The sequence below is a fragment of the Papaver somniferum genome, chromosome 6, assembly GCF_003573695.1.
Source record: "Papaver somniferum cultivar HN1 chromosome 6, ASM357369v1, whole genome shotgun sequence".
Lineage (NCBI taxonomy): Eukaryota > Viridiplantae > Streptophyta > Magnoliopsida > Ranunculales > Papaveraceae > Papaver > Papaver somniferum.
Window position 1 is genome coordinate 168,137,302 of NC_039363.1, and position 144,179 is coordinate 168,281,480.

Here is a 144,179-nt window from a genome sequence, read left to right on the forward strand (position 1 = left end):
AGTACTCAGCGAGTCTAGTATTGGCAAGGCGCCAGAATTTAAAGTATATTGAGCGGTTCAATAAATGCGTCGGTGGGGAGGTTAGTGCTCGCAACACCGTTTCCTTACAGAGTGACGTCACATCTGATGCAAGGTTTTACCATTTTAACCCTAAGCTAAAAACCATCATCAATATTAAGTCCCCTGCTTAGCACGCAACAGTAGCATTGTTGCGAGGTAAACATGACATGGTGACAGACGAGAGTAAAATCGAGAGACCAAGACGTGAGGAGATTGTCGAGGAAAATCAACTAACCTTTAGTGAACGGTGTTAGAAGCCTGTGATCCTTATGCCAGCAGATTTTGGATAGATTCACTTTGATCATGGGACGTTGGCACCGTTAGCTTGAAGTAGAACAGGGGCGACTTGGGCGCGAGCTTGGAGCGGCTTGGGTGCGACTTGGCTTGGGCGCGACTTGGCTCGACGTGGCTTGGACGTGACTTGGCTCAGCGTGGCTTGGGCATGGATTGGACGCGGCTCGGCTTGGGTGCAACTTGAATTGGCTTGGACGTGGCTTGTCTTGGCGTGACTTGGACGACGCATCTTGGATATGGCTTGGCTTGGACGAGGCTTAGATTGGGCGGCTTGGCTTGGCGCAGATTGGACGACGCGGCTTGGCTTGGACGACGCGGCTTGGATGCGGCTCAGACGCGACTTGGTTCGGCTTGGGCGGAAAGCTTGGGCGTGGAGATGGTGGTGTTGTCTTGGCCGAGGATTGGTGGCGCCATGGAACGTTTCCTCCGCGGGCCCGGTTGCCTTTTTCGTGCATAGTTTAAACAAGAAACCTTCTTCCGTCCTAATTCCAAAAGTTTTGTGCTTATAAAAGGAAACCTTCTTTCACCCAACTTCAACGTAATATACATATAAAGGGTGCCGCGCCTCTTGTATTTTTTGTAGTATTGGTTTTATTTCCACATCTACGGGTTGGCAACGAAGCAGCAAAGTAGGTGAGCGTATTCCAGGTATGTGTTTCAACGTTTTCTCTTTTTTTTTGTCGGCGCAAACCCTAGCCATTGATATATTCTCCTTGAACCCTTAGAAGTACTTTTGTATGAATGATTCTTCCTTGCTAGCAATATCATAGTAATATTAGCCGTCGCGTCGATGGTAAGAAAAAAAAAATTATTATGCAAAATGTGCGTGCGTGAATAGGTAGCCGTCATTAGTTTTCTTCTTGTGAAAATCTAGTTTTAGGGTTTCGTTTCATTTTTGTGGTCATGTGAAAACATCCCTCTTTTGGTCGCAAGCATGTTCCTGTAACTCGACCCAGGTTGTACTTTCCGCGACCTTGCCTGTTTCCCGCGGTATTGCCTAGTTTCGGCCAAGAGTGCGACATTCACGTACCTCCCGTTTAGCGGCATCAGTCCCCATTCTTTTAGTCGTGAATGCCATGACATGTAGCTAAAGAGAAATTTCTGCGGCGAATGTGTTGTTGTTCATAACCAATCTTGTTAAGACTTTATGTACGCTTTTCTCCAAGATAGTAATTCTTCTTTTTGTTTCGTTGTAGTTACTTCGGGATCATAAAGAATTTTGTTAGGATGTCAACTGAGAAAAGTCTTGCTACTATCCCGAAAAGCGTCGGCAACTCCAAGCCAAACATAGATGATGGTTTTTTACAAGGTCTTCTTCACCTAGGAAAACTCATCACAAGTATGTGGCGGTTCTTCTGACTAGTTCAGAAAATGAAGGAGAGGTCCATTCGATCCGGCCGGGGCGCATGATACGATTTTTATTGCAGAAGAAAGAGTATCCTGCTTCTCACATCGACTTCAAGATCTGTCAGAGTCCGTTGCATTCTTTTGATAAGTGGATGAAATTTATGATAATCCAAGACGGTGTGAGAGCCAATTTGACCAAAGCGCAAATCATTCGAGCTGTCACGGCTTCTGCAACACTTCATGTTAGGAAAGACACCCCGGGCTTGATCACATTTGTCTCCAGATGGTTCCCAGATACTCATACCGCCATATGTAGGTGGGGTGAAATGACCATCTCTCTGGAGAGTGTAGCTTTTTTGCTGAACCTTCCCATAACAGGGAATCTTGACATCACGTTATCCAACGATGAAGATGAAATATGTGCCACTCTCTTCGAGAAGTCAGAAGGATTCGTTCTGAAGGATTACGAGACGAAGTGCTTCTACGACTGGTGGGTGTCTGAGTGATTCCTGATGAGCCGGAATCGGACCTAGCTTTAGAAGACACTCTCCATGTTGTTTCATTTTTAGCACTGTGGCTGTCCAGAGATATTTTTGATGACGGCTCTGTTAAAAAGGAGATAAGGCGAGGTCTTATTAAATTTTCCATCAAACTGGCGAAAGGCGTCGTTCTTCCTATTGGCGGTTTGTTTCTTGGTTCTTTGTATACCCATTTGGATCATCTGGTCGTGGATATGTATGCTTCGAATGGTTATATGAAGTTGGATTCATATGTCCATGTCTCTTTCCTCCAGGCATGGTTGTGGGAGCATTTTACAAAAATATGCTCCCAAACTGTTGGCTCTACTTCCTAAGTCCTGCGGCAGCTCTCGAATACTGCGTTGGTCTACTAAACGTCTGAGATGTGGAGTGGAGCTCACTGATTTCATTGAAAATGCATATGCTGTTAGTTTTCATCCCTGGTCTCCATTTCATTCGTCTATAGTTCATGCGAACACTTTCGCCATTGCTCCGAACTTGACTTTGCTTTCTTCCGGAAAGAATACGAGTGTTGGAAAAATTGTATTTATGCGGAGTTGCATCCCTGGACATGTGCCATCTTTCTTCCGGGGATGTTGCAAGGCGATCCCTTATAATATTGACTAGGAGGCTCGGCATATGGGTTTTGACCAAGGGGTCCCATTTATTCGTCATCCAGTTTCTCCGGAAGAGTTGTTGCCAGCTGTTTTTAATGCCAGTGTCCTCGCGCCAGGTAAAATCCTTCCTTTCTTGCTCACAGATCGAAGTTCAGTCACAACCCCTAGGTACAACAAGTTCTGGCACGATGAGTTTCTCTCCATCCATGGGTTTGATGGCGATGTTGTGGAGAGTACTCGTGGTAAACCTTCCTCTGTGAATTTAGCGGAGCATCCGCGATTAAGAGAAGATTTTTCTGCTAAGCGAAAGTCTCATAGTCTGGATGTGGGACCTTCTCAGAAAAAGGAACGAAGGTCCAAAAACTGTGCGGGTAGTTTTCGGTCGGATACGACTCCCTACTAACTTTGACTGATTTACGCAAGTCTTCTGTTTTTGTTGCTGAACATATTTTCTTCTTTCGCAACTCAGGGTCTTGACAACACAAACGCCTTTGCTAGGCTTGCACAAAAGTCATATAATAAATTTCCTGAAGATGCAGAAGAATCTGAAGAGGAGGAAAGCTCGGGATCCAGCAGTGATGACGAAAGTGCTTATGAAAGTAACGCTGAGTCTTTCTCTGGCAAGTCCGCAAATGAGTTGGTAAGTTTCCATATTTTTCCTTTCCTTTCTTCTCTTTTCTTTTGAAACAGAACTAAATCGTAATGTTGCAGGGAGGAATTGTTTCTGAAGATGGCCTTGAGGTGGAGACTCGCTACAATGAAGGTCCAACCGTGGAAGCCGTGCCTATTGGTGATTTGGAAATGAATGTTGATAACGCTGAGACCCAGATGGTGGAAAGTACTCCAACAACCATTGGCGCAATCGTATTCAGGAATCTTTTGTCGGTCATAAATTCGGTTGTGGGCGCCATCTTTGTGCCTCCATATTTGACTCCTCACGAAGACCATGTGTTAATTGGAGGCTTCAGTGTACCAGCTAAGCATGCAAAGTTGTATACCAGGATATGGGAAAAATATGGTCATATTTCCACGACCAAAAAACTCACTAGCTGATTTGCATTGGTCAAGCGTGTGGAAGAAGCTATATCCTCAATTCAGCATATGCGCAACGTGAATGGCCACACCGTTTCCGAAGATGTAGTCTCAAGTTGGAAGTTTCAGCGGGATATGTGTGTAGAGTTTCAGTTTAATGCCTTCTGGTTCTGCCAGGGCTTTGTTGAGATCCAAAGACTGCAGGATGAAATGGTTGATGGTCCTTCCGTGGATTTGATTAATCATCAGGAGGCATAAGTTGTGTAGATTGGGAAAAACGATTTGCTGGTTTTTAAGGAATTGAGGAGAAGTCCGTGTGGAGACTCCTTGAACCGAGCGAAATCTTGAACCTCACAGAGATGCATTGCAAGAAGGGAATGCTTTAAGTTCGAGATATCGATATGTGGGACTCCGACCTAAACCAAGAACAGTGGCCGTTCCAGAGTCAATTCGATCACAAGAGAGGATGGGTTGATCTGTAGGAGGGAAACTGAGAAATCTGTGAGATCAATGGTGATCTGAGATTGTAGGTGCGTTGTGAATTCATAGTAGGGAAGTTCTGCATGATTGAATTTACTCAATTGAGAGTGATTTCTCGAACGATGAGTTCGTGTAGGCGAAAGATTGTCTGTATGAACTTGCCAAGAAAATCCTTATTTAGATAAATATTCGAGTATTCGAATCTTGTTCTTCCAATCATGATTCAGAGGTATTTTTATATTTCTGGAATCGTAAACACCTTGATCCCATGAAGTGTGACAGTTACTAGAATCAGAGAGTGGGAAAGTGGGGAATCGTGTTAAAACTAGTTGCTCATCGTGCAGATACTTGGTTAATCTTTCACCCACTACTTTGCTGACTCTTCCAACTGATTACACGACTTGCTCACATTCTTGTCGTGTGTTTAGACACACGTGCCGTAGATCGCCAAACCAAAAACCCTAGTTAATATCCCCCCATGTGACACGATTTATTTCTCGTGATTTTGGAGTCAGTTGCTGACTTTATGGGACGATGAGTCCTTGTATTGCTGAGTTGAACATGATTTGCAAATGTTTTGAAACTCATGAATTAAATACGTCTGTTGAGACGAGGTATCATTATGTTGATAACCTAAGATGAGCAAACTATGTTGCTGAATTGCTAAATTTTGATGGTTGAACCAATGTACTTTAATCTGAGCAAATATTGCTAGTTCGAGCAAACATTGCTAGTCTGAGCGAATATTGCCGGTTTCAGCAAATATTGCTCGTTTAATGAATTGTTGGTAGCATGACCAAATAAAATAAAACATTAATTTAAGATACTGACTGCTGGGCCGAGTATAATAAATAAAATTGTTGATCACCATATCAACATAAAATTATCAGTATTTTAATCTGCTCAGAATTATGTTTTGCATAGCTTATGATTTAAAACCCTAATTTTAATGAATTGATGATTTATTGAAAATCAACCGCAGAGCGAAGCAGGGACCGACTATATGGGATGATAAGTCCACCACGTAATACCCAGGTGCTCGAATGATTAAAGTACCAAAGTCTCTTGAGGACCAGTTGGTAAAAGAATGATTAAATGCTGGCTTAATCATTTATTAAAATAATGCTCGTGTGAGCGTCAGATAATAAACTTAGTCATGAAAAAGATAAGGGACCGACCAAGAAGTCATGATACCGGCTCTTGGTGGCCGTGGGACCAATTGATGGTCGTTTGAGCAAACCCTCAATTGTTTGAAAAGAGTTTGAACCTATTATGAGCAATTGAGAAAATTATGTTAAAATCATTAAAACATGTGGGAACGGCTGTTTGCAAGCCTTAGGGTCACCCTTGGTCGGTCAAGGGGATGTGCCCGTGTCACCACAGTGTCCGTTTCTCAGTCCTGAGAGTTTCAATATTTTCCGATGCGCGTTTGAGCAACATTTTGAGAAAATATGCAGAATCCAGGGTTTTGCTGAAACTAGGAAAAATACAAGAGATGATGAAAAATAATAAATAAAACAGGGAATTGCAAGGTGTGGGACCGTCCACGTCTAGGGCATGGCCGACCGGCTGACAAACACAGTCCCACACACTTTTCCCATTTTTATGTAATTTTATGTATTTTCTCTGAATTGAGGAAAATTCCATGAAACTGGAGAGTTTAATGAAATTAGGGAACTTCCATGAGATGAGAGAAATAAAATAATAATAAAATAGGGAATGATGGAGTGTGGGAACGACAATGACCAAGGCATGGTCGGCCGGCCAACGGGCACGGTTTTAGGGCACTCTTCCCAATTTTATGTAATTTTCATGATTTTAAGGAATTTTCATAAAATCAAAGAGATTTGTTGAAACCAAGGTATTTTGTTGAAATCAGGGAGTCTTCATGGAATGAGAAACGCAAAACAGATAATAGTAATAAAATAAGGGGCATGTGGGACCGACTAAGGCATGACCGGCCGGCTAGGGCCCGATCCCACGGTTTCCCTAATTTTATAATAATTTTCATGGATTTGGGGGAAAATTCATGAAATCAGGGACTTTTCATGAATTGAGGGGAATAATAAATTAATAAGGGACCATGAGGTGTGGGCATGGCTGGCCGGCTAGTGGACCGGGTACCGCGACACCTTTCCTGATTTTATTATTTCTCTGACATAAGGAAATACCATGAGATTAGGGAGTTTCCTTGAAACGAAGGAGATTTGATCGAATTAGAGAATTTTCATGAGATCAGGGAAAAATAATACAATACGATAAAAAATAAAATTGGGCGTGGGACTGGTCACGGCATGACCGGACGGTTGGTGAGCCCAGTCCCCTGGCGCCTTTGTAAATATTTTATTATTATTATTTTTCTTCCTATTTTGTATAGGTTCATCGTTCCTTCGGGTTCTGAAATGATCGTTCGCGCATTCAGATGCTGGTCTGTGCATTATTGCTAAATACACTTGCACCATTTTAGTCAGGGCTTATTCGATGCTCAGATGCCTGCACGCTGAATATTTATTACTAACTCATGGAATTCTGCTGGGAAAACCATAAATCGAATTAACGAAACATTCAAAGAATAGTAGAATATAGTTGAATATTCGACTACGATTAGAGATAATTAATTGATGGCTCTATACTAGCAGGGCTTCCTATCTAAGAGAATTAATTATCTGAGAGTTGAGCAATATGAACTTACTTGAGTATCATATTTCTCCTGTATAGTCAGGGAAAACCTGGTTGCATCCTGAAGACGTTGTCGCGCGATACTAGCAGGCGTGCTGTCTAGGAGCCGCCCAATCTTTCGATTCTATACAAAAAAAATCACTGAAGTTGCTCAATATTCATGAGATGTGCCGCAGCCTCAGCTGGGAGACTACACATCTACATATACTCTGAGAGACAGCCTTCTCAGTCAGAGGTTTTATGGCATGAGCTTTCACGCTTTATTGAGAGACATGAGTTTCAATACTCATCTGATTGCCCGATCCGGAGTATGTATAGTTATGGTTTTACGATTTTACCCTTGTCGAAAATCCACCATCTACATTAAGTCCCCTGCTTAGTGAGGGACAGTCATGTTCCTCAGTCAACATTGAATGGTGATTTTTTAGGTACTGACAAAAATAAGTAATTGAACTTATGAGATAAGATATTACCGGATTTAGACTGAATGAGCAAACCACGGTTTGAGCGCAAACCGTAGTGGCATAATAGAACATCATCCAGCTAGCAAAAATTGGTGTGGAACCGCTGATTTGGTGGTGGAACCTTGGTCGGTCTAGCATTCACGGGCCGGGCCCGAAAAGGAAATCCTTATGAAATTAGGTTTTGGAAATAAAATTTGATATAAAAGGGAATTAATTCCTCTTTTTTTTTATTTCTTCCCACGACCACCTCCTTCATATCCTTCCTCCCTTCATGTCAGCAGCAGAAGAGAGCAGGGAAACCTGCCGGAGTGCCGATCGCCGATCACCGTCCGACCAGTTTCCGGCAGGCGCCGTCAGGTACGTCAATTTTTCTTTTTTGATTTTGCTGATTTCATGAATTGTTCATGCTTTGATTATGTTAAAATTTTATACATGTGTATATATTAGTGTGAATTTTGTAGAAAAACCCTTATTTTATTAAACGTATGTTCGTTCAATCATTAGTTCAAGAGACTAGCAATAATCTCTAACTTGAAAAAGATTTTTCTTTTGAAATAGACCTGTGTCCAGTGATAAAATTTTGTTTATGAGCTTTCATGGAAACCAAAACTTTATCTTAAAAGATGTGAACTTTTCACAAAACCGAAATAAATCTCCGCTTCAAAGAAAAATGTTCACACGAGGAAAAGAGTTTTTTTTTATATATATACATGTGAAACCGTGGATTTCACAAGGACATTTTCTTTTGATAAACTCACGTGAGCCTAAGCTCACGTCAAATTTTTTTATATTTTATGTGAGTTAATCACGGCTTTTATTGTTTCACAAAATCAAAACATGGGTTTTGAGCAACCCTCGAATTTAGACAATTTATTTATGATGAAATATTGTCTTGGTATAAATTTCATAGCTCAGTTTTGGATGTTTATACTATGAAAATTGTGTATATGATTTTATGAAAAATCAGTTTCAAAAATTAATAAAACTTCGTTCGTTGTTGCAGGTTTCAAAGAACAAACGAATTTTGGAGTGTTAGCTCTTGCGGCACAATCACTATTGTTAGTGGAATTGTAAAGAGGTAAGAGTTAATAATTACCATTTTGTTGACGGATTTACTAGCATGTCGATAATTTTATGTTCCTGGTTCCAGAAAATGGCGACTTCCAGCAACAACGATTATGATTATAGCTATGCATCCATCTTTTCTGACGAGGATTCCAAAGCTTCTGCAGCCAAATCGAAAGCTAAGACAACTCATGATGAGGGAGTGCAGATGGGGCAAAATGATTTGCTGGTTTTTACGGAATTAAGGAGACGACCGTGAGGAGGGGACTCCTTGAACCGAGCGAAATGTTCAACCTCACACAGATGCACTGCAAGAAGGGAGTGCTTTGAATTTGAGAGATCAATCTGTAGTACTCCGGCCTAAACCAAGACAATGACCGTTCCAGAGTAAATTCGGTCACAAGAGAGGATGGGTCGATCTGTAGGAGGGAAGCTGAGAGATGTGTGGGATAATTGGTAATTAAAGATTGTAGGTGTGTTGTGAATTCTGAATAAGATGAGTTCTGAATGATTGATTTTGCTCTGTTGATAGTAATTGCTCAGATGTTGAATTGTTAATCTCCTGTTGTCTGTTTGACGTGAGATTCCTTTGTATTCAATCATGATTTAGATACTTATTTATATTTTTGGAATTGTAAACACCATGATCCCATGAAGTCTGACAGTTGATGGAATCAAAGAGTGGGGAAATGAAAATCGTGTTTGAAACCAGTTGCTCATCGTGCGAAGACTTGGTCGATTTTCCATCCACTACTTTGTTAACTCCTTCAACTGATTGCACGACTTGCTCACATTCTCATCGTGTGTATGAACACACGTGTCGTAGACCGCCAAACAAAAACCCTAGTTAATATCCCCCCATGTGACACGATTGATGTCTCGTGATTATGGAGTCTGCAAAACAGACATGTATTTAGTTAGTCAGTTACTGACTTCATGACTTTATGGGACGATGAATCCATGTATTTGCTGAGTTGAACATGATTTTGCAAAATGTTCTGAGACTCATGAATTCAACGTGTCTGTTGAGACAGAGGTATAATTCTCACGTTGATAGTTGAGGTAAGCAAGTATTCCTCATTTGATGAATTATTGAATATTAAGGATTGAACCAATATTCCTTGGTTTAAGAAAATATTGTTCATCTGAGCAAGTGTTGCTGGTCTGATGAAATATTGATAGCGTGACCAAAATAAAACATTAATTATAATACTGGTAGTTGAACCGAGTATAATAAAATTATGATCATGAGATCGTCGTAAAATTATTATCGTTCGAATATGGAATTATGATTCTTTGACTCAGAAACCCTAATTTGATCAATTGATGACCAATTGATGGTTTATTGAAAATTCAGCCATGGAATGAAGGAGGGACCGGCTACCTGGGATCATGGGTTGACCATGTAGCGCCCATATGCTCGAGTGAGCAAATACCAAGATCTCTTGAAGGGTTGGTGAAAGAATGATCAAATGCTGGTTCAATCATTTCTCATATAATGCTCGTCTGAGCCTTAGGTGATAAAACCTAATTAATTATGAAGAGGTGAGAGACCGACGAAGGGGTCATGAAACCGTCCCTGGATGGTCACGGGATCGATTGACGATCACTCTATGAAAATTCCAAAATTATTTGGAAGAGTTTTGGACCTAATACTTGCAATTGCGCAAATTAGGATCGTGGAACCGGCTCCTTGCGAGCCAAAGAGCCAACTTTGGTCGGTCAAGGTAACATGCTCACGTCATCAATACATCTGTGTCTCAGTCCTGAGAATTTTGATATTTTCTGGCATGCGTTTGAGCAATCATTTGAGAAAATATGACAAAATCAAGGTTTTGCTGAAAACTGAGGAAACTTCATGAGATGAAGGAAAATAATTATAAAAATGAAGGAATGATGAAGTGTGGGACCGCCGAGGCTAAGGAATTGCCGGCAGGCCAGTGACCACGGTCCCATGGTGCCTTTTCCTAATTTTGTATTATTTTTCATGATTTTATGAAAATATCATGAAATCAAGGAGTTTGTTGAAATTAAGGAGTTTCCTTGAAGTGAAGGAGTTTCCATGGGATCAAGGAAATACAAAATATTAATATTAATAAAATAAGGGCGTGTGGATCGGCTTTAAGCATGGTCGGCCGGCTGGGCCCCGGTCCCGTGCGTTTTCCCTAATTTTATGTAATTGTATGTATTATTTCCATGATTTGAAGGAATTTTCATAATTTGAGAGAAATACCATGAAGTCAAGGAATTTCATGGGATCAAGGAAACTTACAATAATAATAATAAAATAAAGGGACGTATGGGATCGGCTAGGGCATGGCCGACCGACTGGGGCCTGGTCCCACGAGTTTCCCTAATTTTATATATTATTTTTCATGGTTTCAAGGAAATTTCATGAGATTAAGGAGTTTTCATGAGATTAGGGAAATATTAATAAAATAATGAGGAACCATAAGGTGTGGAAACAGTCGTGTCCCTCAGCAGCATTGAATGGTGATTTTCCGGTAACAAACAATATAAGTAATTGAACTTAGTCGTAAGTTAAGACGTTACCGGATTTTGATAGTACGAGCAAACCATGACTTGAATGAAGATCTCAGTGGCATGATAGAGCATCGTTCGATGAGCATAAATTGGTGTTGAACCGCTGATTTGAACGACAGGTTCTTGGTCGTTTAGGTTTCGCGGGCCGGGCCCAATAAGGAAATCCTTGTGGAATTAGGTTTTGGAAATAAAATTTGATATAAAAGGGAATTAATCCCTTTTTTTTACTTCACCTAAACCGACCTCTACCTTCATCACGTCTTCATCACCTTCACGCCAGGGAGGAGCAAAGTTTTCTGCCGGAGTTCATCGTCGCTAACCAGGTACGATTTTTTTTTCTGCTGATCTCATAAGTTGTTCATGCTTTTGATTATGTTGACATTATATATATGTATACATGAGTGTGAGTTTTGTTGAAAACCCTCGTTTTTGAAAAACGTACGCTCGTTAATTTTTGAGAAACTAATCATAATCCCTGATTTAGGAGAGATTTTTTTTTCATATATAGACCTGGGTCCAGTGATAAAACTTTGTTTATGAGCTTTTATGAGAATCAAGGTTTTATCATAAAAGGAGTGAACTTTCACAAAACCGAAATAAAACCTCGTTTTAAAGAATGACGATAGCACGAATGGATTTTTTATATATATATATATATAAAATCGTGATTCGTCCACGAAAATATTTTTTATATAAAACCGTGACATGCTTCACAGATAAGAATTTTTTGCGTGAGTTATTGCTCACAAAACTAAAACGTGAGTTATTGTTGACGTTTTTGTAAGCATATATTTTCAAAAACTCAAGTTCGATTTTGAGTAATGTTCAAAGTACACAATTACTTATGATGATATATATTGTTTTAGTTTTCATGATACTATGGACGTAGAATTGTTCATGATTTTATGAAAATCTGAGTTTCATTCGTCTTTTATAGGTTTCGAAGAAACGAACGAGTTTTGAGGTGTTAACTCTTGCATTACCATCACTACTGTTAGTGGAATCGTAATAAGGTAAGAGTTAAGAATTACCGTTTTGGAGATGCTAATATTTCCATTTGCACGATTCTATCATCTTGTGGAGGTTCATATCTGGATGATGTACTGAAGCAGAATGCAATGTAGGGTTTACAGCTACTTCGCAAGGATGTCTGATTCCCAAGTGAATGATGCTTCGAGAGACGAGATGTGTGTTGATAATGATATCTCCAGAGATGAAACATGCATGGATGAGAATTCCGTCGGTGAAGAAGAAGATGAAACCCCTGGAATTAAGAATGTTCCGAATATAGATGATGCATTTTTTGAGGTTCAGAAGGAAGCTGAAGATTGTCTTAAATCTCCAGCGTATCGCCTTCTGATAGTTCCCAGAAATGTTACTCATAAGAAATTGGTGACTCATATGACAATGATCATGTTTTGTCTTGAACGAGGAATTTTGTTTGCATCAATCATAGAGTTTAAGCTTTCTCGATGACCTTTGGAAAAATTCTCTGGATGGGTGAGACATATGCTGGGTTTCTCTCATGTCAGGGATATGCTCGATCATGCACAAGTGACGAGAGCTATTCAAGCTTCTGGAGACTTATTCATTTTTCATGATGCGAGAGGTATTGTGGCTCTACTTGCTCGTTGGTACGTTCCCACTCACACCTTCATATGTAGATGGGGAGAGTTTACCATTACTTTGGAGGACGTGGCTGCTTTGATGCATCTCCCAATCACGGGCAATCTCCCTGGGGATCTTTCGACTGAGGAGACTGCGGTTTCTAACATCATGACAGCTGCAATGGAGGAAGTGAACAAGGCGTATGGAAGTAAAGGATGTTATGCTCACTGGCTGACACACAGGTGGCCAAAAGACGAGGTTTCTGACAGTCCCATCGAATGTATGTTACCCATTGCTGCTTTCTTATGTTTATGGCTGTCCAGAGACATTTTTGAACACAGTGGAAACATGTTGAAACCCTTCGTGATCCCCTTTGATATCAAGATGGCTCAAGTTGATCAACTTCCAATAGGTCACATATTCCTGGGTTCTTTGTATTTTAACTTAGACTCCTTGGTTATAGACTCCAGTGTATCGAATGGATTTATGAAGATTGAGTGCTATGGCAACACGATATTTCTTCAAGATTTGATGTGGGAGCATTCCAAGAATTATGCACCTATTCCACATAATATTTTGCAAGGACCGAATTTTGATGCTCGTCACATCTTCTCTGAGAAAGATAATGCCAGGATCATGCGCTGGTCTACAAAGAAACCTCGGTCAAAATCACGCCTCATTGATGTGCTAGATGATGAATCTGAGTTCGACTTTCGCCAGTGGGTGTCAATTCCTTCTTATGTTTCTCAGCCGACGACTTTCAATACTGGAGATAGTATGGCTTTGACATATAGTGCAAATCTGAATGATGGCGAGAGATCTTTCATGTTGAGTTGCACTCCTGGTCACTTGTTATCGGCCATGTACGGAGAGATTTCAGTGGAGGAATATAATATTGATAGAGCGGCTCGATAAATGGTCATGGATCAGTGTGTTCCAACTATTCGGAGGAGGAAGTCATCAGTTGAGCAGCTTATGACTCGTTTAGACCATACTCATGTGGAATGAAGTAATTACTAGTTTCCTTGCTCCGAGATATTTGCATATGTAACTCCAGGTTATGTGGACTTCTGGGATCAACAGCTTAAGCAATTGCATGAATTCGTGATGGTTGGTCAGCCTCCAGTGAAGGATACCCCTTCTATTGAGATGATTTCTGGCCGACCAAGATTGAAGTATCTCTCCGGTGATAAACGAAAATCGTCTCCAGGATGTTCTCAGGTATGTTTCTTCATATAATCTTCATGAAATTATGAGAACTGTATTCTAATTATGTTACTGATTTTTACCACAGGACGGTCGTAATATAAGACCTCGAATCCGTGTAGATTTCTCAGAAACTGAAGCAATTGTTTACGGTGGAGAAGGAAGGAACAAAAGTTATAAGCTGTTACCTAACACCGTAAAGTCCCCAGTTGGTTCTTTGCTGAGTTCTCAATATTTCCCTTGTTGTGACTTTTTCTCGCCCACACTATTAGGATCACGAAACTAATGTTGTTATTACGTTGCACAATTTTACTCCATCAAGTATCGACGGTCTTCGGTTCTCTGCTACTAAGAAAATAATTTCTGATTTGAGCGATGAAGAAGGAGCCGTAAGTATTTCTTCGTATATTCAATTATGATGCTTTATAGATAAAATGCTAATTGTTGAGGATGTGTCCAGGAGGATGTCGTCATGGGGACAGAGAGTGCTGATACTGAGTCATCATCTGGGAATAAAGACGAAGGCAATTCCAAAGATTCGGAGCCGAATGGAAGTCATGAGCCTCTTGATGTTAACACGGGCAATCCCAATTCCTTGAATACTTCGGATACCCCTCAAGTAAGTACATGTCCTGTATCCTCTTCATAGAAGTATGAAATTGATGATTTGTGAATGAATGAATGAATGAGAATCCATGTGTATATACGGAAAACTTAGTCGAAATTCGTCGTCAGAAAATTCAGAACTCAGTGTTTTAGCAAACACGCCGTAAAACCTTCATCTGGAGTCGGATTTTCATGATATTCATATGCATATTCAAGCCTGGAAAATTTTCAGGCTTTATGAAAGAAGATTTTTATGTTTTGAGAACGTTCAGGGTCTGAAAAAGGCGAAACAGTAAACTTCCAGGAGACTTTCAGAACTTTTTCAGATGGTATGTTGCTCGATGTTTTGACCACATCTCCTTGATTGCTCATCGGATTGTCATGAAATTTTAACACGTTGTAGAGGACATCCAAGCAAAGAGAATGTTATATAACCCATCCTCATATTCCTTGTATATTTCTCCCTGTTCGTCTTTTAGTACAGATCAGAGTACAGTTTCTTCAGACGAGGTTGCCGTAAAACGTATTTTCATGACTTCATGCTATTTGCTCGTGTATTGAGTGTATGATGATGAACTTTAATGATGTTGTATTGCTCGTATACTGTATTTAATAATCTCACTTGGTTTCATGCTTGAATGACTCTAACCTCATGTAATCTTTGTATTAGGTGTCAAATACCGAAGTTGAGGATACTGAAACCAACGAGGATAACTCGAACTTCCCTGGAGTTATTTATGAAGAGACAACCATACCTGAACTTCAAAGCCATGACAAGGTTGTCACTGAAGTTATGGAAACCCAGATTGTTGCTGCTTCAATGATAGAAGAAACCGAAATACCAGTAGAGAATGCTGAAGAAACTGTTGCTCTGATTGTAGAAGCTTCTCCAGTAACTGAGAACCGTATAGTAGTGCATGAATATCCACGTACAGGAGTTGCTTTTGATCCTCCATTTGATGTTTCACTCCCGTATCATGAACTAGTTGGTGGATTCAGCGTTCCCGTTGGATATGCAGGCTTGTACGAGAAAATATAGAAGAAATTTAGTCACATGATTGTTGACAGGAATCATGGACGTGCTTATGCCTTAGCAATGCAAGTAGGCATCACCTTGTGTGTGGTAAGTGATATATGCACTAGGGCCAGAAATATTGTGACTCCAGGTATATTCTTTGATTGGGAGTTTAACTTTGAGAATTCATAAAGATTTGGCTTCAATGTAAAGTGGCTTCGTAAGCAGATGAACGCTATCAAGGACTCATGTGAGAACAACATACCCTTTCCCAATGATGTTGTGATGGAGAAGGAAGACAAGATTTCCAGGATGACTGAAGAGTTGAACAAGGAGAAGGAGGCTTTGCAAGTCTTGAAGGATGCAGAGAAGAAAAAACCCTTTTTTGCTGATTTTCTTTGATCTCCTGAACTTCTGAGAGGTGTGAGGTTTTTATTTGGGTTTTGATATTAGCTGGTTTTGGATTGGTAGATGGTTAAGGATTTTATTTGGATTTGATAGAGATTTTCTTTTAAGAAATATGAACTGAATTTTGATAAATTGCTGAATTCAAATACTGATTGCAAGTATTGCAAACGTTTTGGAGGAATTGAAATACAATGAAAGAAAATCCAAAATGCTAAATCCAGACGCCATGAATGCTCAAATGCCCAGTACCTCAAATGCCCAATAATTTCAGACAAACACCTTAAGTCAATTTTAATGAATTACTGGAAGGGTTCTGCCATCTGTGTTGATCAATTTGTAGTATCCTCCGGTTATGGATTTAGTAACCATAAATGGTCCTTCCCAACTGGAGATCCTTGCGGATTAGAGATCACGTTTAGTTGTCTTGAGAACCAAATCTCCTTCCTCGAATTTGTTCGGCTTCGTAGTTCGCACCTTGAATATTTTCTGCTGATTCCATGGTTGTGGTACATATGGACACTCGTGCAGATGGGAGTATCCAGCATACTGTCGGTCATGTTTAGCCAGGTCTTCATGAATAAACCTTCTGATAGAGTGATCAATTTAAAAAGACTCTGAGCGTAACCATCTGGTGTAATACTACTGAGGTGGGACTATCCATTCGTAGCTTTTGGTAATCGCCAAGTTGTTAGCAGGGAGAAGTCCCCAGACCAGAGTAGTATATTTAAACATTGGTATTATTGGTTCATGTAGAGGAATAAGACTTTCATGAGTTCGGAATCTTTTGATGAAAGAATGAGCACTTTCCCAGGGCTTCTGTGTAAGTTCCGTCAAGGATTTAACTTCCTCCAGATGTTCAAACGAGGGAGTATCCTCTATTTCTTCTGGGTCAGAGTCCTCTTCATTAGCAGGAAATGCCGAAGGCATTGGAGCCTTTTTTCCATCGTGAATCCAATCTCGTCCAAGTATCATGTCATATCCTGGGTCTTCTCGGATTATGTAAAACTTGGTCTCAGTGCAGACCAAATTTTCTTTGACTTTGAGGATGACGTAGCCGTACGCGTATCTGGAAATTCCTTCGTGATCTCTGATTGCCATGGGGGCATGAGTAGCTTCTTGTCGAGCAATGCCAGCGGCTCTGAGAGTTTTCAAAGGTATGATGTTGACGGCAGTGCCGACATCAACAAATGCTCTCTTGAATTCGTTTCTTTTGATGTGCACTGCGGTGAGCAGTCCCCAGTCATACATTTCTTTGTCCGTCGCTGGAAGCTCAGTGAGCGTCTCTTGAATCTACAGACGCTTTCCCGACACGATGTGGTTTAATGCAGTAAACATGTATTTCCTTTGAGCTTTTGATAAGTATAGTAATTCGCAGACATACTCAATTAAGGATTGAACTGCTTCTTTGACGGGAGGTTCAGAGATGGTAAAGGTTCTGACTGGAAGGGGGTTTCAGTGTACTTCTTCAGTCCCCAAGTTGAGTTCTCCCGATCCGACCTTTTCTTTAGATATGCGCTTCAAAGTTTTACAATCACTTGTTGGGTGACTGAAAAACCTATGAAAGCGACAGTACCGAGGATTTTCCAAGGCCTCTTCAGTTGGTTCCTTCTTGACATATGGCAACTTGATTGCACCATCTTGAATCCAGGCCTCCAACAATTTGATAACTTCTTCAATGGAGCAGGGGAAATCAGGTGCTTATGGATCTTCCGTGTGTTGAGGAGGAATTTGCACATTATCCTTCTTTTGCGCCTTTGAAGGGGTTGAGGAAATATGCTTACGCTATGGTACAACTTTCCATTTGCTCCCTTACGCAACAGCGTTTGTGGACGGTTGAAGGTTGTACTGTTTGTTGATCAAACGTCTACTGCTGCCTCTAGCCTCTCGTGGTTCTTCAGCTTTTGCAGTCTTAGTCCTTTCTAATAAAATAGGTGCAGTATTTGCCGACCTCTTGGCTGCTTCATGGAGTTCTGAGAAGGTCTGAAACCTGAGATTCTCCAATAAAGCTCTGTAGACTGGAATCATTCCATTGATGCATAAGTCCATAAGTTATTGTTCCGTGACATTTGGATCATGGCAATCCAACGCTTGAACTCTGAACCTTTTCACATAATCATTAGGATGTTCGTTGCTCCTTTGTAACATCCTTCCGAGATCAGAGAAGGTGATTTGCTCTGAGACAAAGAAATATTTTCTGTAGAAAGCATAAACCATTTTCCACCAACTTTTGATACTTCCTAGTGCGATATTGTTGTACCTGGTATATTCCCTTCCTTTCAAAGATTTTGAAAATTCCTTGAGGGGAACAACATGGTTGTGTTCATGTTCTCCCAAGGCTTCCAGGAAACGAGAGACATGTTCTCGAGCATTGCCAATTCCATCATACAGAGTGAAAGTTGGAGAATTATATCCTTTTGGGAGAGGGATCCTCTACGTAGCGGTAGGGTGTGGAGGCTAGTGACGATGGACATGTGATGTATTATCCTTTCCACGATTCTCCAGAAGACGCTCCAAATCTTCCCGAGTAATGAAATTTGATGATTCTTTTGCTGATGGATCGTCTGCAGCTCTGCGGACTTCTTCATCATCTACTATATGAATTGGAATCACCTCAAGATCAACGTCTGGGGATTTATCCTTCTCTTTTCCTTGAGTTTTCTCTGAAATCGTATCAGTGAAATCCTTCAGTTAATTAAATAGCTCCTTATGTGTCGTAACCATATCAGTTCGATTTTTTGCAAGAGTCTCTTGCACTATGATGAGATCAACAATGGTAGGTGGTGGATTTCCTCTGACTTCCTAAGGGTGTCGGCCGAACAAAGGACGACCTTCCGCATTAGCGTGAGGAGGAGTAACAACACCACCGTCGGTGTTAGAGGCCAAAATCGTTTCTGGGATGTCCTCGTTGTCGTTGTTGTTGTTGCTAGTTCTAGAAACGTTTATATTGGAACCTGTAACTAACCCATACCTAAGACCAGCCATCTTGTGGAGTTGTGAGATTGCAACCGAGAGAATGATCTCCCACTGTGGTCGCCAATCTGTAGATGGGGCAAAACGATTTGATGGTTTTTACGGGATTGAGGAGACGACCGTGCGGAGGGGACTCCTTGAACAGAGCGAAATGTTCAACCTCACACACATGCAATGCATGAAGGGAGTGCTTTGAATTCGAGAGATCAATCTATAGTACTCCAGCCTAAACCAAGACAATGGCCATTCCAAAGTAAATTCGGTCACAAGAGAGGATCGGTCGATCTGTAGGAGAGAAGCTGAGAGATATGTGAGATCAATGGTAATCAAAGATTGTAGGTGTGTTATGAATTCTGAATAAGATAAGTTCTGAATGATTGAGTTTGCCTGTTGAGAGTAATTGCTCAGATGTTTAATTGTTAATCTCGTGTTGTCTGTTTGACGTGAGATTCTTGTATGTTCAATCATGATTCAGAGACTTATTTATATTGATGGAATTACAAACACCATGATCCCATGGAGTGTGACAGTTGATGGAATCAAAGAGTGGGAAATGGAAATCGTGTTTGAAACCAGTTGCTCATCGTGCAGAGACTTGATTGATTTTCCATCCACTACTTTGTTAAATTCTTCAACTGATTGCACGACTTGCTCACATTCTCGTCGTGTGTTTGAACACACGTGTTGTAGACCGCCATACCAAAACCTTATATAATATCCCCACATGTGATACGATTGATGTCTCGTGATTCTGGAGTCTGCAAGGCAGACGTCTATTTAGTTAGTCAATTATTGACTTCATGACTTTATGGGATGATGAATCCATGTGTTTACTGAGTTGAACATGATTTTGCAAAATATTCTGAGACTCATGAATTGAACGTGTCTGTTGAGACATAGGTATAATTCTCATGTTGATAGTTGAGGTGGGCAAGTATTGCTCATTTGATGAATTGTTGAATATTGAGGGTTGAACCAATATTCCTTGGTTTGAACAAAGATTGCTCATCTGAGCAAGTGTTGCTTGTATGATCAATTATTGGTAGAGTTTCCAAAATAAAACATTAATTATAATATTAGTAGTTGAACCGAGTATAATAAAATGATGATCATGAGATCATCGTAAAATTATTAGCGTTCGCATATGGAATTATGATCCTTGGACTCAGAAACCCTAATTTGATCAATTGATGACCAATTGATTGTTTATTGAAAATTCAACCATGGAATGAAGGAGGGACCGGATATACTTGAAATCATGGGTCGACCACGTAGTGCCCATATGCTCGAGTGAGCAAATACCAAGATCTCTTGAAGAGTTGGTGAAAGAATGAACAAATGCTGGTTCAATCATTTCTCATATAATGCTCATCCGAGCCTTAGGTGATAAAACCTAATTAATTATGAAGATGTGAGAGACCGACCAAGGGGTCATGGTAACATGCTCACGTCGTCAATACGTCCGTGTCTCTGTCCTGAGAATTTTGATATTTTATGGCGTGCGTTTGAGCAACCATTTGAGAAAATATGACAAAATCAGGGTTTTGCTGAAAACTCAGGAAACTTCATGAGATGAAGGAAAATAATCATAAAAATGAAGGAATGATGAAGTATGGGACCGCTGAGGCCAAGGCATGGCCGAACAGCCAGTGACCACGGTCCCATGGTGCCTTTTCTTAATTTTATATTATTTTTCATGATTTTATGAAAATAACATGAAATCAAGGAGTTTGTTGAAATTAAGGAGTTTCCTTGAAGTGAAGGAGTTTCCATGGGATCAAGGAAATACAAAATATTAATAATAATAAAATAAGGGCATGTGGGATCGTCTTTGCTTGGTCGGACGGCTGGGCCCAGGTCCCGTGCGTTTTCCCTAATTTTATGTATTATTTCCATGATTTGAAGGAATTTTCATAATTTGAGAGAAATACCATGAAGTCAAGGAATTTCATGGGATCAAGGAAACTTAAAATAATAATAAAAATAAATAAAGGGACGTATGCGACCGTCTAGGGCAGGGTCGGACGGCCGGGGACCGGTCCCACGAGTTTTCCTAATTTTATATATTATTTTTCATGATTTTAAGGAAATACATGAGATTAAGGAGTTTTCATGAGATTAGAGAAATATTAATAAAATAATGAGGAACCATGAGGTGTGGGGCCGGCCAGGATCAAGGCATGGCCGGTTGGCCAATAAACACGGCCCCATGACATTTTTCAAATTTTATATTATTTCCTTGGTGTGAAGGAAACACCATGAAACTGAGGAGTTTCCTCAAAACGAAGGATATTTGTTCAAATGAAAGGATTTTCATAAGATCAAGGAAAATTACAAAAATATGATAAAATATAAAACTGGCATGGGACTGCCGGCACGGCCGGCCGGCCAGTGGACCCATTCCCCAGCGCCTTGGTCAATATTTTATTATTTATTATTTTCTTTCCTATTTTGCATAGGTTCATCATTTCGTCGTATTTTGAAATACTCGTTCGTGCGTTCAGGTGATTGTTAGTGCATCATCGTCGAGTACACTTGCACCTTTTGAGTTGGGGCTTACTCGAAGGTAACTCAGACGCCCGTACGTTGAATGTTTATTACTAACCCATGGAATTCTGTTGGGTAGAACCATAGATTGAAGTAACGAAATATTACGAAAATATTTGAATATTTTCAGTTCAGTGGATAAATCCAAGAATTTAGGAATATTTAATTGATGGATCTATAATAGTATGATCGTCTAGGATCATTAATTATTCTGCGTGACATGAGCTAGTTGAAGCGTGATATCCTTTATATATCAGGGAAAACGGTTGTTTGTATCCTGAAGACGTTATTGCTCTATACTAGCAGGTAAGCTGTCTAGGAGCCGTAAATATCGTGATTCTATATAGAAGTAATTACTGAAGTGTTCAGTATTCATGAGATATGCCGTTGCCTAGTCGAGAAACTATATATCTGCATGTACTCTGAGAGACAGTATTCTCAGTCAGAGATTCGATGAGAGACCCGTGTCTCAATACTCACGTCTGATTGCTGGATCAGAAGTTCGTATAATTATGGCTTTACAATTTTAGTCTTTGTCGAAAATACAAAACCCATGATTAAAAATCACGCGCTTGAAAAATGCACGCATAGCAATTTTCCACCACAAGTAATTAGAGCCATCGAAGACTGGTGGTACGTTTATAGAGATACCACCTTTGTCCATATCAGATTGTTACAAACATAGACTTATGAGGTCTTTAATGTGTTTTCGTTCTATGATACCAATTTAAAATGCAGGGGACTAACAACCACACCCAACAATTTGACTAGCAATCTGAGAGGACTTACTCCAATACACTTTTTAGAGAATCAACTGGACATTCAGACTCAGTCTAGAATAAAGTATATCAAAGAGTTTAATATCTCTAACTCTTAATTCAATCCGGAATTAGCATATACAAATTTGCGAGTCTGATTGAATATAAGAGGAGGTACTTGAAAGGTACCAAAGATCAATGTTCAAGTGTCAATCAATGTAAATCAACAACCAAAGGTTGGATATTCTAATTGATTTATCTTAACGCACAACATGTGATATTTCAATTATATAAAAAAATATAATTCAGAAAAGAAATAACACATATACCAGAATTTTGTTAACGGGGAAACCGCAAATGCAGAAAAACCTTGGGACCTAGTCCAAATTGAACACCACACTGTATTAAGCCGCTACGGACACAAGACTACTATCAATCAACTTCGGACTGGACTGTAGTTGAAACCTAATCAATCTCACGCTGATTTAAGGTACATTTTCGCTCCTTAGGTCTCTGATCCCAGCAGGATACTACGCACTTAATTCCCTTAGCTGATCTCACCCATAACTAAGAGTTGCTACGACCCAAAGTTGAAGACTTGATAGACAAATCTGTCTCATACAGAAAAGTATATAGGATTGAATAAATATGTCTCCCACAAAAATACCCAAGAGTTTTTGTTATGTCTTTTGATAAATCAAGGTGAACATGACCTAATTGATAAACCAGACTTATATTCCCGAATAACAACATATAATTATCAATAATCTAACAATAAACTTAATTAACTAGCGAAACAAGTTATTGTGGAATCACAAACTTTGAGACGAAATTTGTTTGTATTACTTTTCTCTCTTTCCCATCGGAGATATAAAATCTCGAGCCAATTATTTCAATTGCACTCAACAGGATAGAAACAGCAAGATCAGATCACGCAACTACAAAGATAATAGTTGGGTCTGGCTTCACAATCCCAATGAAGTCTTCAAGTCGTTAACCTACAGGGTCTCGAGAAGAAACCTAAGGTTAAAGAGAATCAACTATAGTTATGCAACTAGTAACACACAAGAGGTATGGGGATTAGTCTTCCTAGTTGCTAGAGTTCTCCTATATATAGTTTTCAAATCAGGATTTGCAATCTAAGTTACCTTGGTAACAAAGCATTCAATAATCGTCGTTAGATGAAAAACCCTGATTCAACCAAGCTAATATATTTCAACCGTTAGATCGAACTTAGCTTGTTACACACAAATGAAATGTACCCTCATTTAGGTTTATGTAACCATACCTAAACGTGTACACCAGGTTGGTTCACAAATAGTTAACCGAGGTTAGCCATATGATTACTCTCATATCAACCTTATTCATCTTAACCATTTCTAGTTCAAATGACTCAAATGAAACTAGTTAAAGAGTTGTTCAATTGTTTAGAAAACACAATTGAAACCAAATCGGTTTGAATCACTTGAATCAATCATGGGTACATTATAGCCACGGTTTACAATTTGCATTCCTTATGATTTAAATGTTTAAGTCCATGAACTGACCGATTTGACAAAGTAAACAGGTTTAGTATGCATACTTAAGAACCGGTTTGAGTTTGTAAAGTTTCCAAACTAAGCAAAAAATTTCAGTTCGAAAACTTCCGCCAGTATGCGTACGAGTACGCATACTTAAGGTGACTGGTTAAGAGTTTATCAAGTTTCCAAACTCAGCAGATATTCTTGGTTCGAGAACTTCCGCCAGTATGCGTACGGGTACGCATAGTTAACCTGTCTCTTTTACCAATTACTTATACACACACATGCATACTCCTGGATTACAGTTTATGTATTTATACACTAGTGTGCGAACACACTATATATGCTTATATCCAAAGATGGTTACATCATCAAATCTTTATTTTAATCATTGAAACATTCTTCTATAGTGACAATAGCAATTTTCACACACTATTAGCATCAAAGCAATTTTTAAGATATTGAAATAATCATTATCGAAACATTCCAAGCCTACATCAAATGATTGTATCACGCAAACCATGTAAGATATTACTCGGAAATTTTCTCATAATATAAGATGAACTTGGTCGAAGCGAAAGCTTACCAACATATATTTCGAGAAATATGTAAGCGAGATATACTCAGCTCGAAATCTCAAATGTGTATAGAGAAAACTATATCGTAACACGACTTATGGCTAAATATAGAAGATAGTATAATAGATTTTCCAAAGTGATATATGAGTTCAAGTCTCCACATACCTTTTATCGAAGAAGTTCCACAAGCTCCCCTTAGTAGTTTTTCGTCTTCAAGAGATGAATGTCGAGAGATCTAAGCTCAACTACATTATCTATGTCCTAGTCCGAGACATCTATAAATAGGATAGAAATCAAGACTTATAGTTTTGATCACTAAAATTGACAAACATGCTTGAGATAGCAACGCATGCGAGTTTGAACGAGCAATGCTATAACAATAAACAAGTCGTGAGTGGTTATACTAATCACACATATTGGTAGTTCAAAAGATATGCAATGAGTAACAATACCAATAAGCCTAACGATTTCCCTTTCCATTCACAAAACAAGTTCATGAATTTACTTCCTTTAAACGAATGTAAAACATTGTTTCCTAGGATGAAATCTTCACCTCATACCCATACATAATCACAATAGTATTCGAACGATTATGTCGATGTCTTATATACGAAGTTCAAAAGGTAAGCGTTATACTTGGTATTGTATTCCTTAATACTACGTATAACTAGAGTATAATAATTCATGCTTCGCAGTTATGTTTTCAATATGCACGACTTGAAAGATACGTTAGGGAATGAAACAGTTCAAGTCAAATATTACTAACCTCGAGTGGAAGGATGATGTTGTCGTTGTAGCTCCGTACTTCTTCACATTCTTCAAGTTTTCACGTAATAATTGTAATGTCTCATATCCCAATACTTTCAAGCTAATCTGTAAAAAGTTGACTCTAGTATAAAATCAAGAGACTCTTTAAATAACTTTTGATTCACTAAAATATGACAACCAAACTTGACATACCAACGCTTGGTGGGTTCACCGAGCTATGCTCTAACAATATGAGCTAGACTGACCGACTGTACTGACCTACATATGCTCGAACGGTAAAAATATGTAAGTAGCCGCTGCTCTCGATAATAATAACGCCGCTCAAGAAGCAAATGAGAAGGTAGTACATCGCTCCTGAAAGCTTCCATCACAGGACGATCGACGTCTATCAATCGAGAATGTCAAAGCAAATTTTCACTATCAAAATGATCACATGCGAAATAATACTTTAACAAATGAAGTAACTGATCAAAGAATAATAATTACCATGTTGTCGGCATACACGTTAAATGATCTTACCGATTATAAACAATTAGATTACACTTACACAATATGCACGAATAGTCAAATCAGTCGAGCGCTCATGATAAACACCGCTCACAAAACAGGAGTGCATGACAAACCTCCAAAGGATAATACTTGCATAACATGAGAATCAAACCAGTTAAGCACTCATCCAGACGCACATGGGAAACATCATCTACTCTCCCCCTTGGATACCCAGCGGGACTCATAAAAAATGATTATTAATTAATTAAAAAAAATAGGGGTTCGAGGAGACTCGCCCCATAAATGTATCATTGTTTCCTACAAGAGTGCACCCAATAATCACACCTTCGCTTTAGCTAAGTAGTTTACAAAACCAATGCACATTAAAGATATGCACGTTGAGGCATATACCCGCCCACCCTTTTGTATAAGAAAAGGGTGTGGGTGGAGAGCAACAAACTACTAATAACTTTATTTTACACTTAAAAAAATATGGAAATCATATGCATCAGAGGCGTACAAACAATAAGAAATATATCATAGCTCTAATAACTCTTAAATAAAATTTTGAAATCATATGCTTCGGAGGCGCGCATGTTGCACTCACCTCCCCTCCACTTGAACACTTATTCTAGGAGGCACGTAGGCTGCACTCATCCTCCCTCCACTTGAACACTTAAATAAAACTCTCATACTGAGCATTCATCCACCTTATAATTTTCAAAAGAGAGAAAGGGTGAAAGCGACAAATTAATGAAACTTCAACACTTACCCAAAGAGAGGATTAACCATCATGTTAACAGAATACAATATGTAATAACTTAGCTAGCTAATTTCCACGAGCCCAGAGAAAACGAGGATCATGGGCACATTTGATCGATTTAGATCACCCTTATCACGATTTAGAAACAGTGTGATAAAAAATAAATTCCAGCGCTATGTATTTGTTATTTCACCTAGAGCTCATAACAAGCGAGAAACATGAAATTCCGCTAGCATAAGAAAGTCGAGCGTAAAAGATAATCTACGTCTAAAGGAAGCAAGTAATTGATATAGTACCCAGCACATTGTTTTAATACATAAGGCGTTAAAGAAGCGCCTTAACATATCTTAAAGAGTATGAGTCAATATCTATACTGATATCAAAGTCTATTGGTCATGTAAGCGATAACTAATCACAATACTATGCTAACAACCTTACCATTTTTATGAGACCATTAAGCACTTACATTTACGCGCACATATTCTCTGTAAAAATACACATGCGCTTGAGCTAGCTGATCGATATGTAACCACTTGGATGTTATAACTAAAACCAGTTTCTGTAAGCCGCCTTGCCATACATCGTGAATCTCATATACCTGCGCCTCATATGGAGTAGTCGCATATGCAAGTGCGTAGAACATAAATTACCCGCCATGACTCAAAATCTGTTCGTTTTGGCACTCGGGGACTGCATTATAAAATTGTCAATATATTTTCTATCGCCCGCGTATTTATCACATATTATGCTAATAATACCCTTCGGCTACTAGGATGCAACATGAAACCCATTACTGACACACAATAATCTTATTGGATTATTACTGGAAAACGACAAACATTGATTTGAATGATAATCCCGGGGACTCGGAAGCACTGATATGAATTATTTATCGTGTTTTACCAACTTGCATGGATCTTGTTAACTGTTTCAGTGCGAAAGTGTTAGAGCACTGCTCGGTTGAACCCACTAGCATTGGTATGTCAAGTTAGTTTTCAATTTTAGTTGCCAAAATGCATTCTTGTTTTAGCAGACTAAAGATAGTTTCGGACTAGATTAGGTCTAAGAAGTTGAATCGAAGCTATCCTTAAAGGATGAAGATTGAAGATTAAAGACTACAAGAAGTACTTCATCAACAAAGGTATCTGATTGATTTCATTTGGATTCTTGTTCAATTCTACCTTTCTAATCTATTAAGATATATGGTCACTCTATAAAACAATTCCGATGACGGTAAATGTACATTTATGTATATATACTTGAGGTTATTTGATTCATGACCTTGGATACAATAATCTTTTGTTCTTATAAAGAATCACATGTTATAGTGAATGAGCTTACGAATCCAACGAGCCAAGAATCACTCAATTCCGAGTTATAACGATAAAGTTATAAGTGATTTATTAAAGTTCGTTAGTAGGTAACAATTCATTGGCTGTTTGTAACAGTTCATGGACTTGGGCCCAATTACGTAACTAAGAGGCTTTTTGGCCAAGTTGGTGATGTTTCCATATCTAGGCAAGATGGCTTTGATTACCATATTAAAGTGTTTTTGTTTCCTGCCTAAGTTAAAATGTGATTTATTCACATAAATACAATTTTTGCTAATTAGTTATTTATTTAATTATTTTGGCAAGAGTCGTAACTTAGGAAAGACTCCCATTTTTAGGAGAGTCTTGAAAAAGGAAAATAGTCAAAACCATTGCTTAGCTTCTAAGCTACTTTTTTCAATATAAATAAAGGGTTCACGAGTTTACACATTTTTATCCCCTTTGGAAAATTGGTGTAAGCTTGTTTCCACGTATTATGTTCTTCGTGAACATGAGTGAGATAAAAGTCTTTGTATTGGGGATCACAAAGCCGAGTTGGATTTAATCTTCGGGATCGATCATACAACTTGTAATCTAGGTTTTTCATCTCTTGTATATTATAAGGTTTTCTCTTCTGACATTCAAGAGTTGTTGATCATAAACCCTAGGTTTCGATAGATTTTAGTTTCCGATCGTATACCAACACTTGTTAGCCGAAATCGGAAACTAGAAAGAAAAACTTCTATTCAGGCATCTCGTAAACATCCTTGAGAAGTTTTAAACAAGATATCTCTAGATTTATTCTAGTTGTTCTTGTTATAGAGTTATTAGGTTTCTCTTCCTTTTATTGAAGAGTATAATAATCTCTAACCTACAGGTTTGTTTTTGATACTACTTTTACCTAGTAATTGTTTTTATCAAAACAAACACAAGATTTCCAAAACCTTGATTCACATCTAAAGGGAAATCAAACTGGTGTTTTGTGCAAACAAAATATCAAATCGTATCAATCGTGTTGGTGTATCTTTTAAAGAGAACCTTGGGTTCTGCTAGAATATTTGCGTGAAGAATTTCTAAAGAGAATCAGTATTCTGCTAGGAGTTCTACAAGTGTTGAAGAAGGTATTACATCTAGTCCGAATAGGTAGTAGGAAATTGGTGTAACAACTTTTAAACAGTGTTTGTTTATTTTGGACTAGGTCCCGGGGTTTTTCTGCATTTGCAGTTTCCTCGTTAACAAAATTCCGGTGTATGTGTTATTTCTTTTCCGCATTATATTTCATTATATAATAGAAATATCACAGGTTGTACGTTAGATCAATCAGTTCTTTATCCGACATTTAGGTTATTGAGTCAATTGATTGACATTTGAACATTGGGCTTTGGTACCGTTCAAGTTAATCCTCTTATATTCAATTGGGCTCGAAAATTCCTATTTGATGATTGCAGATTGAATCGAGAGAAAGAGATATAAAAGTCTTTGATATAATTTTATCTATATTGAGTCTGATTGTCTAGTTGATTCTCTAGAAAGTATACTGGAGTTTGTTTATTCAGATTGCCAAACAAAATACTGGGTGTGGTTGTTAGAACCCCGCTTTTTCAATTGGTATTAGAGCAGGAAAACACGCTAAGACCTCATAAGTATGTGTTTGACAGAGGTGTTATCTCTATAAACGTACCACCAGTCTTCGATGGCACAAACTATTTATGATGGAAAATTGATATGCGTTCTTTCATTCAATCGCGATATTTTCAAGCATGGGTTCGTATAGTTAATGGCTATGATCCTCCATTTATTACAGTAGACGGTATAACTATTGCGAAGAATATTGGTGAATATAGTGATCTTGAGATACTTGATGCAAAGAAAAATTATGAAGGATTAAATGCTATCATCCATGCCATTACCCTAGATCTTCAGCACCACGTGACTACGTGTAATAAGTCTAAAGATGCTTGGGATGTCTTAGAAACCGTACTCGAAGGGAATGCCGCAGAGAAAGAAGCAAGGCTTCAAAATCTAACTTCTGACTGGGAAAACCTTCGTATGCTGATGATGAAACCTTTGATGAGTTTAATCACAAAGTGTCTGAAATTGTTAATGTATCTTTTGCATTGGGTGAGACTATTCCTGAAAAGGACATTGTGTTGAAAATTCTCAGGTCTCTACCATCAAGATACGAGTCTAAGAAACATGCCATTGAAGAAGCAAACGATCTTTCTACATTCTCCAGAAATACCCTTGTTGGAAGGTTAAAGATCTTTGACAATGAACACACTAGAAAAGAGGTGGTTTCTCTTAAAGATGCAAACAATTCTGAATCCTCTAAGGATAAATCTGGTTCGCCAGATACTAAAGATGTTAATCCACGACAAATTAGAAAATTATTGAGAGACAGGAAAAAGAGTTTTTCTAAAAGTGCAACATCTCCTAATGATGATGTACAATGCTATAACTGTCGTGGTTTCGGGCACTTTTCTTCAGTATGTCCTAGCTGGAGCCTTAGACAATCGACATATGCCGCAAATTTTCCTACTCTTGATGATGGACCTGAATATTATAATCCTCAAGAGCTTGCAGTCGAGGTTGTATTAGCTTCTGGAAAAATTCTTTCGGATACTGATTCTGATTCTGACGAAGAAGTGTTCCATGCTGATCCAGTTGCTAATAATCTTCTTAAAGAATGTCATCGGAAACTTTCGAAAGCTGATAGCACCATTTTCAATGAGAAAGTTAAATATGACAGAATTCGTAGTCAGAATAAAGACTTGCAAGACCAACTTTATTTATTCGTGCAAGAGATTATCTCAACGAAATACGAAAGCTTAAAGAAGAAATTTCCGAAGTTCGAGATCGGGAAGTTATTCTTCAAGCTAATCTAGATAACTTGGAGAACACTGAGATGAACTTGTTATTTGATTCAGAACGAGAAGATCTTAGTGGTCAGTGTGAATCATCCAAGAATGACCTAGCTATTGCGCTTGAAAAGGTAAAAAGGTTGGAAGAAGAAAACTCGAGCTTAAAAGAGAGTTTGTCTAGAAATATCAGCTCAGATAAATTAACCTCGATATTGGGAACATGTAAAATTCATCGTGATACACGAGGATTGGGCTATGAAGGAATAAACGCTCCTAGTATTTGCAAAGAGGTAAAATTTGTCAAAGATAAAGATTCTTCTCAACTAAAACCTTCCACGGTTGAAAAAAACTAAAGTATATCTACCAACTGTCGATGCCAAAAATAGGAAATTCCGTCAAAATCCAAAGCAAGCACATATACATTCAGGTACCATTAAACATAACTTTTTCCATTCTACTAAACATTGTTTTTATTTTGGAAAAACAGGTCACTTGCAAAGGAATTGCATATTTCTTAAACGAGATAAAATCAAATCTAATTATGTTAAGAAGACAAGATCTGATGTTCCAAACTGGAGAAAAACTGAGTCTCATAATATCAGTTCCTTCAGTATTCACCCCAAAGAAGTTTCATAATTATATTGGGGAGAAAATAAAATACGTTGCTCCAAAAGCTACTCATAAATGGGTACCAAAGAAGATCAATAAAGCTACGAGTACTATTAAGAAGGATCTCCCAGACAAGAGTTCGACAAGGGATAACATCTTAAAAAGGTATGGAACAATTATTGAAAGTTTCAAGGAAGTTATTAAATTCCAAGAGTTTATGCATGATTTTTTTTTCGAATACCTGTTGTGAGCATTATTTTTCTCACCTCAGCAGATGCTGATTGTGTTGAAAGTGCATCCTCACCAAGAAGCCCTACTAAATGCGGTGAGGATTGCAAAAGAATTGGGGCGCACATATTATGTTGGGAAATTTCTGAATATGTGGAACAATTTATTGTTTTGAGCTTGAGTTTAACTCGCTTACATATTCCTCGAAATATGTGTTGGTAAGCGTTTCGCTTCGACCGTGTTTATTTTTACCTATGACGAAATTCATGTTATGTTTCAATCACTTTGAAAATTGCTTTGACGAGAAATAGTGTAACAACTATATAACATCCTATAAGAATGTTTCAATGATTTGGCATGATAGTTTATATTACATAACCAATGGTGGACATAAACATTGTTGTGGAAACACATATGTGTATAAGTCTTATTCCTTGAACCAAAGTTTGCGAAATTTGTTGATCAAGAGAACCGGAAAATGGCGTGAAGCCAAGTCCACGAACTGCCGAAGTTCTCATACCCGAGAATTTATGCTGGAGTTTGTAAACTATTTACGTGAGCCAAGTCCGTGAACTCAGTCCGCGAACCGGCGAAGTTCTCATACCCGATAATTTCTGCTGGAGTTTGTAAAATCTGTCCGGGAACTTAAGTCCGCGAAATTGAGTAGTTTGTATCTAAAGATGAGGATCGTGAACTGATATTTATAAATACTGAGGAATGCATTTTTCAAACCGTGGCTATAAAATTCATGAACCGACTCAAGTGAATCAAATTATCTTTGCTTCAATTGTGTCTTGTGTAGTTACATAAGATTTCCCTGCAATTGAACAACTCTCTAACTAGTTCATTTGAGTCAATTGAACTAGTTATGCTGAAGACGAATATGGCTAGATACCACATTATGATTCTTAATTACCTAACTTGATTTGTGATTGAAATTTTTAAATATAACAGGTTAGAAGCAATTATCAAAGCCATGGATGTTGGTTTTTATTGTCAAAGTAACCTTTTTCATACCATTATGGTAACCATTCTTGGTGTAAATCCTTGTGAAAAGGTTATTCTTCCTTCTAAGCATATCTATTCTTGTTTATACAAGTTTTTATCTTAGAAAAGATGATCACAACACTTGATCTTCATGATTACATATTGTGTATTGTTACAATGAGATAGTGCTAAAATTCTAGTAACATGATCTCATGAGAGACTTTCAATGATTGTTTCTTCAATCATATCTCCTTGTAGGATTTCTAAAATCTAGTATAAGTTCTTCTCTCTGTAAGGTCGCTCTTGTTGTTCTTTCGGGAATGAAATCAAATGGGGGAGAGTTCTTTTGAACTTGTGCTTAATGGTCATATCTTGAGGGGTGTGCGGCTGTGGAATTTTAGAAAGATTATCTTGTATCTATAAACTTCTTGATGAATGTTGTTAGCTTCGGCTATATGATTGCATCCAAATAAGATGATGTGTGTTCTTTTTTTTAGTCATGAAATGTCTCCTATGGAAATTTCATTATGATCTCGTTCTTGTACCTTTGCCAATTTTATTGACAAAAAGGGGGAGAATTAATATGTAGTTCACACTACAAATACATATGGTTTTCGGATCATTGTATAAGGAGAACTGGTTTTCATGTGAGATGGAGTATTGACTAAGGGGAAGTGATACATATCACCGTAGTATTATTGCCAAAGTTGTGATACAATGAAACTTTGATGCTGTGTAATAATACTATGATGAATCTTCAACAAGTACAGGATGAACACATGAAAAGTTGAAGAACCAAGGAAATCAAGCTTGTTGTTTTTTCTTTTAACAAGTACAAGCCATATGTAAAATGGTTTTGTCACTAAAATTGACAAAGGGGGAAATTGTTATAGCACTGCTCGGTTGAACCCACTAGCATTGGTATGTCAAGTTAGTTATCAATTTTAGTTGCCAAAATACATTATTGTTTTAGCATACTAAGATAGTTTCGGACTAGATTAGGTCTAAGAAGCTGAATCGAAGCTATCCTTAAAGGATGAAGATTGAAGACTACAAGAAGACATCAACAAAGGTATGTGATTGATTTTATTTGGATTCTTGTTCAATTATACCTTTCCAATCTATCAAAATATATGCTCACTTTATGGAACAATTCCGATGACGGTAAATGTACATTTATGTATATATACTTGAGGTTATTTGTTTCATGACCTTGGATACAATAACCTTTGTTCTTATAAAGAATCGCATGTTATAGTGAATGATCTTACGAATCCAACGAGCCAAGAATCACTCAATTCCGAGTTATAACGATAAAGTTATGAGTGATTTATTAAAGTTCGTTAGTATGAAACAATTCATGGGTTGTTTGTTACGGTTCATGGACTTGGGCCCAATTACGTGACTAAGAGGCATTTTTGGTCAAGTTGGTGATGTTTCCTTATCTAGGCAAGATGGCTATTGGTACAAACATTTTTGATTACCATATTAAAGTGTTTGTGTTTCCTGCCTAAGTTAAAATGTGATTTATTCACATAAATATAATTTTTTCTAATTAGCTATTTATTTAATTATTTTGGCAAGATTCGTAACTTAGGAAAGACTCCCATTTTTAGGAGAGTCTTGAAAAAGGAAAATAGTCAAAACCCTTGCTTAGCTTCTAAGCTACCTTTTTTCACTTTAAATAAAGGGTTCACGACTTTACACATTTTTATCCGTTTTGGAAAATTGGTGTAAGCTTTGAAGTTGTTTTCCACGTCTTCTGTTCTTCGTGAACAAGAGTGAGATAAAAGTCTATGTATTGGGGATCACAAATCCGAGTTGGATTTAATCTTCGTGAATGATCATACAACTTGTAATCTAGGTTTTCACCTCTTGTCTATTCTAAGGTTTTCTCTTCTGATATAAAACCATTCAAGAGTTGTTGATCATAAACCCTGGGTTTCGATAGATTTCAGTTTCCGATCGTATACCAACACTTTTTAGTCGAAACCGGAAACTAGAAAGAAAAACTTCTATTGAGGCATCTCGTAAAAATCCTTGAGAAGTTTTAAAAAAGATATCTCTAGATTTATTCTAGTTTTTCTTGTTGTAGAGTTATTAGGTTTCTCTTCCTTTTATTGAAGAGTATAATAGTCCCTAATCTACAGGTTTGTTTTTGATATTACTTTTATCTAGTAATTGTTTTTATCAAAACAAACACAAGATTTACAAAACCTTGATTCACATCTAAAGGTAAATCAAACTGGTGTTTTGTGCAAACAAAATATTAAATCTTATCAATCGTGTTGGTGAATCTTTTAAAGAGAACCTTGGGTTCTGCTAGAAGATTTGCGTGAAGAATTTCTAAAGAGAATCGGTGTTCTTGTAGGAGTTCTACAAGTGCTGAAGAAGGTATTACATCTAGTCCGAATGGGTAGTAGGAAATTGTTGTAACAACTTTTAATCAGTGTGTGTTCATTTTGGGTTTTTCTTCATTTGCAGTTTTCTTGTTAAAAAAATTCTGGTGTCTGTGTTATTTCTTTTCCGCATTATATTGTATTTATATAATAGAAATATCACAGGTTGTGCATTAAGATCAATCAGTTCTTGTATCCGTCCTTTAGGTTGTTGAGTGAATTGATTGACACTTGAACATTGGTATTTGGTACCGTTCAAGTTAATCCTCTTATATTCAATCGGCCTCGCAAATTCTTTTTTGATGATTGCGGATTGAATCGAGAGATAGAGATATAAAACTCTTTGATTACTTTTATCTAGATTGAGTCTGACTGTCTAGTTGATTCTCTAGAAAGTATATTGGAGTTTGTCTATTCAGATTGCCAAACGAAATATTGGGTGTGGTTGTTAGACCCCCGCTTTTTCAGAAAGGACACCTCCTCTTCTCCGAGCCAGACAAGTGAGGAAAAGAACTAACTACTCTAATAACACTCTGAGGAGATTCGTCATCAGGAAGAAGCTCCAAACTCCTCTTTATCCTCCCCTTTCTCTGGAGCCTCGACTTTAACTTCGTCCAAAATTTGGAAGATTATCGAATTTTCCTTGGATAGAATCAAATGATATCGAAGATCCCTATCACTCTTACTCATAGCCTTGAAGATACAAGACTCAGAATAGCAGGTGTCCCCATGAATAGGCAAACCATTAAGAGCGACCACGTCTTCCAGCACTGAAGTCGACTCCTACCAAGCAAATAAAACATGTGAGGAACAATCATCCAACGAGAAAATAAGCGCCCCAAACTATTTAAGGCATCCTCTATGCCCAAATAGCGGAGCATTTCCCTATGATCGGGGTTGGAGTATATGTAGTCCACACAAGGCTCCAAAGCGGGTGGATATTCAACGGACGAACAAAGTGCGATTGTCGGGAAATATATCTTCCCTGTAAGCTTCTAGGAGAGGTACCTCCTCTAAGGTTGCTATCGGGGACACATCCACCTGTGGACGGATAAGCCAACCATCGGATGAGGATATAAGAAATACGTGAGGGTTTAACATGCGCAGATGTGTTCGTTTGGAAAATCCATCAGTTGCATCCATTAACTGACGAAGCAACATGTGACTGTTGACTTGGTTTATGACCAGTCAACAGTCAGGGGACTAATATTGATACATGAAAATAATTAAACCTAAAAGGGGTATCCCCTTAGCCTACTAAGGGTTTCTCTTAAAAGAAGGAACTGACTAGGTCCAACCCATAGGATAATGGATGGACCTATCCCAAGAAGGAGAATCTTGAAATAATTGGGTCTCATCCCTAACAAAATGAGCCATTTTCTAGTTCTTTGATAACTTGGAAAAGAGGAAAGTAGTTTTTGTAATATATTAGACTTATGAGTGTTTATTCATAACGAGGAGAGGAAGAATTATTATAAAAGGAAAACAAAGGAGACTTAATTAGGAGGGGACACTTAATCCATGTTATTCTCATTCTCTCTTTATTCACCTCTAAGGAGATGGCATTGATGTGGCTTGTACTTGCTTATCCTTCCCACTTTTACCCCATCAACACAAACCTTAAGGCCCTGTCGGTTCTGGAGTTCACGAAACAAATAAGTCCACGTACCAGTTTGGGTACTAGACTAGTTCTACAAAAAAGAACTGTATTAGTTCACACAACGGTTTGCATACTTTAACCCAGTTCCATAACCATAGTTCTTAAATGGTTTGTATACGAATATACATACCTATCCGGATCACGAAACAAAATAACTTTTCCCATGATGTGCATACAAACATGTGTATCACACAAATATGTAAGTCGATATATAGCTACTCCGCTACATGTACAAATACATGTAATACGACTTCAAGCATATAACAGTTATCTCAGTTTGTAAGACTGATGCCACTGTCTTGTATTCCAAATATAGTAGTTTTATATTTATCTCTAAGTCAATTCGAAACAATTCTGAATAACATCAATGACATATATCATTGTTCCAAGCTATTTCTGAATAATAACTTGAATCGTGATTTGGTTCTGAACAATAAATTGTTCTCCACTGAAATTCATCAAGCATGAACAAATGTTCATTAAACTTACTCATTATATGTCGAGAAAATCCTATAACTAGAATTAGTTATTCGGCTCGAAATTCTTGTATATGCAAACTAGTCTGATTAGTTATGCGACATCGTCTCAAATTATATAAAGGTGAGTATAACTTGAGATGTAGGTGGTTAAGCCTTCACTTACCTTTTGTTGATGAAGATATCCAAAAGCTTCGATTGATCTTCGCCTTCAAACGATAGAACGCAGTGATGACTGCAGTAAACCACTATTTCTCAACTACGGTTTTATCCTAGTCCGAGACTTAATTAATTGTAGACTAAAAATCAAGATATATTTTTGACAACAAGCTTGAGATAACAACATTTGTGAGTTCGATCGAGCAATGCTCTAACAGTATGCGTAACGACTTTTCAAGTCGTGTATAACTAGTATGTGTACCAAAATTTTATTTTCGACACATAGCTACTTCGTTACATGTACTCGTACATGTAATACGGTTCTGGACTCATAACATTCTCTCGGTTTGTAAGACTGATATGTATATTGTCTTATATCCGAATTTATAATAGTTCTATATTTTTCTATAAATCGATTTGAAACATTCCGAATAACATCAGTGACACATATCACCATTCCAGGCTATTTGAGAATGATAATTCTTGTATCATGATTTTGAATATGAAAAATAAATTGTTCTTAACCGAAATTCATCAAGTATGAACAAATTTTCATTAAGCTTAGTCTTATTTCGAGAACGATATTATCAACATAAACTTGACTCGAAATTCTTGTTATGCATGAATAGTCTAATTAGTCATGTGACAATGTCTCATAGTATAGAAATATGTGGTTCAGTCTTCACTTACCTTTTGTTGAAGAAATTTCTCCAAAATCTTCGGTTGATCTTCGCCTTCAAATTATAGAACGCAATGATGACTACTGTGATGATCAAGATATAGTTTTGATCATCTAAATTTGACAACAAGCTTGATCTAGCAACACTGGTGAGTTCGACCGAGCAATGCTCTAACACATAGTTTACTCAATCCATTCTTCATATTTTGTACGAAAATACCGTGTTACGTGATTAGGCTTCCCACATTTGTAACATTAAACATTTTTGTTCTTCTCTCTGAACTTCATCTCACCATTATTGTACTTTGGCTTCTCTTTGGTAAAAAGTACATCTTTTGAGTTATGCTTTCCTGACATTTGCTTCACTAATGCTTCTTGGTTAGAAAAAATATTTTATAACTCAATGATAAATGGTTGAGTTTTCCACCCTTGTACTGAATAAATAAATGGCATGAATTCCTTTCTCAAACAACAAGTGATATGAAGCCGTATCCGAGCTTCACTGATTGGCTCATTCTCATCTAATTTCGAAATTTCATAACAAAGATTTTTAACTTTCAAAAATAAATCAGAGATAAACATACCTCCTTGAGTTAATGTTGTGATACAGGTGTATCCATACTCTTTTAGGGAATTTAGTTAACCTCAAGATAAGTTGAGGGAAGAATCCTATTCTAGACAGGAATCCTTATATAGGCAGAATTCCTAGTCATGGAAGAGTTTTGTTTTAGGAAATACTCTTAGTGTCCTTGGTCGGCTGAGTACGATGAAGGCTATAAATAGAGGGCTTTGGATAATAGCTAAGAGCACACAGAATACTAAGCACAGAAAACCTATAGAAAGCTAACGACAATAGTTCTGCAAGCTTGCAAACAGTTTAAGGTTAATCCACTATTTAAAGAAGATTGTGAGCGTAACAAAGAGAGAATTGTAATCGTTTTCCTGTTCATAATCTAAGAGAAGATATTCTCTTCAAATTACTACTTGTGTTTTGTTTTCTAAGTTTCTCATCTATTATTATTCTGAATTCCGCCTTTATAGTAATACTTACCAAGGTATAGAGATCAATACGTATCAAGTTGGCATCACGAGCAAGGTTAGTTTTTTAGGGTAATACTTGTGGTTTATGGTTTTCACTAGATATCTCTACATAAATCTTGGTGAGATACTCGAGAAGCTAGAAGATGTTAAGAAAACAATGGGAAGTATGGCAAAGTCAGATGATGGTCCTAAGGAAGGCGAACCAAAAACTATAAAAGAAAAGGTGGCTACTCTGCAGACAAACATGAAGTCGACTCAAGTTACCGTTAAGGAATTGAGTGAATGTATTCGTTCTCATACACCCAAGCCGAAGACGAAGAAAAAAGTTACACCTTCACCTGAAGCTTCGGAAAAAGATGATTATGAAGAAGACGATTCGGAAGAAGAAGAAGAAGAAGAAGAAGAAGAAGAGGAAGAAGAGGAAGAGGAGGAGCAGTAAGAAGAAAAGAATAAATAATTTCTTATAAGTCCTACGTCAAGTAAACCTCATAGTAAGAATCTGAAAATTGATTTTCGTGTTGATATTCCACTTCACGACGGGAGTGTCGATGTAAAAAACTTAGATGACTGGATTTAGAGAAGTATTTTTCTTTATTTGAATATGGTTCAAAGGAAAAGATTTCTTTCACGACATTGAAGCTACAAAAGCATGCTCTAACCTGGTGGAAAGCTTATAAAAGAAAAACCTAGGTAAAGGAGTATTGTTGTGGAAAATATTCAAGGAAGTTGTAAGGAAACAGTTTTATCCGGTTGGCTACCTTGAGGGGAGATGGTTCAAGTGGTACAACTTGAAGCAAACCTACAACCAAACCGTACAAGAATATACTTCAGACTTTCAGAATCAAGCTATGATTTTGGATTTAGACTTGGGAGATTATGTTATGTATATGAAATATATTTTCGGGTTCCATAAGTATATACGGAAGGAGTTGAAGATGTTTTCGGTGGATACCATCTCCGAAGCAAGTATAAAGCTAATGCCATTGAAGGAAGGCTTAAGAAATCTGATTCAAAGGGGAATACTAAGGTGAAATCTGGGGATACCACTGTGAAAGGAAGTGAAAGGAGCAAAGAATAAGGGAAGCCTAGTGACAAGGAAGGTTTGTATTGCACCCATTGCAAGCAAACAAGTCACGTTGTCGAGAAGTGTTGGGTTAAGAACCCTCATCTAAAGCCTAAAGGGTTGCAGAGGAAAGAACCCAAGAAGACATCACTAGTCGCTTAAACTCCAAAAAATCCACGGACTAACGGAACCCAATTCAAAACTTTCTCTTATGACAGGGGCAAAAATAAATACCTTCAAAATATGATCTTAGGGAGCGACTCTTCACAGTGAAGATGCAAGTCAAAAACTCACTAGTTGATGTTGATATTGGCCCGGGAAGTCAGAAAAATTTACTTTCAAGTTCTTTGGTGCAGAAGTTAGGATTGAAAACTTTCAAACATCCAAAACCATAACCTTTAGGATGGCTTGAAAAGGAAGGGGGCATACAAGTTTCACAGCAGCGCACGTTCAAATTTGCTCTAGATGAGTCATATATTGACTAGGTTACATGCGACGTAGTTCCTTTGGATGTTTGTCAGGTAGTACTAGGTAGTCCTTACCTATGGGATAGAGATGCAACTCTACACAGGAGGGAACAAAAGTACACCTTTACCAAAGATGGAGAAATTTTTGTGATTCGGCCTATTGATTCTCCTCTTGAGGGAGCAAGTTTGATCACAGCCACTCAGGCTAAGCGGTTGGTGAATTCTAGCACAAAATTCATCCTCCTCGTGATCAGTTCTCTTGAGGAGAAGCCGAGTAGAGTGTGTTTGGAAGCCTTGAATGCACAACAAGAAGATGACCTAGAAAGGTTAAAGTTGAAGTACAAGATTTATTTTCTGATGTCACGAGATTACCTCCAAAGAGGAGTGTGGAGCATTACATTATGTTGACCGGGGACAGTTCTCTACCTAATGTAGGTCTTTATCGCAGTACTGTTGAGGAATCTAATGAGATTAATAAACAAGTCCAGGAACTTCTAGAATTAAGAATGATAGTTCCAAGTGCTTCAACTTATGGATCAACGTTGTTGTTGGTTCCAAAGAAATATGGAGGCTGGCGTATGTGTATTTATTATAGAGCATTGAACAATATCACAATCAAGAATCGTTACCCTATACCTAGGATAGACGACATGATGGATCAGTTAGAAAAAGCTCGAGTCTTTACAAAGTTGGATTTCGAATTCGGATACCACCAGATGAGAGTTCGAGAAGATGATACATGGAAGACTGCTTTCAAGACGAAACAAGGCTTGTTTAAATGGTTGGTGATGCCTTTTGGTTTGTGTAGTGCTCCAGCGACGTTTATGCGTTTGATGAATGATTTGTTTCGACCTTTTATAAAATATTTTGTGATTGTTTACTTGGATGATATCCTAATATACAACAGAACTTGGAAAAAGCATCTCGTTCACGTTGAGAAGGTGTTTAAAGTGTTACATGAAGGACATCTGAAATTGAATGTAAAGAAGTGTAAGTTTGGGAAGGAGGGGTTGGTGTATCTCGGATTCATTTTTGGTGGTGGACATCGGAAGATTGATCCAAAGAAGGTTGAAGTGATAACTAAGTGGCCTAGACTTAGTATTGTAACTGAAATCAGGAGTTTCTTAGGAGCTTGCACCTACTTACGTAAGTTTATCCGGCATTTTTCGAATTTTGCAGGACCATTACATGGTTTGACGGGAGCTAAGACAAAGTTTGAATGACAGCAAACCTATGGAAACGCTTTTCAGTTACTAAAAAGAAAAATTTCAAAAGCATCAGTGTTGGCATTACCTAACCTACAACGTACTTTTGAAGTTGAGACCGATGCTTCTAACTATGCAGTGGGAGGAGTGTTGTTACAAGATGGTAAACCAGAGGAGTACATTCAGAATTGTTCTCAGGTTCTATTAAGAACTACACACTCTGATCGCTGTCGTATGCGTCAAAAATAAATTCACTTTCTCACTCTACTAAATATAAATGAAGTACGTGGTAAGAAAGAATTCGTTCCCATAGAGAGGCTTTTGTTGTTATAAAATTTCAGTTTCTTGGTAACAAAGCAATAAAAATTTTGTTTTAGCAAAGCAATAAAAATAATGAAAAGCAATAAAATATTTTGAATATTCAATAAAGAGAAGATATTGGTCACGGGATAGTATCATTCACAAACATGTATTTTCATCAATGACTAGAATTGGTATTTTAATCTCTCATTTACTAAAAGTCCTAGGATACCTTGATCGCAAGTATATCCCGCTAATTCCCTGATCTAATCACAACCACATTAAAATATGTATATGTGAATTCTTCCTAAAAAGTAACCTAAAGTGTAAAATATCAATTAAGTTTAACTCCCTAAAAGCACTAAGTTCTATGGAATAAGACTAATCAATGCAAATGAACGTGTAAAAGCACTAATCCATTTGGGATAATTGGAGTTTGATACTAAGGTTTTGACCAACACTAGGCTTTGGTCTAACATTTTTCCAACGTTAGGGCTTGATACCTGGACTGGATGTTGACCCCCGCTGACCATTAATGACCACACTTTAATTAATTTTAGGGAATAAGAATATTTTAAATTATTGGGTTTACTATTATACCCTTGAAGTGGGTCCAGTATCCAAGGGTTAAAAAGAAAAGAAAAAGATTACGATCATGATGTCTCTATGCTCTTCTCTTTTATCTCCGGCTGTAGGCTCATTCACAGATAAAACTCTTCTCCTTTTTATCTAGCTTTCTGCTAATATATCTCTATTCTTTAGAATCTCCAGTTTTTTTTTTCTTTTCTTTTTAGTGAAATCCATCACTTGAACATATCAATTGTTGCAGAGATATATAATCAAGTTCTAATATATCTATTTTTTTCTCATCATATTGTCCTTGCTTTTGTTGTTCAAGGTGGTGGTGGTCATGCGGTGGCCGGTGGTGGTGGCGGTTCATGGTGTGTGTGGGAAACCTTAATTTCATCAATTTGAATACTTCTCTTCTACGCTTTAAATACCCAGTCTATAATATCTTCTTATCAACCACAAATTTTCAAATACCTACACCCTCAACCACAAGAAAAATAAAGAGACAAAGAAAGTGAGATCGTGATTTTGTTGGTGATTACACTAGTAATGACAGAGAGATCAATACGGAGAAAGTAATTATGGTAGTGGTCAAGGAGGATAAGAAAAATATTTGAGGGTGGAAAATGTGAGAATATTTTTTTCGTTGTTGCAGTGGTAGTGACAAAGTAACAGAGACTGGAAAATGTGATGTTCAGATAGATTGAAGAAATTTCTTTGGGGAATTTCGTCAAACAGTTGTTAAGCATGAACTGGTGTTGGTAGAGATGAGCTTCTCTTTCTTCTTCTAACCCTTGTTTATCTCCTTCCCTGCAATTAGCCTCACATCAAGACAATCCCATATCGCTGATACCATTCAACATCAGATTACAGTGACAAATCGGGTCAATTTGTTTCCTCCACTTCAAACGGCAACAACATTTCTTTTATCCAATCACTACCATTCACAACCACCATTGATCCTTGTGTAACAACTCAAACTGACCCATCCACAAAAGAAAACATACTTCCATCTTATTGCGATCATCACCCGTAACAATGGAAGCAACTCCTTTTTCATGTTTCAAATTGAACCCATTTTTTTTGATGTATAAAACAATACAATACCCAATCTTCTATTTCCAAATTCCTTGCAAACCCTAGTCTTTAATAGCGAAAAATCACCATTAACAACAACAACCGAAAAATCACCATTAATAGCTCAGAATCACCATTAACAACAACAATCGGAAAATCTATATCGAAAACAATTCTTGTTGATTAAAATTGAAAGTAGCGGCGACCATGATTCGGAGAAGGAGAAGGTGAAAGGATGATGGTTATACTGAATGTGTACTTTGTAAATATTATTAAAATCAAGGGTATAATTGTAATCTCGTTTATTTATTTAATTTAATATTATTTTTATTTTTATTTACCACAGAAGTCAAGATTTAACTGGTCAACTACTGTCACTGTCTAGTCCAGGTACCAAAGCCTAATGTTAGACAAATGTTAGATTAAAGCCTAGTGTTGGTCTAAACCTGAGTACAAAACTCTAATTATCCCAATCTATTTTAACAAAAGTTATGATTCACTTGTGACTAGAAGGATATATCACTACAAACACTACCCAAAATTATGCTACTTAGAATCAGGGATAAACAACTTTTTCGTATTGAAAACCCTAATATAGCTTTAGAAATGAATGCAAATCGGATTGATTCCGGACTCTACCTAACAAGTATTCAAATCATATACCACTATTAATTGTGAATCATAAATTGAATCAAATATCATGTTGAGAAATCATTTTTATCCCATAACCAATAATAGTTGTTTAGCTACTCTTATCAATGGAGTTCATCATAATCATATTTTGAATAAATAACATTAAACAAAACAATGAAAGCAAACCCTAATAGAATCGCCACTCTCCTCCAAAGCTCCAAGTAGTAAAATACGTTATCCCAAAAAGGAAGTAGAAACTTTCTCCTTTTGTAGCTTTTCATTTTTCCAAAACTTGATTTTCAAAGCCCAAAATCCAAGCGGTCCAACAAGCCCATGAATGAGGAATACCCATGTGAAAATATGTCCCAAAAGTAGTCGCCGGAAAACTGATAAAGGTGACGGAAATTGGCCGGAGAAGTCACTGGAAATCGCCTCAGGTAACGGGAAAAGTCAAACCAGTCATCGGTCACAGTTGGTCAACCAGTCAACACGGTCAAGCTTAGTGAGTCACACCGAGTCAACTGGGTTAAGTGACTTAGAGAGTCAGACCATGAGTCAGCTGAGATTTCTAGGCTGAATGGGCTGGATTGCTTAGGCCTGAGCCATTTGCGCAGGCCAGAGTTGTGCTGCACCATCATTTCCTTACTGCAGTTGCGCTTACACTTTCTTGCAACACTGAGTTCAAGTCATAGATCATACAACTGCAATTCCATCATCTGTACACAATCACTTTGTTGCGAGCATCACCATCCACACATGCCTGCAGCTGCATCTCTTGTCAGTTCAGATAAACTCCTGTAATGCTCCACATCTTAAGGCATTCATGTTTAAACTTGCATCTATTGACTGCAATCATTTCCTTCTACAATTCTTAATAACACTGCCTGCAAGTCAGGTTCAACAACATCATCACCATCATTAGCTCCTTTTCTACACAACACCATTACTATCAGCTCAAAATAGACCAGACTAGCACAAATCATTAGCGTCAACAACTCAGTACTTGAGCCATTATCTGGACTTCATCATTCTATCCATTCTCAGTACTGCTTCAAGATCCTTCGCAAACTCATCTTAACTATCAGTTGCTTCTCATTCTGTAGATTCAACTCCACCAGAATCATCTCATCTTCCCTTCATTCTCTCCCTGACTCGCTGCACCAATCATACATGTAGCTGCAATACATTCCTAAGCATACATCTATTGCTCCATGGCATCAACTTCACCTGCAATAACAGCTCACCCCTTGCATCACAGCTGCATTCCTTCCATCTACAATACTAGTTCCTGCTATTCTAACAGCTCCATTCATCCAGCACAACAAAACCCCCAGATTTACTTCCATTTCCATCTTAGCTTCCCTAAACATTGCCATTACTTCTCATCTTCCATGCTAAACAAGCTCAGTTCAAGACTAAGATCATAACTCAGCACCATTTCCTGTAACTTCAACTCCAGTAAACCTAAATGTTCATATTTCAGCTGCACTAGACACCAACTCCAACCATTTGGTACAACTTCTTCTCTCTGCATCCATTTCCTTCAGTTCAAGGACATCAACTGACTTGCACACCCATTCATTAGCACCAGCAACCACATACGGAGGCAACTAATGTCTCATACATTTTCTGCAGCTTCATCACCTGGAATTGTTCTCCACAGGCATTAAACCATCAATTCTTCTTTGCAATTTTAGCAACATTATTAGCACCAATTCCAGTCTCATACATTAAGACGACAGTTCTCTGCGACAGTTTCTTCTTCTTCTTCTTCTTCGTCTTCTTCTTCTTCTTCTTTTCTGCAGCAGCAGAGAAGAATTCTCTGCAGCTTTTTCTTCCTCCCCAAACTCCCGACTCCTTTCTCCTTGACCTCAGAAAGATATTTATACCCAACAACATCGATATCTTCCATCATAACTCCCAAAAATCTTTTTCTTCAAGGCGCTGATATCACGAGAAAACAAATATTATTTTCTTTCCCTGTGGACTTTCTTTACGCGTTTTCTGAGTTTGAATGATCTTGGAGAATATATTCTTTCCTCCACAGCTGGTGATATTCTCTAATCTCTTCTTAACTGCCAAATATCCTCTAAAATATTCTCCACAGCAAACCCGTGGAAACAACTCCCCTGTTTTGCTTTGATTTCCTCTCACAGCTTCTTTGGCCCATTTTACTCGACCAAATCGATTGTTCTAACCCTGTTTAGCTATAACAAGTTAATCCCAACTGATTTCCCGTGTTGAATATCTCTAAAACAGCCCAATAATTCGAAACCAAAACCATGCAGACGTGAATGGAGTTTCTCGCCGGAAGAACAAGCCGGAATCCTGTTAATCATTAAATCCATCGTTCTAGCCCAACTGGATAAAAACCAACACATACATCATCCCTGTCTAGCCCATAGGAGTAAACACAATTAATTCCAGCCATTCAATCGACCTGAAACAGCTCCAAAATTCAAACCCTAATTCTGGCAGTTTCAAAATAATTTTTCCCGCCAAAACTGTTCTTGAATTTTATTTTTCCCGCCAAAACTTGTTCTTGCTGTTTTGATCAATTCCTGATTATCCATCCAATTCTAACTGAATTAGATCATACCAGTATCATTGTTTAGCTCAATGGAAGATACCCAATGATTTTTAGTTGTTTAGTCTCAATCTAAGTCCTCCAAAATCCTAACCCTAATTTGAAACCAATTTTCCCTCCAAAATTCAAATATTTGAAATGTTTAAGATGGTGTCCCCTTAATCCAATTTGGGTGTAAATAGCAATTGGGGTGGAAATAGTAATTTTTCGGGGTTTCTCCAGGACATTTATGGTGCATTTCTTGGGTACCTCTAGTACATATTTGGGGTGCCTTTAGTAATTTTCTCCGGGTGTAAAACACTACTTTTTGAGCCCATTTCGCCGCAAGGGATTATTCTTCTAAAAATTCCTAAAAAGACATAAAATAACATAATAAGTATAGAATCGAAGACTAACAATACATATAATTGAGACATATTAGACACATAAATGTGTCTATCATTTATCATCTTTCCTTGAGCTAACAAAGCATGATTCTGTAAGCTTCTTATCTCATATCCAAAAGGGTCAAAAGTGATATAACAATGATTATCTCTGGTAAATTTAACTACTGAGAGTAGATTGTGTCTCATATCTGAAACATGTAACACATTGTCTAGTCTAAAGCTAGTCTTTTCTAGTATTGAGAATTGTACTACCAATAAGAGAAATATATAGTTGCTTACCATTGCCAATCATGACATGCTATTTACCTTTTTAGTTAGAAGTATTTTGAAGCAAAGTTATGTCTCCAGTCATATGAGTTGAGGCATTACTATCAGTAATCCACACATTATTGGAAGTAGATGGCTCATCATTAATTGTAGCAGCATTAACATGAAGACCTGTAAAAGCTTGCTGAGTAAAATTTGATTTACTAAATGCCCCAGTTGAACCACTTGCTCCAGTATCAGTATGTGCATAATGTGCTTAGTTAGAAGTATTTGCAGCTCCAGTTGGTGGTGGATGATACCTAAGAAACATCTAGTAGCCAAAAGTGACCCTTTTTCTTACATATCTGACAAAACATCTTTGAGTACTCAATGTAAGGTCTCCCATTAGAATTTGAACTTGATCCAGCATAACCATTTGAACTAGAGCCATGTTGATACTGACTATTTTTATGGTTTCTACCATTTCCATTATTATTTCTTCTGTTAGAACCATTTGACTTATTCTTGCATACATAGCAGTAGCATTTTGTTCATCATAGACATTAGTATGTTGATGTTGTATTTCACTCAAAAATTATTCATGAGATAAAAGTTTTGCTTTTAATTCACCAAAGTTGTATGGTGTTTCTATGTTGTGTGAGGATATAACAAACACGTCATATTCAGGACCCAAACCATTCATGACAAACATCATTAAGTCTCCATCATTAACCTTTTCTCCAATTGCAGCCAAAAAAATCATCAATTGGCTTGATCTTTTGAAGATATACTACAATTGAGTGTTTACCCTTTCTAATTTTATGTAATTGAGTTCTTAACATGTTCTTCATAGCAAGATACTGAGTCTAAAGCTACTATTCAAGAAATCCCATATCTCTTTTGAAGTGCCAAGACCAAGAACATCACCACTAACAATTTCAATAAATAGTGCTTTAAGACATGTGGAAACAAACCTATCTAACTTTCTCCAAGAAACCCATTCTGGATTAAGAGTTTGAACCCCATTAACAATTAACTTCTGTGGTGGTTTTACTATCTCATCATTAACATATCCAAAAAGATCAGTAGAAATTAAAACTCCCTCGAATTTTTCACGCCATAATAAGTAATTGGATCCATCTTATTTCATGAAACAAAATTAGTGATGTTTGTAAAGAGAAGATAACAAGAATTACCAGTTCCAGCTGAAGTCGACATTTATCTCTGAGTTGAAGAACAAAAAAGATTTTATTAATGGAGATTTGGAAATTGTGAATTGTTGTTGCTAGAGAGCGTTTCATGATGATGATTTTGAGTTTCTGTAGTGTTGTTGTTCTTGATGTTTTTGGTGATTCGATTTCTACGAATGTTTCGATTATTTGAGTATTTTCCAGATCTTGTAAAGACCATAAATTTTTTGAATGAAAACCTAAAATTGATTTGGAAAATTTTTTTGAATTTTTATTACCCAGTTGATGAAAGTTTTTGTAAAAATTGTTGAGCAATTTGATTAGGATCGTTATCTAGTCTGATACCATGAGAATTGATGTGTTCTCGTGATATGAAGAAAGTGTTTCAGAGAGAAGAAAAATGAAAAATATTGTATTCAATGTGTAATAAAACTTAATAAAAACAATACAAGGTTATTCAGACATATATTATGTGTCTGATTAACTATTACAATATTATTGACTTTAGTAGTCAAAGTCAATTGACTTGACTTTGGCTAACACATTATCTGACCTCCTATAAAACACTAATTCATATGAGCTCCCACGTGGCACGGTCAATGTACTCGGCCGAGATGCCGAGATACCGCCGATAATATCTGTTTCGGTGTTTCACCGAGATGCTGATATTGCCGGTATTGACCGATATTTCGTCGATATTGGTCGATATTTCACCGGTATTTACCAAAATATCGTGTCTCAGTACTCGACCGATATTCACCGAAATCCTATATTGAGTACATTGGCACGGTGAGTATGACACCCCCCCCCCCCTCAAATCAAGTGATAAAAGCTTTGAATTAGAACAATTCTAGAGAGGACAAGTGGCGTGACTCTATTGGTCGATGCATTAAAATTTGAATTACACTCCTTTTATACCATGTATTTAACTGGACGTTAGTAACACCGTTAGCGACAACGTGGGTATACTGCACTTATGTGAGTATTTACAACTAATTAATTACTTACACTTGATTTACACCAAATACTTAACTGGACGTTACTAACGACAGTTAGGTAGACAATACTTACACCGTCAAGGTCAAGACTTTTCTGATCAAACTTACGATGGCAAGTCCATAAACAAGAGATATTTTGAGTTCACAAAGAGGTTTGGTTGTGGTGTTCATCAAATCAATCACTAAAGAAGTGGTCTTTGTTCTACTAAAGGTACATGAGTTATTATTCTTTGCTAAAGTCGTAGTAACAATCCGTGATTGAGACAAAGCTTTCGGAAAAGAAAATTTTCCTTAGAGTTAGTTGCTGGTTGGGATTAGCGAAAAAGGTACACAAATTCCTCTAAAACTCTTATGTAATTTTTATTTGACATCTATGAACATAAAGTTGGGGTTTGATTAAAATTGTGATGAAGTTTTTGTTATATATTTGGTCAATGTTTGTAATGAGTTTTGTGAGATTAATGAGTAATGTAAGTCATTGGGTTTCGGTCTAGTTCGACTTTGCAGTGAATTTTAGCAAGAAAAATATGTGACAGAGTTATCTCCATCACCAGGTTAGACAACGAATATCAAGTGTTTGTAATAATTCCTAAATCATCAGTTTTTCACCAAAAGTTGTTGCTGTAATCAATAGTTCTAAATGTTGTTGCCATGGGTTGTGTGGTTTAGTTATGGTGGTTGTTCTTTGTAGATTAAGAAGGTTTCATAGCAATTAAAACAACCAAGAACATTGTTGTTAAATATAACTTCTTTGGTTAACTCATTCATTTATTTATATAGCCGGCATTGTGGAGTTTAAGCTAAGAGTTCTAAACTTTGGTTGTTTTCTTTTATCATTCTTTCTTAATTACCAGGTTAGAGAATGGTCATGCAGTAGATAGTTTAGGATGGCGTCCGTGTCCTAATATGCTTTTAGTGGTAAATCGTAACGAGAAAATATGTTATTATGGCTTTCTCTATATCTTAGTCTTCCATTATCTCTTACTATTATGTTGTGACAAATTGCAAGGAGAAAATAGTACTTTTGAACTTTAAGCTTCCTACATAAAGCTTATAGCCAACCCAAACAACCTGGTGGAAGACGATGGGCTCCCTTATTAAGAAGGGTAATTCAGAGAAGCAAGTTAAATGGTTAGATCAAAAGCACCTTATTTAGATTGTATCGCCACACTATCTTTGCACACTTGGGGAGTGAATTGAGAAGGTGAAAAATAAGGAAGAATTGATGAGAGAGTGGTGGTGAGGTTGTGGCATCTGGTGGACTTGGTGATACACTAACTCTGAATTCTAAAGTCCCTTGGAATTTTGAGAGAGGAAAATGCTACTGAATGTTAGTGCCAGAGTAAGCCTTGATATTTTCTCGATGCTTTTATTTTTTTCATTTGATAGTTTCAAGAGATAACGCATCCAAGTGAATTTTTCTTTTTATAGGGTTGGGAGCAATGATAGCAAGTCAAGTGGTCCCATAATTGATGGCGAAACACATGTGAATTGTTTTTTGTTGAAACTAGTTTTAGTTGAGTAGGTAATGGTATTGGTTTCATCATAAACTAGTTTCAGTGTATACACATCTGAAATTTAAAATTAATACTAGTACATATACTTAGAGAAAATAATAAATATATATATGTATATATATATATAAAGTTTTGTTGAAACTTACGTAACCTTATCGTATCTCTTGTCCTCGTAGCTGATGCGCTTCCTAGTAAACCTCCCGCGTCTATGTAAGTCCTCAAGTCAAGCATTTTCTGATCATATTCTTTAGGATCAGATATAAGCCGATCCATAGCCTTGTAAAGTCCTTCCTTCAAAACATACATTTCAAAACTGTCAATCTGATAGCTGGGATTTTATAGAAAAACTTTGGGTTCAGACAGAAACCAGCACAATGCAATGGATGATAAATCTTATTTTCCTATAGATGTCAAAAAGTTTCTTCAATGTTTGATCGCTGCATTTAACTCCCTTTAAGTTATTTTCCATTTTTTCCTTACATCTAGACACAACTTCATAAATATAACCATAAAAGTTTTTCTTTCAGTATCAACCATCCTGACAACCTCTACTAGTGGACCCAGTACTTGACAGAAAAAAGTAACATTCTCCCAAAATTCATTACTTGAAACTGTTGCCATCTTTTTTTGACCATCTGCTTTCCTTGCGTAGATAGACTTCATCCATTTTTCTTTAACAAACATCAGTTACAAGTCATGTTTATACTCCAAAAGAATACTCAATGTATAATATTGTGTAGCAAACCAACTGTCAGTATATCTATGCAATTCACTGTTGTTCTTTAACTCTCTAAACATTGTCAATATTGTTCCATGGTTGTAGATGTAAGAAACAAGTAGCCTGGCCCTGCCAAGAGCTTTAATTATCTATGGAATATGTTCGCTAAGGTCCTTCATGACTAGATTGATACAATGAAAAAAACATGGAGTCCAAAATAGCGTAGGGTGTTCTTTCATTAAAGCTTTGTCAGCAGCTTTAAAATTTGAACCGTCAACGGAGAAGAACTATGATGAAAGAAAACAATAACTCATTAGCTACTAATCAATAATAAAATATGTAATCAACTTATAAATGAATTAATAATTTAGGAAATAAATTTTTAACCTACTATTTTCTATTCCTACTTCGGCAATCACTCCATTGCAGAGTTTGCTTATGTATTCATCATCCTCGATTATCCATAAAGTGTCAATAGACTTCAAGAAAACAATTCTGTTTGGACAGTAAACTAAGAATTTCACAATTTGTCTTTCTTTTTTATCCTTCCAACCATCAGACATTACGGTACACCCAAACCTCCTCCAATGTTCCTTAAATGATTCATCAAACTTTTTTTCATTCAAGTTATTTTAAAAGATATTGATTCTTAGCTGACGATACGACGGCGATGGCATTGCTCTTCCATATTCTCCAATTTTGAAGATCATTTTTTTAGACGATGGGCACCAGAATGCATTGAATGGTATCCGTTCTTCAGTTTTAACATGCGCTCCAATTGCATCCCAATCTTCTAATTTCAATTTTTCTTTGGCTAGTTGGAATTCTTTGATTGATTTTTGCTTCGCCTTTTGAGGATCTGCTTTTTAATTTCAAATCAAGAGAACCTCTAACATCACTCATTTTCAGTTTCTTCTATTTGGTTTCCATAGACTCCACTGTCACCACTTCATCATCATTTTCTTCCGAAATTGTTAACATATCCTCATTATATAGTCTATCGGTTCTCTTCATGTTAGCTTGTTTCTCATTCTTTTCTTTCTTCTTGTCATTAATTTTCTTCATCATTTCAGGTGTAGCCTTAATACAACTTTTCACTTCTCCTTTTATCTGTAAAATATGATTCTTAAATCTATTTATCCCACCACTAATAACATGACCGCACCGCTTATACGTGATGTGCCTTAACTTACTATTATCATATAGCAAACAGATTCGAAAAACATTAATGATACAACTGACAACAGGAAGAATAATTGAAGACAAAGAAAAGATTGTAAGTATACATGCTAAAAATAAGGAGAATTTAAAATGCCTTAGCTTTCTTGGTAGCTTGGTTGGTCATATTCTACTGAAATTATAAAGAAACTGTCGAAGGAATAGACGTGGAAGAAGAAAAAGAAGAAAAATGGTAGAAAAGTAGATCAGAGAGAAAGAACAAAACCTTAGCTCTGATACTCTTTCTTTTTAGGGTTTTTTCACTTTATAAAGATGTTTGGAAATTGAATTTAATAATTTTACCATGTCCTGCCGAGTTACTCGTGATCCGGTAAAACTCTTGACACGGTCCGAGTCACTAATGCTCGGCGAGTAAATGTAAAATACCCTGCTCGACCAAGTTTTCAGGGATCTTAACGGCCAAAGGCCGATACCCGAGTTACTTGCGAGTAACTCGGTTGACTCGTCCAAGGCGTACTACATTTACTTATTCCCAAATCCTTGATCCAGTTGAGATCTATAAACACGCTTTTGCTTCTGGATCTTGAGGGAAGGATGTCCATTCGCACCCTGGTCTGATGGACCAACTTTTAATGGCTTCCTTATGCATCTTGAGGGAAGGATGTTCATCCGCACCCTATACGTTGTAATAATAACGCACCTTTAGGACTACCCAAGTTCGAAATTTACCACAAATTAAGTACGTTTCGTAAACCAATTATGACTCCAAAAAATGTAATAAAAGTGCTAGTTGTCTAATAAATAGATCAGGTGCAGCAGATGTGCGACACCGGAATTTTTGTTCTCCGAAGGAGAACAAGATGGAAGAAGAATATTATCTAAACTGTGTCCCATCAGATATCAACTTGAATATATTTTCGAGGTTACCAACCGACTTGGTTTTAGATTGTAAAAGAGTATGTAGAGATTGAAGAGATCTCATCCGGCTTCATGCTAATACTGTATACATATAATTCATCACTCGCCACGTGTCTGGAAAAACACACGTGGAGGAAACACAGCTTGGAGCATCGAGATATGATTCCACGCATGGATATCCAAGCAACACGTTTCATCAGTATAAAATCATCATGTGACGGATCTGATGGATGAGAATCGAGGAGAACTGAAGGAATCGGTTACTTCGAAGCACTGAAGAATACCCAAGGATTCACTTTATTCCATCTCGAGAAGGATCCAAGATCAACGGTGAGGGTTAGTCCAACTGACAAGGATGTGACAGAGGCAGCAGACAACTGTCTGGCGCGTGCAGATGACCCAACCACCCGCATTAAACACCCTAGATTAGCATACGTGTCGACCAACCTGTAGAGGATGAAGAGGAGATTCATCGTCACCAAGCATAAATTGTTGGGGCATCGCGGAAGACGAAGATACCAGCGGGATCGGCACAAAGAATAAGAAAGATAAGATAACAGCTGATCTCAAAAGTGGATCCCACGTAGTAAACCTATAAATACCCCTCTCCACTAAGAGAGAGGGGGTCGACCAATTTTTAGCAATTAGAGAAGAACATAGGAAGAGTAAGTTTGATTCCCATTTCCCCGTAGCGTCGATGCTCACTTAAAGTCATTCGGCTATCTTTGTAATCCCTCAATACATAGTGAAACACCAACCCGTGGATGTAGGCCTTAGTGATGAACCACGTAAATCATTGTCTCATTTACATTCAGCATTTTACATTATGTCTTTATGTTTATGCTTCGATTCTTTATTTATCATGTTATATGATTAGCAATGTTGATACCATATGACTAGACAAGGACGAGCCCGAAGGCTCTGAGTCGATGAGCCATCGTACCCTCGTAGCTTTATGCATATCGTGATCAGTTTTATAATGAATGATTGTATGCGAACATTTTTGTGAACATTTGGATGCCATCGTGATTTATGTGTTCACAATCTGGCGCTAGAAACAGGGACTCTGTCCCGGTAAAATATTTATCTTATCCTATGATTTTACGCACTTTTCTATTCCAAGCACCGTTCTATGAAAATAACAGCGCTTGAAACAGTTTCAGCATTCATCGTCTCTTTCAACTAAAAAATATGTGGATAGATTTATGTCCATTTTCAGTAGATCTACGTTTTCGGACTATTTTCAAGTTTTTATCTTTGAAAATCAAAATCTCTAGATAGATCTATGTCATTTTTTCAGTAGATCTGCGTCTTATTCAAGGCATGGCATGCTTCGTCAAGTGGAGATAAGGAACCTGAATTTGGTATTGGTATTGCCATGATTGTTTGTTGTATTCTCCCACCGATACAAATAGTAAACAATGGAGATGGTTTCATATGCACTGACGACAATACTGGGAATATAGAAATTTGCAGGTAAAATATGTTTTACCTTTTTGGAGGTCTAAGTCCAGTTTTTTTTTTTTTTGTAAACAGAGTCGAGCTCCTCTTTCCTTCATTAGTTTTTAGTTTGTGAAAAAGGTGTATTCGGTTGAAACCCTGAAAAGGTCTTTTTTGGAACAAATTACATATCAATGGATACTGTTGATTAAGTACCTGCCTGTGTTTCTGGTCTTTCTGTGGATGCTTATTTATTTTGTCATATGTTTTTGGCAGCAAGTTGATTTACCTAGGCGAGACTGGGGACAAGGCAATTATTCGTGAATTTTTCGAATTTGGCGTTGTTTCCTGGTTGGATCCTGTGAGTGTTGCTTACTGCGGTGGTCACTTTGTGGAAACCTTGTCGAGCCTCCAGTTTGGAAAGTACTAAGCATGATGTGCTCGTATTCGTATCATCTTTATGTGTATATATTCCATTATGTGTTATGTTATGTTAGGAAAAAAATCAAATTCTCAGCATGATAAGCTCAACACAGACTTTACTTTTTACTTAAAGAGTTGTTTATGAAATTATCATATCCGAGTAGTTTTGACTTGGTACATTCTTTATGATGCCCCCATTATTATTATTTTATTTATTTATTTTACTTTATTTTTTATTTATTTATTTATTTTAAAAGTATTACATTAACGAGTATTACATGAAATCAGTTGGAAGCCTAACAAACTATTATTACTATTTATTTATGGTGACTTCCATTATTGGTGCGTGATTCAGGAGTTCCTTTATCGAACTTCCATTGTGCAATTTGGTTTAGTCATTTACTTGGGTGTTAACGCAATAATTCATCTAGTACAATGCAATGATCATGAGATGCTACCTATTGTAGATTCCAAGTTTAAGTGTTGTGAAGGAATATTCATTGGCAATTTTAACCTAGGATTGCTAGTATGCTACTGTAGTTTTGTAATATACAGTAGCATGTGGGAGAACAAGAACAAAGGTGCCAAACCCCAAATAACGACTTTCCTAAACATTTTGTTCATTTTGGTTTTGCATTCATCCACGTTTTATGTTAGTAACTGCATAACTGGGAATGAACTTTGTTAATCCTCCTAAGCCATATTGCAGGAGGTTGTTACTATCTTCTTATAGGTATCATAAGACTTGTGTTTTTTTTTTTCTGTGCATGATCCGTAGTTGGAATGGCTCTTTAAGCTATTTATCCACTTGAAAATATGCATGAAGATAGCAACACAGATGAGCTTATTGAGCAACCAAAGAAGGCTATGGACGTTAGACCAATGTAACACAAATGGTCGAGAAAATTTCACCGTCACCTTCACATTGTGGTTGCAGTTTCCGCTGAAAGCAATTTTAGCTACCCGCCGAGATCTCTGAGAAAATCAAGCATTGGCATCTTCCCTTATCATGACATAAGTAAGCACTAAGCAGTGCTTCTCATGACGTCTCTCTTATGGAGTTCATGCTCAACTGGAACAGTGGTCTTTGAACCACCTTGAAGATCAGATTTCGAAGTTTTTCGGTGTGTTTTATCTTCTTGAGTTTGTTCAGTCTTATGCTTTTGTCGAAAAATTATAAAATGTAAATTACCTTTTTGGTTGATTTCTATGTATATACGAAGGTTTCCGCGTATTTCAATAAATTAATTAAATAAAAAGTTAGCTGTTTCTTCTTACTGTATCCGCCCAAAATCGCACTACGAGGCGCTTTCCCTATCAACTAGATGTTTTTACGCTTACCCATACCCATGTCAAAAAAAACACCTCAAAAAACTAAAGACCAGATCAGAAATAGAAAACCATCTTTATCTAAGTCACTAATCTACAGATAAAAACAACAGTATCGAAAACTACCATAGTGGTTCACTACAAGTTTATTTCAGCACTAACAATGGCAGGTATAAGTTCAGGACAAACCGGAGCAAGGACCTTCAAAGCCGGAGTAAGTAGAATAGAGGGCACATGGGGATGATAGAGGCAGTGAAATGGCAGAAGTAAAGGAAAATGAGAACCTGCAATGTTAACATGGAAGACACAAAGTTGGGGAATGGATCTTAAAGCGGAGAAAACCAGGAAAAGTCAAACTGAAATCTTCACTACTGCGCAGTACTCTACGGAGCAGCTCACCATGCTGCTTGGTTAATTTTACGCAATCAATCATTTCCAAGAAAGAAACAAACAAACCCCAAAATTTTGAGAAGAATCGCAAAGCAAACTCATCCTCCAAATAAACTGAAATTCCTTAGGAATGACCTTTATCTTATCCAATATCAAATAAAGATCTTTACTGCATAAATCCACAAACTAATATAGACAAAACATAGTTTGGACTGGGAACTCTATCAATAATCAAGAAAAGGTTCGTGATAAACCAAAACAAAATAAAATAAACTAAAACATGGAAACTAGGGAGTTTTAACAGAGACTATGTTTTACAAAGGAAGATAAAACAATTTCTTCATTTATGTTCTTATCCTACATATTTCATCGAGTTTCTTGTATTTGGTCTTTTTGAGGACAATGTACTCCTTAATCAAACATAGAAGAGGACATATCTTCTCTATTCATTGGGTTCCTCTAGAATGTTTGACCTCGAGCACAATAATAAATATGAACATCTTCAATTCAGTTACAAGTACCTTCTTTATTTCTTAAAACTTTATGTTGGTTTTATTTTGCTAGTACCTCATACCGCTTCTTGAGACTACCCTGTAGTGTAAGAATAATGTTAAACAAAACAAACTACTAAATATTTGCATGGTGAACAGGGAAAACATGGTTTTCTACGTAATAAATTTACATATTAAATCGAAATATCCACTTACATGCTTTTCGAAGTGAACAGGAAGCATCCCAGGGGCCAGAGTGTCTATCCAACTTCCGAATGTCTCTTGAGAAGTTTTGCTACCCTGTATGATTTTATTGTATCAAAAATATTAGTACTTTCAGTAAATCTAAACTTTACAAACATTAAAACCAAATGCAGTGCTGCGTTTTGAATGTGATTGATTTTACTTAATTACAGTATTGGTTGTGAACAATTGTATCTGTTGACTTCGTTGTGCAGAAATCCTGCTGAGTTGGGGTGTTATTATTTGGATCGACCGCAGGTGGTCTGTTGAGGTTATCCCAAGTAAATCACTTTGGAAGAATCAATTACCAGGGCAGTTGCATTATCCCCAACTTGCAAATGCATCTCAACCATCTGGAACTTACCTTGAGATTGCGTTATGACACAGCATTACCATCATAATACAACCTAAGATGTTGAGATAGTTTAATCTATCACATTCCTAAAGGTTCAGTTGGGTGCATGCAAAGCCAAATTTTGGAAGGCATGAATGTATCATGGAATGCAAACATACCTAAGTCAACAAACTTACATTGCTTTGAACAATAATGTTACCTATTCAAGAATGCAATTTGATAACTGATGTTTGATGTCTCTAAGAAATTACCTCTCTTATGGTTCATGATAACGTCTAGTATGGTTCCTGATGTATGTATTTATGGTCATAGAATGAATCTCTAGTCTGGAAATTTTTGGAGAGTTATGGTAGGAAAAGAAAATTAAGATAAAGATCATTAAATGAATCAATTACAAATATACCTTTCCCAGATCGTTGATATGCTCGTATGTATCTCTCGGAATCTGATGAGATCTAATGGTTTATTTGTTGAATAGGTAGGAAATACAGGTTGTCTAGCTGCATTTTTAAGTTTCCGCTGAACTGCATCATCGAATTGTCTACGGACGCAGAGTGCAGCACTAGGTCCATTAACCAAATGTTCCCAGTCATAAATTGGAGCGATCGCACCTAAGTTCATTCATATTAACTAAAAGGTTTCCAGACATCTGTCCACGTACGTTGTCTCTCATTGCTATCAAGTAATCAACCTTTTCTTGCGAGTCCATAAGTGTTGGATGCCCAAGAATGTGTCTCCATTTCTTTTCTTTCACCATTGTCATACAATAAGAACTAAAAACATAAAAAGTAAATCAATGATACGAATCGTACAACATTTATAATCTTACCATAAGAACTGAAAACACTAAAATTAAATTGGTGATACGAGTCGTACGCCAATCATAAAAAATAGATGTTTAAAACAATTTTTAATAGTAATATACCTAACGAAAGATACAACAAAAACTATTAATTTATACGTCATGGACCGACAAATTCTTACCTGTTTCGGCGTAAACATTTCAGAAATGAGGTGTTATTTGGACCCATCTTGTCTGGGATAAACCCCTTGATTGATTCAATAAGTTCTGCTAAAGATGCAAATCATGTGTCCTCATACTCTTTGTCTGAAACCAGCGACACAAGGTGTGAGTAATAATTTTTATTATTTTCTAACACAATAAAGGTACCATGCTGATTTCTGGGTTTACAAATGTTTTTTATTCAAAAGAGAGAAATCATAAATAGATAACTAAGAATTAACTTAAATTGCTTCAAAAAAAAACTAAGAATTAACTTAAACTGTGGGTACAGTTTTATTCGGGAAGGCTGGTTTAGTAAGCAATTAGCTCATGCGGCTTTGATATGACCTTAGGCTAGGATAGACAGCTAAATTTCTGACTGGTTTGGTCTCTATACCTCGTCCCCAGTAGACAACATGTAATTTCCATAACTAGGAGTTGTGGTATGCTAAATTACATATAAGGCAAGGTGCCAAAATTGTTTTCAACACATAAAGCCGAACCAACTTCGCAACAGAGAAATGACCTTCAGTTAACATTTCCCATCAAGTGTGCTGCCATGTAATTGTATGTTGAGTATAAAGATACTTCGGATATAGATAGGAAAAAAATTACAGGAGTGTGGGGATCAAGATCAGCGCAACAAACTATATAGGGGTGATGGTCAGAATTCTTGCAGCTTTCGCCGTGGCAAGAACCAGGAGTATCGAACAATGTAAGTGTTAGGAAAAAAAATGGGTTTTATTTTGGACTATGATTTGATCCCTAGACCTATTGCCCACTAGTTGTTTTTTCATTTGAATAGATAAAAGAATAGTCCCACATAAACTAAAATCTAAAGAGCTTTAGACTTAAATACCACAGAATTGGCTAAAAGGGCATGACCCTTAGGTCAACACACTTTTGTGTGAGGGAGAAGACCTAAACTAGAGCAAGGTTGCCTTTCCCATACGTGCCTATCTGGTTTTAGTTTTGTTTTGGATTTGGTTTCAATTGGATTTAAAAATTAAACTAGGTCTGCAAAAAGGGGGTTTTAAGGGTTGTCTTTTGTTGCCATTTTTCTATTTTATTAGACTCTCATGTGAATCTCATCATCTGATTTCTCATGTATATTTACAAGATGGCGTCAGTAGAGAAGAAAAATAGATTCAGATTTGCAGTATCTGTAGAGAAGAAAAAAACACACGGACTGGCAAAAGATATTACGAAGGGGAAGCAGGATTGGACCTTTTTGCTGTGCTATCCCATTTCGGTTGCTTCGAAAAGAATTGTTGGCAAGATCTTGACGGCAATTGAGGGGATCGGCTTGGACATCATGGGTAAGTATACCATTCATGTATATTTATTTATCTTTAATTTTTCAATTTTCATGCATGCTGTTTGCCCTGCATTCTCAATTCATAGTTATTTGATTTTGTTTGTGTTTTCAGGGATGAGATTAATGTGCGCATCAGCAAAATTTCTTACTACACACTTCGACAGGGATGGTAGAAACCCTTGTCCGGGTGATTCTATGCTACATCTTACTCGCTATCCATTTATTGCTATGATATTGGTAGGTGAAGATGCATTGAGAAGGCTCATCAGCTTACATCTGAAAAATATCAATCATATTTTACCTGCGAAAAGGTTCTTCAGCTTACATCAGAAATATCAGTAACGAAAACACTTAACATTTGGGCACCTGGCAGGTTATGTTCTTGACCACATTTAATATCTCTTATTTGGATTAGAATGTATAATTCTACTGCTTTCCTGTAGATAGTACTTCTAACTATTCAACACCACAATTTTTATCCAAAAATTTGGTGAAGTTGAGTCTTACTCTGACACAATGATGAATTGAACATTTTGTGTAACAGGCTAAAAGCTTACACCAGTGATTCATTTAGAAGTGCAGTAAAAGATTATGAATTGTGGTTTGCTAGTGACTCTCTTTTCACCTGGAGAAAAGAAGTAGAGGCAAGTAAATATCTGGCATGTGCATTCCCTGATGGCACTTTATCTGGCCCAACAGACGATGTTAGGGAAAACTTAGTGAAATCGGAGCACTATATATTTCCGTAAGTTTCCTGTTCTAGTTATGAATTACAATATCTATTCCTTTTTTCCTGTCTCTCATTGTTTTGTCTAAAAGAGGGTCGGTAATAGGCGTGGCTAGCCATCGATAGACCAAAAGAGGGTGAAAGCAGTACCAAGATGATTGACCGCTTGGGAAATCCTCGTGTACCTTTGTTTTGTTGAAAACCAGCCATTTCCTCTGGAAAGGGTGAGCACAGTACCAAGATGGGCGACTGTCTGGGTGGTCCTGTGTTTCCTTCTAGCCTACCCCAACTTTTATGGGACTAAAGTCTTAGAGAAGAAGCTTGTCACTGTTTTGTCTTACTCTGATTTATATACTCTCAATATATAATTTCAGGAATTTCCCCGAATTTACTACAAGGAAGATCTACATTCGTCCTAATTAGGCCTTTGGCTTTCGAAAAGCAATGCGTGGGTGAACTGGTATCCATTATTGAGCGTAATTCATTTTACACAAAAGGTTTGCAAATGTCTTTGATTTAATCTAGTTTATTGTATGTCTAGGTTGATGATGTAGTATTTTTGAAATTTGAGATCACAATTTGGTTTATACAATCCTTTTATGTTAGGGTTAAAGCTGGTAAGAAAGTCTGAATTTCCTGACAGCAAGGCATGGCCTGCTTCGTCAAGTGGAGATGAGAAATGTGAATTTGGTATTGGTATCGCCATGCTTGTGCGTCATATTCTCCCACAGATACAAATAGTGAACGATGGAGATGGTTGCATATGCAATGACGGCAATATTGGGAAGATAAAAATTTGCAGGTAAAATATGTTTTACCTTTTTGGAGGTTTATTTTTGTACACAGAGTTGAGCTTCTCTTTCCTTCGTTGGTTTTTAGTTTGTGAAAAGGTGTATTGGGTTGAAAAATATGTCTTTTTTGGTACAAATTGCATATCAACGGATACTGTTGGTTAAAGTACATGCCTGTGTTTCTGGTTTTTATGGGGATGCTTATTCATTTTATCATATGTTTTTGGAAGCAACTTGATTTACCTAGGCGAGCCAGGGGATAAGACAATGATTCGTGAGTTTTTTGAATTTGGCGCTGTTTCCTGGGTGGATCCCGCTAGTGGTGCTAACTGCGGTGGTTATTTTGTGGCAACCTTGTCAAGCCTCCAGTTTGCATGATGTGCTCGTATTCGTCTCATCTTTATGTGTATATATTCCATAGAATTAGAGGACTTATCTGTTATGTTATGTTAGGAGAAAACTAAAAATCTCAGCATGATAGCTTTCCTTTACTTAAATGAGTTGTTTATGAAATTGTCACCCCCTAGTACTTTTGACTTGGTACATTCTCTATGAGGCCCTAGTGCCCTCCATTATTATTATTATTATTATGGTGACCTCCATTATTGGTGCGTGTTCAGGAGTTCCCTCATCGAACTTCAATTGTGCAATTTGTTTTGGCCATTTACTTGGGTGTTAACACAATGATTCATCCAGTACTGGGTATCTTAGCCCGTACAATGCAGTGGTGGAATGAAAAGGAGATCCGACGTACTGTGGATTCCAAATCAAGTGCTCCGAAGTCCAAGTCCTGGATTGCTAGTATGCTATTGTAAAGTCCAAGTATGTTTTGCTTTGTAAAGTCCAATAATCTAATAGTAACTTTCCTAAACATTTTTCATAGAATCCTCGATTTTTCAAACAAATGTTTATCCACGTTTTATGTTGGGGTAACTGCACAACTGGAAAGAAACTTGTTAGTCGTCCGAGCTAGAATACAGGGATTGCTAGCTATCATAGGTATCACAAGAGTTGCTATTTTTTTGTGTGCATGACTAATGGCTCTGTAGTAGCAATTATTTGACAAATGCGTGTGGCACCATCCTAAGCACTGACGTACCGAAGAAATGATCAAAAAAGAGTACCAAATCACCTTTCTGTCTTGACACGGTAAAAGAGATATCTACCTCATGATTAAGGAGGGAACACGTGTAAAGCGAAGGCTATATCTAACAGTGGAGTTTAAATCAGGGGACAAATCATTAAATGTGATTGATGGAGCACGCGTAAGAAGCAGAATAATCGGGAGACAAAGCATTAAATTGATTTATGGAGCACGCGTAGGAAGCAGAAGAATCGAACCATGGTGGGCCCAAGGGTGGAAGGTTCGGGTTGGGCGGCCCAGTAGTATAAGGTCGAGGAACGTCGGATTCAGTCATTTGACTTGACTTTGACTAACACATTTTATTCCTAATATCCCCCCTCAAACTGATAATCACAGACACTTATTAGTTTGAAAATACAGAACAAGTAGAAGTTTATAGAAAAATAACATGTCTTGGAGAAATAATAACACAATCTTCTGAAGAAGATTATCCAAGCAAAGCAAGTTGACAGTCTTTATTTGCAGTAGTAGAAGACTCAGTTGAAAGTGAAGTAGATGCAGCAGCAGACTTAGCAGAAAGCGAAGTAGAAGTAGATGTTGTACCAGACTTGTCTTCAGTCAAAGAATAACCCAGTAGTTGTTGCAAAAGTAAAAGAAATACAGGAGCACACAGACCCTTGGTAAATAAATCTGCTAACTGATGTTCAAAAGCTATATGTTGAACTTGAAGAAAACCACTTGTAATCAATTCTTTGATTGCATGATAATGGGTTTTTATATGTTTTGTCATGTAATGGGAAACATGATTAGCTGACATGTAAATGACACTTTTATTGTAACAATACAATGGAATAGGCAATGTCAATGAAATATGCAATTAACTGAATAAGGATGACAACCATTTTAACTCTGCACTAGCAACTGATAAACTCTTGTATTCTCCTTCAGTTGTGGATCAAAAACCAGTTGGCTGCTTTTTACTAGAACAAGATATTAAAGAGTTTACTAAGAAAATAACATACCCTCTTGTTGATTTTGCAGTTTCTGGACAATTGCCCCAATATGAATCAGTGTAAGCATATAACTATGTAATATCACCTTTCCTTAAAGCAACACCATAACCAACTGTACCTTTCAAATATCTCAAAATTATTTTAACTAACATCATATGCACATCTGTAGGTGCATGCATGAATTGACTAACAAAATTTACCCCAAAACAAATATGTGGTCTTGTAATGCACAAGTATTGAAGCATACCCACAATAGTTCTTTATTCAGATGCATCAGCTAATAACACTCCCTCATTTACAGAAACTCTTGTCCCGTTAGCCACATGCGTACTACAAGGATTACATTTTATCATATTAGCCTTAAAGCCTTAAACTCTTGTCCCTTAAACTCAACTGTGTACTTCTTCTGAGTTAGCATAATTTCATTAGATGTTCTTAAAGCCTCTATACCTAAGAATTCCTAATTGTTTTATTGCAAAATCAGAACTCATAAATTGAACCAAATGATCAAGAAAATCATCAGAAGTACTAGTTAGAATAATGTCATCAACATAGAATCATTATATTGGAGCCAACATTATAGATAAACATTGAAATATCAAAGACAGTTCTAACAATTTCATAAGAAAGTAATGAAGAGCTTAACTTTTAAAACCAAGCCCTTGGTGCTTGTTTTAATCCATATATTAGCTCTTATTAAGATGACAAACCTTGTGAAGAAATTCTTTACTAACAAACCCTGGAGACCTCTTCATGTAAACATTTTCTACTAAATCTCCATGCAAAAATGCATTTGACACATCCAATTGTCTAACAAGCCATCCTTTGTTAACAACAATGCATAACACAACTCTAACTCTTGTAGACTTAACTACAAGACTAAAAGTCTATCCATAGTCTATCCCATCTTGTTGGTTATAGCCCTGAGCAACTAACCTTGATTTAAGTTTATCTACAATACCATTTGAATTCAATTTAACTCTAAATACCCATTTACATCCCAACATGTTCATATGAGGTTCTGGGTAAACTAAATCCCATGTACCATTATTGTGTAATGCAGTATGCTCATCTTTCATAGATACTTTCCATCTAGGATCTTGCATAGCTTCTTTAAAATTCTTTGGTTCAGTAGGAGTATCAAGTAAAGAATAAAAAGTAGTAGGCAAAGGATGTGTAACTGAATGATTCAAAACATGATTAGGAAAAGTTCTTGGTTTTGAAATACCACTTATACACCTTGTAACAATTGTAGAAAAATGAACACAAGAAGAAGTAGAAGTAGAAACTTCATCAATAGCAGGAGGAGGGAAAACAGAATTATGATGAAAATAAAATTCATTCTCAGAGAAAATTACATGCCTTAAGATGTAGGTTTTCTTAGAAACTGGATTAAAGCACTTGGAACCCTTATATAAAGTACTATAACCAATAAAAACACACTTAATAGATTTAGGAGACAAATTTATCGACTCTAGAATGACCCAAAAAAGGATAACAAATACAACCAAAAACTCTTAAGAAAGAATAATCTGGAAATTCATTATATAAAACTTAAAATGGAGATTTATTGTTAAGAATAAGAGTATGAGTCCTATTTATAAGATAGGTAGCAGCTAAAAAGGAATCATACTAATACTCCTTAGGACAAGAAGATATAAAAATCAAAGTGTTTCCCGTTTCAGTAATGTGTCTATGCTTTCTTTTAGCATGACCATTATGTTCTGGAGTTTTGAGAAAAGGGATTCTTATTTGAATTCCAGATGATTCCCAAGAAAGTTTTTAAAACAAAAACCTTAACTATCTCACTAGCACCATCAGTTTCAAAAGATGTTATCTTTGTTTTAAAAAGATTCTCAGTTAAGTTTTTAAAATGCTGAAAACACTGTAAAGCTTCAGTTTTAAGCTGCATTGGATAAATCCAATAGAATCTGCTAAAATCATCAATAAAGAGAATGTAATATCTATATCATGCCAATGAGGTGACAGAAGCAGGACCCAACTCATCACAATGAACTAATGCAAGTGTAGAAGAAGCATGAGACAAAGATAATTGAAAAGGCAATCTCATGCTTTTTGCAAGTTGACAAGGATGACATAAAGAATTTGAAGATTTAAGAACAATATTTTTATGAGTATGAAGATTTTGAATAATTTTTAAAGATGGATGACCAAGCCTACTATGCCAAGTGTCTAAAGAAGCCACAAGAGATGAAAAAGCAAACTGCATCATAGTAGAGGTGATTGGATATAAATTGTTTATCATCTTTCCTTGAGCTAACAAAGCATGATTATGTATGCTTCTTATCTCATATCCAAAAGGGTCAAAAGTTATATAACAATGATTATCTCTGGTAAATTTAGCTACTGAGAGTAGATTGTGTCTCATATCTGAAACATGTAAAACATTATCTAGTCTAAAGCTATTCTTTTCTAGTATTGAGAATTGTACTACCAATAAGAGAAATATATAGTTGCTTACCATTACCAATCATGACATGCTATTTACCTTTTTAGTTAGAAGTATTTTGAAGCAAAGTTATGTCTCCAGTCATATGAGTTGAGGCATCACTATCAGTAATCCACACATTATTGGAAGTAGATGGCTCATCATTAATTGTAGCAGCATTAACATGAAGACCTGTAAAAGCTTGCTGAGTAAAATTTGATTTACTAACTGCCCCAGTTGAACCACTTGCTCCAGTATCAGTATGTGCATAATGTGCTTAGTTAGAAGTATTTGCAGCTCCAGTTGGTGGTGGATGATACCTAAGAAACATCTAGTAGCCAAGTGACCCTTTTTCTTACATATCTGACAAAACATCTTTGAGTACTCAATGTAACGTCTCCCATTAGAATTTGAACTTGATCCAGCATAACCATTTGAACTAGAGCCATGTTGATACTGACTGTGAGGATATAACAAACACGTCATATTCAGGACCCAAACCATTCATGACAAACATCATTAAGTCTGCATCATTAACCTTTTCTCCAATTGCAGCCAAAAAAATCAGCAATTGGCTTGATCTTTTGAAAATATACTACAATTGAGTGTTTACTCTTTCTAATTTTATGTAATTGAGTTCTTAACATGTTCTTCATAGCAAGATACTGAGTTCTAAAGCTACTATTCAAGAAATCCCATATATCTTTTGAAGTGCCAAGACCAAGAACATCACCACTAACAATTTCAATAAATGGTGCTTTAAGACATGTGGAAACAAACCTATCTAACTTTCTCCAAGAAACCCATTCTGGATTAAGAGTTTGAACCCTATTAACAATTAACTTTTGTGGTGGTTTTACTATCTCACCATTAACATATCCAAAAAGATCAGTAAAAATCAAAACTCCCTCGAATTGTTCACACCATAATAAGTAATTGGATCCATCTTATTTCATGAAACAAAATTAGTGATGTTTGTAAAGAGAAGAGAACAAGAATTACCAATTCCAGCTGAAGTCGACATTTCTCTCTGAGTTGAAGAACAAAAAATATTTTATTAATGGATATTTGGAAATTGTGAATTGTTGTTGCTAGAGAGCGTTTCTTGATGATGATTTTGAGTTTCTGTAGTGTTGTTGTTCTTGATGTTTTTGTTGATTCGATTTCTACGAATATTTCGATTATTTGAGTATTTTCCAGATCTTGTAAAGACCATAAATTTTTTGAATGAAAACCTAAAATTGATTTGGAAAAAATTGTTGAATTTTTATTACCCAGTTGATGAAAGTTGTTGTAAAAATTGTTGAGCAATTTGATTAGGATCGTTATCTAGTCTGATACCATGAGAATTGATGTGTTCTCGTGATATGAAGAAAGTGTTTCAGAGAGAAGAAAAATGAAAAATATTGTATTCAATGTGTAATAAAACTTAATAAAAACAATACAAGGTTATTCAGACATATATAATGTGTCTGATTGACTATTACAATATTATTGACTTTAGTAGTCAAAGTCAATTGACTTGACTTTGGCTAACACATTATCTGACCTCCTATAAAACACTAATTCATATGAGATCCCACGTGGCACGTTCAATGTACTCGGCCGAGATGCCGAGATACCGCCGATAATATCCGTTTCGGTGTTTCACCGAGATGTTGATATTGCTGGTATTGACCGATATTTCGTCGATATTGGTCGATATTTCACCGGTATTTACCGAAATATCGTGTCTCAGTACTCGACCGATATTCACCGAAATCCTATATTGAACACATTGGCACGGTGAGTATGACACCCCTCCCCCCTCAAATTAAGTGATAAAAGCTTTGAATTAGAAAAATTCTGGAGAGGACAAGTGGCGAGACTCTATTGGTCGGTGCATTAAAATTTGAATTACACTCCTTTTATACCGTGTATTTAACTGGACGTTAGTAACACCGTTAGCGACAACGTGGGTATACTACACTTATTTGAGTATTTACAACTAATTAATTACTTACACTTGATTTACACCAAATACTTAACTGGACGTTACTAACGACAGTTAGGTAGATAATACTTACACCGTCAAGGTCAAGACTTTTCTGATCAAACTTACGATGGCAAGTCCATAAACAAGAGATATTTCGGGTTCACAAAGAGGTTTGGTTGTGGTGTTCATCAAATCAATCACTAAAGAAGTGGTCTTTGTTCTACTAAAGGTACATGAGTTATTATTCTTTGCTAAAGTCGTAGTAACAATCCGTGATTGAGAAAAAGCTTTCGGAAAAGAAAATTTTCCTTCGAGTTAGTTGCTGGTTTGGATTAGCGAAAAAGGTACACAAATTCCTCTAAACTCTTATGCAATTTTTATTTGACATCTATGAACATAAAGTTGGGTTTTAATTAAAATTGTGATGAAGTTTTTGTTATATATTTGGTGAATGTTTGTAATGAGTGTTGTGAGATTAATGAGTAATGTGAGTCATTGGGTTTCGGTCTACTTCGACTTTGCAGTGAATTTTAGCAAGAAAAATATGTGACAGAGTTATCTCCATCACCATCTTAGACAACGAATATCAAGTGTTTGTAATAATGCCTAAATCATCAGTTTTTCACCAAAAGTTGTTGTTGTAATCAATAGTTCTAAATGTTGTTGCCATGGGTTGTGTGGTTTAGTTATGGTGGTTGTTCTTGGTAGATTAAGAAGGTTTCATAGCAATTAAAACAACCAAGAACATTGTTGTTAAATATAACTTCTTTGGTTAACTCATTCATTTATTTATATAGCCGACATTGTGGAGTTTAATCTAAGAGTTCTAAACTTTGGTTGTTTTCTTTTATCATTCTTGCTTAATTACCAGGTTAGAGAATGGTCATGCAGTAGATAGTTTAGGATGGCGTTTGTGTCCTAATATGCTTTTAGTGGTAAACCGTAATGAGAAAATATGTTATTATGGCTTTCTCTATATCTTAGTCTTCCATTATCTCTTACTATTATGTTGTGACAAATTGCAAGGAGAAAATAGTACTTTTGAACTTTGAAGCTTCCTACATAAAGCTTATAGCCAACCCAAACAACCTGGTGGAAGACGATGGACTCCATTATTAAGAAGGGTAATGCAGAGAAGCAAGTTCAATGGTAAGATCAAAAGCACCTTATTTAGACTGTATCGCCACACTATTTTTGCACACTTGGGGAGTGAATTGAGAAGTTTAAAAATAATGGAGAGTTGATGAGAGAGTGGTGGTGGGGTTGTGGCATCTGGTGGACTTGGTGATACACTAACTCTGAAGTCTAAAGTCCCTTGGAATTTTGAGAGAGGAAAATGCTACTGAATGTTAGTGCCAGAGTAAACCTTGATATTTTCTCGATGCTTTTATTTTTTGCATTTGATAGTTTCAAGAGCTAACGCATCCAAGTGAATTTTTCTTTTGATAGGGTTGGGAGCAATGATAGCAAGTCAAGTTGTCCCATAGTTGTTGCACTGCTGGATTTCGGGGGTTCAAACCCTATTAAACCATTCCCAGAAACTATGTCAGAACTCAGAATAATAAAATTTCTCGGGGAAGAAATGTCCAAAAAAAAATGCATGAGAAAAATATTTATGTTGGAAATAAGAAAGTGGAAGTATTTATACTTACGTCCATAATACTTACATAATAAGCTCTAGAAAATCAAGGTGACCAAATTGGTGGTACAAAAAATTCAGTAAATAAAAACAATTTGATTAAAAAGTGGCATAAAATCCCAAAATCAAATAATAATGAGTAAAGAGTCGTGCTGTAACGAGGTTACCCTCGTGACAAACACTATAAGGGTGCGCATCCTAGCCCTTGGATAGGATAAGATAGATGAACACAAATCCCGAGACATAATTTTAAAATAAAATATATATATTATGTTTTATTAAATTTAAATCCATGTATTTTATTTTAGTAGCTCCCAGTAGTTTTAATCCATGTATATTTTTCATTTGCTCTAAGTTCATAAATCTAGCTAGTACAATTTCATTCCTTTATCTGCGTTCAAAAATGGAAGAAGACGCGACAATAATTTTGAAGGGATTAGTCAAATGATTTTTGTAGTTACGGACGCTAATAATTGAACAATCATCTGAATCTTCAAGAACAACCAGTGGAACTTGTTTTTATCGTTTGGCTTAATTTGTTAATAGGTTGGTAGCGATAGGTTAGTAGTTTTCAACTGTGCGGTAATTTTTAATTTCCAAGTCACAAACAAACATAACGAAATTAATCGAAAAAACTAGGTTTGATATTTGGGAATTATTTCCCCATATTCGTTTAATCAATTTGGCATCATGAATACTGTTCATATTCGGTCTAACAATAAGTCATATCTAAAATGATAATCAGTTCATCAAGACTGTATACAACAATATAATTTTAATTCAACAAAGAAAATTAAAGAACTATCTAGAAATAATTCAAATAAACAATTATTTTTTACTTTTTAGATTCTTCATTGAGATGCGTGTATATCTATCATCATTCAACGGTCAGGAAGTGCACCCTTATGTTGGTTATGGCGAGGGTCTTCGTAACCTCGTCACAGCACGACTCAATGAGTAAATATAGTTTTATTATTTTTAAAAAACCAAAACATGCCATTGTTATCTTTATTTCCTTTTTTTCTCTCTCATTTCTTCTTTCTTCTGCCTCCTTCTCTCCCCACCAACAACGACAAAGATAGATCCCACGAACACCAGCAGCAACACCTCCGTCACCACAAGCATCAACAACTCCGTCTCCTCCACGAAACCTCTGTCTCTTTTTCTGCTATTTTTATGCTCAAATCTATCACCAACAGTAGCTCCGCCACCACCAAACCAGTTATTATGTCCATATCCGTCACCAACAACACCTCAATCTCCTCCAAGAGCACCTCCTTCTTCTTTTTTTCTACTTTTATGTTCAGATCTATCACCAACAGTAGCTTCGCCACCATCAAAACAGTCGTTGTGTCCAGATCCGCCACCAACATCACCTATGTCTCCTCCATTAACATCATCATCACGTTCTTATCTTTCTACATCCTAATTTTTCATTAACAACACCGCTCCTCTTAATTTTGTTTTTCCCACCACCACATGTCAGATCCGCCACCCCAGCACTATCTCTAACTCCTCCTTCTATCATCTAAAACCACCACCAATACCTTCAAATCGGACACCAACAACACCTCCTCCTCATTTGATCATCTAAAATCAACAACAGTACTTGCATATCTGCTACCAAAAACACCTCCGCCTCATCATTCAATCCTCTACAGTCACCACCACCACTACTACCTTCTGATGTTTCATCACCAACAAATAATTCTACATCTTCATCATCGAAATCAATATTGTGTTGGGGAAATGACAGATCTATGATGAAACCAAAATTGGTTTCATCATATTCTGACAGTTTTGGTTGGTGGTGTGAAAACAGTAAACTAATGATGAAACCAAATTTGGTTTCATCATAAACTTGCCTATTTTCTATCATAAAACCAAAGATTTTAATGGTGAAACCAAATTTTGGTTTCACCTGATTTTTTCCTAGTTTATTTTGCCCTAACTTGGAAGTCTTCGTGTTTGGTTTCGTCATTAAAGTTGTGTTGGTGAATGGAAATAAGGTTTCATCGTATCTTTTTTATTTTATTGAATATTGATCTTTATGAAACCAATTTTTGATGGCAAAACACAGGTGAATTTTGTTTTGTTGAAACTAGTTTTAGTTGAGTAGGTAATGGTATTGGTTTCATCATAAACTAGTTTCAGTGTATACACATCTGAAATTTAAAATTAATACTAGTACATATACTTAGAGAAAATAATAAATATGCATATATATATATATATAAAGTTTTGTTGAAACTTACGTAACCTTATCGTATCTCTTGTCCTCGTAGCTGATGCGCTTCCTGTAAACCTCTCGCGTCTATGTAAGTCCTCAAGTCAAGCATTGTCTGATCATATTCTTTAGGATCAGATATAAGCCGATCCATAGCCTTGTAAAGTCCTTCCTTCAAAACATACATTTCAAAACTGTCAATCTGATAGCTGGGATTTTATAGAAAAACTTTGGGTTCAGACAGAAACCAGCACAATGCAATGGATGATAAATCTTATTTTCCTATAGATGTCAAAAAGTTTCTTCAATGTTTGATCGCTGCATTTAACTCCCTTTAAGTTATTTTCCATTTTTTCCTTACATCTAGACACAACTTCATAAATATAACCATAAAAGTTTTTCTTTCAGTATCAACCATCCTGACAACCTCTACTAGTGGACCCAATACTTGACACAAAAAAGTAACATTCTCCCAAAATTCATTACTTGAAACTGTTGCCATCATTTTTTGACCATCTGCTTTCCTTGCGTAGATGACTTCATCCATTTTTCTTTAACAAACATCAGTTACAAGTCATGTCTATACTCCAAAATAATACTCAATGTATAATATTGTGTAGCAAACCAACTGTCAGTATATCTATGCAATTCACTGTTGTTCGTTAACTCTCTAAACATTGTCAATATTGTTCCATGGTTGTAGATGTAAGAAACAAGTGGCTTGGCCCTGCCAAGAGCTTTAATTATCTATGGAATATGTTCGCTAAGGTCCTTCATGACTAGATTGATACAATGAAAAAAACATGGAGTCCAAAATAGCGTAGCGTAGGGTGTTATTTCATTAAAGCTTTGCCAGCAGCTTTAAAATTTGAACCGTCAACGGAGAAGAACTATGATGAAAGAAAACAATAACTCATTAGCTACTAATCAATAATAAAATATGTAATCAACTTATAAATGAATCAATAATTTAGGAAATAAATTTTTAACCTACTATTTTCTATTCCTACTTCGACAATCACTCCATTGCAGAGTTTGCTTGTTTATTCATCATCCTCGATTATCCCTAAAGTGTCAATAGACTTCAAGAAAACAATTCCGTTTGGACAGTAAACTAAGAAGTTCAAAATTTGTCTTTCTTTTTTATCCTTCCAACCATCAAACATTACGGTACACCCAAACCTCCTCCAATATTCCTTAAATGATTCATCAAACTTTTTTTTCATTCAAGTTATTTTAAAAGATATTGATTCTTAGCTGATGATACGACGACGATGGCATTGCTCTTCCATATTCTCCAATTTTGCAGATCATTTTTTTTAGGGTTTTTTCACTTTATAAAGATGTTTGGAAATTGACTTTACTAATTTTACCATGTCCTGCTGAGTTACTCGTGACCCGGTAAAACTCTTGACACGGTCCGAGTCACTAATGCTCGGCGAGTAAATGTAAAATACCCTGCTCGACCAAGTTTTAAGGGATCGTAACGGCCAAAGGCCGATACCCGAGTTACTTGCGAGTAACTCGGTTGACTCGTCCAAGGCGTACTACATTGACTTATTCCCAAATCCTTGATCCCGTTAAGATCTATAAACACGCTTTTGCTTCTGGATCTTGAGGGAAGGATGTCCATTCGCACCCTGGTCTGATGGACCAATTTTTAATGGCTTCCTTATGCATCTTGAGGGAAGGATGTCCATCCGCACCCTATACGTTGTAATAATAATGCACCTTTAGGACTACCCAAGTTCAAAATTTACCACAAATTAAGTCCGTTTCCTAAACCAATTATGACTCCAAAAAAGGTAATAAAAGTGCTAGTTGTCTAATAAATAGATCAGGTGCAGCAGATGTGCGACACCAGAATTTTTGTTCTCCAAAGGAGAACAAGATGGAAGAAGAATATTATCTAAACTGTCTCCCATCAGATATCAAATTGAATATATTTTCGAGGTTACCAACCGACTTGGTTTTAGATTGCAAAAGAGTATGTAGAGATTGAAGAGATCTCATCCGGCTTCATGCTAATATTGTATGCATATAATCAATCGCTCGCCACGTGTCTGGAAAAACACACGTGGAGGACACACAGCTTGGAGCATCGAGATATGATGGATGAGAATCGAGGAGCACTGAAGGAATGGGTTACTGCGAAGCACTAAAGAATACCCAAGGTTTCACTTTATTCCATCTCGAGAAGGATCCAAGATCAACGGTGAGGGTTAGTCTAACTGACAAGGATGTGACAGAGGTAGCAGACAACTGTCTGGCGCGTGCAGATGACCCAACCACCCGCATTAAACACCCTAGATTAGCATACGTGTCGACCAACCTGTGGAGGATGAAGAGGAGATTCATCGTCACCAAGCATAAATTGTTGGGGCATCGCGGAAGATGAAGATACCAGAGGGATCGGCACAAAGAATAAGAAATATAAGATAACAACTGATCTCAGAAGTGGATCCCACGTAATAAACCTATAAATACCCCTCTCCACTAAGAGAGAGGGGGTCGACCAATCTTTAGCAATTAGAGAAGAACATAGGAAGAGTAAGTTTGATTCCCATTTCCCCGTAGCGTCGATGCTCACTTAAAGTCATTCGGCTATCTTTGTTATCCCTCAATACATAGTGAAACACCAATCCCGTGGATGTAGGCCTTAGTGATGAACCACGTAAATCATTGTCTCATTTACATTCAGCATTTTACATTATGTCTTTATGTTTATGCTTCGATTCTTTATTTATCATGTTATATGATTAACAATGTTGATACCATATGACTAGACAAGGACGAGCCCGAAGGCTCTGAGTCGATGAGTCATCGTACCCTCGTAGTTTTATGCATATCGTGATCAGTTTTATAATGAATGGTTGTATACGAACATTTTTTGTGAACACTTGGATGCCATCGTGATTTATGTGTTCACAAACTGGCGCTAGAAACAGGGACTCTGTCCCGATAAAAGATTTATCTTATCCTATGATTTTACGCACTTTTCTGTTCCAAGCACCGTTCTCTGACAATAACAACGCTTGAAACAGTTTCAGCATTCATCGTCTCTTTCAACTAAAAAATATGTGGATAGATTTATGTCCATTTTCAGTAGATCTACGTTTTCGGACTATTTTCAAGTTTTTATCTTTGAAAACCAAAATCTCTTAATAGATCTATGTCATTTTTTCAGTAGATCTGCGTCTTATTCAAGGCATGGACAGCTTCGTCAAGTGGAGATAAGGAACCTGAATTTGGTATTGGTATTGCCATGCTTGTGTGTTGTATTCTCCCACCGATACAAATAGTGAACAATGGAGATAGTTGCATATGCACTGACGACAATACTGGGAATATAGAAATTTGCAGGTAAAATATGTTTTACCTTTTTGGAGGTCTAAGTCCAGTTTTTTTTTTTTTTTTGTAAACAGAGTCGAGCTCCTCTTTCCTTCATTAGTTTTTAGTTTGTGAAAAAGGTGTATTCGGTTGAAACCCTGAAAAGGTCTTTTTGGAACAAATACATATCAATGGATACTGTTGATTAAGTACCTGCCTGTGTTTCTGGTCTTTCTGTGGATGCTTATTTATTTTGTCATATGTTTTTGGCAGCAAGTTGATTTACCTAGGAGAGCCTGGGGACAAGGCAATTATTCGTGAATTTTTCGAATTTGGCGTTGTTTCCTGGTTGGATCCTGTGAGTGTTGCTTACTGCGGTGGTTACTTTGTGGCAACCTTGTCGAGCCTCCAGTTTGGAAAGTACTAAGCATGATGTACTCGTATTCGTATCATCTTTATGTGTATATATTCCATTATGTGTTACGTTATGTTAGGAAAAAACTCAAATCTCAGCATGATAAGCTCAACACAGACTTTACTTTTTACTTAAAGAGTTGTTTATGAAATTATCATATCCGAGTAGTTTTGACTTGGTACATTCGTTATGATGCCCCCCATTATTATTATTATTATTATTATTATTATTATTATTTTATTTATTTATTTTATTTTATTTTTTATTTATTTATTTTAAAAATATTACATTAACGAGTATTACATGAAATCATTTGGAATCCTAACAAATTATTATTACTATTTATTTATGGTGACTTCCATTATTGGTGCGTGATTCAGGAGTTCCTTTATCGAACTTCCATTGTGCAATTAGGTTTAATCATTTACTTGGGTGTTAACGCAATAATTCATCTAGTACAATGCAATGAACAGGAGATGCTACATGTTGTAGATTCCAAGTTTAAGTGTTGTGAAGGAATATTCATTGGAAATTTTAACCTGGGATTGCTAGTATGCTACTGTAGTTTTGTAATATACAGTAGTATGTGGGAGAACAAGAACAAAGGTGCCAAACCCCAAATAGCGACTTTCCTAAACATTTTGTTCATTTTGGTTTTGCATTCATCCATGTTTTATGTTAGTAACTGCATAACTGGGAATGAACTTTGTTAATCCTCCTAAGCCATATTGCAGGTGGTTGTTACTAGCTTCTTATAGGTATCATAAAACTTGTTTTTTTTTTCTTTGTGCATGATCTGTAGTTGGAATGGCTCTTTAAGCTATTTAGCCACTTGAAAATATGCATGAAGATAGCAACACAAATGAGCTTATTGAGCAACCAAAGAAGGTTATGGACGTTAGACCAATGTAACACAAATGGTCGAGAAATTTTCACCGTCACCTTCACATTGTGGTTGCAGTTTTCGCTGAAAGAAATTTTAGCTACCTGCCGAGATATCAGAGAAAATCAAGCATTGGCATCTTCCCTTATCATGAAATAACTAAGCACTAAGCAGTGCTTTTCATGACGTCTCTCTTATAGAGTTCATGCTCAACAAGAACAGTGGTCTTTGAACCACCTTGAAGATCAGATTTCGAAGTTTTTCGGTGTGTTTTATCTTCTTGAGTTTGTTCAGTCTTATGCTTTTGTCGAAAAATTGTAAAATGCAAATTACCTTTTTAGTAGATTTCTATGTATATACGAAGGTTTACGCGTATTTCATTTACCGATCATAATCTGCGTATTTCAATAAATTAATTAAATAAAATCGCACTACGAGGCGCTTTCCCTATCAACTAGATCTTTTTACGCTTACCCATACCCATGTCATAACAAACACCTCAAAAAACTAAAGACTAGATCAGGAATAGAAAACCATCTTTAGGTAAGTCACTAATCTACAGATAAAAACAGCAGTACCGAAAACTACCATAGTGGTTCACTACAAGTTTATTTCAGCACTAACAATGGCAGGTATAAGTTCAGGACAAACTGGAGCAAGGACCTTCAAAGCCGGAATAAGTATAATAGAGGGCACATGGGGCTGATAGAGGCAGTGAAATGGCAGAAGTAAAGGAAAAGGAGAACCTGCAATGTTAACATGGAAGACACAAAGTTTGGGAATGGATCTTAAAGCGGAGAAAACCAGGAAAAGTCAAACTGAAATCTTCACTACTGCGCAATACTCTACGGAGCAGCTCACCATGCTGCTTGGTTAATTTTACGCAATCAATCATTTTCAAGAAAGAAACAAACAAACCCCAAAATTTTGAGAAGAATCGCAAATCAAACTCATCCTCCAAATAAACTTAAATTCCTTAGGAATGACCTTTATCTTATCCAATATCAAATAAAGATCTTTACTGTATAAATCCACAAACTAATATAGACAAAACATAGTTTGGACTGGGAACTCTATCAATAATCAAGAAAAGGTCCGTGATAAACCAAAACAAAATAAAATAAACTAAAACATGGAAACTAGGGAGTTTTAGCAGAGATTATGTTTTACAAAGTAAGATAAAACAATTTCTTCATTTATGTTCCTATCCTACACATTTCATCGAGTTTCTTATATTTGGTCTTTTTGAGGACAATGTTCTCCTTAATCAAACATAGAAGAGGACATATCTTCTCTATTCATTGGGTTCCTCTAGAATGTTGACCTCGAGCACAACAATAAATCTGAACATCTTCAATTCGGTTCCAAGTACCTTCTTTATTTCTTAAAACTTTCTGTTGGATTTATTTTGCTAGTACCTCATACCGCTTCTTGAGACTACCCTGTAGTGTAAGAATAATGTTAAACAAAACAAACTACTAAATAATTGCATGGTGAACAGGAAAAACATGGTTTTCTACGTAATAAATTTACATATTAAATCGAATTATCCACTTACATGATTTTCGAAGTGAACAGGAAGCATCCTAGGGGCCAGAGTGTCTATCCAACTTTTGAATGTCTCTTGAGAAGTTTTGCTACCCTGTATGATTTTATTATATCAAAACTATTATCACTTTCAGTAAATATAAACTTTATAAACATTAAATCCAAATGCAGTGCTGCGATTTGAATGTGATTGATTTTACTTAATTGCTGTATTGGTTGTGAACAATTGTATCTGTTGACTTCGTTGTGCAGAAATCCTACTGAGTTGGGGTGTTACTATTTGGATCGACCGCATGTGGTCTGTTGAGGTTATCCCAAGTAAATCACTTTGGAAGAATCAATTACCAGGGCAGTTGCATTATCCCCAACTTGCAAATGCATCTCAACCATCTGGAACTTACCTCGAGATTGCGTTATGACACAGCATTGCCATCATAATACAACCTAGGATGTTGAGATAGTTTAATCTATCACATTCCTAAAGGTTCAGTTGGGTGCATGCAAAGCCAAATTTTGGAAGGCATGAATGTATCATGGAATGCAAACGTACCTGAGTCAACAAACTTACATTGCTTTGAACAATAATGTTACCTATTCAAGAATGCAATTTGATAACTGATGTTTGATGTCTCTAAGCAATTACCTCTCTTATGGTTCATGATAACCTCTAGTATGGTTCCTGATGTATGTATTTATGGTCATAGAATGAATCTCTAGTCTGGAAATTTTTGGAGAGTTATGGCAGGAAAAGAAAATTAAAATAAAGATCATTAAATGAATCAATTGCAAATATACCCTACCCAGATCGTTGATATGCTCGTATGTATCTCTCAAGAATCTGATGAGATCTAATGGTTTATTTGTTGAACAGGTAGGAAGTACAGGTTGTCCAGCTGCATTTTTAAGTTTCCGCTGAACTGCATCATTGAATAGTCTACGGACGCAGAGTGCAGCACTAGGTCCATTAACCAAATGTTCCCAGTCATAAATTGGAGCGATCCCACCCAAGTTCGTTCATATTAAATAAAAGGTTTCCAGACATCTATCCACGTACGTTGTCTCTCATTGCTATCAAGTAATCAATCTTTTCTTGCGAGTCCATAAGTGCTGGATGCCCAAGAATGTGTCTCCATTTCTTTTCTTTCACCATTGTCATACAATAAGAACTAAAAACATAAAAAGTAAATCAATGATACGAATCGTACAACATTTATAATCTTACCATAAGAACTGAAAACACTAAAAGTAAATTGGTGATACGAGTCGTACGCCAATCATAAAAAATAGATGTTTAAAACAATTTTTAATAGTAATATACCTAACGAAAGATACAACAAAAACTATTAATTTATACGTCATGGACCGACAAATTCTTACCTGTTTCGGCGTAAACATTTCATAAATGAGGTGATATTTGGACCCATCTTGTCTGGGATAAACCCCTTGATTGATTCAATAAGTTCTGCTAAAGATGCAAATCATGTGTCCTCATACTCTTTGTCTGAAACCAGCGACACAAGGTGTGAGTAATAATTTTTATTATTTTCTAACACAATAAAGGTACCATGCTGATTTCTGGGTTTACAAATGTTTTTTATTCAAAAGAGAGAAATCATAAATAGATAACTAAGAATTAACTTAAATTGCTTCAAAAAAAAACTAAGAATTAACTTAAACTGTGGGTACAGTTTTATTCGGGAAGGCTGGTTTAGTAAGCAATTATCTCATGCGGCTTTGATATGACCTTAGGCTAGGATAGACAGCTAAATTTCTGACTGGTTTGGTCTCTATACCTCGTCCCCAGTAGACAACATGTAATTTCCATAACTAGGAGTTGTGGTATGCTAAATTACATATAAGGCAAGGTGCCAAAATTGTTTTCAACACATAAAGCCGAACCAACTTCGCAACAGAGAAATGACCTTCAGTTAACATTTCCCATCAAGTGTGCTGCCATGTAATTGTATGTTGAGTATAAAGATACTTCGGATATAGATAGGAAAAAAATTACAGGAGTGTGGGGATCAAGATCAGCGCAACAAACTATATAGGGGTGATGGTCAGAATTCTTGCAGCTTTCGCCGTGGCAAGAACCAGGAGTATCGAACAATGTAAGTGTTAGGAAAAAAAATGGGTTTTATTTTGGACTATGATTTGATCCCTAGACCTATTGCCCACTAGTTGTTTTTTCATTTGAATAGATAAAAGAATAGTCCCACATAAACTAAAATCTAAAGAGCTTTAGACTTAAATACCACAGAATTGGCTAAAAGGGCATGACCCTTAGGTCAACACACTTTTGTGTGAGGGAGAAGACCTAGACTAGAGCAAGGTTGCCTTTCCCATACGTGCCTATCTGGTTTTAGTTTTGTTTTGGATCTGGTTTCAATTGGATTTAAAAATTAAACTAGGTCTGCAAAAAGGGGGTTTTAAGGGTTGTCTTTTGTTGCCATTTTTCTATTTTATTAGACTCTCATGTGAATCTCATCATCTGATTTCTCATGTATATTTACAAGATGGCGTCAGTAGAGAAGAAAAATAGATTCAGATTTGCAGTATCTGTAGAGAAGAAAAAAACACACGGACTGGCAAAAGATATTACGAAGGGGAAGCAGGATTGGACCTTTTTGCTGTGCTATCCCATTTCGGTTGCTTCGAAAAGAATTGTTGGCAAGATCTTGACGGCAATTGAGGGGATCGGCTTGGACATCATGGGTAAGTATACCATTCATGTATATTTATTTATCTTTAATTTTTCAATTTTCATGCATGCTGTTTGCCCTGCATTCTCAATTCATAGTTATTTGATTTTGTTTGTGTTTTCAGGGATGAGATTAATGTGCGCATCAGCAAAATTTCTTACTACACACTTCGACAGGGATGGTAGAAACCCTTGTCCGGGTGATTCTATGCTACATCTTACTCGCTATCCATTTATTGCTATGATATTGGTAGGTGAAGATGCTATTGAGAAGGCTCATCAGCTTACATCTGAAAAATATCAATCATATTTTACCTGCGAAAAGGTTCTTCAGCTTACATCAGAAATATCAGTAACGAAAACACTTAACATTTGGGCACCTGGCAGGTTATGTTCTTGACCACATTTAATATCTCTTATTTGGATTAGAATGTATAATTCTACTGCTTTCCTGTAGATAGTACTTCTAACTATTCAACACCACAATTTTTATCCAAAAATTTGGTGAAGTTGAGTCTTACTCTGACACAATGATGAATTGAACATTTTGTGTAACAGGCTAAAAGCTTACACCAGTGATTCATTTAGAAGTGCAGTAAAAGATTATGAATTGTGGTTTGCTAGTGACTCTCTTTTCACCTGGAGAAAAGAAGTAGAGGCAAGTAAATATCTGGCATGTGCATTCCCTGATGGCACTTTATCTGGCCCAACAGACGATGTTAGGGAAAACTTAGTGAAATCGGAGCACTATATATTTCCGTAAGTTTCCTGTTCTAGTTATGAATTACAATATCTATTCCTTTTTTCCTGTCTCTCATTGTTTTGTCTAAAAGAGGGTCGGTAATAGGCGTGGCTAGCCATCGATAGACCAAAAGAGGGTGAAAGCAGTACCAAGATGATTGACCGCTTGGGAAATCCTCGTGTACCTTTGTTTTGTTGAAAACCAGCCATTTCCTCTGGAAAGGGTGAGCACAGTACCAAGATGGGCGACTGTCTGGGTGGTCCTCGTGTTTCCTTTCTAGCCTACCCCAACTTTTATGGGACTAAAGTCTTAGAAGAAGAAGCTTGTCACTGTTTTTGTCTTTACTCTGATTTATATACTCTCAATATATAATTTCAGGAATTTCCCCGACATTTACTACAAGGAAGATCTTACATTCGTCCTAATTAGGCCTTTGGCTTTCGAAAAGCAATGCGTGGGTGAACTGGTATCCATTATTGAGCGTAATTCATTTTACACAAAAGGTTTGCAAATGTCTTTGATTTAATCTAGTTTATTGTATGTCTAGGTTGATGATGTAGTATTTTTGAAATTTGAGATCACAATTTGGTTTATACAATCCTTTTATGTTAGGGTTAAAGCTGGTAAGAAAGTCTGAATTTCCTGACAGCAAGGCATGGCCTGCTTCGTCAAGTGGAGATGAGAAATGTGAATTTGGTATTGGTATCGCCATGCTTGTGCGTCATATTCTCCCACAGATACAAATAGTGAACGATGGAGATGGTTGCATATGCAATGACGGCAATATTGGGAAGATAAAAATTTGCAGGTAAAATATGTTTTACCTTTTTGGAGGTTTATTTTGTACACAGAGTTGAGCTTCTCTTTCCTTCGTTGGTTTTTAGTTTGTGAAAAGGTGTATTGGGTTGAAAAATATGTCTTTTTTGGTACAAATTGCATATCAACGGATACTGTTGGTTAAAGTACATGCCTGTGTTTCTGGTTTTTATGGGGATGCTTATTCATTTTATCATATGTTTTTGGAAGCAACTTGATTTACCTAGGCGAGCCAGGGGATAAGACAATGATTCGTGAGTTTTTTGAATTTGGCGCTGTTTCCTGGGTGGATCCCGCTAGTGGTGCTAACTGCGGTGGTTATTTTGTGGCAACCTTGTCAAGCCTCCAGTTTGCATGATGTGCTCGTATTCGTCTCATCTTTATGTGTATATATTCCATAGAATTAGAGGACTTATCTGTTATGTTATGTTAGGAGAAAACTAAAAATCTCAGCATGATAGCTCCTTTCCTTTACTTAAATGAGTTGTTTATGAAATTGTCACCCCCTAGTACTTTTGACTTGGTACATTCTCTATGAGGCCCTAGTGCCCTCCATTATTATTATTATTATTATGGTGACCTCCATTATTGGTGCGTGTTCAGGAGTTCCCTCATCGAACTTCAATTGTGCAATTTGTTTTGGCCATTTACTTGGGTGTTAACACAATGATTCATCCAGTACTGGGTATCTTAGCCCGTACAATGCAGTGGTGGAATGAAAAGGAGATCCGACGTACTGTGGATTCCAAATCAAGTGCTCCGAAGTCCAAGTCCTGGATTGCTAGTATGCTATTGTAAAGTCCAAGTATGTTTTGCTTTGTAAAGTCCAATAATCTAATAGTAACTTTCCTAAACATTTTTCATAGAATCCTCGATTTTTCAAACAAATGTTTATCCACGTTTTATGTTGGGGTAACTGCACAACTGGAAAGAAACTTTGTTAGTCGTCCGAGCTAGAATACAGGGATTGCTAGCTATCATAGGTATCACAAGAGTTGCTATTTTTTTGTGTGCATGACTAATGGCTCTGTAGTAGCAATTATTTGACAAATGCGTGTGGCACCATCCTAAGCACTGACGTACCGAAGAAATGATCAAAAAAGAGTACCAAATCACCTTTCTGTCTTGACACGGTAAAAGAGATATCTACCTCATGATTAAGGAGGGAACACGTGTAAAGCGAAGGCTATATCTAACAGTGGAGTTTAAATCAGGGGACAAATCATTAAATGTGATTGATGGAGCACGCGTAAGAAGCAGAATAATCGGGAGACAAAGCATTAAATTGATTTATGGAGCACGCGTAGGAAGCAGAAGAATCGAACCATGGTGGGCCCAAGGGTGGAAGGTTCGGGTTGGGCGGCCCAGTAGTATAAGGTCGAGGAACGTCGGATTCAGTCATTTGACTTGACTTTGACTAACACATTTTATTCCTAATATCCCCCCTCAAACTGATAATCACAGACACTTATTAGTTTGAAAATACAGAACAAGTAGAAGTTTATAGAAAAATAACATGTCTTGGAGAAATAATAACACAATCTTCTGAAGAAGATTATCCAAGCAAAGCAAGTTGACAGTCTTTATTTGCAGTAGTAGAAGACTCAGTTGAAAGTGAAGTAGATGCAGCACAGACTTAGCAGAAAGCGAAGTAGAAGTAGATGTTGTACCAGACTTGTCTTCAGTCAAAGAATAACCCAGTAGTTGTTGCAAAAGTAAAAGAAATACAGGAGCACACAGACCCTTGGTAAATAAATCTGCTAACTGATGTTCAAAAGCTATATGTTGAACTTGAAGAAAACCACTTGTAATCAATTCTTTGATTGCATGATAATGGGTTTTTATATGTTTTGTCATGTAATGGGAAACATGATTAGCTGACATGTAAATGACACTTTTATTGTAACAATACAATGGAATAGGCAATGTCAATGAAATATGCAATTAACTGAATAAGGATGACAACCATTTTAACTCTGCACTAGCAACTGATAAACTCTTGTATTCTCCTTCAGTTGTGGATCAAAAACCAGTTGGCTGCTTTTTACTAGAACAAGATATTAAAGAGTTTACTAAGAAAATAACATACCCTCTTGTTGATTTTGCAGTTTCTGGACAATTGCCCCAATATGAATCAGTGTAAGCATATAACTATGTAATATCACCTTTCCTTAAAGCAACACCATAACCAACTGTACCTTTCAAATATCTCAAAATTATTTTAACTAACATCATATGCACATCTGTAGGTGCATGCATGAATTGACTAACAAAATTTACCCCAAAACAAATATGTGGTCTTGTAATGCACAAGTATTGAAGCATACCCACAATAGTTCTTTATTCAGATGCATCAGCTAATAACACTCCCTCATTTACAGAAACTCTTGTCCCGTTAGCCACATGCGTACTACAAGGATTACATTTTATCATATTAGCCTTAAAGCCTTAAACTCTTGTCCCTTAAACTCAACTGTGTACTTCTTCTGAGTTAGCATAATTTCATTAGATGTTCTTAAAGCCTCTATACCTAAGAATTCCTAATTGTTTTATTGCAAAATCAGAACTCATAAATTGAACCAAATGATCAAGAAAATCATCAGAAGTACTAGTTAGAATAATGTCATCAACATAGAATCATTATATTGGAGCCAACATTATAGATAAACATTGAAATATCAAAGACAGTTCTAACAATTTCATAAGAAAGTAATGAAGAGCTTAACTTTTAAAACCAAGCCCTTGGTGCTTGTTTTAATCCATATATTAGCTCTTATTAAGATGACAAACCTTGTGAAGAAATTCTTTACTAACAAACCCTGGAGACCTCTTCATGTAAACATTTTCTACTAAATCTCCATGCAAAAATGCATTTGACACATCCAATTGTCTAACAAGCCATCCTTTGTTAACAACAATGCATAACACAACTCTAACTCTTGTAGACTTAACTACAAGACTAAAAGTCTATCCATAGTCTATCCCATCTTGTTGGTTATAGCCCTGAGCAACTAACCTTGATTTAAGTTTATCTACAATACCATTTGAATTCAATTTAACTCTAAATACCCATTTACATCCCAACATGTTCATATGAGGTTCTGGGTAAACTAAATCCCATGTACCATTATTGTGTAATGCAGTATGCTCATCTTTCATAGATACTTTCCATCTAGGATCTTGCATAGCTTCTTTAAAATTCTTTGGTTCAGTAGGAGTATCAAGTAAAGAATAAAAAGTAGTAGGCAAAGGATGTGTAACTGAATGATTCAAAACATGATTAGGAAAAGTTCTTGGTTTTGAAATACCACTTATACACCTTGTAACAATTGTAGAAAAATGAACACAAGAAGAAGTAGAAGTAGAAACTTCATCAATAGCAGGAGGAGGGAAAACAGAATTATGATGAAAATAAAATTCATTCTCAGAGAAAATTACATGCCTTAAGATGTAGGTTTTCTTAGAAACTGGATTAAAGCACTTGGAACCCTTATATAAAGTACTATAACCAATAAAAAACACTTAATAGATTTAGGAGACAAATTTATCGACTCTAGAATGACCCAAAAAAGGATAACAAATACAACCAAAAACTCTTAAGAAAGAATAATCTGGAAATTCATTATATAAAACTTAAAATGGAGATTTATTGTTAAGAATAAGAGTATGAGTCCTATTTATAAGATAGGTAGCAGCTAAAAGGAATCATACTAATACTCCTTAGGACAAGAAGATATAAAAATCAAAGTGTTTCCCGTTTCAGTAATGTGTCTATGCTTTCTTTTAGCATGACCATTATGTTCTGGAGTTTTGAGAAAAGGGATTCTTATTTGAATTCCAGATGATTCCCAAGAAAGTTTTAAAACAAAAACCTTAACTATCTCACTAGCACCATCAGTTTCAAAAGATGTTATCTTTGTTTTAAAAAGATTCTCAGTTAAGTTTTTAAAATGCTGAAAACACTGTAAAGCTTCAGTTTTAAGCTGCATTGGATAAATCCAATAGAATCTGCTAAAATCATCAATAAGAGAATGTAATATCTATATCATGCCAATGAGGTGACAGAAGCAGGACCCAACTCATCACAATGAACTAATGCAAGTGTAGAAGAAGCATGAGACAAAGATAATTGAAAAGGCAATCTCATGCTTTTTGCAAGTTGACAAGGATGACATAAAGAATTTGAAGATTTAAGAACAATATTTTTATGAGTATGAAGATTTTGAATAATTTTTAAAGATGGATGACCAAGCCTACTATGCCAAGTGTCTAAAGAAGCCACAAGAGATGAAAAAGCAAACTGCATCATAGTAGAGGTGATTGGATATAAATTGTTTATCATCTTTCCTTGAGCTAACAAAGCATGATTATGTATGCTTCTTATCTCATATCCAAAAGGGTCAAAAGTTATATAACAATGATTATCTCTGGTAAATTTAGCTACTGAGAGTAGATTGTGTCTCATATCTGAAACATGTAAAACATTATCTAGTCTAAAGCTATTCTTTTCTAGTATTGAGAATTGTACTACCAATAAGAGAAATATAGTTGCTTACCATTACCAATCATGACATGCTATTTACCTTTTTAGTTAGAAGTATTTTGAAGCAAAGTTATGTCTCCAGTCATAAGTTGAGGCATCACTATCAGTAATCCACACATTATTGGAAGTAGATGGCTCATCATTAATTGTAGCAGCATTAACATGAAGACCTGTAAAAGCTTGCTGAGTAAAATTTGATTTACTAACTGCCCCAGTTGAACCACTTGCTCCAGTATCAGTATGTGCATAATGTGCTTAGTTAGAAGTATTTGCAGCTCCAGTTGGTGGTGGATGATACCTAAGAAACATCTAGTAGCCAAGTGACCCTTTTTCTTACATATCTGACAAAACATCTTTGAGTACTCAATGTAACGTCTCCCATTAGAATTTGAACTTGATCCAGCATAACCATTTGAACTAGAGCCATGTTGATACTGACTGTGAGGATATAACAAACACGTCATATTCAGGACCCAAACCATTCATGACAAACATCATTAAGTCTGCATCATTAACCTTTTCTCCAATTGCAGCCAAAAAAATCAGCAATTGGCTTGATCTTTTGAAAATATACTACAATTGAGTGTTTACTCTTTCTAATTTTATGTAATTGAGTTCTTAACATGTTCTTCATAGCAAGATACTGAGTTCTAAAGCTACTATTCAAGAAATCCCATATATCTTTTGAAGTGCCAAGACCAAGAACATCACCACTAACAATTTCAATAAATGGTGCTTTAAGACATGTGGAAACAAACCTATCTAACTTTCTCCAAGAAACCCATTCTGGATTAAGAGTTTGAACCCTATTAACAATTAACTTTTGTGGTGGTTTTACTATCTCACCATTAACATATCCAAAAAGATCAGTAAAAATCAAAACTCCCTCGAATTGTTCACACCATAATAAGTAATTGGATCCATCTTATTTCATGAAACAAATTAGTGATGTTTGTAAAGAGAAGAGAACAAGAATTACCAATTCCAGCTGAAGTCGACATTTCTCTCTGAGTTGAAGAACAAAAATATTTTATTAATGGATATTTGGAAATTGTGAATTGTTGTTGCTAGAGAGCGTTTCTTGATGATGATTTTGAGTTTCTGTAGTGTTGTTGTTCTTGATGTTTTTGTTGATTCGATTTCTACGAATATTTCGATTATTTGAGTATTTTCCAGATCTTGTAAAGACCATAAATTTTTGAATGAAAACCTAAAATTGATTTGGAAAAAATTGTTGAATTTTTATTACCCAGTTGATGAAAGTTGTTGTAAAAATTGTTGAGCAATTTGATTAGGATCGTTATCTAGTCTGATACCATGAGAATTGATGTGTTCTCGTGATATGAAGAAAGTGTTTCAGAGAGAAGAAAAATGAAAATATTGTATTCAATGTGTAATAAAACTTAATAAAAACAATACAAGGTTATTCAGACATATAATGTGTCTGATTGACTATTACAATATTATTGACTTTAGTAGTCAAAGTCAATTGACTTGACTTTGGCTAACACATTATCTGACCTCCTATAAAACACTAATTCATATGAGATCCCACGTGGCACGTTCAATGTACTCGGCCGAGATGCCGAGATACCGCCGATAATATCCGTTTCGGTGTTTCACCGAGATGTTGATATTGCTGGTATTGACCGATATTTCGTCGATATTGGTCGATATTTCACCGGTATTTACCGAAATATCGTGTCTCAGTACTCGACCGATATTCACCGAAATCCTATATTGAACACATTGGCACGGTGAGTATGACACCCCTCCCCCCTCAAATTAAGTGATAAAAGCTTTGAATTAGAAAATTCTGGAGAGGACAAGTGGCGAGACTCTATTGGTCGGTGCATTAAAATTTGAATTACACTCCTTTTATACCGTGTATTTAACTGGACGTTAGTAACACCGTTAGCGACAACGTGGGTATACTACACTTATTTGAGTATTTACAACTAATTAATTACTTACACTTGATTTACACCAAATACTTAACTGGACGTTACTAACGACAGTTAGGTAGATACTTACACCGTCAAGGTCAAGACTTTTCTGATCAAACTTACGATGGCAAGTCCATAAACAAGAGATATTCGGGTTCACAAAGAGGTTTGGTTGTGGTGTTCATCAAATCAATCACTAAAGAAGTGGTCTTTGTTCTACTAAAGGTACATGAGTTATTATTCTTTGCTAAAGTCGTAGTAACAATCCGTGATTGAGAAAAGCTTTCGGAAAAGAAAATTTTCCTTCGAGTTAGTTGCTGGTTTGGATTAGCGAAAAAGGTACACAAATTCCTCTAAACTCTTATGCAATTTTTATTTGACATCTATGAACATAAAGTTGGGTTTTAATTAAAATTGTGATGAAGTTTTTGTTATATATTTGGTGAATGTTTGTAATGAGTGTTGTGAGATTAATGAGTAATGTGAGTCATTGGGTTTCGGTCTACTTCGACTTTGCAGTGAATTTTAGCAAGAAAAATATGTGACAGAGTTATCTCCATCACCATCTTAGACAACGAATATCAAGTGTTTGTAATAATGCCTAAATCATCAGTTTTTCACCAAAAGTTGTTGTTGTAATCAATAGTTCTAAATGTTGTTGCCATGGGTGTGTGGTTTAGTTATGGTGGTTGTTCTTGGTAGATTAAGAAGGTTTCATAGCAATTAAAACAACCAAGAACATTGTTGTTAAATATAACTTCTTTGGTTAACTCATTCATTTATTTATATAGCCGACATTGTGGAGTTTAATCTAAGAGTTCTAAACTTTGGTTGTTTTCTTTTATCATTCTTGCTTAATTACCAGGTTAGAGAATGGTCATGCAGTAGATAGTTTAGGATGGCGTTTGTGTCCTAATATGCTTTTAGTGGTAAACCGTAATGAGAAAATATGTTATTATGGCTTTCTCTATATCTTAGTCTTCCATTATCTCTTACTATTATGTTGTGACAAATTGCAAGGAGAAAATAGTACTTTTGAACTTTGAAGCTTCCTACATAAAGCTTATAGCCAACCCAAACAACCTGGTGGAAGACGATGGACTCCATTATTAAGAAGGGTAATGCAGAGAAGCAAGTTCAATGGTAAGATCAAAAGCACCTTATTTAGACTGTATCGCCACACTATTTTTGCACACTTGGGGAGTGAATTGAGAAGTTTAAAAATAATGGAGAGTTGATGAGAGAGTGGTGGTGGGGTTGTGGCATCTGGTGGACTTGGTGATACACTAACTCTGAAGTCTAAAGTCCCTTGGAATTTTGAGAGAGGAAAATGCTACTGAATGTTAGTGCCAGAGTAAACCTTGATATTTTCTCGATGCTTTTATTTTTTGCATTTGATAGTTTCAAGAGCTAACGCATCCAAGTGAATTTTTCTTTTGATAGGGTTGGGAGCAATGATAGCAAGTCAAGTTGTCCCATAGTTGTTGCACTGCTGGATTTCGGGGGTTCAAACCCTATTAAACCATTCCCAGAAACTATGTCAGAACTCAGAATAATAAAATTTCTCGGGGAAGAAATGTCCAAAAAAAAATGCATGAGAAAAATATTTATGTTGGAAATAAGAAAGTGGAAGTATTTATACTTACGTCCATAATACTTACATAATAAGCTCTAGAAAATCAAGGTGACCAAATTGGTGGTACAAAAAATTCAGTAAATAAAAACAATTTGATTAAAAAGTGGCATAAAATCCCAAAATCAAATAATAATGAGTAAAGAGTCGTGCTGTAACGAGGTTACCCTCGTGACAAACACTATAAGGGTGCGCATCCTAGCCCTTGGATAGGATAAGATAGATGAACACAAATCCCGAGACATAATTTTAAAATAAAATATATTATTATGTTTTATTAAATTTAAATCCATGTATTTTATTTTAGTAGCTCCCAGTAGTTTTAATCCATGTATATTTTCATTTGCTCTAAGTTCATAAATCTAGCTAGTACAATTTCATTCCTTTATCTGCGTTCAAAAATGGAAGAAGACGCGACAATAATTTTGAAGGGATTAGTCAAATGATTTTTGTAGTTACGGACGCTAATAATTGAACAATCATCTGAATCTTCAAGAACAACCAGTGGAACTTGTTTTTATCGTTTGGCTTAATTTGTTAATAGGTTGGTAGCGATAGGTTAGTAGTTTTCAACTGTGCGGTAATTTTTAATTTCCAAGTCACAAACAAACATAACGAAATTAATCGAAAAAACTAGGTTTGATATTTGGGAATTATTTCCCCATATTCGTTTAATCAATTTGGCATCATGAATACTGTTCATATTCGGTCTAACAATAAGTCATATCTAAAATGATAATCAGTTCATCAAGACTGTATACAACAATATAATTTTAATTCAACAAAGAAAATTAAAGAACTATCTAGAAATAATTCAAATAAACAATTATTTTTTACTTTTTAGATTCTTCATTGAGATGCGTGTATATCTATCATCATTCAACGGTCAGGAAGTGCACCCTTATGTTGGTTATGGCGAGGGTCTTCGTAACCTCGTCACAGCACGACTCAATGAGTAAATATAGTTTTTATTATTTTTAAAAAACCAAAACATGCCATTGTTATCTTTATTTCCTTTTCTTTTTCTTCTCTCATTTCTTCTTTCTTCTGCCTCCTTCTCTCCCCCACCAACAACGACAAAGATAGATCTCCACGAACACCAGCAGCAACACCTCCGTCACCACAAGCATCAACAACTCCGTCTCCTCCACGAAACCTCTGTCTCTTTTTCTGCTATTTTTATGCTCAAATCTATCACCAACAGTAGCTCCGCCACCACCAAACCAGTTATTATGTCCATATCCGTCACCAACAACACCTCAATCTCCTCCAAGAGCACCTCCTTCTTCTTTTTTTCTACTTTTATGTTCAGATCTATCACCAACAGTAGCTTCGCCACCATCAAAACAGTCGTTGTGTCCAGATCCGCCACCAACATCACCTATGTCTCCTCCATTAACATCATCATCACGTTCTTATCTTTCTACATCCTAATTTTTCATTAACAACACCGCTCCTCTTAATTTTGTTTTTCCCACCACCACATGTCAGATCCGCCACCAGCACTATCTCTAACTCCTCCTTCTATCATCTAAAACCACCACCAATACCTTCAAATCGGACACCAACAACACCTCCTCCTCATTTGATCATCTAAAATCAACAACAGTACTTGCATATCTGCTACCAAAAACACCTCCGCCTCATCATTCAATCCTCTACAGTCACCACCACCACTACTACCTTCTGATGTTTCATCACCAACAAATAATTCTACATCTTCATCATCGAAATCAATATTGTGTTGGGGAAATGACAGATCTATGATGAAACCAAAATTGGTTTCATCATATTCTGACAGTTTTGGTTGGTGAAAACAGTAAACTAATGATGAAACCAAATTTGGTTTCATCATAAACTTGCCTATTTTCTATCATAAAACCAAAGATTTTAATGGTGAAACCAAATTTTGGTTTCACCTGATTTTTTCCTAGTTTATTTTGCCCTAACTTGGAAGTCTTCGTGTTTGGTTTCGTCATTAAAGTTGTGTTGGTGAATGGAAATAAGGTTTCATCGTATCTTTTTTATTTTATTGAATATTGATCTTTATGAAACCAATTTTTGATGGCAAAACACAGGTGAATTTTGTTTTGTTGAAACTAGTTTTAGTTGAGTAGGTAATGGTATTGGTTTCATCATAAACTAGTTTCAGTGTATACACATCTGAAATTTAAAATTAATACTAGTACATATACTTAGAGAAAATAATAAATATGCATATATATATATAAAGTTTTGTTGAAACTTACGTAACCTTATCGTATCTCTTGTCCTCGTAGCTGATGCGCTTCCTGTAAACCTCTCGCGTCTATGTAAGTCCTCAAGTCAAGCATTGTCTGATCATATTCTTTAGGATCAGATATAAGCCGATCCATAGCCTTGTAAAGTCCTTCCTTCAAAACATACATTTCAAACTGTCAATCTGATAGCTGGGATTTTATAGAAAAACTTTGGGTTCAGACAGAAACCAGCACAATGCAATGGATGATAAATCTTATTTTCCTATAGATGTCAAAAAGTTTCTTCAATGTTTGATCGCTGCATTTAACTCCCTTTAAGTTATTTTCCATTTTTTCCTTACATCTAGACACAACTTCATAAATATAACCATAAAAGTTTTTCTTTCAGTATCAACCATCCTGACAACCTCTACTAGTGGACCCAATACTTGACACAAAAAAGTAACATTCTCCCAAAATTCATTACTTGAAACTGTTGCCATCATTTTTTGACCATCTGCTTTCCTTGCGTAGATGACTTCATCCATTTTTCTTTAACAAACATCAGTTACAAGTCATGTCTATACTCCAAAATAATACTCAATGTATAATATTGTGTAGCAAACCAACTGTCAGTATATCTATGCAATTCACTGTTGTTCGTTAACTCTCTAAACATTGTCAATATTGTTCCATGGTTGTAGATGTAAGAAACAAGTGGCTTGGCCCTGCCAAGAGCTTTAATTATCTATGGAATATGTTCGCTAAGGTCCTTCATGACTAGATTGATACAATGAAAAAAACATGGAGTCCAAAATAGCGTAGGGTGTTATTTCATTAAAGCTTTGCCAGCAGCTTTAAAATTTGAACCGTCAACGGAGAAGAACTATGATGAAAGAAAACAATAACTCATTAGCTACTAATCAATAATAAAATATGTAATCAACTTATAAATGAATCAATAATTTAGGAAATAAATTTTTAACCTACTATTTTCTATTCCTACTTCGACAATCACTCCATTGCAGAGTTTGCTTGTTTATTCATCATCCTCGATTATCCCTAAAGTGTCAATAGACTTCAAGAAAACAATTCCGTTTGGACAGTAAACTAAGAAGTTCAAAATTTGTCTTTCTTTTTTATCCTTCCAACCATCAAACATTACGGTACACCCAAACCTCCTCCAATATTCCTTAAATGATTCATCAAACTTTTTTTCATTCAAGTTATTTTAAAAGATATTGATTCTTAGCTGATGATACGACGACGATGGCATTGCTCTTCCATATTCTCCAATTTTGCAGATCATTTTTTTAGGGTTTTTTCACTTTATAAAGATGTTTGGAAATTGACTTTACTAATTTTACCATGTCCTGCTGAGTTACTCGTGACCCGGTAAAACTCTTGACACGGTCCGAGTCACTAATGCTCGGCGAGTAAATGTAAAATACCCTGCTCGACCAAGTTTTAAGGGATCGTAACGGCCAAAGGCCGATACCCGAGTTACTTGCGAGTAACTCGGTTGACTCGTCCAAGGCGTACTACATTGACTTATTCCCAAATCCTTGATCCCGTTAAGATCTATAAACACGCTTTTGCTTCTGGATCTTGAGGGAAGGATGTCCATTCGCACCCTGGTCTGATGGACCAATTTTTAATGGCTTCCTTATGCATCTTGAGGGAAGGATGTCCATCCGCACCCTATACGTTGTAATAATAATGCACCTTTAGGACTACCCAAGTTCAAAATTTACCACAAATTAAGTCCGTTTCCTAAACCAATTATGACTCCAAAAAAGGTAATAAAAGTGCTAGTTGTCTAATAAATAGATCAGGTGCAGCAGATGTGCGACACCAGAATTTTTGTTCTCCAAAGGAGAACAAGATGGAAGAAGAATATTATCTAAACTGTCTCCCATCAGATATCAAATTGAATATATTTTCGAGGTTACCAACCGACTTGGTTTTAGATTGCAAAAGAGTATGTAGAGATTGAAGAGATCTCATCCGGCTTCATGCTAATATTGTATGCATATAATCAATCGCTCGCCACGTGTCTGGAAAAACACACGTGGAGGACACACAGCTTGGAGCATCGAGATATGATGGATGAGAATCGAGGAGCACTGAAGGAATGGGTTACTGCGAAGCACTAAAGAATACCCAAGGTTTCACTTTATTCCATCTCGAGAAGGATCCAAGATCAACGGTGAGGGTTAGTCTAACTGACAAGGATGTGACAGAGGTAGCAGACAACTGTCTGGCGCGTGCAGATGACCCAACCACCCGCATTAAACACCCTAGATTAGCATACGTGTCGACCAACCTGTGGAGGATGAAGAGGAGATTCATCGTCACCAAGCATAAATTGTTGGGGCATCGCGGAAGATGAAGATACCAGAGGGATCGGCACAAAGAATAAGAATATAAGATAACAACTGATCTCAGAAGTGGATCCCACGTAATAAACCTATAAATACCCCTCTCCACTAAGAGAGAGGGGGTCGACCAATCTTTAGCAATTAGAGAAGAACATAGGAAGAGTAAGTTTGATTCCCATTTCCCCGTAGCGTCGATGCTCACTTAAAGTCATTCGGCTATCTTTGTTATCCCTCAATACATAGTGAAACACCAATCCCGTGGATGTAGGCCTTAGTGATGAACCACGTAAATCATTGTCTCATTTACATTCAGCATTTTACATTATGTCTTTATGTTTATGCTTCGATTCTTTATTTATCATGTTATATGATTAACAATGTTGATACCATATGACTAGACAAGGACGAGCCCGAAGGCTCTGAGTCGATGAGTCATCGTACCCTCGTAGTTTTATGCATATCGTGATCAGTTTTATAATGAATGGTTGTATACGAACATTTTTGTGAACACTTGGATGCCATCGTGATTTATGTGTTCACAAACTGGCGCTAGAAACAGGGACTCTGTCCCGATAAAAGATTTATCTTATCCTATGATTTTACGCACTTTTCTGTTCCAAGCACCGTTCTCTGACAATAACAACGCTTGAAACAGTTTCAGCATTCATCGTCTCTTTCAACTAAAAAATATGTGGATAGATTTATGTCCATTTTCAGTAGATCTACGTTTTCGGACTATTTTCAAGTTTTTATCTTTGAAAACCAAAATCTCTAATAGATCTATGTCATTTTTTCAGTAGATCTGCGTCTTATTCAAGGCATGGACAGCTTCGTCAAGTGGAGATAAGGAACCTGAATTTGGTATTGGTATTGCCATGCTTGTGTGTTGTATTCTCCCACCGATACAAATAGTAACAATGGAGATAGTTGCATATGCACTGACGACAATACTGGGAATATAGAAATTTGCAGGTAAAATATGTTTTACCTTTTTGGAGGTCTAAGTCCAGTTTTTTTTTTTTTTTTGTAAACAGAGTCGAGCTCCTCTTTCCTTCATTAGTTTTTAGTTTGTGAAAAAGGTGTATTCGGTTGAAACCCTGAAAAGGTCTTTTTGGAACAAATACATATCAATGGATACTGTTGATTAAGTACCTGCCTGTGTTTCTGGTCTTTCTGTGGATGCTTATTTATTTTGTCATATGTTTTTGGCAGCAAGTTGATTTACCTAGGAGAGCCTGGGGACAAGGCAATTATTCGTGAATTTTTCGAATTTGGCGTTGTTTCCTGGTTGGATCCTGTGAGTGTTGCTTACTGCGGTGGTTACTTTGTGGCAACCTTGTCGAGCCTCCAGTTTGGAAAGTACTAAGCATGATGTACTCGTATTCGTATCATCTTTATGTGTATATATTCCATTATGTGTTACGTTATGTTAGGAAAAAACTCAAAATCTCAGCATGATAAGCTCAACACAGACTTTACTTTTTACTTAAAGAGTTGTTTATGAAATTATCATATCCGAGTAGTTTTGACTTGGTACATTCGTTATGATGCCCCCCATTATTATTATTATTATTATTATTATTATTATTATTTTATTTATTTATTTTATTTTATTTTTTATTTATTTATTTTAAAAATATTACATTAACGAGTATTACATGAAATCATTTGGAATCCTAACAAATTATTATTACTATTTATTTATGGTGACTTCCATTATTGGTGCGTGATTCAGGAGTTCCTTTATCGAACTTCCATTGTGCAATTAGGTTTAATCATTTACTTGGGTGTTAACGCAATAATTCATCTAGTACAATGCAATGAACAGGAGATGCTACATGTTGTAGATTCCAAGTTTAAGTGTTGTGAAGGAATATTCATTGGAAATTTTAACCTGGGATTGCTAGTATGCTACTGTAGTTTTGTAATATACAGTAGTATGTGGGAGAACAAGAACAAAGGTGCCAAACCCCAAATAGCGACTTTCCTAAACATTTTGTTCATTTTGGTTTTGCATTCATCCATGTTTTATGTTAGTAACTGCATAACTGGGAATGAACTTTGTTAATCCTCCTAAGCCATATTGCAGGTGGTTGTTACTAGCTTCTTATAGGTATCATAAAACTTGTTTTTTTTTTCTTTGTGCATGATCTGTAGTTGGAATGGCTCTTTAAGCTATTTAGCCACTTGAAAATATGCATGAAGATAGCAACACAAATGAGCTTATTGAGCAACCAAAGAAGGTTATGGACGTTAGACCAATGTAACACAAATGGTCGAGAAATTTTCACCGTCACCTTCACATTGTGGTTGCAGTTTTCGCTGAAAGAAATTTTAGCTACCTGCCGAGATATCAGAGAAAATCAAGCATTGGCATCTTCCCTTATCATGAAATAACTAAGCACTAAGCAGTGCTTTTCATGACGTCTCTCTTATAGAGTTCATGCTCAACAAGAACAGTGGTCTTTGAACCACCTTGAAGATCAGATTTCGAAGTTTTTCGGTGTGTTTTATCTTCTTGAGTTTGTTCAGTCTTATGCTTTTGTCGAAAAATTGTAAAATGCAAATTACCTTTTTAGTAGATTTCTATGTATATACGAAGGTTTCGCGTATTTCATTTACCGATCATAATCTGCGTATTTCAATAAATTTAATTAAAAATCGCACTACGAGGCGCTTTCCCTATCAACTAGATCTTTTTACGCTTACCCATACCCATGTCATAACAAACACCTCAAAAAACTAAAGACTAGATCAGGAATAGAAAACCATCTTTAGGTAAGTCACTAATCTACAGATAAAAACACAGCAGTACCGAAAACTACCATAGTGGTTCACTACAAGTTTATTTCAGCACTAACAATGGCAGGTATAAGTTCAGGACAAACTGGAGCAAGGACCTTCAAAGCCGGAATAAGTATAATAGAGGGCACATGGGGCTGATAGAGGCAGTGAAATGGCAGAAGTAAAGGAAAAGAACCTGCAATGTTAACATGGAAGACACAAAGTTTGGGAATGGATCTTAAAGCGGAGAAAACCAGGAAAAGTCAAACTGAAATCTTCACTACTACGCATACTCTACGGAGCAGCTCACCATGCTGCTTGGTTAATTTTACGCAATCAATCATTTCAAGAAAGAAACAAACAAACCCCAAAATTTTGAGAAGAATCGCAAATCAAACTCATCCTCCAAATAAACTGAAATTCCTTAGGAATGACCTTTATCTTATCCAATATCAAATAAAGATCTTTACTGTATAAATCCACAAACTAATATAGACAAAACATAGTTTGGACTGGGAACTCTATCAATAATCAAGAAAAGGTCGTGATAAACCAAAACAAAATAAAATAAACTAAAACATGGAAACTAGGGAGTTTTAGCAGAGATATGTTTTACAAAAGATAAAACAATTTCTTCATTTATGTTCTATCCTACACATTTCATCGAGTTTCTTATATTTGGTCTTTTTGAGGACAATGTTCTCCTTAATCAAACATAGAAGAGGACATATCTTCTCTATTCATTGGGTTCCTCTAGAATGTTGACCTCGAGCACAACAATAAATCTGAACATCTTCAATTCGTTCCAAGTACCTTCTTTATTTCTTAAAACTTTGTTGGATTTATTTTGCTAGTACCTCATACCGCTTCTTGAGACTACCCTGTAGTGTAAGAATAATGTTAAACAAAACAAACTACTAAATATTGCATGGTGAACAGGAAAAACATGGTTTTCTACGTAATAAATTTACATATTAAATCGAATTATCCACTTACATGATTTTCGAAGTGAACAGGAAGCATCCTAGGGGCCAGAGTGTCTATCCAACTTTTGAATGTCTCTTGAGAAGTTTTGCTACCCTGTATGATTTTATATCAAAACTATTATCACTTTCAGTAATATAAACTTTATAAACATTAAATCCAAATGCAGTGCTGCGATTTGAATGTGATTGATTTTACTTAATTGCTGTATTGGTTGTGAACAATTGTATCTGTTGACTTCGTTGTGCAGAAATCCTACTGAGTTGGGGTGTTACTATTTGGATCGACCGCATGTGGTCTGTTGAGGTTATCCCAAGTAAATCACTTTGGAAGAATCAATTACCAGGGCAGTTGCATTATCCCCAACTTGCAAATGCATCTCAACCATCTGGAACTTACCTTGAGATTGCGTTATGACACAGCATTGCCATCATAATACAACCTAGGATGTTGAGATAGTTTAATCTATCACATTCCTAAAGGTTCAGTTGGGTGCATGCAAAGCCAAATTTTGGAAGGCATGAATGTATCATGGAATGCAAACGTACCTGAGTCAACAAACTTACATTGCTTTGAACAATAATGTTACCTATTCAAGAATGCAATTTGATAACTGATGTTTGATGTCTCTAAGCAATTACCTCTCTTATGGTTCATGATAACCTCTAGTATGGTTCCTGATGTATGTATTTATGGTCATAGAATGAATCTCTAGTCTGGAAATTTTTGGAGAGTTATGGCAGGAAAAGAAAATTAAAATAAAGATCATTAAATGAATCAATTGCAAATATACCCTACCCAGATCGTTGATATGCTCGTATGTATCTCTCAAGAATCTGATGAGATCTAATGGTTTATTTGTTGAACAGGTAGGAAGTACAGGTTGTCCAGCTGCATTTTTAAGTTTCCGCTGAACTGCATCATTGAATAGTCTACGGACGCAGAGTGCAGCACTAGGTCCATTAACCAAATGTTCCCAGTCATAAATTGGAGCGATCCACCCAAGTTCGTTCATATTAAATAAAAGGTTTCCAGACATCCACGTACGTTGTCTCTCATTGCTATCAAGTAATCAACCTTCTTGCGAGTCCATAAGTGTGGATGCCCAAGAATGTGTCTCCATTTCTTTTCTTTCACCATTGTCATACAATAAGAACTAAAAACATAAAAAGTAAATCAATGATACGAATCGTACAACATTTATAATCTTACCATAAGAACTGAAAACACTAAAAGTAAATTGGTGATACGAGTCGTACGCCAATCATAAAAAATAGATGTTTAAAACAATTTTTAATAGTAATATACCTAACGAAAGATACAACAAAAACTATTAATTTATACGTCATGGACCGACAAATTCTTACCTGTTTCGGCGTAAACATTTCATAAATGAGGTGATTTGGACCCATCTTGTCTGGGATAAACCCCTTGATTGATTCAATAAGTTCTGCTAAAGATGCAAATCATGTGTCCTCATCTCTCTTTGTCTGAAACCAGCGACACAAGGTGTGAGTAATAATTTTTATTATTTTCTAACACAATAAAGGTACCATGCTGATTTCTGGGTTTACAAATGTTTTTTATTCAAAAGAGAGAAATCATAAATAGATAACTAAGAATTAACTTAAATTGCTTCAAAAAAAAACTAAGAATTAACTTAAACTTGGGTACAGTTTTATTCGGGAAGGCTGGTTTTAAGCAATTAGCTCATGCGGCTTTGATATGACCTTAGGCTAGGATAGACAGCTAAATTTCTGACTGGTTTGGTCTCTATACCTCGTCCCCAGTAGACAACATGTAATTTCCATAACTAGGAGTTGTGGTATGCTAAATTACATATAAGGCAAGGTGCCAAAATTGTTTTCAACACATAAAGCCGAACCAACTTCGCAACAGAGAAATGACCTTCAGTTAACATTTCCCATCAAGTGTGCTGCCATGTAATTGTATGTTGAGTATAAAGATACTTCGGATATAGATAGGAAAAAAATTACAGGAGTGTGGGGATCAAGATCAGCGCAACAAACTATATAGGGGTGATGGTCAGAATTCTTGCAGCTTTCGCCGTGGCAAGAACCAGGAGTATCGAACAATGTAAGTGTTAGGAAAAAAAATGGGTTTTATTTTGGACTATGATTTGATCCCTAGACCTATTGCCCACTAGTTGTTTTTTCATTTGAATAGATAAAAGAATAGTCCCACATAAACTAAAATCTAAAGAGCTTTAGACTTAAATACCACAGAATTGGCTAAAAGGGCATGACCCTTAGGTCAACACACTTTTGTGTGAGGGAGAAGACCTAAAGAGCAAGGTTGCCTTTCCCATACGTGCCTATCTGGTTTTAGTTTTGTTTTGGATTGGTTTCAATTGGATTTAAAAATTAAACTAGGTCTGCAAAAAGGGGGTTTTAAGGGTTGTCTTTTGTTGCCATTTTTCTATTTTATTAGACTCTCATGTGAATCTCATCATCTGATTTCTCATGTATATTTACAAGATGGCGTCAGTAGAGAAGAAAAATAGATTCAGATTTGCAGTATCTGTAGAGAAGAAAAAAACACACGGACTGGCAAAAGATATTACGAAGGGGAAGCAGGATTGGACCTTTTTGCTGTGCTATCCCATTTCGGTTGCTTCGAAAAGAATTGTTGGCAAGATCTTGACGGCAATTGAGGGGATCGGCTTGGACATCATGGGTAAGTATACCATTCATGTATATTTATTTATCTTTAATTTTTCAATTTTCATGCATGCTGTTTGCCCTGCATTCTCAATTCATAGTTATTTGATTTTGTTTGTGTTTTCAGGGATGAGATTAATGTGCGCATCAGCAAAATTTCTTACTACACACTTCGACAGGGATGGTAGAAACCCTTGTCCGGGTGATTCTATGCTACATCTTACTCGCTATCCATTTATTGCTATGATATTGGTAGGTGAAGATGCTATTGAGAAGGCTCATCAGCTTACATCTGAAAAATATCAATCATATTTTACCTGCGAAAAGGTTCTTCAGCTTACATCAGAAATATCAGTAACGAAAACACTTAACATTTGGGCACCTGGCAGGTTATGTTCTTGACCACATTTAATATCTCTTATTTGGATTAGAATGTATAATTCTACTGCTTTCCTGTAGATAGTACTTCTAACTATTCAACACCACAATTTTTATCCAAAAATTTGGTGAAGTTGAGTCTTACTCTGACACAATGATGAATTGAACATTTTGTGTAACAGGCTAAAAGCTTACACCAGTGATTCATTTAGAAGTGCAGTAAAAGATTATGAATTGTGGTTTGCTAGTGACTCTCTTTTCACCTGGAGAAAAGAAGTAGAGGCAAGTAAATATCTGGCATGTGCATTCCCTGATGGCACTTTATCTGGCCCAACAGACGATGTTAGGGAAAACTTAGTGAAATCGGAGCACTATATATTTCCGTAAGTTTCCTGTTCTAGTTATGAATTACAATATCTATTCCTTTTTTCCTGTCTCTCATTGTTTTGTCTAAAAGAGGGTCGGTAATAGGCGTGGCTAGCCATCGATAGACCAAAAGAGGGTGAAAGCAGTACCAAGATGATTGACCGCTTGGGAAATCCTCGTGTACCTTTGTTTTGTTGAAAACCAGCCATTTCCTCTGGAAAGGGTGAGCACAGTACCAAGATGGGCGACTGTCTGGGTGGTCCTCGTGTTTCCTTTCTAGCCTACCCCAACTTTTATGGGACTAAAGTCTTAGAAGAAGAAGCTTGTCACTGTTTTTGTCTTTACTCTGATTTATATACTCTCAATATATAATTTCAGGAATTTCCCCGACATTTACTACAAGGAAGATCTTACATTCGTCCTAATTAGGCCTTTGGCTTTCGAAAAGCAATGCGTGGGTGAACTGGTATCCATTATTGAGCGTAATTCATTTTACACAAAAGGTTTGCAAATGTCTTTGATTTAATCTAGTTTATTGTATGTCTAGGTTGATGATGTAGTATTTTTGAAATTTGAGATCACAATTTGGTTTATACAATCCTTTTATGTTAGGGTTAAAGCTGGTAAGAAAGTCTGAATTTCCTGACAGCAAGGCATGGCCTGCTTCGTCAAGTGGAGATGAGAAATGTGAATTTGGTATTGGTATCGCCATGCTTGTGCGTCATATTCTCCCACAGATACAAATAGTGAACGATGGAGATGGTTGCATATGCAATGACGGCAATACTGGGAAGATAAAAATTTGCAGGTAAAATATGTTTTACCTTTTTGGAGGTTTATTTTTGTACACAGAGTTGAGCTTCTCTTTCCTTCGTTGGTTTTAAGTTTGTGAAAAGGTGTATTGGGTTGGAAAATATGTCTTTTTTGGAACAAATTACATATCAACGGATACTGTTGGTTAAAGTACATCCCTGTGTTTCTGGTTTTTATGTGGATGCTTATTCATTTTATCATATGTTTTTGGCAGCAACTTGATTTACCTAGGCGAGCCAGGGGATAAGACAATGATTTGTGAATTTTTTGAATTTGGCGCTGTTTCTTGGGTGGATCCCGCTAGTGGTGCTAACTGCGGTGGTTATTTTGTGGCAACCTTGTCAAGCCTCCAGTTCGCATGATGTGCTCGTATTCATCTCATCTTTATGTGTATACATTCCATAGAATTAGAAGACTTATTTGTTATGTTATGTTAGGAGAAAACTCAAATTCTCAGCATGATTAGCTCCTTTCCTTTACTTAAATGAGTTGTTTATGAAATTGTCATCCCCGGGTAATTTTGACTTGGTACATTCTCTATGAGGCCCTAGTGCCCTCCATTATTATTATTATTATTATCATGGGGACCTCCATTTATTGGTGCGAGTTCAGGAGTTCCCTCATCGAACTTCCATTGTGCAATTTGTTTTAGCCATTTACTTGGGTGTTAACACAATGATTCATCCAGTACTGGGTATCTTAGCTCGTACAATGCAATGGTGGAATGAAAAGGAGATCCGACGTACTGTGAATTCCAAATCAAGTGCTCTGAAGTCCAAGTCCTGGATTGCTAGTATGCTATTGTAAAGTCCAAGTCTGTTTTGCTTTGTAAAGTCCAAACCTCTAATAGTAATTTTCCTAAACATTTTGTTATAGAATCCTCGATTTTTTAAACGAATATTCATCCACGTTTTATGTTGGGGTAACTGCATAACTGGAAATAAACTTTGTTAGTCGTCCGAGCTAGAATGCAGGGATTGCTACCTATCATAGGTATCACAAGAGTTGTTATTTTTCTTTGTGCGTGACTAATGGCTCTGTAGTAGCAATTATTTGACAAATGCGTGTGGCACCATCCTAAGCACCGACGTACCGAAGAAATGATCAAAAAAGAGTACCGAATCACCTCTCGGTCTTGACACCGTAAAAGAGATATCTACCTCGAAGGAGGGAACACGTGTAAAGCGAAGGCTACATCTAACAGTGGAATTTAAATCGGGGGAGAAATCATTAAATGTGATTGATGGAGCACGCGTAAGAAGCAGAATAATCGGGGGACAAAGCATTAAATATGATTGATGGAGCACGCGTAGGAAGCAGAAGAATCGAATCATGGTGGGCTCAAGGGTGGAAGGTTCGGGTTGGGCGGACCAGTAGTATAAGGTCGAGGAACGTCGGATTCATTCTTGTTGGATAAGAAGAAGGATTAGACATTATGTACCAGGCGAGGATGTACTGCAGGCAAACTCTTCGGGTGATTATGGAATATGGTATCAAGCATCCGGAGAAGGTATCAATATTCACCCGATAAGATCATCAGATTTGATAGAATAAGACCAACACCGTAATCTAGTTGTATGAGCAATTAAAGATGGCTATGATGTCAGACCAATATTTTACAAGAGAAAATTTCACGGTCACGACAGTTTGTTCAGCCTTTCTATAAGGGTGGATGCTTTGGTCGAAAAATTCTAAGATGTAACTTTTGTTTCTGCATTTTTCAATAAATTAGCTAATTTGCCGATCAAAAAAAAATAAGGAAACATTTTCTTCTTGCACTGTATCGACCCAAAATCGCACTAATTGACATTTTTAGCGAACTGTTCTAATAAAGTTTGAACTTTATTAAAAACTACCACCAATGCCACCTTCGATACCTAGAAATAAGGTGTTTCAGTAGAGTAGATAAATTTGGTGGTGGTGATGGGGATTTGAGGAAGTTTGAACTTCTCATTTAAGAACCACCACCATCACTTTTTTAATACCCCAGAATTAATGTATTTCAGTAGATTAATCTTGGTGTTTACTTGAATCGACTAGAAAATGTATGTCAGTAGACTAGATAGTCTTGGAGGAGCTGATGATGTTTTTGTTGTGGGTATTAGGAATGTTGAGAGTACTCTACATGCAATTCAAGCAGGAAGAGGTATTGTTTTATGGCATGCCTGAGAATTGATGTGTTCTCATGATATGAAGAAAGTGTTTCAGAGAGAAAAACAATGAAAAATATTGTACTGAATGTGTAAGAAAACTTAATAAAACAATACAAGGTTATTTAGACATATTTAATGTGTCTGAGAGACTATTATAAAGACTATTGACTTTAGTAGTCAAAGTTGACTTGACTTGACTTTGACTAACACATTCTATTGCTAATATCCCCCCTCAAACTGATAATCACAGACACTTATTAGTTTGAAAATACAGAACAAGTAGAAGTTTATAGAAAAACAACATGTCTTGGAGAAACAATAACACAATCTACTGAAGAAGATTAACCAAGCAAAGCAAGTTGACAATCTTTATTTGCAGTAGTAGAAGACTCAGTTGAAAGTGAAGTAGATGCAGCAGCAGACTCAACAGAAAGCGAAGTAGAAGTAGATGTTGTACCATACTTGTCTTCATTCAAAGAATAACCCAGTAGTTGTTGCAGAAGTAAAAGAAACACAGGAGCACACAGACCCTTGGTAAATAAATCTGCTAACTGATGTTCAGAAGCTATATGTTGAACTTGAAGAAAACCACTTGTAATCAATTCTCTGATTGCAGGATAATGAGTTTTTATATGTTTTATCATATAATGGGAAACATGATTAGATGACAGGTAAATGACACTTTTATTGTAACAATGCAATGGAATGGGCATTGTCAATGAAATATGCAATTAACTGAATAAGGAAAGAAAATAGCATACCCTCTTGTTGATTTTGCAGTTTCTGGACAATTGCCCCAACCTGAATCAGTGCAAGCATATAACTATATAATATCACCTTTCCTTAAAGCAACACCATAACCAACTGTACCTTTCAAATATCTCAAAATTATTTTAACTAACATCATATGCACATCTGTAGGTGCATGCATGAATTGACTAACATTATTTACCCCAAAAAAATATGTGGTCTTGTAATGCACAAGTATTGAAGCATACCCACAATAGTTCTATATTCAGATGCATCAGCTAATAACACTCCTTCATTTACAGAAACTCTTGTCCCGTTAGCCACATGAGTACTACAAGGATTACATTCTATCATATTAGCCTTAAATCCTTAAACTCTTGTCCCTTAAACTCAACTGTGTACTTCTTCCGAGTTAGCATAATTTCATTAGATGTTTTTAAGGCCTTTATACCTAAGAATTCCTAATTGTTTATTGCAAAAATCAGAACTCAGAAATTGAACCAAATGATCAAGAAAATCATTTGAAGTACCAGTTAGAATAATATCATCAACATAGAATCATCATATTTGAGCCAACATTATAGACAAACATTGAAATATCAAAGACAGTTCTAACAAATTCATAAGAAAGTAATGAAGAACTTAACTTTTAAAACCAAGCCCTTGGTGCTTGTTTTAATCCATATAAACTCTTCTTAAGATGACAAAAATTGTGAGGAAATTATTTAATAACAAACCCTGGAGACCGCTTCATGTAAACATTCTCTACTAAATTCCATGCAAAAATGCATTTGACACATCCAATTGTCTAACAGGCCATCGTCTGTTAACAATAATGCATAACACAACTCTAACTATTGTAGACTTAACTACAAGACTAAAAGTTTATCCATAGTCTATCTCATCTTGTTGGTTATAGCCCTGAGCAACTAACCTTGATTTAAGTTTATCTATAGTACCATTTGAATTCAATTTAACTCTAAATACCCATTTACATCCCAACATGTTCATATGAGGTTCTGGATAAACTAAATCCCATGTACCATTATTGTGTAATGCATTATGCTCATATTTCATAGATACTTGCCATCTAGGATCTTGCATAGCTTCTTTAAAATTCTTTGGTTCAGTAGGAGTATCAAGTAAAGAATAAAAAGTAGTAGGCAAAGGATGTGTAACTGAATGATTCAAAACATGATCAGGAAAAGTTCTTGGTTTTAAAATACCACTTCTACACCTTGTAACAACAGTAGAAGAATGAACACAAGAAGAAGTAGAAGTAGAAACTTCACCAATAGCAGGAGGGGGTAAAACTGAATTATGATGAAAATAAAATTCATTCTTAGAGAAAATTACATGCCTTGAGATGTAGGTTTTCTTAGAAAATAGATTAAAGCACTTGGAACCCTTGTATAAAGTACTATAACCAATAAAAATACACTTAATAGATTTAGGATACGAATTTATCAACTCTAGAATGACCCAAAAAAAGATAACAAATACAACCAAAAACCCTTAAGAAAGAATAATCTGGAAATTCATTATATAAAACTTGAAATGGAGATATATTGTTAAGAATAAGAGTATGAGTCCTATTTATAAGATAGGTAGCAGCTAAAAAGGCATCATACCAATACTCCTTAGGACAAGAAGATATAAAAAGAAAAGTGTTTCCCATTTCAGTAATGTGTCTATGCTTTCTTTCAGCAAGACCATTATGTTCTGGAGTTTTGGGAAAAGAGATTCTTATTTGAATTCCAGATGATTCCCAAGAAAGTTTTTAAAACAAAAACCTTAACTAGCTCACTAGCACCATCAGTTTGAAAAGATGCTATCTTTGTTTTAAAAAGATTCTCAGTTAAGTTTTTGAAATGCTGAAAACACTGTAAAGCTTCAGTTTTAAGCTGCATTGGATAAATCCAATAGAATCTGCTAAAATCATCAATAAAGAGAATGTAATATCTATATCATGCCAATGAGGTGACAGGAGCAGGACCCAACTCATTACAGTGAACTAATGCAAGTGCAGAAGAAGCATGAGACAAAGATAATTGAAAAGGCAATCTCCTGCTTTTTGCAAGTTGACAAGGATGACATAAAGAATTTGAAGCAGAAGAGTTTGAAGATTTAAGAACAATATTTTTATGAGTATGAAGGTTTTGAATAATCTTTAAAAATGGATGACCAAGCCTACTATGCCAAGTGTCTAAAGAAGCCACAAGAGATGAAAAAGCAAACTGCATCATAGTAGAGGTGATTGGATATAAATTGTTTATCATCTTTCCTTGAGCTAACAAAGCATGATTCTGTAAGCTTCTTATCTCATATCCAAAAGGGTCAAAAGTGATATAACAATGATTATCTCTGGTAAATTTAGCTACTGAAAGTAGATTGTGTCTCATATCTGAAATATGTAAAACATTGTCTAGTCTAAAGCTAGTCTTTTCTAGTATTGAGAAGTAGATGGATCATCATTAATTGTATCAGCATTAACATGAAGACCTGTAAAAGCTTGTTGAGTAGAATTTGAGTTACTAACTGCCCCAGTTGAACCACTTGCTTCAGTATCAGTATGTACATAATGTGCTTAGTTAGAAGTATTTGCAGCTCCAGTTGGTGGTGGATGATACCTAAAGAAACATCTAGTATCCAAGTGACCCTTTTTCTTACATATCTGACAAAACATCTATTAGAATTTGAACTTGATCCAGCATAACTATTTGAACTAGAGCCATGTTGATACTGACTATTTTTACGGTTTCTACCATTTCCATTATCATTTCTTCTGTTATAACCATTTGAATTTTTCTTGCACACATGGCAGTAGCATTTTGTACATCATAGACATTAGTATGTTGATGTTGTCTTTCAATCAAAAATTGTTCATGAGATAAAAGTTTTGCTTTTAATTCACCAAAGTTGTATGGTGTTTCTATGTTCTGTGAGAATATAACAAACACGTCATATTCAGGACCTAAACCATTCATGACAAATATCATTAAGTCTGCATCATTAACCTTTTCTCCAATTGCAGTCAAAGAATCAGCAATTGGCTTGATCATTTGAAGATATACTACAATTGACTGATTACCCTTTCTATCTCTATGTAATTGAGTTCTTAACATGTTCTTCCTCGCAAGATACTGAGTTCTAAAGCTATTATTCAAGAAATCCCATATCTCTTTTGAAGTGCCCAGACCAAGAATATCACCACTAACAATTTCAGTAAATGTTGCTTTAAGACATGTGGAAACAAACCTATCTAACTTTCTCCAAGAAACCCATTATGGGTTAAGAGTTTGAACCCCCATCAAAAATTAACTTCTGTGGTGGTTTTACTATCTCACCATTAACATATCTAAAAAGATCAGTAGAAATCGAAACTCCCTCGAATGATCACGCCATAATAATTAATTGGATCCATCTTATTTCATGAAACAAAATTAGTGATGTTTGTAAAGAGAAGAGAACAAGAATTACCAGTTCCAGCTGAAGTCGACATCTCACTCTGAGTTGAAGAACAAAAAAGATTTTATTAATGGAGATTTGGAAATTGTGAAATGTTGTTTCTAGAGAGCATTTCTTGATGATGATTTTGAGTTTCTGTAGTGTTGTTGTTCTTGATGTTTTTGTTGATTCGATTTCTACGAATGTTTCGATTATTTGAATATTTTTCAGATCTTGTAAAGACCATAAAAATTTTGAATGAAAACCTAAAATTTATTTGGGAAAAATTGTTGAATTTTAATTACCTAGTTGATGAAAGTTGTTGTAAAAATTGTTGAGAAATTTGATTAGGATCGTTATCTAGTCTGATACCATGAGAATTGATGTGTTCTCGTGATATGAAGAAAGTGTTTCAGAGAGAAGAAAAATGAAAAATATTGTAGTCAATGTGTAATAAAACTTAATAAAAACAATACAAGGTTATTCAGACATATATAATGTGTCTGTTTGACTATTACAATATTATTGACTTTAGTAGTCAAAGTCAATTGACTTGACTTTGACTAACACATTATCTCACCTCCTATAAAACACTAAGTCATGTGAGCTCCCACGTGGCACGGTCAATGTACTCGGCCGAGATGCCGAGATACCGCCGATAATATCGGTTCCGGTGTTTCACCGAGATGCTGATATTGCCGGTATTGACCAATATTCCGTCGATATTGGTCGATATTTCACCGGTATTCACCGAAATATCGTGTCTCAGTACTCGACCGATATTCACTGAAATTCTATATTGACTACATTGGCACGGTGAGTATGACACCCCCCTCAAATCAAGTGATAAAAGCTTTGAATTAGAACAATTCTGGAGAGGACAAGTGGCGGGACTCTATTGGTCAGTGCATTAAAATTTGAATTACACTCCTTTTACACCCTGTATTTAACTGGCCGTTAGTAACACCGTTAGCGAAAACGTGGGTATACTACACTTATGTGAGTATTTACAACTAATTAATTACTTACACTTGATTTACACCAAATACTTAACTGGACGTTACTAACGGCAGTTAGGTAGACAATACTTACACCGTCAAGGTCAAGACTTTTCTGACCAAACTTACGATGGCAAGTCCATAAACAAGAGATCTTCCGAGTTCACAAAGAGGTTTGGTTGTGGTGTTCATCAAATCAATCACTAAAGAAGTGGTCTTTGTTCTACTAAAGGTACATGAGTTATTCTTCTTTGCTAAAGTCGTAGTAACAATCCGTGATTGAGACAAAGCTTTCGGAAAAGAAATTTTTCCTTGGTGTTAGCTGCTGGTTTGGATTAGGGAAAAAGGTACAAAAATTCCTCTAAACCCATATGCAATTTTTATTTGACATCTATGAACATAAAGTTGGGTTTTGATTAAAATTGTGATGAAGTTTTTGTTATATATTTGGTGAATGTTTGTAATGAGTTTTGTGAGATTAATGAGTAATGTGAGTCATTGGGTTTCGGTCCAGTTCGACTTTTCAGGGAATTTTAGCAAGAAAAATATGTGACAGAGTTATCTCCATCACCAGCTTAGACAACGAATATCAAGTGTTTGTAATAATGCCCAAATCATCAGTTTTTCACCAAAAGTTGTTGCTGTAATCAATAGTTCTAAATGTTGTTTCCATGGGTTGTGTGGTTTAGTTATGGTGGTAGTTCTTGGTATATTAAGAAGGTTTCATAGCAATTAAATCAACCAAGAACATTGTTGTTAAATATAACTTCTTTGGTTAACTCATTCATTTATTTATATAGCCGGCATTGTGGAGTTTAAGCTAAGAGTTCTAAACTTTGGTTGTTTTCTTTTATCATTCTTGCTTAATTACCAGGTTAGAGAATGGTCATGCAGTGGATAGTTTAGGATGGCGTCCGTGTCCTAATATGCTTTTAGTAGTATATCGTAACGAGAAAATATGTTATTATGGTTTTCTCTATATCTTCTTAGTCTTCCATTATCTCTATATATTATGTTGTGACAAATTGCAAGGAGAAAGTAGTACTTTTGAACTTTGAAGCTTCCTACATAAATCTTATAGCTAACCTAAACAACCTGGTGGAAGACGATGGACTCCCTTATTAAGAAGGGTAATGCAGAGAAGCAAGTTAAATGGTTAGATTAAAAACACCTTATTTAGACTGTATCTCCACACTATTTTTGCACACTTGGGGAGTGAATTGAGAAGGTGAAAAATAAGGAAGAGTGGATGAGAGAGTGGTGGTGGGGTTGTGGCATCTGGTGGGCTTGGTGATACACTAACTCTGAAGTCTAAAGTCCCTTGGAATTTTGAGAGAGGAAAATGCTACTGAATGTTAGTGCCAGAGTAAGCCTTGATATTTTCTCGATGCTTTTATTTTTTGCATTTGATAGTTTCAAGAGATAACGCATCCGAGTGAATTTTTCTTTTGATAGGGTTGGGAGCAATGATATCAAGTCAAGTTGTCCCATAGTTGTTCCACTGCTGGATTTCGGGGGTCCAAACCCTATTAAACCATTCCCAGAAACTATGTCAGAACTCATAATAATAAAATTTCTCGGGGAAGAAAATTCCAAAAAAAAATACATGGGAAAAATATTTATGTTGGAAATAAGAAAGTGGAAGTATTTATACTTACGTCCATGATACTTACATAATAAGCTTTAGAAAATCAAGGTGACCAAATTGGTGGTACAAAAAATTCATCCATATTATTTTTAATAAATAAAAACAATTTGATTAAAAAGTGGCACAAAATCCCAAAACCAAATAATAATGAGTAAAGAGTCGTGATGTAACGAGGTTACCCTCGTGACAACCACTATAAGGGTGCGCTCCCAGTAGTTTTAATCCATGTATATTTTTCATTTGCTCTAAGTTCCTAAACCTAGCTAGTACAATTTCATTCCTTTATCTGCGTTCAAAAATGGAAGAAGACGTGGCAACAATCTTGAAGGGATTAGTCAAATGATTTGTGTAGTCATGGACGCTAATAATTGAACAATCATCTGAATCTTCAAGAACAACCAGTGGAACTTGTTTTTATCGTTTGGATTAATTTGTTAATAGGTTGGTAGCGATAGATTAGTGGTTTTCAACTGTGCGGCAATTTTTAATTTCCAAGTCACAAACAAACATAACGAAATTAATCGAAAAAACTAGGTTTGATATTTGGGGATTTTTTTTCTCCCCATATTCGTTTAATCAACTTGGCATCATGAATACTGTTCATATTCGGTCTAACAATAAGTTATATCTAAAATGATAATCAGTTCGTCAAGACTGTATACAACAATATAATTTTAATTCAACAAAGAAAATTAAAGAACTATCTAGAAATAATTCAAATAAACAATTATTTTTTACTTTTTAGATTCTGCATTGAGAAGCGTGTATATCTATTATCATGCAACGATCAGGAAGTGCACCCTTATGTTGGTTATCACGAGGGTCCTCGTAACCTCGTCACTGCACGACTCAATGAGTAAATATATTTTTTATTATTTTTAAAGAACCCAAACATGCGATTTTTATCTTTATTTCTTTTTCTTTTTTTCCTCTCCTTTCTTCTTTCTTCTGCCTCCTTCTCTCCCCTACCAACAACGACAAAGATAGATCTCCACGAACACCAGCAGCAACACCTCCATCACCACCAACATCAACACCTCCGTCTCCTCAACAAAACCTCTGTCTCTTTTTTTTGCTATTTTTATGCTCAAATCTATCACCAACAGTAGCTCCGCCACCACCAAACCAGTTATTATGTCCATATTCGTCACCAACAACACCTCGATCTCCTCCAAGAGCATATCCTTCTTCTTTTTTTTCTAATTTTATGTTCAGATCTATCACCAACAGTAGCTTCGCCACCATCAAAACAGTCGTTGTGTCCAAATCAGCCACCAACATCACCTCTGTCTCCTCCATTAACATCATCGCGTTCTTCTCTTTCTACGTCCTGATTTTTCATTAACAACACCGCTCCTCTTAATTTTGTTTTTCCCACCACCACATGTTAGATCCGCCACCAGCATTATCTCTGCCTCCTCCTTCTATCATCTAAAACCACCACCAATACCTTCAAATCGGACACCAACAACACCTCCTCCTCATTTTATCATCTAAAATCAACACCAGTACTTGCAGATCCGCTACCAACAACACATCCGCCTCATAATTCAATCCTCTACAGTCACCACCACCACTACTACCTTCTGATGTTTCATCACCAATAAATAATGCTACATCTTCATCATCGAAATCAATATTGTGATGGGGAAATGACATATTTATGATGAAACCAAAATTAGTTTCATCATATTCTGACAGTTTTGGTTGGTGAAAACAGTAAACTAATGATGAAACCAAATTTTGGTTTCACCTAATTTTTGCCTAGTTTATTTTCCCTTAACTTGTAAGTCTTCTTGTTTGGTTTCGTCATTAAAGTTGTGTTGATGAATGGAAATAAGGTTTCATCGTATCTTTTTTATTTTGTTGAATATTGATCTTTATGAAACCAATTTTTGATGGCGAGACACAGGTGGATTGTTTTTTGTTGAAACTAGTTTTAGTTGAGTAGGTAATGGTATTGGTGGTTGTGGCGGCGATGGGGGTGCTGCAGTTGACGGTGGTGGTAGGTTTCATCTTATTGTGTTTCATTTTTTATTCTTTCTTCGTTCTCCTTTCTTTTATGATAAAACCAAATTTGGTTTCACCTTATTTTTTCCTTATTTATTCTCCCTGACTTGGAAGTCGTCGTGTTTGGTTTCATCATTGAAGTTTTGTTGGTGAAATGGCAATATGTGGAAAAATGATGAAACTACCGGCGACAGTGGTGGTCGGTGGTGGCAGCGGTGGTGGTGGTGGTCGGCGGAAGAGGTGGTTGTGGCGGCGTGGTGGCTATCGGAGGAGGCGGCGGTAGTTTGACGGCACCAAATTAGAAATCCTAAACGACTGGGCGTAGTGAAGCCCCGTGACACCAAATAAAAATGCACAATGGGGCGAAGCGATGCCACATCACACCAATTCAAAAATATGGTTAAAAGTAAAAAATGATGGTAAATGGTTTTCGTGTTCGCCCGATGCGAAGCACGGGCACAAAATCTAGCATTCCTAATAATGCCGTGGCTAAGACGTTAAAGTCACTACTCCAGCTTTCGTTTCAAGGTACTGCTCGCAGATCTGAAAATGTCCAAAATTTTATGTTGCAACTCTCAATCAAATGAAGATGGGTAGCGTATGCATACAATATTTGCAGATGATATCCATTAATCACATGTTATTTGCAGATGATTGTATTCTATTCTTTCATGTTGATCAATCGAGTATTGAGCAAGTACAAAAATGTTTGCAGGAATTTTGCAACATTTCTGGTCAGCTAATCAATTTCTCTAAGTCATCGGCTTTCTTCACGGGTGAATTATCTGAAGAAAAAAAAATGTCTATTAGGCATACACTTGGAGTGAAACAAGTTAGTACCTCAGATAAATATTTGGGGTTACCTATTCTTTTAGGTAAATCTAAATCTACTTCCTTTAAGTCAATTCAAGATTCTAATGGTAACAGGTTCCAAGGTTGGTGCTCTAAAACTCTCAATCAAGCATCTAGATCAACACTTGTAAGATCAGTCCGTAATTCAATTCCAACCCACTATATGAGTAGTTTTAGGTTACCCAAGAATGTTATTCATAAACTTGATTCAGCTCAAAGGAAGTATTGGTGGGGTCACAAAAATAATCGTGGGTTAAATATGGTTGCATGGAATGCCTTATGTATCCCTGTAAACGAAGGAGGTCTATCTTTTAGGAATCCGGAAATATTTAATCTAGCTCTTATCATCAAATTGGCCTGGAGATTATGTACGGAGGAATATAAACATGGGTACAGGTCATGAAGGCTAAATATTCTCCTTATTTTAGTTTTTTTCATGTACAAGAATCCCCTTATAATTCTTCGTGGATTTGGAAGGGTATTCAAGAAGGCTTATTTTATGTAAGGAAATTTCATAGATGGGATGTGAGAGATGGACGTAGTATATTAATTTGGTATGATAAGTGGGTAATTGGTCTTGATTCTCCTTTAATACCAAAAGAAACATTTAGAGAACCTGATACATTAGTTTTTGTTTCTGACTTGATGTTACAAAATCCTAGAAGATGGAACTCTCAGCTTATCCTTGATCTTTTTCCATAGGACACAACTCAATTAATTCTTAGAATCAATCTAGTTCAGCATGGTCAAGGTAAACTAATTTGGGAACCAAGTAGAAATGGTATCTTTTCTGTTAAGTCTACTTATAAAGCTTTAATGAGTCTGTCGAATGAAACTCACCTGAGAACTCCAAACAACCCACAAGTTAACTGGAAAAAACTGTGAAAATCCCCTGTGCCGCAAAAAATTAAGTTATTTGTATGGAAATGTCTAAAACATATAGTTCCAACAAGACTCGAACTTAGTAGTTATATGAGTAATATAGATAGATGTTTGCAAGCTGAAGAGTCATTGCATCACATGCCAGTTCAATGTGATTATTCCAGGTCTGTTTGGTTGGCTATGAACATAAATATAGCTTCAGTTCAGATTCAAGATATTGAAATTATTGTTTGGATAGCTAGTTGGTTTAATAATTCAGGTTCTCTCTCTTTGGAGGATAATCAAAGATGGTTACTGACTCTACTGCATGGTACATTTGGAAAAATCGCTGCTCAAAGCTCTTTCAAAATAAAAATCAAAATATCCTCATAACTGTTTCTTCAATTTAGAATATGGTGCAAAGATGTTTATTTAATACTACTTCATCAAAGATTCTTAGAATTCAAACCTGGTCTCCTCCTCCTTCACATGTGTTCAAAGTTAACGTGGATGCTTCATTTGATCCTTATTCTTCTGAATTTGCAATTTGACTTATAATTCGTGATTCAACAGGTCAATGCCAAGCCATTAGAGGGATATTCTTCAATGGAGGAATAGATGCTGAGCAGGCTGAAAGTCTAGCCATGAAAGAAGTTATATTGTGGGCTAGACAATGTCAACTGCAATAAGTTACTTTTGAAGGAGACTGTCTTAATATAATTAGCTCTATCAAGCAGGCCATTCCTGCAGTTCACTGGATGAATCAGGGGATTGTAGATGAAATAAGACATCTGCTGAATACTTTTTCTTGATTTTCTGTTAGTTATGTAAAAAGATCAGCGAATAATGCTGCTCATGTTATCGCAAACTTCTTTAGGTTAGGTAGATCTTCTTTTGATTACACTAGCAACTTTCCAGATATATTTTGTCAAACTATAAAAGAATATCAACTAACTATGAATGTAAGTTAATCTTCGTAATATTTGATTTTTCGCATCAAAAAAAATGCATACAATATTATAAGTGCAAATTTGTGCACCCCTCTAAAACCGTGGTGCACATTCCTCCCCTCCTGATTGGAAGGAATAACTAGGGGAAACTAGATAGTGAATTTGTTTTTTTTGGAAAGATATTATTTTCAAGCGGATTTTAAGACTACTAATTTTTACTCTGAAAAAAAAAATTGACCCCTGCTTATTTCCTCCATTGAATCAACTATTTCAGTGCAGTGTGTTCACTTTTGAATCACAAGGGAATACCCTCTTGGCTTATAAAGAGAAACGCATGAGCCCTTCATTTTCTATGGTTGTTGATAACTTTCATGCCGGGAAGGAAGATTCTGGTTGAATGTTAATTAATCAACATTCAAAATGAATAAAAATAAGACCCAAAGCTTAAATCTTTGATCAGTATCCATTATAATGTTTTCCCCTAACTGTAATATGTGTGTATCTAATTTCAGAATGTTAAATCAAGGTTCGATATATGATTATTAATCAACATCCATCATCAGATCCAATCTATGGGTGTCAATGTGATTGAACCACTGTTAAACAACTGACAAAATTGACAAAAATTAATCCAACGAAACCAGAAATTAAATCATGTGTTAACAGAAATTTTATTATTAAAAAAAAATTGATGACGGGGAATGTTTATTTCTTCTCTTTGTTTAGCAAACATGGTGGTACATTGTTTGGGGAAGAAAGTAATGATCCCCATCGAAACAGGAAAAAGAAATAGAATTTGAGTCATTAAAAAAAATCAATAGAAATTCGTGTTAAAAATGGAAAATAAGGATTAAAAAGAAAAACTAAAACCACTATCTAGTTTCTTTCCATTATTCATTCCGATAAGAAGGGGAGGAATGTGCACCCAGGTTTTAGAGGGGTGCATAAATTTACACTCCAATATTATATCCAAGGTTTTATTAAACATTTGCTGATACAATATCCATTTATGTTTAAAATTCAACAAAAATTGCCGAATATATATATTGGGCTTTTGGTTGTGTACAGTTATTGTTATATATCTGAAACTCTCATGTGTTGTAATTGACACGAACGAATATTTTGAAATCTAAAACCTCTTTTGTTATTTGCAAATTCACCTTCGTTCTCAGAACTTATAATGTTATTATTGCTCATTCCTTGCTCACTGGGTTAAAGATGAACTACACCTACCTCTATGTTTTGGTCCCGATCTCCAGCTTGTCTTCTGCCAACTGTCGAGGCAAGACTTGGAAGCCGTTGAGGCTTTTGCTCATAAAATTAATAAAATAAAAATATACAATTGATGTATATGTCAAATTTAGATAAAGCAACTCATTGGAAATTTAGCTCATGCCTGCAGGTGAAGTTGTAACATAGACTGCCAAGATGAACCATGATTTTGGGCATACATGAATCTTATTAGGCATATAAAACATTAGTCCTAACTGGGTAATCTTATAAGGTGTACCCTATGCGTAGTTCAATTACCTATATATCCTTAAATATTTTAAATTACTAAAATCAAATAACACCAAAATCAGTTTCATTATTCAACCCCTCTTCTTCTTCTTCCTCCTCCGCAGCCGAATTGTGACTAGGTTCGGCTTAAAATATCTTGAAATTTAATGCCGAACTGTTCATATACACGTACATGAATTTTTTGTGAAGAACAGTTCGGCTCAAAACGCAACTTAATTTCGACCCGAACCCAGCACTACAGGTTTCGGCTTATACGACATTCTAAATATGTGTCGAAACAGTAACAAATATTTATCCAACAATTTTATTTATCCAACAAATTTTAGTTGTAAGCTCGGCTTATACGACATTCTAAGTATGTGCCGAACCAGTAACAAATATTTACCCAATAATTTTCAATTGTAAGCTCGGCTCATACGATTTTCATTATATAAGCCGAACCATTAACATTGTTTATTCCAGAACTTTCAGGAGTAGGTTCGGCTTGAAATTAAAATTTCATATAAGCCGAACTAGTGTCTAGCAAATGGGTTGGAATTGGAACATATATGTTCGGCGAATGCTGTAAACAGTTTCAGTGAGCCGAACCGTTCATCAATTGGTTGGTTCGGCTCATAGATTTAAGCCGAACCTCAACCTGGTTCGCCGAACCATGAAGAATAAACCTAAACTTTTCATAATTTCGAGCTATAGAAGTGAGATTGAGCATAAGATAGAAGTGTACATGTGTATTAGAAGCACTGAGTTCCTCATATATGTATTTAACATCTGGATTTGGCTCATAAAAATCATCATTTTGAGTTTGTGTTTGAGTTTGAGCTTGAGTTTGAGTTTGTGTAAAATCTGGATTTTCCTAGGTTTTTTAGATGAATAATGACCCTCCTCATCTTCCATTGAATCGAAAAGAAAATTTTCTCACTTTCTGCTTTCCTTCTGAATAAACTTAGATTTTTTTCTCCCCAAATTTTTTCATTACCAAACCTTTATAATTCTGAAAATTATCTTAAGCACTAAACAAAAATTATCTTAAGCACTAAACAAAAATTTTAATCACTAATCAAATTTACTAACACTAATACGTAAAGTGTAAATTTGCCGTTAAAAAAAATGGTTAAGGGGCTTCTGATTTTGATATTTCACATCTTTTTTTTGTCTTTATTATGTACGCCTAATAAGATTTCAGTATGCCCAAAATCATGGTTCGCCAAGATAACTCACTGACATGTCTTAACAAACCCATTACTAATTTACGACGGGTAGACACTGACGAAAGTTACAAATAACATTTTCCTCACTGATCTAGTGGCTTATCTTCTCAGAAAAAACAACCAAATAAGCAAAAATTGGTTAATTGAATCTCACTGTTGCACTTAAAAGGGGTGCTCACTGTAAGATGTTGTTGAAGCTTATTTCATATCAAAGTCTTACAATTAGTATAGCTAATAAAGATTTAAAAGAAGAAAATGGAGCGCAGTTCATGATAAATCGAAACTGCGACTTCACCAAGACATAGAATTAGGTACTCACGTCATGGCTCATTATCAGACAGCTTACTTTTAATAACCGGAAATATCATAAATTCATGACTACATGCAGTGCACGAAGTAACTGCAGCATGACGGGAAGTATAGGCATGAGAGCAAAACAATGGATATAATCTTGGGTTTATGGTAACCACAGCAGTCCGGTGGACAATATGGGATGGAAAATAGTGTGTTGGTTCATACACAAGGCTCATTGCCTTCAAAAAAATTTAAAATGGAACTGCATCACCAGCAAGAACAATTACACTTCGCTATATCAAAACAAACACCTCAAAACCCAAAGACAATAGAAAACCATCTTTAGCTCAAGTCACTAACCTGCAGACAAAAACAACAGTACTGAAAAGTACCATAATGGTTCATTGCAAGTTTACTTCAGCACTAACAATGGCAGGGGTATAATACTTTAGGAAAAATTGAAGAACCAAGGACCTTCAAAGCCGAAATAAGAAGTATAGAGGAGGGCAGGTCCATGGGCTGAAAGAGGCAATGAAATGGCAGAAGCGAAGGAAAAGGAGGAATTGCAATGTTAACATGGAAGACACAAAGTTCGGGCATAAATGATCTTAAAGCGGAGGAAACCAGCAAATATCTCGAATATCACAACCTTTGAGACACAAGTGGAACTTTTTTAGAACACTGTCTTGGGTCTTTAAATGTAAGCAATGCAGGATAAAGCCAAACTGAAATCTACGGAGCAGCTCACCATGCTGCTTGGTTAACTTTACGCAATAAATCATTTCCAAGAAAAAAATGAAACAAACCCCAAAATTTCGAGAAGAATTGGAAAGCAAACTCATCCTCCAAATAAACTGAAATTCCTTTAGAATGATCTTTATCTTATAAAAGATCCGATAAAGATCTTTACCGTACAAATCCACGAAGTAATATAGACAAAACAAAGTTTGGACTGGGAACTCTATCAAGCAACCAAGAAAAGGCCCGTGATTCGAATATTCTGAATAAATAAAACAAAACATGGAAACTAAGGAGTTTCTCAAGGAAGCAAAGACTCTGTTTCACAAGGAAGATAAAACAAGTTCTTCATTTTCTGTTTTCATCCTACACGTTTCATTGAGTTTCTTGTATTTGGTGTTTGAGAATAGAAGAGGACTTATCTTCTTTGTCCAGTAGCTTTGCATTGGTTTGCTCTAGAATGTTTGGCCTCGAGCATAGCAATAAATCCAAACATCTTCAATTCAGTTCCAAGTACCTTCTATTGTCTCATACCGATCCTTGAGACTACCCTGTAGTATAAGAATATTGTTTAACAAAACAAACTATTAAATAATCTGCATGGTGATCTATGTATTTACAAACATGTTAATCAATCAACGTAAATATATATACGCTCATTAACTCGAAATATCCACTTACATGCTTTTCGAAGTGCACAGGAAGCAGCCCAGGGGCCACAGTATCAATCCAACTTCCGAATCTTTTTTTAGAAATCTTGCTTCCCTGTATGATTTTATCATATCAAAAACATTAGTACTTTAAACTTTCTAATCATTAAATCCAAATGCAGGGCTGTGTTCCAAATGTGACTGTTTTACTTAATTGTTAGTATTGGTGTGAAGAACTGTATCAGTTGACTTCGTTCTGCAGAAATCCTGCTGAGTTGGGGTGTGAGTATTTGGATCGATCTAGGGTGGTCTGCCCATTTCGGAATTGCTGCCCAATTGCAACTGAATTGCTGCATCTCGACTTGAACTTGCCTTGAGCCGGCGTCAAGACACAGCATTGCCATCATAACGCGACCTAGGATGTTAAGATAGTAAGATAGTTTAATCTATCACTTTCCGAAAGGTTCAGTTGGGTGTATGCAAAGCCAAATTTTATCAACGGACTTTTATCATGTGTTGCAACCTAATAATCCAGAGCTTTGTTAGCCGGAGATGCTGATACTGATATTATGTGACAGGTACATCAAGACCTCCCCAATTGACTATTTGTGGTCATAATCTGAATAACGAAAGTGTAATGAGCCCTAACAGACGTTAATCATCAGGCCATTCATCGGATTCTAGTTACCTCAGCATTTCGGTAGTGTGCTTTGTTATTTATCTTAGTGTAAAAACTAATTGCATGGAGGAAAGTTGTGGGTTTGGTTGTTCAGGCAGGAAGTGATGCATCTTATAGTGACAATCATGGAATTCAAGAATGTACATTAGCATAGTTGTTTTCTTTTTGCTATGTTAACAGAGTGTTATTCAACAGTAATGAGTTAAGAAACAACTTGTAACATTGTTTTTTAAACATTTTCAGTAATACTTGGAATCAATTCGATGACTGATGTTTGAAGTCTCTAAAGAATTACCTCTCCTATGGTTCATGATGTATGTATTTATGGTCATAGAATGAATCTCTAGTCTGGAAAATTAAGATAAAAATCATTAAATGAGTCAATTGCTAATATACCTTATCGTTGGCGTGCTCGTATGTATCTCTCAAGATTTGATGAAATCTACTGGCTTTTTTGTGTCATAGTTTGTAATTACAGGCTTTCCACCTGCATCTTTCACTCTCCCAGCAAGTGCATCATCAAAGTGTGTTTGGATGCAATATGGAGTACTAGCTTCTTTAACCAAACATTCCCAGTCAGAGATTGGGTCTGCCACTGGATCCCACCCAAGTTCGGCCATTGTAATTTTACAATTTTTACCCATGGATCCACGTAGGTTGTATCTTATTGCGACCAAGTAATCAACTTTTTCTTGTGGGTCCATGAAATTTGGATGGGCAAGAAGGTGTCTCCATTTCTTTTCGTCCATCATTTTCTTACAATAAGAACTAAAAACATTAAAAGTAAATTAGTGATATGAGTCATACGGCAATCATAGATGGTTAAAACAATTAATAGTAATATACGTAACGAAAGACACACAACAAAATTCATTTATTTATACGTTATAGATAGACAAATTTCTACATGTTTCCTCGTAAGCATTTCAGAAATGAATTGATATTTGGCCCCATGTTGCCTGGGATAAACCCCTCGATTGACTCAATAAGTTCTGCTAAAGATTCAAATCCTGTGTCCTGAGACTCTTCGTCTGAAACCAGCAACATAAGGTGTGAGTAAACTTTTTTTTCTTTTGTAACACAACAAAAGTACAATGCTGACTTCTGGGTTTACAAATGTTTTTTTATTGAAAAGAGAAATATCATGAACATATAACTAAGAATTAACTAAAATTGTGGGTGCAGTTTATTCGGGCAGTCTGGTTCAGTATGCAATTAGCTCACGCGGTCAGGCTAGGATAGACAGCTGGATTTCTGACTGGTTTGGTCTCTATACCTCATCCACAATAGACAACATGGAATTTCCAGAACTAGGAGCTGCGGTATGCTAAAGACAAGGTGCCAAAATTGCTTTCAACACATAAAGCCGAACCCTACAACCACCATTAACCTCATAAAGAACCAACTTACTCGATTACAAAACCTCAACACTAACCAATTACCTCTGCGAAATCTACCAGTTAACATTTCCCAGCAAGTGTGCCGCTATGTAATTGTACGTCGTATATAAAGATGCTTTGGATATAGATGGTATTGGGATTATGCTTGTCAATGAGATAAAAAATATTACATGAGTATGGGGATCAAGCTCAGCTCAACAAACTATACATGAGTGATGGTTAGAGTTCTTGCAGCTTTTGCCATGGCAAGAACCAGGAGTATCGGACAATTTAAGGTGGAGCTACAAGATAAAAATATCAGGGCTCAATGTCGTCGACAACTAAAGAATCTGGACAGGTTGTCTGGAAATGCTCTTCTCAATCAATCAAGGGAGCTTTGATCTTATTTTATAAATGTTGTATTCATTCCAAGGAAAAAACATAACACCAGAACTAATAACTTTAGATACTAGCTCCACTGTGGATGGAGGAACATGGGATAACTTTCACTATAATGTTGTCAAGTTTGGGAACTTGAAAGATGTAACTAGACAGTTTGATCTAAGTTCCTTCCCAAAAAAAAAACAGAAAAAAAAACCTTGCAATGTGTACCTGTCAAAATTTCACAATCCTTTAGCTCGGGATACCTGTAGTACTTGTCGTACTCATGGAACACGACCTTCTCAGCATCTATACATTTAATGTATAAGCCTTGATCTTTAAACCCCACAAGTGACTCCGTCAGTCTTCTGCAATATTGGCATCAAAGTTTAATACAAACAGTAACTAATATTTTCTGGTCAAAAGTTTACATATCAAAAAAGAAAAAGAAAATGCTAGTTTTACACAATCAAATAACTAAATTACTCACAGTATAATTGCAACCAACATTTGACCCATTTTTCCAATTTTCTAGGACAGTCGCTAGAGAGGGTTTCCACCCATAATTGCTCGGTGCTGAAGCTACTAAGAACGCTTTTCAAACTAGTACTCCACCCTGCATGCATGCATGGCCGAGTACCATTGCTAGGTATCAAATTCTTAAGTACACCACTGTAGCTAATACAGTGCGGCATCTTATTCTCAAGTATGAGGCCTAAACTTTGGCGGTAATCACCATCTTCCGCGAACTTCCAAGATATCTGGTTGCATAGAATATTCTTAGTGCGATAATGCAGTTCTTTCGCCTAACCAAACAGAAAGACAATTGATATTAGCATTAATAACATCACCTATCATTACTTCAAATGCTTAAGTGATCTAAAGTGACACATGTCCTAAGTAAACACACCAAAACTAGGGGGGAATGGTGGTGCAACATGATACTTTTTAAAAAATGGTGTCACATGTTCAGGGATACTTTTTAGCATGCTTTCAGGTTCTTTATATTTGACGGGTTTTTTATGAAACTTAGCAACATATGAGATATAGTAGACTCGGGGTAAGAATGAATCCTCCAAAACCAATTTACCCAAGAATGCTAATCTTTCAAACTTAAATATCTAATTCCTAAACCCGGTTGGCAGACCTGATTCTAATCAACTCTATGCATCTTACGAACACCGTTTTAAAACAGACGTAACATGAATCGTGATTGGTATTGAAGCAGCTTTAAGTAAGGTAGTACCACCAGAAAAGTCTTAGGATTTAGCTTTTCAGCCATGCATTCTTTTTAATATCTTATCAGCAAGGTCAGAGAAGGTGGCAGCAGAGACCACGCCTCAGTGAACAGGCACCCCTAAATATTTTCTAGTAGTACTTAACTTTAAGGTACTCATTAAAGTTCCTTATAAGGCTCTTATGCACATTGGAAGTTTACATGAGAGTGAATTTAGCATGACTAATATACAAATGAGTGGATAATAAGTTGACAGTAAGCAAATAATACCCCATACTACTGTTACACTTGCGTGTATATTCCATTTATAATATATCGAACGAGTTAGACCATGGTTACCCATACATGTGCAACCCAGACATGGCAAAGTAATATAAAACGCATGGGTTTTGAAATTTTACTTAGTTTTGTCCTTTTGGGTCCCCAGATTTCTTGAGTAGAAAGAAAACAAACAAAGAAAGAAAGAAACTGTAAGGTGATTCTTTTCTAGCAAAACTGACTAAGTCCATTAATATAATAAGTAAGGTAAGAGAATACTTGCAGAGGGGAAACCGTTGATAATCTGGAATTACCCAACACGTCAAAAATTGCACCGTTAAGAAACGAGATCACTCCATGCTGAACTGAATATATAAAACAGTTGAGTTTCCCCATTTTGCATGCATACAGTGCACATAAAAGACTCGAGTCCACAAGACAGAGATGTATCTTCTCTTCGGTTTTTGGAGGAATGGGTAATTCTAAACCTTTAGACCATTCGCCATCTTTCAAATCATACAACCATATTTCATCCTCTAACACGGATATCATATTGTTACCAATAAAATACGACCGAATATTCTGAGGACTTTTTGAGAACATCGAATTCAAAGATCCATCAATCCATTTATTTGACGAGGTAGAATATGTATAATAACGTGCTCCCTCAGTCCATAAGTATAGCTCATATTTTTTCACGTTGTAAGCAAATGAAGAGACAGATGAATTCGCTGGTAATCCATGAATCACACCAACTGTTGTACTTAAATATCCTCCTTTAGACAAAGTAAAATGTTCTCCGGATGTAATACTTCCACTACCTCCTATAAGACAACTACCCCCAAGTTTTGAAGCAAACGAAATATGACCACAGCGAGCAATTTGAAGATCATGGGATGTTGACCATTCCTTCTTTACAATATCATATGACAAGTTTTGCTTTTGTGCTATGCCATCTATACTAGCACCACCATGACAATGTAGAATATTAGTACTTGAAATCATGGAAGTAGATACAGCAGATAAATTTGAATTATCAAAGCTTGCGACATCTTCTATCAATACTATACCATTTCCTCTCTAATCTAGATGTATCCCATAGAGAAAGGATTATCAATGGTTTGTTAACAAATGATATACCTCCCAACGATTCCAAAAGCTTTTGATCATCATTCTCCTCAGTATTCTCCTCAGTGATAAAGGGAGAGACGAAGTAACTTACTTGTTTGCCAATCTGAGTACCAGAAGAAGTACCAGCACCTGAAACAATTCAAAGCATCAAAGAATGAATCATTAATTCCAGCGGAAGAATGTTCCGACGTTTAACAACAACAACACCAACAAATTAACCTAATCTCCTTCAAGCTAGACATAGCATCTGTTAGTCTGCAAAAGTGTTTGAAAGGCACAGAAACCAAAGGCTTCATCACACCTGAATGGTTATATATCCACCCATAATATGTTTATAATATAAACTCACATGTAAGTAATGAGATATTGACATTAATATTAAAAAAATAAAAAACACCGATTAAAATTAGTTTAGGTGCTCGATTTTTTTTTGGAGTAGAGTCACACTTCTTCCATGTGGAGAGACGGACTTCCACAAGCTTATCTCACGTTTATGAGAAAATTAATCCGGCAAACAATTGTAAATGATGATTTTATGATAAAAGGCAAAATGATCATTTTCACGGATAAGGGCAAAAAGATCATCTAAGAAATCATCTGACGTAGCTTAAGATTGACTCTCTATCCTAGACAACACTTGAACTTTGAGAGGGCTTGGTGCAATTACCAAGACAAACTAATAGACTTAGGTTCGAGATGGTGTTGAGCCTCTCGCTAACCTTCCCGAGCCTCGCTGCCCTTGCCGAGGATTTTCCCCCTAAATAAGTGTTTCGTTATTGGATTTTAAAAATTAAGCCTCCCTTTAACGCGGGAAAATAGTTATATATCCACCACCCATGCGTGAGTAATGATATATTCACATTAACACTATTAACAAAATGAAAACACCGATTGAAATTAGCTACAGTGCTCGATTTGTTTTTGGAGTCGAGTCGCATTTCCTCCGTCTAAAGATACGAACTTCCAAAGACTTATCTCAGGTTCATGAGAAAATTAGTCTGGCTAACAGTAGTACATGATGAGTTAATGATAAAGGGAAAAATGATCAGTTTTCACGGATAAGGGCAACACAATCATCTTAGAAATCATCTGACTTAGCTCAAAACAACACTTGAAATTTGAGGGGGCGTGGTGCAATTGCCAAGACAAATGAATATACTTAGGTTCGAGATGGGAGTTGAGCCTCGCTAACCTTGCTGGCCTCGCTACCTCTGTTGAGCCTCGCCGACCTTGTTGAGGGTTTTTCCCTTAAATGAGTGCTTCGTTACTGGATTCAAGAATTTAAACCTCCCTTCAACGCGGGAAAATGGTTGTATATCCACCCATATATGTCTATAACATGAACCCACGCATAAGTAATGAGATATTCACGTTATCACTGTTAAAAAATGAAAGCACCATTTGAACTTAACTAAAGTATTCGAAACTTATTTGGAGTAAAGTCACATTTTCTCCATCTAGAGATACGAACTTCCACAAGATTATCTCGGGTTCATGAGAAAATTAATTTCACAAATAGTTGTCAATGGTGATTTTATGATAAAGGACAAAATGATCATTTTCAAGGATAAGAGAAAAACGGCCATCTTAGAAACCAACTGACTTAGCTATAGATTGACTATCTTTCCAACAACACTTGGACTTTGAGGGGGTTGATTTCAAGACAAACAAATAGACTTAGATTCAAGATGAGTGTTGAGGCTTGCTAACCTTGTTGGGATCGCTTCCGCTGCTGAGCCTCGTTTCCCTTATTGAGGGTTATTTCTCTTAAATGAGTGTTTCTTTATTGGAATCAAAAAATTAAACCTCCCTTCAACGTGGAAAAATGGTTATATATCCACCCATGTGTGTATATAATATGAACCCACGCGTAAGTAATGACATATTCACATTAAAATTATCACAAAATAAAAACACCAATTGAACTTAACTAAAAGTATTCGAAACTTATTTGGAGTAGAGTCATATTCCCTCCTTCTAGAGATTCGGACTTCCACGGGCTTGTTGCAGGTTCATGAGAATACTTAATCTTGAAAACAATTGTAAATGATAATTTTATGATAAAGTGCAAAATGATCATTTTCATGGATAAGGGAAAAATAGTAGTCTTAGAAATCATCTAACTTAGTTGGATTGACTATCCATCCAAGACAATACTTGAACTTTGAGGAGGTGCTGAAAAAGCGGGGGTCTAACAACCACACCCAATATTTCGTTTGGCAATCTGAGAGGACTTACTCCAATATACTTTCAAGAGAATCAACTAGACAGTCAGACTCAATCTTATAGAAAAGTATATCAAAGAGTGATATCTCTATTTCTCAATTTAATTTGCAATCAACAAATAGGAATTTGCGAGCTCGATTGAATATAGGAGAAATAACTTGAACGATACCAAAGACCAATGTTCAAGTGTCAGTCAATTTATATCAACAACCAATGGTCGGATTATCTAATTAATTGATCTTAACGCCTGTGATATTTCAATTATATAACAAAATATAATGCGAAAAACAATGACACAGACACCAGAATTTTGTTAACGAGGAAAACCGCAAATGCAGAAAAACCCTGGGACCTAGTCCATATTTGAAAACCACACTGTATTAAGCCGCTACATACACTAGCCTACCACCAATGAACTTCGGACTGGACTGTAGTTGAACCCTAATCCATCTCACACTGATTCAAGGTACAGTTGTGTTCCTTACGTCTATGATCCCAGCAGGATACTACGCACTTGATTCCTTTAGATGGTCTCACCCACAACCAAGAGTTGATACGAATCAAAGTTGAAGACTTCATAAACAAATCTGTTACACACGGAAAAGTCTATTGGAATAGATAAATTTGTCTCCCACAAAAATACCTATCAGTTTTGTTCTGTCTTTTGATAAATCAAAGTGAACAGGAACATGAACCAATTGATAACCCGAACTTATATTCCCGAAGAACATCCTAGTATTATCAATCACCTCAAAATAAACTTAATCGTATGGTAGCGAAACAAGATATTGTGGAATCACAAACGATGAGACGAAGATGTATGTAACTACTTTTAATTTTACCTATTGGAGATAAATCTCAAGCAAATCTTAGTAAAGATAATACTCAATCACGATAGTAAAAGTAAGATCAGAACACGCAACTACAGGGGAAAATAGTTGGGTCTGGATTCACAATCCCAATGAAGTCTGCAAGTCGTTAACCTACAGGGTTTCGTGAAAAAACTAAGGTTAAAGGAGAATTGACTCTAACTTATGCAACTAGTATCACACAGAAGGTGTGGGGATTAGGTTTCCCAGTTGCTAGAGTTCTCCTTTATATATTTTTCAAATCAGGGTTCGCAATCTAAGTTACCTTGGTAACAAAGCATTCAATATTCATCGTTACATGAAAATCTGATTAGATTCAAGCTAATATCTTTCAAATGTTAGATCGAACTTAGCTTGTTATACACAAATGAAATGTACCTTCATTTAGGTTTATGTAACTATACCTAAACGTGTACACCATGTTGGCTCAACTGTAGTTAACCGAGGTTAGGTATATGAACACTTTCATATCAACCTTATTCATCTTAACCATAACTAGTTCAAATGACTCAAATAAAACTAGTTAAAGAGTTGTTCAATTGTTATATTCTCATAAAGTATACAAGAACACAATTGAAGCAAAATTGGTTTGATTCACTCGAATTAATTCATGAACATTATTGCCACGGTTTGCAAAGAATGCATTCCTTAATATATATATATATATATATATATATGTATTAATTCATGAGCAAACTAATTCTAGAACTTTAACCACTCAAGTATGCAAACGGGTACGCATACTTAAGTAGACGGTCTGAGTTTGGGTTTGCTAGTATGCGAACGGGGACGCATACCTTAGTACACTTCCAAAACCCGCCAGAAATTCTCGGACCTATATCTTACGCAAGTATGCGTACCGGTATGTGTACTTAGTACACGAAATTTCACAACTACAGGTACGCATATGGGTATGCATACTTTAGTTCCAGTCATGGATCATATACATGCAAGAACGCACACTATGTTTATAATCCAATAGTTCTAAACTCTATTTCAATCATTGAAACTTTCTTAGAGGATAACAATAGCCATTTTCACACACTATTAGCATCAAAGCAATTTTCAAGTTATAGAAATAATCATAACGAAACATTCCAAGTCTACACCAAATGATTGTATCACACAAACCATGTAAGATGTCACTCAGCAATTTTCACATGATAATCTTTTGACTTTCGTCAAGAATATAAGATGAACTTGGTTGAAGAGAAAGCTTATACCAACACATATTTCGAGAAATATGTAAGCGAGTTAAACTCAGCTCGAAATCTCAAATGTGTATAATAGAAAACTATATAGTAATACGACTTATGTCTCAATATAGGAGATAAAGTAGAAATAGACTTTCCAAGTGATAGATGGGTTTTAGCGTCCACATACCTTTTATTGATGAAGTTTCACAAGCTCTCCTTAGTAGTTCTTCGTCTTCAATTGATAAACGTCGTGAAGTCTAATGCTCAACTACATAATCTATCATAGTCCGAGACATCACTATAAGTAGACTAGAGATCAAGACTTATAATTTTGATCACTAATATTGACAAACAAGCTTGAGATAACAACGCTTGCGAGTTCGACCGAGCAGTGCTTTAACAGGTGTGGTTCAATTGGCAAGACAAACTCAAGGATTCATGTTCAATATGGGTGTTGAGCCTCGCTACATATGTTGAGCCTCACTGCCCTTGTTGAGGGATTTTCCCTTAACATAGTGTTTTCTAGTTAGAATCTATAAATTAAACCTTCGTTCAACGCAGGAAGATGGTTGTACATCCACCCATATATGTCTATAATATGAAACCACGTATAAGTAATAAGATATATTCACATTAACACTATTAAAAAAATAAAAGAACCAATTTAACTTAATTAAAGTGCTCGAAATTTATTTGGAGTACAGTCAGATTCTCTTCATCTAGAGATACGAACTTCCACTGGCTTGTCTCAGGTTTATGAGAAAATTAATTTGGCAAACAGTTGTAAACAATGATTTTATGATAAAAGGGAAAAATAATCATTTTCAAGGATATGAGAAAAACGGTTATCTTAGAAACCATATGACTTAGATATAGATTGACTATATATCCAAGACAACACTTGAACATTGATCATGTGTGATTCAATTTCCAAGACAAACGGATAGACTTAGGTTCAATATGGGTGTTGATCCTCGCTAACCTTGCTGGGTCCTCTACCGCTAATGAGCCTCGCTATCGTTGCTGAGGATTTTCCCTTAAGTGAGTGTTTCTTATGGATTCTAGAAATTAAACCTCCCTTCAATGCGGTAAAATGGTTGTATATCCACCCATATATGTCTATAAATATTAACCCACGCTAAGATAATGAGATATTCACATTAACACTATCAAAAAATAAAAGCACCAATTGATCTTAACTTAAGTATTCGAAACTTATTTGGAGTAGAGTGAAACTCACTCCATCTAGAGATGCGAACATCCACATGCTTGTATCAGGTTCTTGAGAAAAAAGGGTGTAGTAGGAAAAAAATTGATTCTGGAGAAAAGAGTAAAAGTGGGCAGGTTGATGAGACGAGTCTAGACCCTAAACAAATATACTGCACATGAATACTTTAGATTCGAGAAATAAATCTGTATAATTATGGCCTAAAATAAGAAATGGTCGTTCCAGTCTTGCTTCGGTCACAAAATGAAGGAGAAGGGTTGATCTTAGGGAGGGAAGCAGAGAAGGTGTTGAGATTAGAGAGACGTGCTTTTTAAGGTGTGGTTGTTTTATGACTTGTATTAGAATGTGGAACTTGCTTGTAAAATATAAGTTGTATGTTCTATGTATTCTCTGGATACTTGCGTTAATTGTTGATTGAATATATTAAAAATTTATTTATATCAAGTCATATTCGAACACCCTGATCTCGTAGGAATTGGAGGTAGTTGAGTACCGAAGAGGTGAAGATTGTGTGAAAGTGATAAGAACCATGTCCCAATTGTGAAGGGAAGACTAGTCAGTTATACATCCAGTACTCCTTTACTTTTGTCAATTGTTCGCCTTTCCGAACACTATCTCGTAGCAGGTGTGTTGCACACCGCATATGCTATAAACCGCCAGACCAATACCTCGATGAAAATCCCTCAATTATGACATGTTTGATGTCTCTAGTATTTTAGTAAATAGCGGCTCTTAGTCATGATTTGTATAACTAAGGCGTAGTATAAGGCTAAAGCCTACTTACACAGCTAGGCCTACATGTATGGTAAAGTCCATATGATATGGAGCAAGTCGTATCACGACTAATAATGCGAGGCGTGGTAGTTATTGTGTGGTCCCACCACGATGACATGTGAGAAGTGGTCATGCAGATTGAAAGAATGAATACATGATTATTCCAGCAACTAACATAGATGTATAGTAGGTCTTGTGTGCAAAACCTACATGTCGAGAAATATTTTGACCAATCACGCGCAAGCTAGGCAGCAGGTGGTCACAAGTGACAAGTCAAACCGTAAGAATGGGACTTACCGTGAGTAGTGCTCAAATAAAAGCACATGGTTCTTTAGATTAAATAATTAAATTATGTAGTCAATGTCCTAAAAATATCGTTTGTAAATGATGCATGTGAAGCATCGTTTTTCAAGCAAACATCTCAAAATATTTGACGCATATAAAACATCGTTGTATAGAGCCCGTCTGAATTAGTCGCAGATTTCATAGTTTAAAAAGTGGTGTAACCACCCTTTTTTGGACGACCATTGGTGGTTTCACACGTAGGATACAAATGGAATGGTTGGTCCATTAAGAAGAAGGATGACAGGTGGCAATCACGTTACCTCATTAGCCACCTGAGATTGGATCTAGGCCGGCCAAACCAGCTGGCCAAGTTGGACGGCTGAAATGAATTGCGGCAGTACTAGTCGTCGTTGACCTAGTTAATACCCGTAAAGGTAGCTCAACTATCCTACTTTGGTCGACGACTTAGAGCGGAGCATGTAGGATAAGAGTGCTCTGATTGGATGAAATAGTAGAAGGGCCATAGGTAACAACCATGGAGCTTGATCAGTCAAGCATGGTAGGAGTTAGGCTTATTAAATCGACCGACCAAGTTGCATAGTCGTGATCATTCTGCGACCGACTTGGACGACCAAAATTCAATTGTTTATATAAAGAGGCAGTTCATCTAGACGATTTTGGAAAATGATTTTGGAGCGAAGAAGGTAAGGCAGGAGTAATGCGCTTCTGATCAGGTACCATCGTTCATATCTTAATCCAGACACTTCGGGAGATTGATGCTACTCAGCTAAGAGTGAAAATTAAGCGTCATGTCAGTATTAAGAGTTCAACTGGGAACACAACATAAAATAGATACTCAGAAAGCTCTGCAGTAGTGAATAGTGCAACCAGGAGCTCGGATTTTAATATAATAAAATTTATAGAATACTTGGGATAATTGCAACATGCACCGACATTATTCTAATTTTATACATATAGATACTTACTCATACAGTAAATACAAATCGTGTAATCATAGGTATATTTTCTAAACTCGGCCGGGCAAAGTTCATAAGTACCCACCGACATTATTTTATTTTTACCTGAAAATGGTTCAGACCTGCTTCCGTAATCCACCATTTTACCCAATCAATAACAGTGCTGGGAGAGTCTTTATTGATTATACTGTGTAGAGATAGTCCAAACCAAACTTCTCTTGCAAAGGAACACTCGCAGAACAGATGAAACTCCGTTTCTTGCACTTGATTGTTACATAGATGACAAATCGGGTCAATTTCCGATGTTGGGAGGGATTTTTGGACTAATTTCCATATGAAAAGTCTAATTCTAGAGATGGCTTGAATATTCTAAATCTTGCTCCATGCGAAATCAGGGTTATCATTATTGTCGAGATCCTGATTGGCTAGAAACGTATAAACATTTTTTGCGGAGAATTTTCCTGATTGATGATGTCTCCATCTAATGATGTTTTGCTCAGTTAAGCCACTTGGTTAGTACAAAACTTTATATACATGGACTAGTTTTCTCTACAGATGGATATTACCCACCATGCATCATTAGTGAAAAATTTGAATATTTAATAGTGAAATCCCACATGGTTGGGTTAAGAAATATAGACCCCCCCCCAGTGATCATCTTTCATTTTTATGTCTGAACATATGTAACATGTTTACTCCATGTTTTCTTAGTACTTAAAATCCGCCCTTAATTTCAATAGGCCAATTGGTTAGTACAAAACTTTATATATATGGACTAGTTCTAAACAAGAGATACAGGGAAAAAAAAATTAAAAAAACAAGGGGGAAGTAGGTGCTCTCTTAGATCAACTCTTTGTATTTTGCAGTGTTGATTGCAGAGCCGGGCCTGAGGCCGTGCAGGAGGTGCGACCGCACAAGGCCCGACTCTGGTAAGGGCCTTTTATTTCTAAATCAGATGCCCCTTTCCCCATTCTCTCGCTCTTTCCTTTTCGTCCTAACAAGTTTCATAATTGCTCATCTAAACTGTTTCACAAAAAACTCAGTGAAATCCTCAAATTTACTCATAGAAGACTTAAAGTATAATCGTGATAATACTAAGATGGAAAAAAGAGAGCAAATATGCATGTTTAACGTAGGTAAACTAACCAATTTTGGGTTTTGAATTTGATTTGTCTAATAAAACTAAATTTCCACTCCCTCTGTTCCTAATTAATAGAATGGTTTTGTTTTTAGAGAAAATTAAGAAATTAAGAGAACTAATCATTGAAAGTGGTCCCTCATGACACTTGTCCATAAAAGAAGTGAAGTGAAATGGTCTCCATAACACTTGTCACCAAAAGAAGTAAAGTGGAATGGTCCACATGACACTTGTTATCAAAAGAAGTTAAGAGAAAAGTGGTCCCAGAAAACTAAAGTAACATTTGATTTTCCCAATTAGGAAACTAGCCTATTTTTTTGAAACATCTATTTTTAGAAACTAACCTATTATTTAGGAACGGAGGGAGTATTTATTTTTTTCCATGGCTGATCTAGAAATATTTTTGTTGTATATTTTAATTTGGGTTAGTTTTGTTGATTGGATTTGGAACAATAGATTGAAAATCAAAGAAAGGGTTCTTAGAAGTCAAAACAAGAACGTGTTTTGCATAATGTTTGTATGAATCCGTTAGAATGAAGTGAAATCCATAGTTGATTATTGGATTTTTGTTGAAATGTAGTGATCTTGAAGATGAAATTTGCGGGATCTTGCTACTTGAAATTTGGGGGATTTTGTTTATTAGTTATGGCATTCAGTTAAGCCACTTTTTTTTTTGATGGAACAGATCATATATTAAAACTAGCAAATGTAATATAACATATTTACAAAATCATTTTTATCAAACAAACTGGAATCTATGCTAGACTTGTGAACGCTTTGGTTTAGGTTTTCTGGCATGTGTTGTAGCCTTTTAATTCTTGCCTCCTTGGCAAGGTAGTCCGCTGCATTGTTGTTTTTTCTCCTTATAAATTTCACTTTAGATTAGAGTAATTCTTTCAAGATTATCTGTATTTCATGCAAGATATTTTCTGCCGACCACGAAGATTCTGTGGTAACCCTATTTAAGTTGTCTGCCAAGGCTTTACAGTCAGTTACAATAGCCACACTTGATAAGATATTATCTCTTAACCACGCAATCGCTTTCAGCAAGGATTTTGCTTATGCGTGAAAAGCTGACGTTTCCCACTCCGAACTCACCGAAAGGTGCATTAATGCCTCTTCATCTCTGGAGTACAGGATGAAAGCGTATCCCATCGAAGAGTCTTCTTTCTTGTACGAAGCATCAATAAATATATTCCAGTCTGAATACAGGTTGAACTAAGAATCGTTGGTTGATATTTTCTTTTGATTCTCCTTATTCCTTTGTAGGATATTCGACTGGGAGGAGTTTAAGAAGTAGTTTATTTGTCCTATTAAGCTGACTGGGTCTGGGTGGATTTTCTCAAAAACAACGGAACATCTGTATTTCCAAATGAACCAAAGTGTGGTTGATATTTTTACCTGAAAATGGTTCAGACCTGCTTCCGTAATCCACCATTTTACCCAATCAATAACAGTGCTGGGAGAGTCTTTATTGGTTATACTGTGTAGAGATAGTCCAAACCAAACTGCTCTTGCAAAGGAACACTCGAATAACAAATGAAACTCCGTTTCTTGCACTTGATTGTTACATAGATGACAAATCGGGTCAATTTCCGTATTGTGAGCGCCTAATCTAGCCGACGTTGGGAGGGATTTTTGGACTAATTTCCATATGAAAAGTCTAATTCTAGGGATGGCTTGAATATTCCGGATCTTGCTCCATGCGAAATCAGGGTTATCATTATTGTCGAGATCCTGATTGGCTAGAAATGTATAAACATTTTTGGCGGAGAATTTTCCTGATTAATGATGTCTCCATCTAATGATGTCTTGCTCAGTTAAGCCACTTGGTTAGTACAAAACTTTATATATATGGACTAGTTTTCTCTACAGATGGATATTACCCACCATGCATCATTGGTGAAAAACTTGAATAGTGAATAGTGAAATCCCACATGGCTGGGTTAAGAAATATAGACCCCCTCAGTGATCATCTTTGATTTTTATGTTTGAACCAATGTAGTCGATCTCGGATTCCGTTTTGTCTCGGTCCCGAGCGAGACACTGGTACAACGTTATCTCGGGGAGATTCCGTTTCCAAATCTCGGTGTAATTTCGGTTTCAACTTTTATATATATAATTTCTACATATGTTATGAATCTTATGATATAATAAAATACGATCAATCCAACAAAAAACGAACAAAAAAAAACACAAAAATGGAAACACTTGAAACTTAACTAATTAATCCAGAACATATTTAAAATGTTACTTAAAAGAGAAATTAGTACAACTTCAGTTCATGGTCTAAAATATTACTTAAACAACAACATTACAGTGCTAATCAACATAATTTGAATAATCATAGATATTATCATCTTGAGTAACTCCGTCATTCTCAGCAACAACGAGTAGCCCTTTTTCAGTGTCCAACATCAATTCATCGGTATCATATCCATCATACTCCGAGTCGGTTGGAAAAGTAGACTTGCTTCGAGAACTAGAAGCACCTCCACTACCAAATGTCTCACGTTCTTCACCCACTGTCTCTTGCAAATCATTGAAACTTACATTATCACCTAGCATATCCAAGTCATTCAAATTTCGTAAATCCAACCATTCATCATTATCATCACGCTCCTCCAGAAAAATAGGATCATTTGCTTTATCATCGTCGTTATATTGTTGGATTTCTGTGTAACGACGCTGCAATTTCTTATTATATTGGATAAAGACACTATCATTCAACTTCTGTTGTTTTATGCGATTTCGTTTTTTCGAGTGCAACTGAAATACAAAAGATAGTTGTCATGAGAACATAGGGGTCTGCAAGCATGTTATGTTTCCTAGTTCAATCATATCTCCAGTTGTTATGCATATTCAGAATATTACAAATCATTGCAAAAGATTAGAATACTTACATTTTGAAATGTGCTCCAGTTTCGCTCACATGGGGAAGCAGAACAAGTAAGACTCAATACTCTGATTGCAAATTTTTGCAGGTTAGGCACGTCGATTCCTCCAAATGTAATCCACCAATCATCTGTTATAAATACAAAGAAAAATAGTTATAAAAGATATGTAACAGAAATGTAATTTAACTTTAAACTCACAGAACAAATAAGCTTACGAGGTTGATCCTTGGTTCTTCTTCTTTTGCAAGATGGACTTCCCAAAATCCCAACAGCATCAGCATACTTTCTCAATTCACTTGTAGCTTGATCAAGCTCATCTTCATTGGGTATAAGCCTTTCCATTATTGTATGAAGTCCCCTTTTGATTTCTATGTACTTTTCATTACTATCCATTTCATAAGTTTCAATATTGTAGAATATGGATGGATTCAAATAATATGCAGCACAATGTAGAGCATGATTGAAGTTTTTCTTCCATCTTTTCTCAAAACAAGCATTAATTATAGCCCAAGTATCACAATCTTCGCTGAAATTCTTCTCTAATTGATGCCTTGCTATTCTCATTGCATCATAAAAACAAGGCATCATAGGTTTGCGCTCGATATCCACTAGTCTTACAACCTTAACTAAAGGCTTTAACACACTACAAGAGTAATCAACATCTTCCCAAAATGTACTACTTGTAACAATTTTAAGTGCATTAATTCCAACATTTTCTTTTGCAAATCTACTTTTTGCCCACCTATCATTCACAAACATCATTTGTAAAGAATTTTTATACTTTTGAAGACTTTCTAGTGTGTAATACTGAGTTGCAAATCTAGTCTTTGTAGACCTATGTAAGTCTCCACCTGTCATCTTCCTCATCAAGCACAATATTTGAAAATGAGCATAAATGTATGTAACAAGTCTTTTACCTAGAATGACGGCTGTCTTGATTCGTGTAAGCTTGTCACCAAGTTCTTCTAGCATCAACTGGACACAATGAGCACCACAAGGAGTCCAAAATAGATTTGGGTATTCAAGCATTAAATCCTTCCCAGCCTTTTTAAAGTTTGAACCATTATCGGTAATGAACTGAACCACATTTTCTTTCCCAACATCATTAATTACCTCCTTTATAAGCTCACGTATGAAATCAGCATCATTGGTTCTATCTGACGCGTCCACAGACTTCAAGAAAACTGACCCTTTAGGACAATTCACCAAGAAGTTGATAAGATGTCGCTTTTTCCCATCTGTCCAACCATCGGACATAATAGAACATCCATACCTCTTCCAATGTACCCTAAATGTATCAACAAACTTCTTCATTTCTTCTAACTGCTCCTTGAAAAGATTTGTACGAATCTGATGGTAAGATGGCGCGGGCATAGCTAACATCAAAAGAAGAAACAAAAAAGGCATAAGTAAGAAAACAATTAAACCAAAAGTAATAAAAGATTACTGAGAGCACTATATACCTTTCCCATATTCACCGATTGCATATATCATTTCTTGGAAACTTGGACAACGAACAGTATTAAAAGATATGGAATTCTCAGTCATCCAAGCTGAAATGCTTTTCCATGCATCTTTCAGTAACTTCTCTTTCGCTGAACTGTTTCTTTCAAGAGTGGCTTGTTGAGTTTTACGGTGGTCTGTCTGCATGAGTAAATCTATGGGACCCCTACAATTACTCTGTCTCTTGAATTTTCTCTTCCTCTGACTCTGAACAACTTCTTGACTACCACTAGCACTTCCCACATTGGAAACCTTTTCAACTTCTTGCACATCAAGGTCCTCATCATCAGTATCAGCATCAGACTTCTCATCAGATTTTGTACGTTGATACATAGCATCAACATCATCCCTGTGAGATTTCTTTAACTTCTTTATATTGTCAGCTAGTCTAATTTCATTTATAACTTCAGCCGATGCTTTCAAACATGAAGAAACATTCCCCCTGATTTGTGTGATATGCTCCTTAGGCCTAGTAATTCCACCACCACGCATTTCTTTGTTACAAAGTACACCACTTAGTTTCTTCGGAAATGCAGGGTCTTTCAATTTAGCCCATTTCCATGCTGGATCTTTATTTTGAGTCTGAGTAGAGGACTGAGGCAGCATTGATCCACATGCAGTGTTTGAGGTGTTCGAATTGGATGCATTGGAAGAATCCATAACCACAACCTGAAATGAAAAAACTTAAATCAAATGCAGAAAATAGTAAGACATGCTACTGGTTCAAATTTTGAGTATGTCTAGAAATTCTAGATACTAGTAACATTATTGGTTGCTTTTCCGTTTAAGAAACAGGAAAGGATTGCTTTGCTGTGATTGGAGAAAGCTAGGCCTAGTTTGAATAAAAATGATGTACTGCATTGAGTAAATGGTTAGCTGGAGCGGGAACTCCTTACTGATTGATGCCAATAAGTGACACTAATAGGAGAAAAAGAAAACAACTACAGCTTACAAAGTTGCCTAGTTTCCCATCCATGGATTTGACTATCAATGATCGAAATCGAAGCAATATGGATTACTGTATCATGATTCTATCTGTCTTCTAATCAGTTAGAATAGAGGGGGAAATTCATATGCAGCAAATACTGAAGTATTATATGAAACCAGAACTAAAACATGCCGATGGTTGATATGAAGTGTTGTACACACTACCAGCAAACACAGCGCAAACAAGTTCATCATAGAACTTTTTCCTCAATTGAGAAATAACCTTTTTCCTCTTGTCACACATAAACAGCTCGCAATGCGGAAGACACTAAGTACACAATTAGCTAAAGCAAGAAATAGGAAAAATGAAATACGACGATGAGCTTCAGACATGAGAACACGAATCACATGGTCAAACAGAAGCATCCATATCAAATTGCCCCCAAGTAGTGGTTGTTTGCTCAGTCATCCTGTTAAGATAGTCATAGACTCATAGCATACAGTACAATGATTTTTCTAAACACAATCAGAAACAAAAATTGGTATCATACTATCATATATTAAGCATCTTGGACTAAATTGGTATCATACTATCATACAATTTCAAAAATTGGTATTCAACAATTCCCAATTTCAGATAAATCCTAATTACATAAACCCTAAATTTAAGAACATCAATCATCTCAACTTCGATTATAATCAATAAAAACATCATGCATCAGTCTATTTTAACAAAAATAAAGGAAGGGTTTGGATTACTTACTTGTTTTCTGATTGAAAACCTAATCTTCTCTGATTGAAAACCTAATCTTCCTGAAACTCTTTCTCAAACCCGACCAAGTCACCAAACTCTCTAGTCTGACTCTTCTATATCCATCTATATCTACTTCTCTCGCTGTAAATCTTGCTCTATCGATCCAACTACCTCTCTTTTTTCTTCTCTTGATCTGTTTCTGGGTTTTTTTCTTTCTCTGCCAAATTGAGAAAGTGATGTTAAGTTGTTAACTCGAAATTTCTCTGTGTGATTTCTCGCCCGGAATTCCGGTTTATGTGTAAAATCTCGGCCGGATTTTCGGTTACATCTCGGGCATTTTCCGTTTCGGCGGAAAGTTGCATTCCGGGTTGCGTTGGTCCGGAAACGGAATTTCCGGCGGAATTCCGGCCGAGATGGCCGAAATTGACTACACTGGTTTGAACATATGTAACATGTTTACTCCAGTGTAGTCAATTTCGGCCTACTACACAAATTGATTCAAAAGATTTATAATCTTAATATTATTTAATTTAATAATTATTGAGCCAGGAAAGTGTGTTTGGTTTTTGCTGACTCGGCGTTTGAATCTGACTCGGGTCGAGTCAAATGTCAGACATGTTTTTTTTTATCTTGAGTCAGATCTGACTCGCATTCTGACTCAGGTCTAACCCCTGACTCAGACCCATTTGAGCCAGGGAATAAAATGCTCCCGACCAATATAGTTAATATCAGATATCAGTGTATCTCGTCGGGGACCGATATACTGACATAACTTTCTGTCGGGGATACTATCGTTGAAATATCGGTGCATTATCGATTTCAAATTTTATACCTACAATTATTATAACAAAATTTGTTCACACATTTTATGTAAAGATATAATAATTACCATCAATTTTAGGAGAAGATTAATCAAAACAAAAAATTCCTTCTTTCCAGATAGATGAGATCGACAAAAATAACTCCATTGAGAAAAACGATCAATAATTTATTATGGTTAATCCCTATTCCTAAATTGAGAAGAAGAACTTACATCATGTTTGTTTACTCCTGACTCATCTGAGTCGTCTGGATCTCAATGAAATCACCCGACTCATCTGGATCTGACTCAATATGTTTGTTTTGAGTCAGATCTGACTCAAATGACTCAAAAATATGTAAGTAAGTGGTTTGGTCCCATGAAATGGGGGTATTTTTTTACCTGACTCAAACGGGTCCGAGTCAGGAACTAGGTCTGAGTCAGAGGTTGAGTCAGATTTAACTCAAAATACAAAACAAACGACCTGACTGCTGACTCGGCGCGAGTCAGAGGTTGACTCAGACCCAGATGTCGAGTAAGCCGTAAACAAACAAGGTCTTAGTTTGTTGATTCTAAAATTCACATTCCTTAGATGATTTTTTCCCGCCAAAGAACTAAAATTGGATTGAGGATTTATCGATTCCCTTCTCCAGAAAGACCTAACTACCCCCATTCTTCACCTAAATTGGTAAAATATCCTCGTACAGGAAATTTCGGTTAACTCGTATCGGCGTATATCGGTCGATATTATCGGGCATATTTCGTATCGCTCGATATTGTAGTTTTCGTATCGCTCAAGCACCGATATCGATAGTATCGGCCGATACGTTGAATATTGACTACACTGCTCCTGGCTCATGGGACCAAACCATTGACTCACGTACTTTTGAGTCAGATGAGTCAGATCCAACTAAAAAAAACATATTATATTGAGTCAGATTCAGATGAGTCGAGCGATATCAATCAGATTGAGGGACTTAGGTGAGTCAGGAAAAAACAAACAAGGACTTAATCAAAGTGGTGGAGTCAGACACGAGTCAGAAACAACTTCGAAGGGCTTTTAGGTAACCTCTTTGGTCTCCAATTGGACCAATTTCTATCTCGTCGTCTTCCTTAATAAGCGAGTGAGGACTGGATTGAACGAAATTGATAGATAGTGCTTAGTGCATGTTCATCTCCGCTTATTCACTTAAAATCAAAAGGACGATTTCCATGGCGGCGAAAATCAACTCCTTTTCACACTTTCTGTAAACTTCTTGCTCTTCTTTTTGTCCTTTCATTTATTTGTTAATTGATAATTTTTTTGTATTCATTTGTTTGGGAATGATTCTTCTTCTTCTTTTTAACAGGAATTCTGGATCATTACGACAACTTATCGTGTCTTCTTCTTCCAAGAATTCGATTGTATTCGGAGGATTCCCGGCAACAACTCAAACAATTTTTCCTCCTTTACGAACTCGAAACAGGTAATCTCTCGATTTTTGTTATCTCAATCGAAACACCAATTCAACATGTAGACTACCAGGCCAGATTATTGAGATTTTTTTGTTTGTGAATTTTCAGATCGCTATGTCGTGTAAGTGGCACAAATGATGAAGAAGC

At 36.3% G+C, this 144,179-nt stretch overlaps 6 protein-coding genes and 2 long non-coding RNA genes across 10 annotated transcripts in view; 7 read left to right on the forward strand and 1 right to left on the reverse strand.

The window, feature by feature from the left end:
* The first annotated feature begins 55,187 nt into the window (after positions 1-55,187).
* LOC113286395 lies at positions 55,188-55,841 on the forward strand. Its single transcript, XR_003329266.1, has 2 exons — positions 55,188-55,275; positions 55,516-55,841. It is a non-coding gene; the product is annotated as an uncharacterized LOC113286395 (long non-coding RNA).
* A 5,918-nt stretch (positions 55,842-61,759) lies between these two features.
* On the forward strand, positions 61,760-62,785 carry LOC113291779. The gene is made up of 4 exons (XM_026541274.1): positions 61,760-61,775; positions 61,893-62,015; positions 62,125-62,320; positions 62,540-62,785. Exons 1-4 carry the CDS (start codon positions 61,760-61,762, stop codon positions 62,685-62,687), a joined length of 483 nt encoding a protein of 160 aa, XP_026397059.1. The 3' UTR covers positions 62,688-62,785.
* Positions 62,786-74,836: 12,051 nt separating this feature from the next.
* LOC113291780 lies at positions 74,837-76,595 on the forward strand. Its single transcript, XM_026541275.1, has 3 exons — positions 74,837-74,947; positions 75,887-76,059; positions 76,300-76,595. Exons 1-3 carry the CDS (start codon positions 74,837-74,839, stop codon positions 76,451-76,453), a joined length of 438 nt encoding a protein of 145 aa, XP_026397060.1. The 3' UTR covers positions 76,454-76,595.
* A 4,666-nt stretch (positions 76,596-81,261) lies between these two features.
* Positions 81,262-84,019, forward strand: LOC113290060. 3 transcript variants are annotated; one of them, XM_026539561.1, is made up of 6 exons: positions 81,262-81,587; positions 81,699-81,960; positions 82,132-82,332; positions 82,694-82,818; positions 82,928-83,123; positions 83,735-84,019. In XM_026539561.1, the coding sequence occupies exons 1-6, from the start codon at positions 81,374-81,376 to the stop codon at positions 83,799-83,801; spliced, it is 1,065 nt and encodes a 354-aa protein (XP_026395346.1). In that variant the 5' UTR covers positions 81,262-81,373; the 3' UTR covers positions 83,802-84,019. The 3 variants fall into 3 exon arrangements, with proteins under 3 accessions (XP_026395346.1, XP_026395347.1, XP_026395345.1); XM_026539562.1 differs by having other exon boundaries at positions 81,263-81,587; positions 83,811-84,019; XM_026539560.1 differs by lacking the exon at positions 83,735-84,019 and adding an exon at positions 83,342-83,716 and having other exon boundaries at positions 81,263-81,587.
* A 12,751-nt stretch (positions 84,020-96,770) lies between these two features.
* On the forward strand, positions 96,771-97,389 carry LOC113286396. Its single transcript, XR_003329267.1, has 2 exons — positions 96,771-96,825; positions 97,066-97,389. It is a non-coding gene; the product is annotated as an uncharacterized LOC113286396 (long non-coding RNA).
* Positions 97,390-101,993: 4,604 nt separating this feature from the next.
* Positions 101,994-104,483, forward strand: LOC113290061. Its single transcript, XM_026539563.1, has 6 exons — positions 101,994-102,318; positions 102,430-102,691; positions 102,863-103,063; positions 103,425-103,549; positions 103,659-103,854; positions 104,074-104,483. The coding sequence occupies exons 1-6, from the start codon at positions 102,105-102,107 to the stop codon at positions 104,219-104,221; spliced, it is 1,146 nt and encodes a 381-aa protein (XP_026395348.1). The 5' UTR covers positions 101,994-102,104; the 3' UTR covers positions 104,222-104,483.
* A 33,536-nt stretch (positions 104,484-138,019) lies between these two features.
* LOC113291781 lies at positions 138,020-140,589 on the reverse strand. The gene is made up of 4 exons (XM_026541276.1): positions 140,058-140,589; positions 138,810-139,970; positions 138,601-138,722; positions 138,020-138,466 (listed from the first exon to the last, which is right to left on the reverse strand). Exons 1-4 carry the CDS (start codon positions 140,587-140,589, stop codon positions 138,020-138,022), a joined length of 2,262 nt encoding a protein of 753 aa, XP_026397061.1.
* A 3,087-nt stretch (positions 140,590-143,676) lies between these two features.
* LOC113290062 (14 kDa zinc-binding protein-like) overlaps positions 143,677-144,179 on the forward strand; it is a 2,019-nt gene continuing 1,516 nt past the window's right edge. Inside the window, exons 1-3 of the mRNA XM_026539564.1 lie at positions 143,677-143,824; positions 143,927-144,043; positions 144,141-144,179. The exon at positions 144,141-144,179 is cut by the window's right edge and continues 48 nt beyond it. Coding sequence (XP_026395349.1) covers positions 143,745-143,824; positions 143,927-144,043; positions 144,141-144,179 — 236 coding nt within the window. The 5' untranslated portion in view covers positions 143,677-143,744. The remainder of the gene's footprint in view (positions 143,825-143,926; positions 144,044-144,140) is intronic.

Bases quoted from the DNA above. Each gene is read 5' to 3' on its own strand.
- LOC113291779 (XM_026541274.1), top strand. The intron at 62,016-62,124 runs GTTTGCAAATGT...CTTTTATGTTAG, and splicing joins TAATTCATTTTACACAAAAG to GGTTAAAGCTGGTAAGAAAG. The intron at 62,321-62,539 runs GTAAAATATGTT...TGTTTTTGGAAG, and splicing joins GGGAAGATAAAAATTTGCAG to CAACTTGATTTACCTAGGCG.
- LOC113291780 (XM_026541275.1), top strand. From the start codon at position 74,837: ATGGGTTACTGCGAAGCACTAAAGAATACCCAAGGTTTCACTTTATTC. The intron at 74,948-75,886 runs GTAGCAGACAAC...TTTTTTCAGTAG, and splicing joins CTGACAAGGATGTGACAGAG to ATCTGCGTCTTATTCAAGGC. The intron at 76,060-76,299 runs GTAAAATATGTT...TGTTTTTGGCAG, and splicing joins GGGAATATAGAAATTTGCAG to CAAGTTGATTTACCTAGGAG.
- LOC113290060 (XM_026539560.1), top strand. From the start codon at position 81,374: ATGTATATTTACAAGATGGCGTCAGTAGAGAAGAAAAATAGATTCAGA. The intron at 82,333-82,693 runs GTAAGTTTCCTG...ATATAATTTCAG, and splicing joins TCGGAGCACTATATATTTCC to GAATTTCCCCGACATTTACT. The intron at 83,124-83,341 runs GTAAAATATGTT...TGTTTTTGGAAG, and splicing joins GGGAAGATAAAAATTTGCAG to CAACTTGATTTACCTAGGCG.
- LOC113290061 (XM_026539563.1), top strand. From the start codon at position 102,105: ATGTATATTTACAAGATGGCGTCAGTAGAGAAGAAAAATAGATTCAGA. The intron at 103,064-103,424 runs GTAAGTTTCCTG...ATATAATTTCAG, and splicing joins TCGGAGCACTATATATTTCC to GAATTTCCCCGACATTTACT. The intron at 103,855-104,073 runs GTAAAATATGTT...TGTTTTTGGCAG, and splicing joins GGGAAGATAAAAATTTGCAG to CAACTTGATTTACCTAGGCG.
- LOC113291781 (XM_026541276.1), bottom strand. From the start codon at position 140,589: ATGCGTGGTGGTGGAATTACTAGGCCTAAGGAGCATATCACACAAATC. The intron at 139,971-140,057 runs GTATATAGTGCT...TTTTGATGTTAG, and splicing joins AATCGGTGAATATGGGAAAG to CTATGCCCGCGCCATCTTAC. The intron at 138,467-138,600 runs GTAAGTATTCTA...TTTGTATTTCAG, and splicing joins ACTGGAGCACATTTCAAAAT to TTGCACTCGAAAAAACGAAA.